The 121,896-nt window shown below is 40.2% G+C and overlaps 1 long non-coding RNA gene across 2 annotated transcripts; it reads left to right on the forward strand.

Moving 5' to 3' along the window:
• Nucleotides 1-60,431: 60,431 nt before the first annotated feature.
• LOC125111995 (uncharacterized) lies at nucleotides 60,432-121,417 on the forward strand. Of its 2 annotated transcripts, none has more exons than XR_007131007.1 (3): nucleotides 60,432-60,641; nucleotides 67,898-67,936; nucleotides 121,293-121,417. It is a non-coding gene; the product is annotated as an uncharacterized LOC125111995 (long non-coding RNA). The 2 variants fall into 2 exon arrangements; XR_007131006.1 differs by lacking the exon at nucleotides 121,293-121,417 and adding an exon at nucleotides 87,626-87,730.
• The last annotated feature ends 479 nt before the right edge of the window (nucleotides 121,418-121,896 follow it).

Here is a 121,896-nt window from a genome sequence, read left to right on the forward strand (position 1 = left end):
AACACAGGATCCAAGCTGCATCTGTGACCTACATAGCAGCTTGTGGCAACACTGGATCCTTAACCCACTGAGTGAGGCCAGGGATCAGACTTGCATCCTCAGAAAGACAGTGTCAGGTCCTTAACCTGCTGAGCCACAATAGTAATTCCTGAAGCTATTCTTATGTATTAGGATTATTAGTGCATTCTGACTGAAGATCCCTGTTCATTCTGGGGAGAGGTGCATGTTCTTATCTAAAGATCTGCCTTCAAAGACAAAGGGAAAAATGGACCTTCTCAATGTACACCTTATCGGAAGAAAGACTCTAAAAGGAGATACTAAACTGGGCAGCTGGCTATGACTAGACCATTAACCTCACAAATACAGTATTATTAAGCCTGGGTAAAATAGAATTTGCTATTCAATACTGTAGCTATTAACCTCACATAGCTATTGAAATTTGTTAATTAAAAGTAAATAAAATTTAAAACTCAGCTCCTCCGATTATTTCACGAGCTCCGTAGCCGTCACATGTGGCTGGTGGCTATCACATTAGACAGAGTAAATCTAGAACTTTCATTAAAAGTTCTATTAGCACAGAACTAGAGTTGCACAAACGTACTTCTGTGGGAATATTGTGTTCTGACTGGATTTCCCTAGTGGGGACCACAGAGCCAAGCCGTCTCCTATGTTCATGGGACAGCTTCCCTTGAATAGTACCATTGTTGCTCATCCTGAAAGGGGCAAATCTTGAAAAAGGAAAGGAGGATGTGAGATATTAGTTTAAGAATTTAGGGAGTTATGTGGTGGCTCAGCAGGTTAGCAATCTGGCCTTGTCACTGCAATGAGATACTCATTGAGGACACCTAATACCTGATGGATACCTCACCTGAGAAACCTAGGATCCTATATACATAGGAAAAGCAAAAGCCAGAGGAACCCCACTGATCTTTTTTTTTTTTTTTTTTGCTTTTTGCTTTTTAGGGTGGCACCTGCAGCACATGGAGGTTCCCAGGCCAGGGGGCAATTCGGAGCTGCAGCTGCCAGCCATAGCCACAGCCACAGCAACACCAGATCCTTAACCCATTGAGCAAGGCCAGGGATCGAACCCATATCCTCACAAATCCTAGTCAGGTTCATTATCGCTGACCCACAACAGGAACTCTCCATTGACTTTTAATATATTTTCACTTACAAGCACAGGCTGGAGAAATCTGGACAAAAACAAGGAACATGCTTATACTTAAGAATGGTCTGATGAAAGAGGTCAACCAGGGACTCTAAAAGATAGGAACTAAAGCATGACTTACCACCACTACCATTCTGGATGGCTGAAGATTGCAAACTAGATGAGCTATTTTGTTCTTTTGAGATAGGGAAACAAGCGGTGCTTTTCAAGCCAACTCTTGAAGCCAATCTTGAGTTGTCCACAAAGAATCACAAGCATGATGCTCTTTGAAATGCCAGCCACAAAAGCTCATGGAAATGCAAACCTCACAGGTAGAACAGAGGAAAGGACTTCGTGTTTGTAGTTGGCTTTTCAGCCACACATACACTACCCTCACCATTAAAAATAAAACAAACCACACAGAATGTATTTGCAAGCACCTGACCAGTCTGAACAATTCTGAGAGAATTTGAGCCAAAAGGAAGACAAGGAACCACTCTCCACAAAGGATAAATATCCGCCCCATAATTTATGGAGAATGCAAGTCATCCAAGCAGCAGTCTATGGCATTGACTGTCATTTCACCTAATTAAATAGCGATACAAGCCTCAGAATGGCACGTCTCCTGCCAGCTGACCCCATTCCCATGACCTTCCCTTCTATTCCACAGAGTCAGAGGAACATGATACTTGAGAAAGACACTGCATTTTAACCTAGAGAAAAATATGAATTTATACCTGAAGGGGGTTAGATGGGGAGGGCTTTCTCCTTGATTAGTTTGTGCTCTTGAAGCCTCTGTGATTGCTGTGCTTGAGAGACTTAGGTAGGCTTAGTTTAAAAAAAAAAATCAGGCATTCCATTTGTGGCTCAGTGGGTTAAGAACTTGAGTATACATGAGGATGAGGGTTCATTCCCTGCCTTGCTCAGGGGGTTAAGGATCCCTCGTTGCCATGAGCTCAGGTGTAGGTTGCAGAAGCAGCTTAGATTCTGCACTGCTGTGGCTGTGGTGGAGGCCGGCAGCTGCAACTCTGATTCGACTCCTAGCCTGGGAACTTCCATATGCTATAAGTGTTGCCCTAAAAAGAAAAAATAAAAATAAAAATAAATTTTAAAAAATCAGAGGGCAGTCAACCTCTTGGCTTTTTTTTTTTTAATTGTCATGCAGCTAAATTTTGCATGCAATGTGTGTCACTGTTTACGCTGTTTTTTAAGAAATTCCAAAGTCCAGCATTCCCTGCACTTTTTTTTTGCTACAAAATCTTGACTCTTGAACAATGTTGACTATCCTGAGATTTCTCTGGAAGCTAGAGTTGTGACCTTAAGATTAGGCTGAGTAGGTCTTAGGAGATATGAAAGTGAAGACTTTTTTCTCTTTTTTCATGTTTTTTAAACATTTTCTTAATTTTAAAAATATCTTTTCTTTTTAAAACTTTTAAAATTATTGTTAATAGTATAGTTGATTTGTAATGTGTTAGTTTCAGGTGTAGAGCACAGTGATTCAGTCATACATACACATATTTTTTTTTCAGATTCTTTTCCCTTATAGGTTATTAGAAAATATTGAGTAGAGTTCCCTGTGCTGTATAGCAGGCCTTTGTTGGTTATCTATTTTATATATAGTCATGTGTGTATGTTGATCCCAAACAGTGGGAAGTTTCATGCTGGCTTATCTCACCTATCCATGGAGCCCGTGGATGATGAGTACATGTTGGATCTACTTTCAGTGAACCTGCATCATCTCTGATCTTGCCCTCTTTTCTTTCCCACCATAACCTCCTCCTCGGTCTAATTTTATAGCTATATCATGGGCTTTTAAAATATTTTATTAAGTTGTATTAAACATAAAAGGGGATTTGTTTTTATTACATGTATAACATAGAATATTTTCATGCATCCTCCTGGTCCATACCTTCCCCTCAAAGGTAACCACTGTCCTGACTTGAATTGCTGTGTATGAGTTTTGCCTGTTCATGAACATCATATGAGTGGAGTCACACAGTATATACCATGTACACTGTTATTTCCTTCATTCACCATTATAACTGCAAGATGATCATTGCACTCTTCCTTATACTCCACTGGATTAATGTACAACAGTTTATTTGGAGGCATTCTACTGCCAAAGATCCATTATACTGCTGATGGAGCCCTCAGCCTTCTTTTTTCCTCTACTTGTTATCCTCCCCAGATGTCAGTACTATCCCTAAAGCAGACAGCCAGATCCTTATAGAATCCATGAGCCATCCCAGGCTCCATAAGGTGAGTACAAGGAAATAAATGCAAGCCTTTGAAGCCCTGTCCTAGAGGAGATTTCAGGTCCTTTAGAGTCTTCTAAGTGAAACAACCAAAAAAATCAATAACAGTAAGTATGTCCTTGCTAATGTTGACCCATTCAAAGTTTATATATTTAATTAATGGATTTTTTTATTATTTATTTTTTTGTCTTTTTGCCATTTCTTGGGCCGCTCCTGTGGCATATGGAAGTTCCCAGGCTAGGGGTCTAATCGGAGCTGAAGCCGCTGGCCTACACCAGGGCCACAGCAACGCTAGATCCGAGCCGCGTCTGCAACCTACACCACAGCTCACGGCAATGCCAGATCGTTAACCCACTGAGCAAGGGCAGGGACTGAACCCGCAACCTCATGTTTCCTAGTCGGATTCGTTAACCACTGTGCCACTACAGGAACTCCCAATTAATGGATTTTTTTTCAGCACCTATTGTATGCCAGGTAATTATTTAGGTCTTAAGGAAGGAAGCATTGAGTAAGACAATTAAGGATTTCATTCTTCTGCAGCTACTCTTCAAAATATCAGATGGTGATAAAAGCTACAGAGAAAATTACATTAGGGCAAAAAATTGTCCAGAAAAATATTCTCTTGGGAGATCATGGAATGACAAGAGGGTTGGGGAAAGCCATAAGGAGGAAGCATATACTAGGCTGTCAGGGGAACTAGATCAAGGCTTCAAGCCTCCTAAGAATGAATTTGGCATTCTTAAAGAGTAGAAGGTAGGCTCATGAAGCAAGCATGTAGTGGGCAACAAAAAAGCAACAGAAGATCAAGGCAGTAAGCAGAGACTGGGTTGTATGTGACTTCGTGGTAAACAGTATAGATTTTATTCTAAGTGTGATGGAAGGCCATTAGGGGACTTTAAGCCAAAGAGCACTGCATTGGAAATCGAGTGAAAAATGGTTTAAAAAGGATCAGGAGCAGAAGCAAAATACCAAAGAAGAGGCCACTTCCCTCAGTGATAGATGATGGTATCATAAAATACGGTGGCAGCAAAGAAGGCAAAGAAGTGGACAGAATTCAATGTGTTTTGGAGAGAATCAATAAAATGTGTTGCAGGAAAGATGCTAAACAAGTTTCTGTCTTCTTACTATGTCTTACTCAAGACCCCTTCTATATGTTAGGATGGTGGATGGGAAAGAAAATTCTGCTTCACAGGATTCATTTCCATTGGCCCGTGGTGTGCAGGAAGTACTCCACGTACACATTTTCACTTGGCTCTTACAACAAACCTATAAGGGAAGGAAGCAGACTTAGCAAGTTCAAGTTCACAAGTTAAAAGCTCAGGATTTAAAGATCATAATGGACTAATCTGAGGATACAAATTAGTACCTTCCAATTCTAAGACTTGTGGCCATCCTTTTGGCATCTGGCCTCCCACATTGTCTTCCTAAGATATTCACTCCAGTGATCATAATAAATCTTTACTTTATGAATACTTTCTCTTTACCAGACAATGTAGTGATTCATGACATAAATCATCTCTTTCAAGCATACAATGTAAGTGCCATGATTGCCATCTTTATAGTCTGAGTTAAATTTTCAAAGCTGTCACGGCTCTTGGGTGCTGAAACTGGAATTTCAGCCAAGGCAAACTCACTCCAAAGCTCATTTTCCCAGTCATAACACTAAATTACCATAGAAAGATTAAGTAGAATCTGTTGAAAAGCCCATTTGCATAGCACAGGGAACTATATTCAATATCCTGTGATAAAACATAATGGAAAAAGAGTTTGAAAAAAGTATATATATGTATTACTGAGTCACTTTTCTGTACAGCAGAAATTAACACAACACTGTAAATTAACTATACTTCAATACAATTTTAAAAGTAAAAGTTTTTTAAATTTTTAAAAAGCCAGTTTTCCACCTCCAATGCTAAATATCTTAAAATAATTTCAAATACAAATATCCTCAGAAATCTTTAACATCATACTGAAAAAATAAATACACACACATTCTTGACATTTTCTCCTCACCCACGATATTCATTAAAGAATCTATTTCTCAGCTTCTTCCCTAAGCCTCTGAAAAGTGTTCACAATGTGAGATCTGGTGATGTGTCCTTTTACCATTTGATCCCTAGCAACATCTATCTAAAGCCACCAGTGTAATTAAAGACACGTCAAAACATGAGGGCTGTCAGCAGGGTTGACTTTATCATTTGCTCAGAAAATATAAAGTATCCATTATAGAGCCAGCACTTTATTATTATAAACATTTCTTGAAGACAAATAAGTGAACAACAGACACAGTAACTCCTCCAAATGAAAGCATCTATTTGTGAGATCTTTTTCAAGATGCCTCCTATTATTTAACCAACTACACACTTAACTTAAAAAAAAAAAGCCCAATTTAGAAAGCTTTCTGATTAAATTTTTCTTTTGGTTTCGTAAATCCTGCATCTGCTATTTAAATGCATTCTATTAAATTATGTACCATTTTCCAAAACCAGACAAAAATACCATGAAAAGAGAAAATGACAGGCCAATGTCACTGATGACTATAGATGCAAAACTCTTCAACAAAAACTAGCAAACTGAACCCAACAGTACATTAAAAGGATTGTACATCATGATCAAGTGAGATTTACCCTAGGGATGCAAAGATTCTTCAATAACCACAAATCAATCAGTGTGATACAATACAATGTGAAGAATAAAAATCATATGATCATCTCAATAGATGCAGAAAAAGCTTCTGACAAAATTCAACACCAATACATGATAAAAACTCTCCAGAATGTAGGCATAGAGGGAAACTACTTCAACATTATAAAGGCCATATATGAAAAACCACAGCTAATATCACTCCACTAAGCTGAAAGCATTTCCAGTAAGATCAGGATCAAGACAAGGATGTCCACTCTCACCACTTTTATTCAACATAGTTTTGGAAGTCCTAGCCACAGCAATCAAAGAAGAAAAAGAAAGAAAAGGAATCCAAATTGGAAAAGAGGAAGTAAAACTGTCACTGTTTGAAGATGGCATGATACTATACATAGAAAATCCTTAAAATGCTACCAGAAAACTACTAGAGCTCATCAATGAATTTGGTAAATTTGCAGGATACAAAATTAAAATACAGAAATCTCTTGCATTTCTATAAACTAACAATGAAAGATTGGAAAGAGAGATGGAGGAAAGAATCCCATTTACCACTGCATCAAAAAGAATAAAATACCTAGGAATAATACCTAATAATACCTAGGAGGCAAAATACCTGTATCCTGAAAACTATAAGAAATTGATGAAGGAAATCAAAGATGACATAAACAGATGGAAAGATATACCATGTTCTTGGGTTGGAAGAATCAATATTGTCAAAATGAGTATGCTACCCAAGGCAATCTTCAGATTCAGTGTAATCCCTAACAAATTACCAGTGGCCTTTTCCACAGAATTATAACAAAACAAAACAAAATTTAAATTTCTATGGAAACACCAAAGACCCTGAATATCCAAAGAAATCTTGAAAAAGAAAAATGGAACTGGAGAAATCAGGCTTTCTGACTTCAGACTATACTACCAAGCTACAGTCATCAAAACAGTACTATACTAGCACAAAAACAGAACTATAGATCAATGGAACAGGATAGAAAGCCCGCAAATAAAACCATGCACCTATGGTCAACTTATCTATGACAAAGGACACAAGAATATACAATAAAGACAATCTCTTCAATAAGTAGTGCTGAGAAAACTGAACAACTGCATGTAAAAGAATGAAATGAGAACATTCTCTAACACCATACACACACACACAAAAAAAAAAAACTCAAAAAAGATTAAGGGCCTAAATATAAGACCTGATACTATAAAACTCCTAGAGGAAAACAAAGGCAGAACACTCTTTGACATGAATCACAGCACTATCTTGTTGGATGCACCTCCTAGGGTAATGAAAATAACAAATGAAAATAAACAAATGGGACCTAATTAAACTTAAAAGCTTTTGCATAGCAAAGGAAACCATAAACAAAATGAAAAGACAACCCACGGAATGGGAGAAAAGTCTTTGCAAACAAAGCAACTGACAAGGGATTAATCTCCAAAATAGAAAAACATCACATGCAGCTTTATATCAAAAACCAAATAACCCAATCAAAAAATGGTCAGAAGATGGAAATAGACATTTCTCCAAAGAAGACAAAAAGATGATCAAAAAGCACATGAAAAGATGCACAACATCACTAATTATTAGAGAAATACACATCAAAACTACAACAAGAATCACCTCACACCAGTCAGAATGGCCATCTTCAAAAACTCTACAAACAGTATATGCTGGAGAGGGTGTGAAGGAAAGGGAACTGTCATACACCATTGGTGGGAATGTAAATTACTACAACCACCATGGAAAACAGCATGAAGTTTCCTCAAAAAACTGAAAACAGAACTGCTTTATAGTCTAGCAATCCTACTCCTGGTCATATATCTGGAGAAAACTATAATATACCCCTATGTTCATTGCAGCACTATTTACAATAGCCAAGACATGGAAGAAACCTAAATGTCCATCAACAGAGGAATGGATAAAAATGTGGTATATATATAGTGGAATATTACTCAGCCATAAAAAGCAAATGAAATAATGCCATTTGCAACAATGTGGATGGACCTAGATATTACCATACTAAGTGAAGGAAGTCAGACAGAGAAAGGAAAATATCATATGATATCACTTATATGTGGAATCTTAAAAAATGATACAAATGAACTTATTTACAAAATAGAAACAGACTGGAAACACAGTGAGGAAGGAAAAATTAGGAGGTTGGGATTAACATATACACGTTACCATACATAAAATAGATAAGTAACAAGGACCTACTGTATAGTACAGGGAAATCTACCTGAGGTGCTGAAATAACCTATAAGGTAAAAGAATCTGAAAAAGAATAGATATATGTATTTGTATAAAACTATATCACTTTGGGAGTTCCTGTTGTGGTGCAGGGGAAAAGAATCTGACTAGGAACCATGAGGTTGCAGGTTTGATCCCTGGCGTTGCTTGGTGGGTTAAGGATCCGGCATTGCCCTGAGCTGTGGTATAGGTCGCAGACATGACTTGGATCTAGTGTTGCTGTTGCTGTGGTGTAGACCAGCAGCTACAGCTCCAATTAGACTCCAAGCCTGGGAACCTCCATATGCCACAGGTGTGGCCCTAAAAAGACAAAAGCAAAAAAGAAAAAAAAAACTGTATCACTTTGCTGTACACATGAAACTAAACATTGAAAGTCAACTATACTCCAATAAAAATTTAAAATAAATAAATAACCAAATTATATACCATTTAGAGTTAGAAAAGATATCTAGGACCATGGCCTCAGGTGACAGATGGAGAAGCTTAGTTCTACAGAGTTACTATGTTCCTGGTTATCCCATTAAGTTAATGACAAGGCCCTGGCCTCTGACTTCCACCACACTGACAATATTTTACCATACCTCTTTACCTTTACCCCAATTAAAACAAACAAAAAAGTCTAGAAACTCAGTCTATATTTATCTGAATAGCCCTATATGTAATCATACAGGGATCTGTATAAGCAGATTTTCACATACTTTAGATTTGGGTAAACTCTTCCAGATCCAGTTCAACTCCCTCAGACAGAATGAATCACTCTGTCACTCTGTTCCCAGAAAGTCATTCCCATTTCTCAACTATAGTAGTTATCATACTGTATTCCAATTTATCTGTTTAAAGTGTGCCTCCTCGCCAAGACTGAGCTCATCTAAGCAGAGACGGTGCCTTAACCCACACTGTGAACATCAGTACCCTGCATAAAATATGCATTTAGCAAAAGTTTCTATGACTGAATGTGTTGTGGGGTCAATCAGTTATTAGAGGTCACCTTGGCCACTCCTTGAGCTCAAAAACATGGAACAGTTGACTTATTGCTGCCATTCAAAAATATCTTTATAAACGGGGGTGAGGGAAGGGTGGATAGGGAGTTTGGGCTTAGCAGATATAAACTATTACACATAGAATGGATAAACAACAAAGCCCTACTGTATAGCACAGGGAACGCTATTCAATATCCTGTGATAAACCATAATGCAAATTATATTATATATATATATATGTATATATGATCCCCTTTTCTGTACAGTAGAAACTAACAACATTATAAATTAAAAAAAAAAAAACCTTTGTTAAAATGAGTCTGAAATAAAGCAGAGCAGACAGTTGAAGAGATTATTCTGGGTGGGAAAGGGGAGGAGACTGTATCAGTCTTGCTCCAATTGGGAAATTGAGAGACAGTAATTGAACAGAAATGTAATACAAAGAATTATTAAACCCTGATAGGAGAATAACTGCAAAGATGGAAAAAGAACTCTTAAAGGAGACCTTGGACCAAAGGAGAATATCCAAGGAAGGACAAACTTAGAGGAAAAGTCCCCTCCCCAAGGCCAGGATTCAGCCTCATGGAAGAAGGCCTGCTTACAGCAGATGCATAGTGAAGTCCATGGGGTTGCTTGGGCCAGGCTGGCCAGGGTCACTGGGTAGGTGACATGGACACTTTGGGCACAGGCAAGCTATGGCTGGTGAGTGGGCATGCAGAGGGAGTCTGGTGCCACTGCAGGTGCAAGGCCTGGGGTGTGTGATGTCCATACCAGGGGAGCCACAGGGGAGCATCAAGGGCACAGGACAGGTTGATGAGAGGGCCTGTCATGTCCAGGTTGGGAGGCCAGAGGAGCAATGTGGTTCCTGGGCCCAGGCTGGGACTACAGGTTGCTGAGAGACTGCCCTCTCCATTGCACAGCTAGGCAGAACACCACCAGATGTCCCCTGCCTCCCTACCCCTGAAAGGGACTGATGGCATCAGGAGAAAGCACATGCAGACACAGACCCAGGATGAGCATCTTCCCCTGCCACCCATGCAGCGTCCCTCCAGTGCCCTCTACCGAGGAAGCTTGACATACTCCCTGGAAAGGAGACGGAGAAAAAGTTCAGCCCATTGTCACCAAGCAAATAAGAATTCTTTAAGTGGTGCTATTATCACTTTCATAACTTGGAAAGCAGAGCTGGAATCGAAGACCCAAGCTCCATCCCCAGCCCTGCTGTGGACCACGGAGCATCATTCTCCACTGGGCTTTGGTTGCTGCTGCTGTAAAGTGGCCTTTTCACACTTTTATTTGTTGTTTTCTTTTTTTAATTAAAAAACCATTTTCCATCAGCTTTATTCCCGCTTTCTGTTTAAGAATCTGCAAAAACAGCTTGAATTTACTCAGTGGTTCCCCCTACCCAATTCAGTAGCCTGGGAAGCAGGGCTGGAGGCCAGTCCTTAGCAAAGAACCTAGACAGGCATGGAGGCCACTCCCACACCCCCACCCTCTTCAGACCCATCTGTGACCCTAGGTTGAGTAGGAATAAATTCAGGAGCTGGAGCCATCCATTTAACCTGAAATTCCTCCTTGGTCCAGGCTCTCAGCAACTGCCTGCTCCTCCTTCCCCATCTTTTCAGCATCTCTGTATAAGCAGAGATCACATGCAGAATCTCCCAAACCAGCACTCACCTCCTCAGACCTGCTGAGAGGGCTCCCTTGTCCTGGCCCAGAGGGGAGGGTGGTGTCCCCAGTGCACAGAGGAGAGGCTGTATACAGAGCCATGAAGTTGGTGTGAGGTTGGTGTGGGCCTGGGGTCAGTAACTCCCAGGAGTCAGAGGTTCAGGAAGCCTGTCTGGATCTGGTTAGTGAGGTTCCAGGCTCCACCAGCTATACAGTAGCCCTGGTGGCAGCAGAGAAACCTAAACACAGCTGGCTGACCCAGCCCTCCTGGAGGAGAAGACCCTGACACCAGCCGGGTTTTCAGGGACAACCACGCACAAGCCACCAGCAGAAGATTCTCCCAGGTTCTCTTCAGATTTATGATATAGAGGTGACAACCTTTTCTTGGCAGATGTTCTGTCCCACTTGGAGATCAAGATGGGGGCCCCTCTGTGGGTCTCTGCTCCAAGGAATTTGAGGACATCCTCCTCCTTTATTCACTCTGGACATTGCGAAGGTTTCCCTTTAAATTCCCAGTGGAACTTGTAACAACTCCATGTGGACCCCTCTCTGGGCAAGACCTTTCCCACTTTTAACATCCCACTTTCCATCTCACGTGTTAGACATCCATGCCTTCTGCTCTGCACCAGGGAAACCCACTTAGGGGGTATTCGGTGAACCTACCCCTCAGAACTACAGCCGGAACACGAGAGAGAGTGCTGTGAGCTGGCTGCACTGAGATACATTGAGGAGACTTACAAGACAAAAATAACATTCCAATTTTCAAAGTCTACACATTTAGAACATCTTGGACACTGGGATGTTTTTTCAGAGCCAACTTGAAGCAATGGCAAAGACTGCAAACCCCCTTTTTTGTGCTTAGAGTAAATGACTTCGTATGAAAGATGATAAGTGGAGAGGGGGTATGAAGATGGTTGTCTTGCCTTAAAACTGTCATGCCCCCTACACATGCACACGTACTTGCACCATGCTCTGTCCTGCATTTATTCAAGGGGAGAGAATTGCCCACATTCAATTGCAAGCCCTGATGGGAAGAAATTGCATTACGTTACCAATTATCATATATAATAGTCGAATTCTCTTATCAAATGCCTGCCAAGTGGATTCAGTGCCATCCAGAGTCTAAGGATGCAGGAAGCTACAACTAGCCCTGGTCTTCTGGAAGAAAGGCAGGAAGTTTGCTAGGGAACCTGGAAGGACCTGAAGAATAATATTGCCAACTGTAGTTTTTCCTGGGGCCACTTCAGTAGGAGGATCCCTGAATGGAGATCATTCCACTATTTGCTTACAAATCCACAGCAAGTATCCAAAACTCCATCACTCTTACGCCTTGGTTTAGACCAAAGTAGAGGCCTGAGAGCTTATAAATCCTCAAGTGATTCCTACAATCAGGTAAGAAATAGTGGGTTTATGAACTATCTAATCCTAAGATTCACTGGGTAGACTATATATAAACAAATTTCTAGACCCCAGAACTACTGAGTTAGAACATGCTGGGCCTCCCAAGTGTACAAGGTGCTGATTATGGTCAGTGTCTTTGCTCAAATTCCATAACGAAATGCCATAGACCAAGTGGCTTGAACAACAGATTTTGTTTCTCATGGTTCTGGAGCCTGGCGAGTCTATTCCAAGGTGCCAGTAAGGTAGGTTTCATTCTGAGACCCCTTCTCTTAGGTTGAAGGCAGCTACCAGCTGACTGTGTGCTCAGATAACCTCTTCTTTGTTTTCATGCCAGGAGAGAGAGAAAGCTCTCTGGTGTCTCTTCTTAAAAGGGCACTAATCTCACACAAGGGCCCCACTTTCATAACCTTATCTAATCCCAGTTACCTCCAAAGGCCCCATGTCCAAATGCCATCATATTTCCAGGTGAGAGCTTCAATTTCTGAATTTGGGTGGAGAAACACAAACATTCAGTCCAAAAGAGCTATTTTGAAAACATTGGTTTAGAAAAATGTTTATATGAAGCTTCTTCCAAAATTCCTGAGAAATTATCTGAGAAATGATAGCACATTTCAGCTATTCTCAAGCATTAATTCATTAGGAAGTTTTGGTTTAACTATTGGATAGTGAGGCCTCAAACAAATAGGGCACCAAGAAAGTAGATTGATTGATTGATTGATTTTGCTTTTTAGGGCTGCATTTGCAGCATATGGATATTCCCAGGCTAGGGGTCTAATCGGAGCTACAGCTGCCAGCCTATGCCATAGCCACAGCAATGCCAGATCCGAGCCTCGTCTGACCTACACCATAGCTCATGGCAACACTGGATCCTTAACCCACTGAGCAAGGCCAGGGATCGAACCTGCAACTTCATGGTTCCTAGTCAGATTTGTTTCTGCTGCACCACAATGGGAAGTCCGAGAATGTAGATTTTAAAGAGGCATTCAAAGGGAAGGGGGATTCCATCAGGGAAGGCTGAGGTGGGATGTGACAGGACTGATTCTCAACTTTGAGGCACTTGTGGATCACCTAGAGGTCTTGTGATAAGGCAAGTCCTGATTCAGCAGGTCTAGGCAGGGCTGAGATTCTGCATTTCTAATGAGCCACTCCTCAGACCACACAATGAATAGAGTGGTGGAAGCAGGCAGTCCAGGTATCCCAGGATGTCAACGCCCAAGGGTTATGATGCAAAAACAAGCTTTTCCACTTAAAATTTTCACTTGGAATCAACGACATCATTGCATAAGCCCAGATTCCAAAATATCATCTAGAAGAACTGAGCTTAAGAAATGCCTATCTCTGAGCTCTGTTGCTCCTAACATTTAAAAATAACTTCCAAAACACACAGTAATAATTTAATTACCATAACAAGTCAGAAATTATCTTACTTGACCATATAATTATACCAGAAGTTCCCAAAATTTCTCACTTTCAAAATATCCTTAAGTGACTTTGTAATTTTTTCACAGCATCTTAATTCCCCCCTCAAAAAAAAAAAAAAAAAAAAAGCAAACAAACAAAAAAAAAGTAGTTAGGTCCATACAACCTGGTAAGGTTTTTTTTGTTTGTTTTTTTGGTTTTTTGGGGTTTTTTTTGTCTTAACAACTTAGTAGCCATTTGAAAAATAATACACATAAACTGAAAGAAAATACGCTTCTTTTCATACTGAAATAACCACAAGCACTTTTTAATAAGGGTGTGTACATCCCGGGCATTGCACAACTTAAACTTTCAAGTCAGATTGGACATGGCCACTGTCATCCCACTTTGCATCTCATGGGGTGATGGCTATTTATCACCTCAACTGTCAAGACCAAGCTTTGCAAATATATGACACCATTGAGAGGAATAGATTACAGTCACATTAAAGAAAGTGTGAACTGGAGTTCCCACCATGGTGCAGCGGAAACGAATCTGGCTAGAAACCATGAGGTTGCAGATTTGATTCCTGGCATCGCTCAGTGGGTTAAGGATCAGGCATTACCATGAGTTGTAGTACAGGTGGCAGACGCAGCTTGGAGTTGGCATTGCTGTGGCTGTGACACAGGCTGGCAACTTTAGCTCTGATTAGACCCCTAGCCTGAGAACTCCATATGCTGCGGGTGCGGCCCTAAAAAGCAAAAAATAAAAATAAAAAAATTTTAAAAAGTGTGAACTATTTGGGGCTAGTAGTTTACATAGTATCCAGTGAATATTGACTATCACTCTACTTCCCTCAAAAGCTGAAAATTTTCTGATTGCCCCTAATATAACTTGTCTCAATTTGGGAACTGCAGGATCGTACCATTTGCAAAGGACTGATTATGACCAAAGGCAAAGTAAGAATTCAAAAAGAAGAGAGAAATTTTTGAAAGAAAGACCTACAACCAATACAACAAAAATTTCCCTTCTCTATTAAAGAGAAATCAGTTGTTTTTTGGCTTGTTAGAATGAAAGAAAGCATATCCTTCTTAAATTAATATTAAGATTCTTCAAACAAAATGTTACTATCTGGAGTTCCTACTGTGGCACAAGGAGATCAGCAGTGTCTTGATCCCCAGTCTGGCACAGTGGGTTAAAGGATCCAGCACTGCCATAGGTCTCAACTGCAAGTTGAATCTGATTCCTGGCTGGGTAGCTCCATATGCCATGTTTGTGGCCAAAAAGAAAAAAGAAAGTTACGATCCTTTGAAGGAAAATGACCTTCCTAAGATTTCCCCATAACAACACAACTACTTTCGAAACAGAAAAAGAGACTTAGCCTGTAATTATTATTGTTCTTGTATTTTCTTTTGTTCACCTTCTATTTCCTTGACATTCAATTTTAAATGAAACATAAGGAACAATTTTGAACATTCAACCTTCACCCAAAAAAAGGAACCTTGATTGATTCAAAGTTTTACTTTATGTACCTACGATTTCCCAGTAGTCCTATTTCTCACTCAGAATTTGAATAATCTTTACAACTTGTATCCCCCCAAACTCAGATTTAATGACTCAGTAGGTTCAGAAAGAGAAATAACAGCTGCAGCTCATCCCACTGTGCTATTCAGTAATGACAATGTTATACCACATTAGCAATAGTGACATTAATAAAAAGAAGCCCGTAGGATTAACCAAAGACAGCTGACTTTAGTCAAATGTAGGTCAGGCTTTGTTTGCTCAGAAGCTGGTAATAAATTCCCAGGTAAGCACTCTCAGGTGTCACACATATATGTCAGGAGCATAATTTCAGACCCACTAAATGATTCACATTTTTAAGTTTCTGTAAGCCTTTTTTGAATTATTGTTAAGCATTTAATTCCACTGCCAAGTCTATAGGCTCCTTAAAATTATTAACTTAGGTGACATGACAGCATGTTTTTCCTGAAGGTGCCACTTAAGAACACCTTGGAGGATTTTGTGTTCTCCTTCCAGACACTTGACGTTCTTACTAGAAGTGGCTCAGGGGTCACCCCTAATTTACAGCATAATTATGGGGAAAATGATATTGATGGCTAAGCTAGCCATCTGTCATCCGCGAAGTCCTCCTTGTCACAGGAAATATGGTTGTAAGCTTAACGTGAATATTGCATTCTTAATCGAGTCTTGTGGTGGGCTTTATAAAAATAAGATGTCCAGAACCACACAATCCTAAAATATATCTTAAAAATTTAAACACTTTGGAAAACAGTGTAACTGTTTCATAAAGTTTAGACATATACCCACCATATGACCCAGCCATGGCTCTCAAGGTATTTGTCTAAGAAATGGAACCACATGGCCACAAAAAGACCTGAAGAAAATTGCTCATAGCCACTCTATTAATCATGGCCCAAACTGGAAACAACCCCCACCAACAGGGGAGTGGCTGAAAAAACAGTGGCATATTCATATATCAGAACACTACTCAGATATGAAAAGGAAAAAAACCTACAGATCTGAAACTATCACAGATGATTCTCTAGAACACTGTTATGTGAGAGAACATCGTGTACAAAACAGTGCATGTTGTGTGATCCCATTTATGCGAAATTCTAGGACAGTCAAAACAGGAGTTCCCTGGTGGCTCAGCAAGTTAAGCATCTGGCATTGTCACTGCTATGGCATGGATTTGATCCTTGGCCAGGAAACTCCCGCATGTTGTGGGTGTGCCCCCCCCCAAAAAAATCTATGGTAACAAGTCAGAACAGTGGTTACGGGGTAGGGAGTGGGGCAGAATTATCTTGAAAAAGCACAAGAATGATTTCTGGGTGACGAAAATTTCTGTATCTCATTAGGATGAGGTCATGTACATGCATACAGTTTCAATCTCATCAAATTATATATTCAAGATCTGTACATCATCTGTATGTAAATTCTACCTCAATAAGTAATAAAATAAAATGAAATAGATTTGGGTGGTTGTAAGCACTTAAATTTTATACTTAAACTTTATTAAATAGTTAATGTAGCATCATATGTCTTTTAGATATAAGCAAAAGAGATATCACCTGAAATAGTTGCTAATTCAAATATTACCCACGTGAGGATCATAAACAGTGTGTTTATTTAATGAATTAAATAGATGATTTCAATTTATTTACATTTTAATTCCTTCTACATGTACAGGGCATAATTGAGAGTTTTGTATTTATAAATTTTAAAAATCAGAAAAATATCATTCAGTATACAGGCAATTGAGTTCTTAAAACAAATTTATGTTAACATTGAAGAGCAGTTTCAAGATTTGAACAATAAATGACACAAAAAGTATTTGAACTTCTAATACTAAGCAGAGTTCAGTTGACTCTTTCAGTACAAACCTTGTCCCTTCCGTCACTGTAATTCAAGCCCCTGTTATCTTTTTTTTTAATACAGTATATTCCCAACTGGCTTTCCTAATTTTACATTTCAAATCACCATATTAATCTTGAAGTTCAGCCAGAGCGTTTCATGCCATACATCCCAACTACAGTCAAGTTTAGCTCCCTAGCTTTGCATTCCAAGACTGCTGTTGGTCTGACTGCAGTCCACCAACCATCTTACCTAATCTCATGGACACCCTTTCCCTAGCCTCCCATCCTTTCACGAATCTCTGCAGTGAGGTGGCTCAATGTACTCCTATTTCTGCCACAGAGCCTCTGTATATGCTATCTGTCCATCTGGATTTTATATCATTTGGTTCCCACCCCATCATGAGCAATTCATTGAAGCTTTCAAAATCCGCTTTAGCCATCAACTCCCCGTCAAGAAAATGTCTCGCCATCTTTACCCAGAGTAATCTTTATTATAAACACTCATCTCATTGCATGCCTGGTTTCCTAGCATAATCACCACTTTCTTTTTTTTTCTTTTTTTTTTTTTTAAGGCTACATGTGCAGCATGTGGTAGTTCCCAGGCTAGGGGTCAAATCAGAGCTGCAGCTGCCAGCCTACACAACAGACACAGCCATGCTGGATCCAAGCTGCATCTGTGACCTACGCTGCAACTTGAGGCAATGCTGAATACTAACCCACTGAGCAAGGACAGGGATCAAACCCGAGTCCTCATGGATACTAGTTGGGTTCTTAACACACTAAGCCACAATAGGAACACCACTACTGTCTGTCTTATATCGTGGTGATTTGGACTCCAGCTCCAGAAAGAAACACATAACTTCAAAGCTTATCTCCCAGCTGTCATAATTGGGGCAAGTTACATTATCTGTCAGTGCTTTTGTTTCTTCTGTTAAAATAAAATAAAATAAAATAAAATAAAATAAAATAAAATAAAATAAAATAAAATAAAATATTACCTCTCTTATAAGACTGCTGTTAGCAGAAAATAAGATCATGTACATTAACAGCTTAGTGTGACACATTTAGTCAGTAATGTTTACACCAAAACCTGCTAGCTAAAAGAGAATACATTTTCTAATGCATGAGCTATATTTCAAGAATTGAGAGAACTTTAAAGTTTTGAAGGAAATATCAAGATATCCCAGAAGGTTGGAGATGGGTAAATTTTGCTGCAATTTTCAAAGTTGGGCAAAAGCTGGATTTTTCTAAACTGCAGAATGGTAGTGTTACTTCTAGGCAGGAAGAGCCTGGTGAAAAAACAAAACAAAACAAACAACAACAACAACAAAAAGAAGCAGAAGAAGAAAGAAAGAAAAAAGGAGATGTAATCTAGGTACCAAAGAGAAATGAAAACACACATCTACACCAAGACACACACATGAATATTCAAGACAGCTTCATTTGTCGTAATATCTAAAAACTAGAAACAACTGTCTACACACAAGTGGAGAAAGGAAATGTGTTCTATCCTTACAACAGAATACTACTCGGCAATAAAAAGGAAAACAGTCCTGGGAGAGCAGCAACGTGGATGAGTCTCTGGATGAAAGGAGGCAAACACCAAAGTACACACTGTATAGTTTTATATATAATACACCCTAGAAAAGGCAAGTGGCATATGGTGACAGAAAGGAGATCAGAGGTTGCATGAGGACCAGGGATGAAAGGAGTGGCTGAGAAGGGGCATGAGGAAGATTTGGAAGGTGGTGGAGATGTCCTGTGTCCTGATTATGGTTTCAAGGATCTATACACTATTCTGTCACAATGCATCAAATTATACACTTCACATAGGTGAAATTTATTATACATGAATATACCTCAATCAAACTAATTGAAAAAAGAAGTGACCCAAACATAAAGTGATATTTTTAAGTCAGTAAGAGCCTAAAAAAGGAGTAGGGCTATATACAATGGAATATTCCTCAGCCATAAAAAAGAACAAAATAATGCCATTTGCAGCAACATGGGTAAACCTAGAAATTACGATGCAAAGTGAGAGAAGTTAGACAGTGAAAAACAATTATCATATGAGATCACTAATATGTGGAACCTAATAAAAATGATACAAAAGAACTTGTTCACAAAACATAAACAGACTCAAAGATTTTGAAATTTATGGTTACCAAAGAGGAAACATTGGGACGGAGGATAAATTAGGAGGTTGGGATTAACACATACACACTACTACATATAAAATAGCTAAGTAACAAGGACCTACTAAATAGCACAGGAAACTCTAACCTATAAGGGGGAAAATAAATCTGAAAAAGAATGGATACTTACATGTACAATGATTCACTTTGCTGCACACCTGAAACTAGCACAACATTGTGAGTTAAATATATTCCAATAAAATAAAAAATAAAAATACCAAACAAAAAAAGGAGTAGGGCTGTTTGGGACACAATATATTTTCATTGCGAAAAGGTCATATTTGCCTGAGAGTTTTTCCTTCTCTGACAGGGTTACTGGGCTGCAAGATCTGGGAAATATCATCAAAGCTAAGTCCTTGGATTTCAGCAGGATATTCGAAGAATTATTTTCATGATACACTTTTGGATCTAATGAAGTTTTGTGGGTTGGGTGCAGGAAGACCCAGAGAGCTGAGTGGTGATTCTGTATCACCAGTAAGTCTGTGCTAACTCTGTGACCACTTTGACTAAGAGAATTCAGGGAAAGTGATAAGGTGCCAGTTCCAGGCATAGTCTTTAAGAGGAGTAACAGATTCCATTTAGAAGCCAGCCACCCTGTTAGAAGGAATCTCAAGTAGCTCTAAGGACGGGTCCACATGCAGTAGAATGGAGGCACACACCCATTAATCCTAACTGGGCTCCCTGCCAGCAATAAGTGAACCACGTAGATACAGATCCTTATTCCATCAAGCTACCTTGGCTGACACTACCATGACACCATGGAGAAAAAATGAAGTTTCCCCCACTGAGTTTGGTCAAACGGCAAAATCTTTAACAAAAAAAGTTACTGTTATTGTGTTGAACTGGAGTGGTTTTCCAGGGGACAAAAGAAAAAAATGAAACAGTATACATGGCCCCATGGTCTGGAATGAGAACAAATACGGAGAATTAGAGCCAATATGTGTAACTTGGAAAGACTCAGGGAGAGGCAAACTGGAACCTCCAAGATAGGAGAGAGAAATCCAGAAGACAGTACCAGAGTTGTGGGACTCAGCTGGCATTGGGACTGACTCCCAGAAAATAAACCAAGAATCTAGATTAGAATGCTCAGGGGTACATGGATAGCTTACTCAGTTTCAAATGCCATCAGTGCCCAAGCTTCCACCTGCAGTAGCAGAGGTGGGCATCACAGTACCGGGGGTAGAACCATTCAGATTGCATCCATCCATTCAATGGCTGAGGACAGACTGGAGAGGACTAGAAATTTGTTAGGGCCTCAGTCAGGGTGAGACTCAGGCTGAGTATCAATCCCAGAGGGAAAAATCAGAGAGAAGCAAAGGCGTAAGACCTACGAGACAACAGCTATGGTCTTGATCCCATCCTCTGATGGGAATACAAATCCTAATGTGTCTTCAGGCCAGATTTAAGATTAGCTCAGAAACAAACCAACTGAGGAAACAAGGAATTGGCTCAGGAATTGGAGTAAACAATTAGGTGAAGAGCAGCTCTTCAGAATCCTTAGCTGTATGTGGGTCAGACAAGAGGCTTCTGAGGGCAGCTAGTGAAAAAGATACACAAGAAAGAACTTTCTCAGTCAGAGGGGTGTATTCCTGTGATTGTATAGCCTGAATTACCACCTGCTAGGAGAGCTATAGAGAAGATGCATTCATCTAATAAGAAGTACCTCAAATAACTTTTAAATTCCCATCCAACCTAAGATTTCCTGATGTTGAAAATACACAATCTGGGGGCAAACTGCTTGCACAGAGTACATAGATGCTCCACAAGGAAAGGGTGGATGGAGGGACAAATGGGCACAAGTATGGACAGACAAATGAATGGATGGAGATGGATGGATGGATAGACAGATGAACCCCATATAGACAGACAAACGGATGGATGGAAGGAGGGATAGATGGATGGATAGGCAGATGGACCACATATAGACAGACAAATAGGTGAATGGAGATAGACAGATGGATATATGAATGGACCACATATGGATGGGCAAATGAATGGATGGAGATGGATGGGTGGATAACACAGTCTGACGTTTTTAATACTCACCACCACCTGTCCATGAACACATTAGTTCTGTGTAATAAACTGGACTCCAAGGAAAAAAAATAAAATGTATTTGTGCCTCAAAGAGTTTGCCATACATTTATCTTCGAGTACCCAATTATATGATGCATTTTTGTGCTTCTTAAAACAATTTCCTAAGAAAATTAAATTTCATATGAAAATCTCTTTATTTGTTCTGATTGCTGAATCTGAGCCAGCATCACTGGGATCTTATATGGAACTCAGTAAATCCAGGGCATCTCTGCTCTGGGAGTCAGGAACCTCAAGCCCCATTGCAAAGGAAAGAAACATGAGCGACAGAGAACCAGTGACCTGCCAGTGTCCAAAAGTCTTTTCTCTCGGTTGGTTCCTCATTCACGTTTGGCTTTGCATGCCCTGTGTCTATTTTTTACCTTTTATCACACACTGTAAATGTGGGACATTTCTGCAGGCCTCTGACAGAGAGTATATACTGTTCCCTCAATATCAGGGCTTTCCCTGGCAAAGGTCTTATTGAAATAAACTTTCTAACACCTTCATGCACAAAGAGCATCCTGATCTCTAAGGTAGAAGATGAAGCTCTGAGTTCTAGGGAGGGCTTTGAAAGTTTTTGTAACCCTGACCCAGAGGCAGAAATACGTTTCAATCACAACATAGTACACAGGATACATATAAAAAATATCTACTTATGTGCCATGAATTCTAGTTTTTTTTTCTGTTTCACTTTTTAAGCCGCTGGTCAGAACTCACCCATTTGATTTTTTTTTTTTTTGGCTTTTTGCCATTTCTTGGGCGGCTCCCATGGCATGTGGAGGTTCCCAGGCTAGGGGTCGAATCAGAACTGTAGCCACCGGCCTACGCCAGAGCCACAGCAATGCGGGATCCGAGCCGCGCCTGCAACCTACACCACAGCTCACGGCAACGCTGGATCCTTAACCCACTGAGCAAGGCCAGGGATCGAACCTGCAACCTCATGGTTCCGAGTCGGATTCGTTAACCACTGAGCCAAGACTGGAACTCCTCACCCATTTGATTTTATAACCCACAAATGCAAGGAGACTGGTGCTCTGAAAAGCACTGCATAAGGAATAATTATCGATTAGTACTTAAAGGGATCATGGCAATGGACCAAGCCCCCAGAAAGGGTGTGACCAACATGAGAAGCAAAATCCAGCCCCCCCACAAAAAAAAAACCCTGTAAATAATAAATCCATTTCCGAAGAAAGAAATTAATGAGTTAATACAGAATGCATGAGATTCACTAAATGTAGAAATTAATTCACGTTTACGCAGGGCTGCCAGAATTTGAAATACTGAAATCGTGGAGTTCCCATTGTGGCTCAGCAATAATGAACCCAACTAGTGTCCATGAGATGTGGGTTTGATCTCCAGCCATGCTCAGTAGGTTAAGGATCCAGCATTGTGGTGAACTGTGGTGCAGTTTGCAGACACGGCTTGGATCCTGTGTTTCTGTGGCTATGGTGTAGGCTGGCAGCTGCAGCTCCAATTTGACCCTAGCATGGGAACTTCCATATGCCTCAGGTGTGGCCCTAAAAAAAACAGAAAGAAAGAAAAGAAAAGAGAAAAGAAAAGAAAAAGGAAAGAAAAGAAAAAAGACTGGAGTCAAATTAAGGGGTCCAGGATAAGGAGACCTGGTAGTTTTATTTTGCCTTGTCTAAAGAAATCCAGTCAATAGCAGGAACTGCCCATATTGGGGTCCTGTAAGTGGGGAGTCAAAATACAAGGATATTTTCATGAGGTCCATTTATCCAGGGCCTCTGAGCACAAATATGCAGCCTGCTGGGCAGCTCGGGACCAGAGAAGGAGAGCATCTGACTCACAGTTCAATGATACTCATCACTTTCTCTTCATCCGGATCCTCTATACAACTTGTAATTGTAACATTTCTAACCCACACATGTTTTCCCAAAGCGATAAGAGCCCACTCCCCAGCTAATAATGAATTCTGCATCCACTGGCCAGTTATATTTTTCATTGTAAATGAGTAGTTTGGGATCTTGGTTCCTATTTACCAGTCTGTGGGTTGGAGTATGTGATTCCTTCTGCACTGAGTGAAATATCAAAGTCGTGTTAGGCAAAGACCCAGAGCTGGGATAGGACAGCCCTGCTGGGATGACGGCACTGGGGAGACAGCCTGACTGGGCAGTCCACCAGCCTCCCTCCAAACCATCCCTCTCTCAACTCCATCACCCTACTGGAACAAGTTACTCAGAGGTTGATAAATGACAAACTAAATAAAAACCTATTGGTTTTGCCATGAAAAGCATTGGCTTAGCATGCCTCTAACCAGCTGGAGTGAGCAAGTGTCACTGAGACCCTGTCAAGTTGGCTTTTCCATGCTAGGGCTGGGTGTGGGTCAACCTTGCACAAACTAAAGTCAATATTTTCAAGAGATAACGATCTGTGTGATAGGGTCTGATGGCCAAGTCTTGGTGGCCCTAGTACTTCAAACAAAAGAAAAGGAAAGAAAAGAAAAGAAAGCAGCTTCTGGACCTGGTCTTCCCTTGCTCTTCAGCTTCATATATTCATTCCATGGATCTCTTGAGTACCCAGGTCCAGGGGTCACAAAGGAGGCAGGGCTCTACCCTGAAGGAGCTCAAAGACTGACCAGAAGGGTATACAATTAGAGTCAGGGTGAGGGATAGTGTTAATGCAATAGACTGCTGTGCATCAGGTAAAATCAATTCAACCTGGGGAGGAAGAAGATTTCACAGAGAAACATTTGAGGTGGGCTCCAAAGGGACCTTGAGACCAAGGGGCAGGCACTGGAGAACTGCGGGAAGGGAGAGCATGGATACTGGCCTCATCAGGATGGCTCCTGTAAGTTTAAACTATGTGTTTAAAAAATTCACTTCACTGGGAGTTGTGGCTCAGTGGTTAACGAATCTGACTAGGAATGATGTGGTTGTGGGTTCGATCCCTGGCCTTGCTCAGTGGGTTAAGCATCCGGCGTGAGCTGTGGTGTAGGTCGCAGAAGCGGCTCAGATCCCATGTTGCTGTGACTATGGTGTAGGCCAGCGGCTACAGCTCTGATTAGACCCCTAGCCTGGGAATCTCCATATGCTGTGGGAGCAGCCCTAGAAAAGGCAAAAAGACAAAAAAAAATTCATTTCACTGAAGTATAATTGGATTTACAATGTTGTATTAGTTCTGTTATACAGCAAGGTGATTGCTATACATACATACAATTTATAGACATATGCATTCTTTTTCAGGTTTTTTTCCATTATGGTTTATCACAGGATATTGACTAAAGTTCCCTGTACTATACAGTAGGACCTTGTTGTGATTCCATTCTATGTGTAATAGTTAGCATCTGCTAACTCCAAACTCCCAATCCTTCCCCCAATCCCCTCCCCCTCGGCAGCCACAAGTCTGTTTTATCTGTGAGTCTGTTTTGGTTCTATAGATAGATTTATTTGTATTGTGTTTTAGATTCCACATATAAGTGATAGCATGTGGTATTTGTCTTTCTCTGTCAGGCTTGCTTCACTTAGTATGATAATCTCTAGGTCCATTCATGTTGTTGCAAATAGCATTATTTCATTCTTTTTATGGCTAGGTAGTATTCGATTGTATCCATTCATCTGTCAATGGACATTTAAGTTGCTTCCATGACTTGGCTATTGTAAATAGTGCTGCAACAAACATTGGGATGCATGTATCTTTTCAAATTACAATTTTCATTCTCCTTGAATATATACACAGCATCAGAATTACTGTATTATATGGTAGTTTTATCTTTAGTTTTTTAAGGAATCTCCATGCTGTTTTTCACAGTAGTTGTACCAACATACACTCCCAGCTGTGTAAGAGTGTTCCCTTTTCTCTGCACCCTCTTCAGCATTTATTATTTGTAGACTTTTTGGTGACAGCCATTCTGACTGCTGTGAGGAGATATCTCATTCTAGTTTTCATTTGCATTTCTCTAATAATTAATGATGCTGAGCACCTTCTCATGTGCCTATTGGCCATATGTATGCCTCTCTTCTTTGGAAAAATGTCTAGGTCTTCTGCTCATTTTTTTCTTTTTAGGGCCACACACATGTAATTTCCCAGGCTAGGGGTCTAATTGGAGCTAGAGTCAGAGCCCCAATCTACCATGTCTAGGAGTGCCAGCAATGGCCACCCTCACCCTGTTCAGAGGCAGGGCCAGGCGTGTAAAAAGGTCACCACAGCAAAAATCTATAAAAATGAAAAGACAGAGAACTATAACTCAGATGAGGAAGAAAGGAAAAACCCCAGAAAATCAGCTAAGCAATGAGGAGATTCTCAGCCTCCAGGAAAAAGACTTTAAATTGTTGGTGCTGAAGATGATGCAAGACATTGGGAATAAACTGGAGGCAAAGATGGATGACTTACAGGAAACACTGACCAAAGAGATACAAGATATAAAACTTAAACAAGAAGAGATGCAAAATACAATAACTGAAATAAAAAATTCACTAGAAGCAGCTAACAGCAGAATACAGGAGGCAGAAGAACGAATAATAGAGGTGGAGGACAGATTAGTAGAAATTATGGATGCAGAACTGAAAAGAGAAAAAAGATTGAAAACAAATGAAGAGAGTCTCAGAGAACTCTGGGACAATGTGAAATGCACCAACATCCGTATTATAGGGGTGCCAGAAGGACAAGAGAGAGAGAAGGGGACAGGAAAAATATTCCAAGAGATAATAGCCGAAAACTTCCCTAACATGGGAAAGGAACCTCTCACTCAAATCCAGGAAGCACAAAAAGTACCATATAAAATACACCCAAGGAGGAATACACCAAGACACATATTAATCAAACTGACCAAAATTCAAGACAAAGAGAAAATCTTGAAAGCAGCTAGGGAAAAGAAACAAGTAACATACAAGGGAGCTCTGATAAGTTTATTGGCAGATTTTTAAGTAGAAACTCTGCAGGCCAGAAGGGAGTGGCACCATATACTTATCATGATGAAAGGAAAAAACCTCCAACCAAGATTACTTTACCCAGCAAGGCTTTCATTCATATTTGAAGGGGAAATAAAAACCTTCACAGATAAGCAAAAGCTGAGAGAATTCAGCAACACTAAACCAGCCTTACAACAAATACTAAATGAACTTCTCTAGGCAAAAAAAGAACAAGAGAAGAAGGAAAGAAAAATGAGCAACAAAAACAAATCCAAAGCAATTAATAAAACGGCAAGAAGAACATACATATTAATAATTACCTTAAATTTTACTTGACTAAATGCCCCAACCAAAAGACATAGACTGGCTGAATGGATACAAAAACAAGACCCATATATATGCTGTCTTCAAGAGACCCGCTTCACTTCTAGTGACACAAACAAATTGAAAGTGAGGGGACTGAAGAAAATATTCCATGCAAACGGGGATCAAAAGAAAGCTGGAGTAGCAATACGCATATCAGACAAAATAGACTTTAAAATGAAGAATATTTTAAGGGACAAAGAAGGTCACTACATAATGATCAAAGTATCAATCCAAGAAAAAGAGATAACAATTTTAAATGTCTACTCCCCAACACAGGTTCACCTCAATATATAAGGCAACTGCTAACAACCTTAAAAAGACAAATTGACAATAACACAATCATAGTGGGGGACTTTAACACCCCACTTACAGCAATGGACAGATCAACTAGACAGAAAATCAATAAGGAAACACAGGCCCTGAATGAAGCATTAAACCAGATGGACTTAATAGATATTTATAGGACGTTCCATCCGAAAGCAACAAAATACACATTCTTCTCAAGTGAACGTGGAATATTCTCTAAGATTGATCACATCCTGGGCCAGAAATCAAGCCTTGGTAACTTTAAGAAAACTGAAATCATATCAAGCATCTTTTCCAACCACAATGCTATTTGACTGGAAATCAACAACAAGGAAAAAACTGCAAAAAACACAAACACGTGGAGACTCAACAACATGCTACTAAACAACAAATGGATTACTGAAGAAATCAAAGAGGAAATTGAAAACTACCTAGCAGCAAATGACAATGAAGATATGACATTCCAAAACCAATGGAATGCACAAAAGCTGTTCTAAGAGGAAAGCTTATAGCAATACAAGCCCACCTCAGGAAACAAGAAAAAGCTCAAATAAACAAGCTAACTTGACATCGAAAGCAGCTCAAGAGAGAAGAACAGACAAGACCTAAAGTTAGCAGAAGGAAAGAAATCATAAAGATCAGAGCAGAAATCAATGAAATAGAAACAAAGAAAACCACAGAAAAGATCAATGAAATGAAAACCTGGTTCTTTGAAAAGATCAACAAAATTGATAAACCCTTAGCCAGACTTATCAAGAAAAAAAAGAGAGAGGACTCAAATCAATCAAATTAGAAATGAAAAAGGAGAAGTAACAACGGACATCACAGAAATACAAAGGATCATAAAAGACTACTATATGCAACTATACGCCAATAAAATGGAAAACCTAGAAGAAATGGATAAAGTCGTAGAAAAGTACAATCTTCCAAGACTAAACCAAGATGAAATAGAGAAGATGAATGGACCAATCACAAGAACTGAAATTGAAACTGGGATTAAAAAACTTCCAACAAACAAAAGTCCAGGACCAGATGGCTTCACAGGCGAATTCTAGCAAACATTTAGAGAAGAGCTAACACCTCTCCTTCTGAAACTATTACAAAAAATTGCAGAGGAAGGGATACTCCCAAACTCATTCTAAGAGGCCACCATCACCCTGACACCAAAACCAGACAAAGATACCACAGAAAGAAAACTATAGGCCAATTTCCCTGATGAACATAGATGCAAAAATCCTCAACAACATACTAGTAAACCGCATCCAACAATACATTAAAAGGATTGTACATCATGATCAAGTGGGATTTATCCCAGGGATGCAAGGGTTCTTCAATATCCACAAATCCATCCGTGTGATACACCACATTAACAAACAAGAATAAAAACCGTACGGTTCTCTCAATAGATGCAGAAAAAGCCTTTGACAAAATCCAACACCCAGTTCTGATAAAAACCCTTCAGCAAGTGGGCATAGAGGGAACCTACCTCAACACAATAAAGGCCTTGTATGACAAACCCACAGCTAACATCATTCTCAATGGTGAAAAGATGAAAGAATTTCCACTGAGATTAGGAACAGTACAAGGATGTCCACTCTCACTATTACTATTCAACATAGTGTTGGAAGTCCTAGCCACAGCAATCAGAGAGGGAAAAGAGATAAAATGAATCCAAATTGAATAGGAAGAAGATGACATGGTACTATACCTAGAGAATCCTGAAGACTCTACCAGAAAACTGTTAGAGCTCATCCATGAATTTGGCAAAGTCGCAGGATACAAAATTAATACACAGAAATCGATGGCATTTCTATACATTAACAATGAAAGATCAGAAAGAGAAATTAGGGAAGCAATCCCACTTACCATCGCATACAAAAGAATAAAATACCTAGGAGTAAACCTACCTAAAGAGATAAAAGACCTGTACTCTGAAAACTATAAGACACTCATGAAAGAAATCAAAGATGACACAAATAAATGGAAAGACATACCATGCTCTTGGATTGGAAGAGTTAATATTATCAAAATGACTATACTATCTAAGGCAATCTACAGACTCATGCAATCCCTATCAAACTACCAAGGACATTTTTCACAGAACTTGAACAAAATATTTCAAAGTTTGTTTGAAAGCACTCAAGACCCAGAATAGCCAGACATCCTGAAAAAGCAAAATGGAAAAAAAAAAAACAAGAAAAAAAACCAAACAAACAAGGAGTTCCTATTGTGGCTCAGTGATTAACGAATCTGACTAGGAACCATGAGGTTGCGGGTTCCATCCCTGTCCTTGCTCAGTGGGTTAAGGATCCGGCGTTGCTGTGAGCTGTGGTGTAGGTCACAGATGCGGCTCGGATCCCGCATTGCGGTGGCTGTGGTGTAGGCCGGTGGCTATAGCTCCGAATGGACTCCTAGCCTGGGAACCTCCACATGCCATGGGAATGGCCCAAGAAATGGCAAAAAGACAAAAAAAAGAAAAGAAATGAAATGAAAAATGAAGCTGGAGGAATCAGGCTCCCAGACTTCAGACTATACTACAAAGCAACTATCATCAAAACCGTGTGGTACTGGCACAAAGACAGAAATAGAGATCAGTGGAACAGGATAGAAAGCCCAGAATTCAACCCATGCACCTACAGCCAACTAATGTATGACAAAGGAGGCAAGAATAGACAATGGAAAAAAGTACAGCTTGTTCAATAAGTGGTGCTGGTAAAACTGGACAGCCACATGGAAAAGAATGAAATTAGAACACTCCCTAACACCATACACAAGAATAAACTCTAAATGGATGAAAGACCTAGATATAAGACGAGACACTATAAAACTCTTAAGAGGAAAACATAGGCCAAACACTCTCTGACATAAACGACAGCAACATCTTCTCAGATCCACCTATCAGAGTCTTCACAATAAAAACCAAAATAAACAAATGTGACCTAATCAAACTTAAAAGTTTCTGCACAGAAAAGGAAACCCTAAAAAAAATGAAAAGAAAACCCAGAGAATGGGAGAAAATCTTTGCACGTGAATTGACTGACAAGGGATTAATCTTCAAAATTTATAAACAACTTCTGCAGCTCCATACCAAAAAACAAACAAGCCTATCAAAAAATGGGCAGAAGATCTAAACAGACAGTTCTCCAAAGAAGACATACAGATGGCCGAGAAACACGAGAAAAGATGTTCAACATCACTCATGATTAGAGAAATGCAAATCAAAACCACTCTGAGGTACCTCCTTACATCAGCCAGAATGGCCATCATCCAAAAGTCTACAAACAATAAGTGCTGGAGAGGGTGTGGAGAAAAAGGAACCCTAGTACACTGTTGGTGGGATTATAAATTGGTGCAACCACTATGGAAAATAGTATGGAGATTCCTCAGAAAAATAAACATAGAACTACCATTTGATCCAGCAATCCCACTCCTGGGCATCTATCCAGAGAAAACCATGACTCGCAAAGACACATGTACTCCAATGTTCATTGCAGCACTATTTACAACAGCCAAGACGTGGAAACAACCTAAATGCCCACCAACAGAGGAGTGGCTCAAGAAGATGAGGTACATATACACAATGGGATATTACTCAGCCATTAAAAGGAATGAAATACCAGCATTTTTAGCAACAAGAATGGACCTAGGAATTATCATGGTAAGTGAAGTCAGCCATACAGTGAGACACCAACATCAAATGCTTTCACTGACATGTGGAATTTGAAAAAAGGACAGACTGAACTTTCTTGCAAAACAGATGCTGACTCACAGACATTGAAAAACTTAAGGTGTCCGGAGGAGACAGTTTGGGGGGTGGGGGGATGTGCTTGGGTTGGGGGATGTGCTTGGGTTGTGGGATGGAAATCCTGTGAAATTAGATTGTTATGATCATTATACAACTACAGATGTGATAAATTTATTTGAGTAATAAAAAAATAAAATAAATAAACAACTTTAAATAAAAGACATTGTTTCCTAGCATAAACACTCTAGCAAATGAGGTTGCCTATAAGAAACATTAATCATTGTAAGGTTTCAAATGAACATTCCTTGGATCTATTAAATAAAACCTCTCAAGATTACAATAAAACAGTCATTCTTATCTATTTTTGGAAGGCTGAATACATTTGTATAACCTTTCGGAAAGGTAATTTGAATATATCAAGAGCCTTATACTAGTTATTTATTGTTACATTGAAAATTACCCCAACAACAGACATTTTACATCCCATAGTTTCTGTGGGTTGGGATTTGGGGAGCAGCTTAACAGGGTGTTTTTTAGCTCTCTCATGAAGTTGTAGGCAATATGCTGTCCAGGATTGCAGTCATCTGAAGATTCATGTGGGGATATAGGATTTGCTTCCAAAATGACTCATTTTCCTGCCTATTGGCTGGTCACCCCCATGGACATCTCCACAGGGCCACTTGAGCATCCTCATAACACATCTATTGCTTCCCCAGAGCAAGCATCCCAAGGAAAAGCAAGGAAGATGTCTCAGGCCTTTTATGACCTAATCTCCAAAGTCACACCCGGAGTTACCATCATGGCTCAGTGGTTGATGAACCTGACTAGTAACCATGAGGTTGCAGGTTCGATCCCTGGCCTCGCTCAGTGGGTTAATGATCCGGCGTTGCTGTGAGCTGTGGTGTAGGTCGCAGACGCATCTTGAATCTAGCATTGCTGTGGCTGTGGCGAAGGCTGGCGACTACAGCTCCAATCTGACCCCTAGCCTGGGAATTCCACATGCTACGGGTGCAGCCCTAAAAAAGGCAAAAAGAAAAAAAAAAAACTCACGCCCATCACTTTTACCCTAGTCTATTCATTAGAAGTGAGTCACTAAGTTCATATCATACTCAAGAGGTGGGGAAATAAGAGCCATCTCTTGAAGGAAGGAACAAAGAAATTTTAGACATAGTGTAAAACCACAAAAAGGCCTAAGGCATTTTGGAAAGTGGCCCAAAACACACATACATGCACATACATATACCTTTATGATATTGTTCATTGCAATGGTATTTATAAAACAAAATAATAAAAACCTACGATATCCAACAGTTGGGAAAATGTTGAGTAAAGCTCACTGTGTACGTTATGCAACGACTTCAAAGAACATTTTCCAAGAATATCCTATAGCATATGCAAAGGCTTCTATTGTAATATTAGAATGGAAGAGCATTACATGAAAAAATATAAATGGAAAAATATTCAAAAGAAATAAATCAAAATATTAAAATTGGTTGGTTTGAATATTAAGAATCAAAGGTGAATATTCTCCTCTCTCTATTTTTCAACATTTCCACATGATGAAGCATCTGCCTTCCTCTCTTCCCTGCTTGTGGTGTTTTACATGTGCTCTGCATGCAGTACTCTTTTAAAACTTGCATGTATAATAGTTTATTAAATAGTTTCCTAACTTTTAAAGGGGGAATTTCTTCTTTCCATTTTAAAGTTATCCAATTAGTGATTTTTAAATTATTAAACCTCAATCTGAAAGACAAAGCAAACTAGATACTCCTGTTCATTGCTCACAGTGGGGAGAAGACTGGCACTGCCCTCCATGAGGGGTCATGTTCCTGAGAGGCCTGGGGTGGGGGAGGCTTGGAGGAAACTAGCCAAGGGCAGTGAAGGGCTTGGAGGCCTGGCCTCCCTGTGCAGCCAGTGGTCAGCTGATCCCCAAGAATGATTCCTGGACCCAGAGCCTGGATGCAAACCTTTGCCAGCACAGCTCGTGTGAACTCACATCGTAGCTCTCACAACTGTCTTCTCATAGCCACTCACCGGAGAACTTTCCAGAAAACAGAACTCCAAGAGGCCACTCTCGGGAGTGGGATGCACTCTCCCCTCTCCTCCTCCGTACACTCAGCCTCCACCCACATTCCCATTACAGTTATGACAGTGGCTGTCTGTGCTCTTTCCGGGTCCCCTGGAATCCTCCTAACCAGTTCTGAGAATCCATCCCCCAGCTTTGAGGTGCTTTGATGCTAAAGGCTCAGACCTGCAACTTTCTTCAGTGATGTTTGAGCTGCTAGACCTCTTTGCTGCAAACACAGAAAGTTGGAAGTGCTTCAGAATTCATATCTGACCCACTCACACCAAACACCCTGGTCCCTGACACACACACAGAGAGGGCAGCCCTTAGGTAATGATGATGTAAGAAGGAACATGAAAACCCTCCTACCTGTCTTAAGCCAGACAACCTTGAGGTGTAATTTACACTTGGAGCTTCTCTGAGGCTTAGTCGAGGCTAGGACTTAAGATCACTCTGTCTCAGTGCCTCACCTTCCCTGCCCTGCCTACCCCTATATTCTTTACCATACTTCCGGGAGCTCTTTCTTTCTTTTCTCTTTCTTTCCTTTTTTTTTTTTTTTTTGGCTTTTTAGGGCTGCACCTAGGGCATATAGAAGTTCCTAGGCTAGAGGTCAAATCGAATCTGGCACAGCAATGCCAGATCTGAGCCACATCTGCAACCTACACCACAGCTCATAGTGACTTGGGATCCCAGTCCCACTGAGCAAGGCCAGGGATACAACCCTCATCCTCACGGATACTAGTTGGGCTCGTTACTGTTGAGGCTCAATGGGGACTTCCTGGGAGCTCTTTCTTGATAAACCCTTTGCACAAATTCCTCTTTTCAGGGTATGCTTCTGGGAAACTGATGAAACATTCAAAGTCAGAGTTCCCACTGTGGGGCAACAGGATCGGCGGTGTCTTGGAAGCTGCTGGGACACAGGATCGATCCGCAGCCTGGTACGGTGGGTTAAGGATCCAGTGTTGCCACAGCTGCAGTTTCGTTCAGCTTAGTTCGCAGCTGCAGCTCAAATCTGATCCCTGGCCTGGGAACTCCACATGACACGAGGCAGCCAAAAAAAAAAAAAACACCCACAAAGTCTAAATGGGACTTAGGTGCCTTGAGACCAGGGATGTTTAAAGTCCTTCAATGCCAAGAGCCTCCCATACAAAAAGAATTCCCCTGCCCTAAATGGTCAAACCAAACTGACCAAGAATCCCTGGGAGAGAGAAGGAAAAAAAATACTCAGCTCAGACCAAAACCAGGCAAAGTCCAAAGTTTAGATTTGGTTGAGAAGGGGGTGTCAGCTAAGGAAGCTGAGGAGAGAATAGCCAGGGAGATAACAGGGAGAAAACCAGGAAATGAGAAAATCAAGAAACCTACGTGTTTCAAAAAGAAGGGGGTCTCAGCGGTGTGGGGGCCAGAGTTCACATAGGCAAGAACAAAGAACTGGTCACTGAGTTGGCTCTGCAGAAGGCTCTGGTGCCCTTGACAACTGCAGTTTCTAAGGGGCAGTGAGATTGGAGTCAGATAAGGTGAAGAATGAGTAGGGTAAAAGAACAGGAGAAAGCAGTTGTGCTCTGTCTTGAAGAGGTGTAGCATCATAGGGGTGACGGCAGAGGAATCTGGGATAAGGAAACCTTTTTTAAGAGCACATTTATATAATGACAGGAATGAGTCTATAAAGAAGAAGTAGGTGGAAGAGGCGAGGAGAAAACAGAAAGCACATAGCTTGAGCAGGCAAGAAGAGATGGGCTCGGGAGTTGCCTTGGTGGTACCATGGTAATGAACCCAACTGGTATCCATGAGGAGGTGAGTTCGATCCCTGGACTTGCTCAGTGGGTAAAAGATCCACAGCTGCCATGAGCTGTGGTGTAGGCCAGCAGCTACAGCTCCAATTGGACCGCTAGCCTGGGAACTTCCACATGCTGCAGGTGGGGCCCTAAAAAAGAGAGCGGCCCATTCATTCCTAGAACCACAAATCCTGTTCTCTCCAGCATCCCACCTCCGACCCCTTCCTTGAAGGAGGGAAATGCACTAATTTTTCAAAATGATTCATCCTCTTCAAACAACAGATCTAAAGACTTCTTGCTGAAGCATCCAGAAAATGCAGAGTAATAACCCCTCTCTCATATACGCAGTTCTCTCACCCCATGTGGTCTTGAATGATCAGGGCAGGTCGGGGGGTTGTTATATAGGTACACACATCCATTCTTTTTCAGATTCTTTTTCCAAGTAGATGATCACAGAACATTGGGTAGAGTTCTTTGTGCTATACAACAGGTCCCCATTGGTCAATCATTCCATATACCTAAGTGTGCACGTGCCAGTCCCAAACCCCCAGTCTACCCCTCCCCTCCTCTACCTGCCCCCTATGGTAACCATAAGTTTGTTTTCAAAGCCTGTGAGTCTGTTTCTGTTCTTCAAATAAGTTCATTTGTATCCTTGACCTTGATTTTTGAAAGGCAGGATTGTCCCCCCTCGCCTCCTCTGGCCCTCTATGACCTCTATGGAAGGGAGCTGCTCAAATACTTCAGGAGAGAATTTGCACGACAAAACATAGTTAGCAGACCACCTTCAGTTGTTGCACCTTGGAGATCTGTCCCAACATTCACATTGAGGCTACTCTGTCCAGGCTGCTCCCAGCTACTGCCTGAGCTCTGCAGGCTGCAAGGGCCAATGCAAGACTCCTGTAACCAGCCATCTTTGCTCTGGAGCTCTCCATCAGCCTGGCCTAGACTTTCTCAAAACTGCACTGCAACTCGAGGTTTTCTAATGGATCTCCTATCCTCTCTGCTCTCCTTTCACAGGTATCAGACCCACAGCCTGGTCTAAATTTCCCTCTAACTGCTTCTGTGACCACTCTTCTTTATCTGTTAAGAGTATTTCCTGCACTCAATCTCTTGCACTGCTAATTCTGTCTTTGTCTGCTTCCCACAGGACACCAACCAACACAAAACCCTTTTCCTTTGGATATTGGACACATGGCCCAAAATTTAGGCCTTGTTAGTTCACCAACTTGAAAATTTTACATATATTGCATTTTAACCACAGACCGTATCTGTCCAAATATTAACTCAAAGTTTTGTATTTCACAAAGTATATGGTTAATAAATAATTATTTATATTGATAGCTATGCTCATTTCATAAAAGATTTTTATACCCTCCAAAGGATCTGGCACCAACTTGTATTCCCAATTGAATAAGCATAGTTCAATAGACTGTTATTCCTGTTGTTTGCTGTTTTCCAGGATAAAAATCACAGTTCATAGTTGCCAAAAGAATAGACTGAAATAATGTCATGATACAAATAGAGCGAAGAATGCTACCCAGGCATTGTGTATCAAGAGGGTTCTTGGTTATAAGCTGAAGCTAACCTAAGCAGTAGGGAATTTATCTACATGATAGAGCTTGAGACAAAGGAAACTGACAGACCCAAGAGGTGGTGTGCGTACCAGGCTTGGGGATGGATAGAGAGAACAAGTGTGCTGAGGACCAGAAAGCTGGGAGCAGGACTCAGCAACCATTTCAGGATGGGAAATCCTGGACAGGATCATACCAGCATTTTGGTCATTGATGTAACTTATCTGCAACAATCTCTGACATCTGTGTGTCCAACTGGTTGGGCTCAAATTAAACAGCTTAGATCCGGCCACACCAGGGCAAGGGAAAGAGGAAATCCAGGAAGTTCACCTTAGTGGTAGCAGGATAGGCATAGTACCACCAAGGCCAAGACCAAAAGGGAGGAGAAATTCCTTCAAAGGAAATTAAGGAGGTGTTACAAAGGAACCAAAGGCTGGAAGATAAAAAGAGGAAAAAAAAATAAAAATTAAAAAAAGACGAATCCCACCGTGCTCTTCTAGATCTCAAACCAATGCTTTTTCATGGCTCAAAAGGCATAGAAAGTTTGTTCAAAGTAACTATCAGAGCAGTGGTTCTCAACTTTGGTTGATGAATGAATCATCTGGGGATCTTTTATGGATCCTATTGCTCAGGTCAAAACCCAAACCAATTAAGTAAGAATTTGGCGGGAGGCAGGGGTGAAACCCAGACATCAGACCTAATAAAGGTCCCCTGGTGATTCTAACACATAGCCGAGATTGAGAACAATCTTTCTGCTAGAAGGAAGTCCAATACATAAAACAGACAGAGCCGAACTGCTCTAGCTGGGCAGGGAGATTGGCATATCTCCCATCCCCTTTTGTCCCTGAGGCACCTCTAAGGAATCTTTTTTTTGTCTTTTTTTTTTTTTTTTTTTTTTTTAGGGCCATACCCATGGTATATGGAAGTTTCCAGGCTGGGAGTCGAATTGGAGCTGCAGCTGCTGCCTTACCCCACAGCCACAGCAAGGCGGGATCCAAGCTACATCTGTAACCTATACCACAGTTTACAGCAATGCCAGATCCTTAACCCACTGAGCAAGACCAGGGATCAAACCCATGTCCCCATGGATACTAGTCAGGTTTGTTACTGCTGAGCCACAAGGAGAACTCCAGAAATCCTTTTTTTAATTTCTTTTTAAAAAATTTTTGTTCCTTTATGGCCGCACCTGCAGCATATGGAGGTTCCCAGGCTAGGGGTCAAATCAGAGCTGCAACAGCTGGCCTACACCACAGCCACAGCTATGTGGGATCCAAGCCACATCTGTGACCTATACCACAGCTCATGGCAATGCTGGATCCTTAACCCACTGAGCGAGACCAGGGATTGAACCTTTGTCTTCATGGGTGTCAGTCATTTCCGCTGAGCCACGACGGGAACTCCTCCAGGAATCCTTTTATACCAGCACTCAAGGTGAGCTGTAATTATACATTTGTTGACTCCTCTATTTTTCCCACACCCCAAATCCAATCTGTCAGCTTGGCTCAAACTTCAAAAGATAATCAGGGTCCAACTACCTCTGTGCCCCACTGCTGTCACTCTGGTCTAAACCATCGTCATCTCCAGCCTGGGTTGTTGCAATCGCTTCCCAATGGGTCTCCCTGCTTCTGCCCTTGCTCCCTGCCCCTGCCCCCCGCTGCAATCTGCTCTCAACGCAACAGTGGGGATAATTCTTATATAAGTTAAGTCTGAGTGTGGTTCTCCTCTACTCAAAGCCCTGAGATGGCTCTTGTTTCATTCAGACTCAAAGCCAAAATTTCTGAGGCTGTAGACCAGGGACCAGCAACTTTTTTTTAGAGACAGTTTCAGCCTGTTTAGGCAATATGGTCTCTGTTACAACTTTTCAGCTCTGTCATGGTGGTCAGAAAGCAGCCATAGATGATGTGGAAATGAACAAGCAGGGCTGTGTGCCAGGAAAACCTGATGCACACAAACAGGTAGGGCAGGATATGGCCCATGGCCTGAGTTTGCCAACCCCTGCTGCACAAACCAGAACCCCCCCGCCCCCGCCAAGGGCCCAATATACTTCTACTCCCCTCCTGGCTCCCTCCTTTCCATCACAATGGCCTCCAGGAAGCGCCAGGCATGTTCCAGGCATCCTCGTGCCTCAGGAAATGTTTTTGTGTTCCCTCTGCCCTTGGAGTTTCCCTCCAGCTGATCCCTCACTTCCCTCAACTCTGTTCAAATCTTACGTTTTAGGAGTTGCTGTCATAGCGCAACGGGATTGGTGACTTCTCTGGAGCACTGGGTCACAGGTTCAGTCCCTTTAGCACAGTGGGAAAGAATCCAGCATTGCCCTAGCATATGGGGTGGCCAAAAAAAGACAAAAAGAGAGGGGGGGAAAAAACCTAAAATTCTCAATAACGAGGGCCCATCACTACTGCTTTGTTTCACACAGCACCTGCCTCCCCACATCTACCACCAGTGTACCCTATTTCTCCCCACTCTTTCTTTCTCAAATTTTCTTTCCATCACACATTTCCATCCTAAACGTACTTCATGATTTTCTTATTTATTAAGCTGTGCCCTGTCTGTCTAGAATGTCAGCAGCACAAGAGCAGAACATCTGTTACGGTTCAATCAGAGCAGCAGAACCACAGGAGAGCTGGAGGGCAGGAATTCATCACAGGGTTGGTCCTGGTGCAGTTGTAGGGGCAGGTGGTGTGGAGCTTGGAGTCGCCAGGAAGGAGGGGTGGGTGTGCATGGAGGCCAGGACACAGTAGAGCTCATAAGGACAATCTAGGACATTGGTGACCGACTGGTTCCAGCCCTGGTACTGGAGGAATCTCAGCAGAAGCTGCCCCTCTGCCCCAGAGCTGCAGCAGGCTGGGCCCAGGCCCCAGAAAAGCAGGAAGAGGAAGCCCAGCAATCCTGGAGAGTGACCTCAGGCACCAGAACAGCCCATCCAGCAGGGCAGCTCCCATGCCATGAGCTGCACAGATGCTAGCTTTTGCTCCTGCCATCCAGAAATTCTGCACATTTCTCTGGGGCCATGTCTACCCCAGAAACACAAAGAGAAGGAAAATTGGGGAAATGTAGCTCCAGCCTAGATAGTTTGGTGCAGTATAAAGCTACCACAAGCAGGAATCACATTGTCTGTCTTATTGATGAATCAGAAACCCAAAAACCTAAAACAATGCCTGGCACATTGTAGGTACTTAAAAAAATAGTAGATATGAATGGATGAATGAATCAGTGGTATTTGAATGGTTATTTGATTTGTATCGGCTCCCTCACTAGCACATAAGTTCCATGGGAGAAGAGAACATGTATTGTGCCCCATGTTGTACCTTCAGCACAGCACGAGCCTACACTTTCAGTCCCCAGACAGGTGCTCATTCCAGAAAACCCTGCCTGGCAGCCAAAACTAGAGAGAAATTACAATTCTGGAATCCCCTGGTGGCTCAGCAGCTTAAGGGTCCCATATTATCACTGCAGAGGCTCCGGTGGCTACTGCGGTGCAGGTAGGATCTCTGTCCTGGGGACTTCCACGTGCCTGTGGGTGAAGCTACCAAAAAAAGCCAAAAAAACAAAAAAACAAAAAACAAAAAAAAACCCCGTGATTTCCAATCCTAATGGTATCTCTGCAAGAATGCCAAAGTGTATCCCACAGAGACTTTTCCTAAAATTCTTTCTCCAAATTCTCAGGGCCTTCTCTATTCCTGGGAAGCCCCCCAATATTTCTCTCTTCTTGCCCCAGATCCCCTCCCTCCTGAAAATTCCTCCTGCCCACTCTGCCCGCACCTCAACTTCCTGCATTGAATCTACTCTCCCTAATGTTTCTCGCAGGAATCTGCTCATCCTCTGCTCCCCACCCCCCACCCAGCACCCTAATCAATGTCAGAAGCACAGGTGAAAGATGCAAGCTCCCTTAGAAGATTGTGTGTGTATATGCATACTTATAGGTAATATATTTGTTACAAATAGTACATACATACATAATATGTATATGATGTATTTTCTTCCTTCAACTGAATAAACAATCAAAAAACAAATGAGTGACTCTGAAAACTATTGGCCTAAACTAGAGTTTGTTTAACATTTTAGCAGCCCTGCAATTGCATGAAGTCCACTGACAATAGGGTGGGTATATAGGGTAAACCAAGTCCCTTTGAGTATTAATATAATAGAATCAAACCAGGTGATATTTCAAGGCTATATGTAGATGGAGAGATGGATATATTGATAGATTGATAAGAATATTCTGCAGGAGTTCCCATCACGACTCAGTGGTTAACGAATCCGACTAGGAACCATGAGGTTGTGGGTTCGATCCCTGGCCTTGCTCAGTGGGTTGAGAATCCGGCATTGCCGTGAGCTGTGGTGTAGGTCACAGATGCAGCTCGGATCCCTCGTTGCTGTGACTGTGGTGACTGTGGCGTAGGCCGGTGGCTATGGCTCCGATTAGACCCCTAACCTGGGAACCTCCATATGCTACGGGTGTGGCCCTAGAAAAGACAAAAAGACAAAAAAAAAAAAAGAATCTTCTGCAAACTCCTGAATCAGAGTAGCATTAAAATATAATAAATAAGGATTATTGAGAAAATTACACAAGTATGAACTTAAATTTTTTTGTTTTTCTTTTTCTTTCAGGGCTGCACCCATGGCATATGGAAGTTCCCAGGTTGGGTCTAATGGGAGATGTAGCTGCCAGCCTACACCAAAGCCACAACAATGCAGGATCCAGCCTCGTCTGTGAACTACACCACAGTTCACAGCAACACCAGATCCTTAACCCACTAAATGATACCAGGAATAGAACCTGTGTCCTCATGGATACTGGTCGGATTTGTTACCACTGAGCTACAAGGGGAACTCCTAATATTTAAAATTTTTTAAAAGGATTCTGTTTCATGCCACTGTACTTATTTTATCTATTAAGCAATAGTAATATAAAGTCAAAAATGTTTACTTAATAAAGACAAAGACAATAAAAAACAAACTATATAAAGACATTTTTATCTGGCTTTGAGATAAAACATTTTACATTTTATATATTTTTGCAGACAATTTGTAGTTTTACTGATTTTGTACTAGTATTGAAATGAGTGTGCATTTCCTAGCACAAGTTTACATTCAGAAAAAAATGGTCTGAAATTCATCCCTGGTAATTGACAAAGTGGATAATCCACAGGCAAGAATAATCCAGATTTAGAATTAAATATTCTCCGGATACAATGAATAACAGAGGACAAAGAACAGTGCAGAACATCTCTGATATATTTACAGCAGACCAAAGAGACTCCCAGGAAATCCGCAACCCCTTACCACATTTATTCTGAGCCATGGTCAAATTCAGGAGGGAAGTAAATCATGTTCACTTAATACTTCCTAAAGGTTATTTTCTAAAACAAAGATAAAGAAAGACTTTCTCCAGATTTTACCCCTAAATAAGGACACAATCTCATATTACCTAAAAGATAATCCAACAAAGATGTGGTATGTATACAATGGAATACTACTCATCCATAAAAAAAGATTGAAATAATGCCATTTACAATAGCATGGATGCAAGTAGAGATTATCATACTAAGTGAAGTAAGTCAGGCAAAGAAAGACAAATACCATATGATATAATCTACAAGTGGAGTCTAAAATATGAAAAATGACTTTATCTACAAAACAGAAAGAGTCTTACAGGTATAGAGAACAGACTTTGGTTGCCAAGAGGTGAGGAAGGGATGAATTGGGACTTTGGGGTTAGTAGATGCAAACATATTTTATATAGAATGGATACACAGCAGAAGGAACAATAGTCAATATCCTGTGATGGACCATAATGGAAAGGAATATAAAAAAGAGTTTTAATTTTTTTGTAAAAAGATGATCCAGGAGTTCCTGCTGTGGCACAATGGTATCAGCGGCATCTCTACAGATCCAGGATGTGTATTCAATCCCCAGCCAGGCACAGTGGGTTAAAGGATTTTGCGTTGCCACAGTTGCAGTGTAGGTCACAACTGTGGTTCAGATCTAATCCCTGGCCCAGGAACTCTATATGCTGCGGAGTGGCCAAAAAAAAAAAAAAAAAAAAGATCCAGTATATGTGAATAACGATAAAGCCAAGGTTAAAAATCCTACCACTTCTGGCCTTTGTAATACATTGCTTCTGGAATCTGTCATCTCCACCATCACCTTTCCTGTCTAGAATGTCCTTGTGGGTCTTGGTCTTAATCCCTAATCCAGAACAGTTCTCACTCACCTAAGAGTTTCTAGGATAAATTATGCAAATAATCCTCACTAGTTTCCCCCTCCCTCTAGAGTGGCTAGAATCAGACCACCCCATGTTGTTTATAACACAAAACTACAAAACTACAACGTATTGCTCAACTCAGTTCCCGTCCTCAGAGCAGCCAGTTTCTATGTGGGGAAACAGCTCGCTCAGCAGTGAGTGAGTGTCCAATACAGACACCTAGAAATCCAGCTTGGTGGCCCAGGGCTAAGTTGTCATCTTAAATTATCATGGTTATGGATCAATTTGCAATCAATTCTCTATTCATTAAAAACCAGACTGATGTAACTCAATGAATCACATAAATCCAGGAGAACCAAGTGAAAAGTTAAGGAAGAGTAAGTCACACCAACAGGAAGGGGAGAGGAGGGTGTGGTGTCATTGAGTCGGATTTCATGGCTGACAGTCAGCATCCAGGGAAGACACGTTATCCCTTTAGGCCCATTGACATGGGGCGCTGTCTGTTTCAGGGCAAAAGACACATATCCGCTCTCAGACCGCCCAGCACTTTCTAAATAAAGAACCTGAAAGTCTGACCAAGCTCCTTTGAGCCTGTAATAATAATCACACGGAAATAATGAACTTGACTTCCACTTTGAAATAACAAAAATAAAATGTTTCTTAGGCATAAAGGGAACAGAAACTTCCACTATTCACTCTCCTTAATTTTCTACTTGACCCAAGGGAAGGAGAAAAATGACTCAGCTTCCTCTAAGTACTGGCCATCCCCTGTTCTCTGACTTATTTTTTTTGTACATGTGAAGGGTCCTAGGCTCATTAAGCAAGTATTTATAAAGCACATCCTATGTGTTGAGTGCTTTGCGGAGACATACCCAACCTACGCTTCTAATTAGGTGCGTTTCTTTCAGATTTTGTTTTTGACATTTGCTCTTGGTGTAGAACCATATTTGCCACAATTCTTTAAATTTAATCTATGTATGTCTTAGGCTTAGTGCAAATCTTTTTGTACAATAGGTTTTCCCATCAGTTCTGTATTTTTAGTTTGGCTAGATTTCACTTTTGAGTCATTTTTTTTTTTTCAGGGACCTTACATTGGTAAATATTTTGCTTACCTTTTCAGAGAGGGAATGAGATAGGTAGATAGATATTTAGATAGATGATAGATAGATAGATAGATAGATAGATAGATAGATAGATAGATAGATAGACAGATAGATGATAGATTTTGCTAGAATAGATGCTTGCACCATTCTTATACCAAATCTTTGCCCCATCGATTTCCATAATCCATGCTGTTTTAAACTTTAATATTGTAGATAGGATATCAGAGTGAAATATGATTTTCCCCTTTTGCAGGCCACCAGATTTTCTCCCTGGATGCTTTGGAAGTATTTGATTTTTTAAAAATAACCAGGATATGTCTGGATATTTTTTTCACTACTATAGGCAGATGCTACATTAGCAATTTCTATCCACATAATCAGGTTTCCCATAGCTGAGGAAAGTTTTGTTCTATTATATGTTTGAAGGTCATTCTCATCTTTTTACTCCAGTCTCTTTTTAGAAATCTCAATTACTCTGTTTCATCACTACTCTCTACCCCTAAGCTATCCATTTTTCATTATTTTTAACCCTTTGTCCATTTTTTCTCCATCCTGAAGAGTGGGTTCTGTGTTTTCCTGCTTCAGAATCTTCCCATTAGCTCCTCTGTTTTTCCTCTCTATTCATCCTAGAGGAAGGTAAGTCTTACTCTGGCTAAGTATTTCCTCCACAGACTGAAAGGCTGGGTTCACCTGTTTCTTCTGACTGTCCTTGGCATCTCCTGCCAGGTTCTGACACAGAGGACTGGTCGATGGTGACATCTGTTTCTTTTTTGGCCTGAACTAAATGATGTACAGTGGGTGCCAAGGGCATTCCCAGCAGAGAAATTTCTTTGCACAGCTTCTTTCCAGCATTGGTGGAGCCACAAAGCCTCCAGCTTTCTGCTTCTGGTTTGTCGCCTGCAAGGCCTCCGTGCCAGGTGACAGCTGTGCCCCTGCCCACCTCGGGTCTCAGTCCTGCTGCCAGCCAGCCACCCTGCTGGACATGCGCCCTGTGGTTGCTGCATGAAACCAGCTGCTTCCCAGCACTGCTCACTCCAGCTCTGGGGACTGCAGGGTGAAAAAGAAACCCAGCCGCGTCTTCTACACCTCTCCTGGCCCACCCTGGTCCATCTCCACCCTGCGCCCGACAGGTCAAGGGCATTAAATTCTTCCAAGGTCTCCTCACCTGCCTCTGAGTGCAGCTCCCCACCCCCAGCCTCCCCACTGCTACGGGCTGCCCCTCAGCTCAGGGTAGTCAGAGTACCCACAAGCCCTGGAAATTCCCTTTGCAGCAAATGATGCTGAGCTGCAGCCACAGAACAAAATCCATTAAATCCTGGATCCAATTCGTCAACACACCATGTGTTATCACCTAGAAACCATCACATTAGGGTGTTAATTTACAATGGTGTTGATCCTTCTCTGGGTTCACTTAAATATTCTCCCTCAGAACAATGACAAAACTGGAAAATTCTTGCTCTCCTTGTCAAAACAATCTTCCAAAAAGAATGGAGATTCACTTCATTGTACACCTGAAACTAATACAACATTGTGTGTCAACTATACCCTGATAAATTTTATGTAAAAAAAAAAAACCCAAAAAACCAAACTATCTTCCTACTTTATTCCTAGTCTAAATGCACATACTTATCTTTTTTAAAAAAAAATTTTTTGGAGCATAGTTGATTTACAACGTTGTGTTAGATTCAGGTGTACAGCAAAGTGATTCAGTTATACATGTATCGATTCTTTTTCAGATTATTTTCCCATATAGGCTATCACAATATTGAGTAGAGCTCCCTGTGCTATACAGCTGGTCCCTGTTGACCATCCATTCCATAGACAATAGTCTGGCTTTCTTTACTTAGATTGATAATCTCTAAGTCCACCCATATTGCTGCAAATGGCATTATCTGGTGTGCACAGGCACAGTCAACACTTTGTAACAAGAATCCTCACTGTAGAGTGTGCAAAGTGCTGGCACAGAGGCTATTTCATGACCCTTCAGGAGATGCGTTGAGAGAGGTCATGATGGCCTCTGTTGCACAGGAGGCAGGAGTATGCTGGGTACCTAGTGCAGCTCTACCCCAGCAGCCCCCTCCACCTTAGACACCCTGTAATAAATTCCCATTGCTTCAGTCTCCCTGACCCTGGCAAGCTCTCCAGGCTGCCTCCCAATCACGATTGCTCAGTCTTACAGCATCTCTGCTGCTGACCCTCCGTCCACTTTGGGTCACCAGACTGGAATTGGGCACTTCAGACATCCCTCTGCTTCCCGCCCTGCCTCCCCCCTCACCCCATGGTGGCAGCCCTGGCTCCTGGCTCACTCTGCTCCGTGCCCTCAGCAGTGAAGCTGGGAGCCAGCCCTGCTCCCTCCCACGCCTAGTCTACAAACTCAGTCTGGGCCAAGCTCTGGCCTCCCCAGTTACCTAGGAGAGCAAGACAAATAGAGATGAGGAAATTAGGCCCCAGAGGCAGAATATACTATATGATCCCCCAGGCCAGGCAGCCCTAGTTGTAAATGCAACCTAGTCATCTACTAAGAGTGTGACCCTGGACAAGTGTCTCAGCCTTTTAAAGTCTCTATTTCTCAGCTATAAAAAGAACATAATGATAATACATTTGCCTCCCAAAGGCTTTTCACAAATATGAAATGAGATGGGTATAAGTTAAGTGCTAAGCATAAAGCTTTGGACCTAGGAAGCTGTCATAAATATTAACTGTCATTATTACTATTATTATTAATAAGGTCAAAGAATGAATAAGTGCCAGAGCTAGGAGTTGAATCTTTCTTTATCTCCTCATTTCATTTTTAATGGCATATAATTACAGAAAATTAGTATATGATGGAAGACAGAAATGGTCATGAAATAGCTTTTGACTAAATGTGGAGAGGTTTGATTACTTTAAGAGCTTACTAGAGGTCAGAAAAATATTACTTGCCCTAGATAAATATTACTTAGCTGTTTCTATTTTTTCAATTTTATTGAAGTATAGTTGATTTACAAGGTTGTGCCTTTTCTATTTTTTTATTAGGCTTCTCTGACAGGGAGCTCTAGCGGAAATATCACTACTGACAGGTAAGTCGAAACACATTTTCTTGGTCTTTGTTGCTGTAAATGAATACACGTTATTAAATCCAGTGTCTTGATAGCACTCTGCTAAAAGCATTCTGGATGGAATTGCTCTCTTGGGGGGCAAGCTCTGGACTCACGACACAGTCATCGGTGCAATTAACATCAGCAATTTTGCAGTAGCTTCCTTGGAAGCTGAAGATGACCCAAAGAGGCAGTATGTTTGATGACCTGCACGTCAGGGCAAGTTCAGACTATTTTTGGATGTAATGGAGCAGGAATATGCTTCAGAGTGCAGGGTCCAGAGGAAGCTTTCAAAGCAGCTCATAATACATGTGTCAAGGCCCATTGGTAATTAATCTTATGTGTTCCAAGGAAAGCCTATCAGGCCTTGCAGCTTCTCCCAATAACATGTCTGTAGTGGGTTTTTCATTTCCTTTGATGGACAAATTGGCCAAAGCATTTATTGCAGGCCACAATCTTTCTGGATTTTGGACAGATTATCTTTTGATAGTTTGCAGCAGACTCAGCTACAGGAAAAGTGATGTCTTCTCACTCAGATGATGCACTTTATCTTACACTGTGCAATCTTTGAAGGTCTGCTTCCATATTTCCTGGCAAGGAGATGAATTCTGGGTGATCCAGAACTCTAAACGGATCCAGATTATCTCTCTGTAAAGAACTATTAGTGGTGGTTCTTGGGGTTTGCCCATGGTGATTTGCTCTCGGTGTCCCAAGGTTCAGCTGGGTGATTTTATTCTGCTCATTCTGACAATGACCCTGAGAAGATGTAAAATTCATGGCAAATTGAACAAGTGTAAGCGAACCTAATCTAGATCAGAGAGTAACTCCTCTGGGCCAGGGGCCATCATCAGCATTTCCCACTTACCAGCTCATTTGATTCTCCTTGCAGGCCTGTCACAGGGCGGGGTGCTATTATTAAGCCCATTTTATTTATTTATTTATTTATTGTCTTTTTTTTTTTGCTATTTCTTGGGCCGCTCCCACGCGGCATATGGAGGTTCTCAGGCTAGGGGTCGAATTGGAGCTGTAGCCGCCAGCCTACACCAGAGCCACAGCAACGGGGGATCCGAGCTGCGTCTGCAACCTACACCACAACTCATGGCAACGCCGGATCGTTAACCCACTGAGCAAGGGCAGGGATCAAACCCGCAACCTCACGGTTCCTAGTCGGATTCGTTAACCACTGCGCCACGATGGGAACTCCTATTAAGCCCATTTTAAAGATGAGGAAACTAATACTCAAAAGTGTTAAAGAACTTGCTCAAGACCAAACTGCCAGCAACAAGAAAAGGACTTAGCCAGATTCCCTGATTCTAGAACCGCTGCCATCTGCTAACCAGGGCCCTGCCACGCTCAGCCTCCTTTTTCTGATTGTCAAATGTGCCAGAACAAATCCCACATTAGGAGCTTTGCCAACCTTTGCCTCAGTTGTAAACACTCTTCTCATGGGTGGCTTCCTAATGTCCTCCACTGCTCAGTGGAAATGCTCCCTGCTTGGAGAACATAGGATGCTCAGAGCGGTCTCAGTGGAGACGAGGAAGCTGAGGAGGTTGTCAGTCATCACCCTCCATCATGCTGAGGGCTGCTCCAGGGGACCTTCTGCCTGGTTCTGTGCATGAACAGAAGCTGTGACTGCAGAGAAACGAATAACAAGGCCTCGAGGGCAAACATTCAACGTGGGTTGGCTTAGGGGGTCACTCACATCCTCCAGAACCAGATGGCCTCCTTCCCCACACTCAGCTCTAAGTGTCATTTCTTCACGACCACAGACCAGTTCCTAGGAACGCCCACATCTTCTTGCTTCCTTGTTCTCCTCTAAGAAGAGAGACAGACCATCTCTTCCTATTTTTTGGCCACACTGACAGCATGCTTAAGTTCCTGGGCCAAGAATCCAATCCCCTCCACAGCAATGACAATGCTAGATCCTTAACCCACTGAGCCACCAGGAAACCTATACCTTCCTATTAAGGGTAGAAAACTTCCCAGACATTTCTGGAAAACTCCCCTGCACATCTCACTGCTTCAGACTGGATCACAAGCCTTCTGAACCAAACCCTAAGGACAGGAAAACCCCACATGCTGATCACATTATACCCAGATTTTTGGACCAATTACTGGTAAGGGGGTGGTGCTACCATGACTGAGTGATATTAATCAGGGCCAAGTGCTGGAGCCGGGTCACTCAGCCTTCACTGAGACATACAACCTCTTGGGAAGTGGTTTATTTAGGAAAGAACAAGGAGTAAGTGAATGCCAAGAGACTGTCATGCCCCCACCACACTTTCTGGGGTATTTTAATAATTTACATTCTTATGTGCCAAAGCAAACAACTACACCCTCTCAATACCCCCACCCCACCACAGTCAAAAGGATATGCCCTGATTTTATTTCCATCATAGCATTTATCATTATCTAATAGACTTATTTATTTGCTGATTTAGTCTGTTTCCTCCACTAGGAAATAAGCACCAAGAGAATAAGGATCTTGTCTGTCTCATAAACTGCTCCAGTCCACACCCATAGTAATGCCTGGAACACAGTAGATGTTAAATAATAAATCAGAAGTGTTTGCTGAATGAATGCATGAACTAAGAAAGAAACAAATCAATGAATAAGAGTAAATCAATGAACAATGCCAGGAGCTAAGAGAAAGGTATTCTGAGGCCACTGATGAGGACTCCCTTGATCCCTGGCAGGGCTAGGAGAGAGTCAGAGAACAGGAGAAGATGAAGGGGAAAGGAATCCTTTTGCCCAGGTCTCCTCAGGCCCCAGCCAGGGTGTGGATAAGCTGCAAGCAGTCTTTTTTCTTTCTGTCGGATAGCCCTGCTGTGGGTGGCTAGATCTAGGACAGGGCAGGAGTGGAACTCATTCTTTGGAAGAGGAGGTAGCTATTTAAGAGACTGAACAGTTAAGTCAAGGGATCAATCTGGGAGCCAGCGGAAACCCCTGTCCCTGAGAGGCATACAAAAGTCCCACGCTTGTACCCAGACCAACCACGGGGTTCCTCAGACCACATTGCCTTCCAAACATGCTGGATTGCATCTGGGAAATGCCAGAAAGATGCCAACAGTGCAGACCCTGTTGGCCTGGACAAATGGACTTCCATGGACACCCTGAAGCACTAACAAATTAATTACACCCAACAAACCAACCACTTCAGACACACCATCCACTCTGGACAGAATGAGCCCATTCCAAATGTGGACATGCTGGGATCTGTGAACTGCCAAATGCACTGACCACCCTCAGCAGCAGTGGTAGCCTCCAAATCTCTATACAGCGGAGCATGAGATGGGAAGACCCGGTTAGAAGCAGGATCCGGGGATTGCCATGAAATGTAGTGCACACACTCTTGTCACATCAATGACACATAATTTGAGGAGCCAAATCTTCCACTGATACACTGGTCACTCTGGAATCCCTGACTGTGCCACACACCTGTCAAGACTGACTCCCCGCCCACTGTCTTAACCTGGATACAACACACTACTTGTGTGAACTCTAGACCTTAAAAGAACAAGCCATTGCTGGCCCAGCCTTGTCGAGGATACCGCTCTCTAGATCAGATGTAGAATCACTAGTGTCACTAGAAGAGTGGGGAGCTGAGAATGTTCTGCCCTAAAGAAGAGCACCTGTGCAGCAGAGAAAAGCCATGCAGAAGCCTGTTGGCACAATGCTTACACTCAAGGAGGCAAATAAGTGGCCAATAGGAGTTTCTCCTTCTATTGACTTTTTTTCTGTTTTTAAATTTTTTATTAGCAGAAATGAAAAACATAATGGGAGCCCCAGCACCAACATTGAGAGTATTTATTTATTTATTTATTTTTTATAGCCGCACTCCAGGCACATGGAAGTTCCCCGCTGTGGCAACGCCAGATCGTTTAACCCACTGCAACAGGCTGAGACTGAACCTCCGCCTCTGCAGTGACCCAAGCTGCTACAGTTGAATTCTTAACCCACTGTGCCACAGTGGGAACTCCAAGAGTATTTAGTTTTACAAAACCTTTTTTTTTTAATTTTATTGAGGAATGGTTGATTTATAGTGTTTTGTTAATTTCTGCTGTACAACAAAGTGATTCAGTTATACATATGTATATTCTTTTTTATGCTCTTTTCCATTATGATTTATTACAGGATATTGAATATTGTTCCCTGTGCTATAAAGTAGGACCTTGTTTTCTATTTCCTCTTTATTTTTAGTTTTTGTTTCTGTCTTTTTGGCCATGTGCAAGGTATGTGGAAATTCCTGGACCAGGGATAAAACCCAAGCCACAGCAGTGACAGCACTAAATCCTTATCCACCACGAGGCCATCAGGGAACTCCTCTATTGCCTTTTTTAAACCTTATATTATTATCCTTACATTTTGCTGAAATTTCTCCAAGATTATAGCAATCAATAGGTTGAATAACAGGCTGAGCTTTTTTTTTTTTTTTTTATGGCCATACCCAAGGCATATGGAAATTCCTAGGCCAGGGATCAAATCTGAGCCACAGCTGAGATCTACCCTCAGCAGCCGTGGCAATGTCAGCTCCTTTAACTCACTGCACGAGGCCAGGGATTAAACCAGCACCGCTGCAGCGACCTGAGCCACTGCAGTTGGATATTTAACTCACTGCACCACAGCGGGAACTTCCAGTTGTTTCTGTTCAGTGAGGTATCACTTAAGTAGAGTAAAGTGCAGTCAGCTTTAGAGTGGAACTTGATGAACTTTCATATATGTATCACCATCCCCTAGATTGAAGTACGGACTATTTCTGTCCCTAGAGAAGCATCCTTTATGTCCTTCCCTTGTCAATAACCCCTCCTTCAAAGATAACCGTATCTCCCACTTCTAACAGCATAGATGAATTTTGGTCCAAACATGTTTTCTTAAATTTTTTTAGGAACAAGGTACCCTCCAGGGTGCTTCAATCTTTCCCCCTTGCTGTCTTATCCTAAAAAGTGAAAAGAATGGGTGTTATGGAGATGGGAGTGGGAGAGAGGGAGTGCTCCAGGCTCTGGCTACCCTAGGCATTTAGGTCCTGGTTCTCAACCCAGGGTGTTCTGTCCCTTAAGGAGTTTGCAATGTCTGGGGACATTTTGGCGGGGGGGGGGGGGGGGCAAAAACCAGAGGTCAGGGTAGGAAATGCTACTAGCTTCTGGTAGATAGAGACCAAGATTCTGCTAAACATCCCACAATATACAGAATAGACACCCATACTGAAAAACTATCCAGTCTAGGGACCGGATGTGACTGTCCTCTTAGTTTCCTCCTCTATTGCCAGTTTGTGTCTTCTCTGTGCATCTTTTAAGAGTACCATTCCAGAAGCTGGGAGAAGGTGTCAAACACAGCTAGCCTGTTCCCCTGTCCTTAGCCCTAACGTCAATGGTGCCAAGGTTGAAAACTCCTGACTTAGAGAATGACACCCTTTAAAAATAGGGGTTGACTGAAGATCTCTTCCTGTTATTTTTTAGCCTCTTTATACAGTTTAGATATATAAAAAAAAATGGCAGGTGGTGTATAGTCCAAGAATAAGATTCTTAATTTATCTTCATTAATGATAATTAGTACACATTTCATGCAAAATTTGACTGGCTGTCCTCCCTTAATTTCCTCTTCTGTGGCCCTTTTGGGTCTTCTCTGCATCTTTTTAGGGTAACATCCTGGAAGCTGGGAGAAGGGCCAGTCTGCTACCACAATAATCCAGAGGTCTCTTTTATATTTATATGTATAACTTTCATATTAAAATGCAATGAACATCAACATTATTATTTTAAATGAAATGCTTTTGTGACTATGAAATAACGAGCAATTTCACCTAATGGGAATTCCAGGAGAGTAGACGAAATTGAACAAATTGTTTTCTTGACTGTCAACCTTAGCTTTTTCTAAGGAAAGGCTGTTAGCAAGGTCCTCTTTTAACAGCGCATTATTGATCAGGCTCCCAGGGAAATTCGCTAGCTCTGCAATGTAGGTCAGAATCACAATTTATAAGTGACCACTGATGCTTTTTCCCTCGGAAATAACAGATGCTGCAATCAAGGGCAACACATTCTAATTTCCCCTCCTGGATCTTAAGAGCATCTCTTGAGCCTCATTTTCATTAAGATATAAACGGTACAAGTGTGTAAGAAACACAATTAGAAAGAAAAGGCTCACAGAGCCAATGACAGTTTTGTTTTGTTTCCATTTAGTTTAAGCAGATAATAAAAATGGTACAGGAACATATCCACCTTCTCTCGCCACCTCTACCTCAAATACAAAATCTTTTATAAAATACATCTTCTTTATCAGGCATTATTGAGAAATTAGGTTTTTCATGTCAGGAAACTTTCCAGGTAAGTGAAAGTTAACCTTTTAAATCAGAAAACTCATTTTTTCAAAGCACAGAATCTTAGCATATCTCTGCCAATAAAAATTCTACTCATGCTTTAAAGCACCACTTCTTCCTTCGAGAGCAATTTCTCTTATTGACCTAATCCAATGGATCTCTTTAACTTAGAATTCTTGCTGAATTTTAATTGTTCCCATACATTGCACCTATATTGAGGGTCACTCCAAGAGTGTGTAAATAGGAATTCCCGATGTGGCTCAGTGGTAACGAACCCAACTAGTATCCATGAGGATGTAGGTTTGATCCCTGGGCTTGCTCAGTGGGCTAAGGATCTGGTGTTGTCGTGAGCTGTAGTATAGGTGGCAGACACGGCTTTGATCCCACTTTACTGTGGCTGTGGTATGGGCCAGCAGCTGCAGCTCTGATTCAACCCCTAGCCTGTGAACTTCCATATGCTGAGAATGCAGTCCTAAAAAGACAAAAAAAAAAAAAAAAAGAATGTGTAAACAAAATAAATGAGGTTATTCCCTTCCATAGATAAGCTATCAAAACAACACATGATGGACAAAAATGGAGAGATAGAGAAAGGCACTTTATTTTTTATTTTTATTTTTTAACTTTACACCAAGACTTTTTATTTTTTCTTTATTTTATTTTATTTTTTTAATTGTAATCAATTGCTAGAGACAGTCACCTTAAAGAGGATTAAATGAGGTAATGTATTTAAAGCACTTGAAACTGTGCCTGGCACATTACAAGTCCTAAATAAACATCGCTGACTATTATTATTGATGTTATTATTAGAATTAAATAACATGGATTGCTCCTGGAGAATAATACTTGATCATAGTGGAATATAATGGACCCATCAGATAGAGGGCTGTCCATCCTTGAAAGTCCAAGAAAAGAGAGGATGTTAGAGGTAGATATGGGCTGGACACAGCCCAGCAGTGTCCAGGGAAGAGGACACCTTTGCCTAGAAGGAAACACTGGTTGGACCAAGGGCAGGTACATCTCGTATTGCAGACGTGGTGATTCCTGTAATTAAACTCACTCTTTCTCTTCTTTCTCATGCCATGTTTATAGATCGAATATATATATATACATATACATATATTTTTTTTTCTTTTTTAAGGCCACACCAGTGGCATATGGAAGTTCTTGAGATAGAGGTCAAATCGGAGCTGCAGCTGTGGTCTATACCACAGCCATGGCCTATACCACAGCCATGGCAGCACTGGATCCAAGCTGCCCCTGTGAACTGTGCCACTGCTTGTGGCAAAGCCGGATCCTTAACCCACTGAGCAATGCCAGGGATCAAACCCATATCCTCATGTACACTATGTTGGGTTCTTAACTTACCAAGTCACATGGGAACTCCCTTGACCAAGAATATAAATCATTTTCCCAGTTAAGAGGCTTCACAGGGTCCATGAAAAATGGACTGCCATGTGGATATATTTTCTTAAAAACTGGGCTACCTCGCATTCAAATGGTAATTTGGCTTTCTGTATGGGGTATTCATGGGCAGGAGCTGACCGTTGGAGGGTGGGTCTGGACTCTTTGGTACTTCTGTTTTTGCTGTGCATTAATCAACTGGCTTTGTACTTCAGGCTCTGTAAGTTCAGTTATTGTGAATCTATTTTTTTTTTTTTTTTTGTCTTTTTCCAGGGCCACACCCGTGGCATATAGAGGTTCCCAGGCTAGGGATCTAATTGGAGCTGTAGCTGCCAGCCTACACCACAGCCACAGCAACACCAGATCCTTAATCCACTGAGCAAGGCCAAGGATCGAACCCAAACCTCGTGGTTCTTCGTTGGGTTTGTTAACCACTGAGCCACAACGACAACTCCATTGTGAATCTATTCTTGAAAACCGAATGCACTCAGTAAGCCAACAAATTGGGTTTCTGAGTCAGCCCTTCTGGCTGGAAAAAAATCACAAAGTCTCTCTGGAGATAAAGTAACCTCTCTTCCCATTACCAAGAACCCCAAGCTATTACTTCTACAAATTCAGCTGTCTTTAAGGCATTATTTTTATTGCTTTATATTACAACTATTTACATACTTGATCACATTCAATTATAGATTCAATGAGCACAGTAATCATTCATTTTTATCATCTCCCATGGTATTTAATACACAAAATGTTGATAAGAGGGAAAGATGAGTATTTTTTACATATTCTTATAAGGCATGCAAATTGGAAAATATTTTTAGGGAAGCATTAGGTGATATTAATCAAAATTTCCTATATGCATACTCTGACCAATTTTAACTCTCAAAGTCTACTTTAGAGAAAAACTTGCAAATGTGGATAGGCTATGGTTTATTACTGTTTATAATCATAAAAATTTGAAACAATATAAATATTCATTAACAGAATGGATAAATAATCCATAGCACATCCATTCTGTTGAATACCAATCAGCAAATTAAAAGAACGAGGGAATTCTAACATTCTATCATGAAAAGAGCTCTAAGGCATATTGTTGGGAGAGAGAAATAAAACGCAACACACGTACAAGTAAGGATTATATGGTACAGTTCATGTAGACAAAAAAAATCACTCTGCGATACCAGATGTCTTCTCTGGGTACATTTACATATATGTATTTGCATAGAAAATTTTGGAGGGTAGATTAATAACTATGGACAACCCTATGGAAAGGGAAAGGCACCTCCGGGTTTGAGATTATAGACTCACTTGTAATATTCTAATCTTTTTTTCTTTTTTCTTTTGCTTTTTAGGCCTGCAGGTGCAGCATATAGAAGTTCCCAGGCTAGGGATCTAATTGGAGCTCCAGCTGCCAGCCTATACCATCCGAGCAGAGTCTGCAACCTACACTGCAGATCATGGCAACACCGGATCCTTAACCCATTGATCGAGGCCAGGGATGGAACCCAAATCCTCATGGTTACTAGTCAGTTTAGTTACCGCTGAGCCACAACAGGAACTCACATGTAATATTTTAATCTTTTAGCAATAAGAATGTATTTATATTTTAACTATTTGATTATAATTGAATTTTAAAAGAAAAATTGCTAATACTCAATGGCACAAGAGCAGACAAATAGGTGGAGAGATATTATAGATAAACCTAGGTGAAAAAAAAATCTATAAAGTTGTCAATACCTCCCAAATTAACTTGAAAAATTAAAGTACTCAAAAAAAAATCCTCGGAGTTCCCACTGTGGCACCTTGGATTAAGGATCCAACTGCAGTGGCTCAGGTCACTACAGAGGCATGCGCTGGATCCCCAGCCCAGTACCGTGGGTTAAACCATGGGTTAAAGGATCTGGCATTGCCACAGCTGTGGCCTTAGGTTGCAGCTGCAGCTTGGATTCGATCTCTGGCCTGAGAACTTCCATATGCCATGGATGCAACAGAAAAAGAAAGTAAATAAATAGATAAATAAGTAAATATCCTAGCTATTTTAGCGAATTTATAAAAAGAATTATATGAGGAAACAAACATTTTGAAGTAAATGAATGACAAATTCATAGCAAATATCCAGGATTTTTTTTCGTATGAGTTTTTAAATAAATTTCATTTTTAATTCAAATCAATGTTACCATTAAAATTAAAAGAAGATAAAATTAATTTTTTTAGTTCACCACCTACTTGTCTTTTACTTTTTTACTTTTCTCTCTTTTTTTTTTTTTTTTTTGGCTGCACGGGCAGCATGCAGAAATTCCCAGGACAGTGATTAAACTCTTGCAACAGCAGTGACAATGCCAGATCCTTAACCACTAAGCCACCAGGGAAACCCATGTCTTTTATTTTTATTGAAGTTTAACATGCACACATGAAAGTCTGTAGACAATAAGTGTGCAGTTCAAAGAAATATCACAAACGAAGAAATCCAGGTCCGGAAGCAGGTCACCAGCACCCCAAAACTCCCCTCCTGACCTTTCCCATCATTAGCCCTTCTACTCCCCCAAATCAACCATCATCCTGACTTCTGACATTATAGCTGGATTTTGTCTATAGGGATCATACATTATGCTTTACTTTATGTCTTGCTTTATTTATTTGACATTATGCTTTAAGGAGTCCCTGCTGTGGTGCAGTGGGTTAAGAATCCTACTGCAGCATCTTGGGTTGCTGCAGAAGTGCAAGTTCAATATCTGGCCTGGTGTAGTGGGTTAAAGGATCTGATGTTGCCACAGCTGTGGCATAGGTCAGCAACTGCAACGCAGCCATAAATTTTTTTAAAAAATCATGTTTTGAGATTCATATATTGTGACCCGAACCCCCAGTTTTCATTTCCAAAGCTGTAAGACATCCCATTGTGCAATAATGGACCACCTCTTAGTCATCCCTTTCACTGTTGATGGATCTGCTTTGCTTTCAGTTCTACGTATTCAAACCAGGCAGAGCAACAGACAGTCTCAAATACTGGGTGACAGTATTAACAGGTTTAACCACTTCAAACACAGTTTGACTTTATGCATCAATGTTGAACATAACATTCCTCTTTAGCCAGCAATTTTGCTCCAGGTGTCTACCCAAAAGAAATGCATGCCCCTGCTTGCAAAATAAAGCTACAAGGAGTGTTCCTAGCAGGATTTTTCCTATTTTTATTTTCATTATCATAAACCCAGCAATTATTACACTTGTCATATGAGTTTGAGGTAAATGGGATATACATAATGGATATATTTATATTTAGAAACACTGCTTGAGATGCTATGAAATGGTATTTTATACCCTATGTGACATAAAACCCATCTAGAAATGAACCTAAATATTAAACATCAGCCTGCTGGAAATAATACCTGGTGCAGGTCACCTGTCAATGCCACCATTGTGCAACTCACAGTCTGCACAGCTCTGGGAACTAAGATTTTATGTCATCGTGAACTTGGGTATTACAGTGAGTTTTCCATTGAATAATTATCTTCACTAATGATTTAATTGTCATCTTAAATTACTGTTAACTGAACCTGAAATCTACTTCATTAACTTTAAAAATATAAGACCACTGCTAAATTGAATTTAAAATGTCAGTAGCTAAAGTAACAAAGAAGAAAGATATTCACTCTGTGATTTTCAAACCTCCTGCTCCATAGAAGATTATTATAAAAACAGAAATAACTCCATATGTTATGTGGTCAAAAACAATAATTTAGAAGAACATCTTTTGAAAGACATTTTTAATCAAATCACAAATTGAGCACCAAGAAAAAAATCTATGAGCTTAAAGAAATTACTTCTTACTACTTGAAACATTACAAAATGCAGTGACTGTCCTTATTAAATCAGTTAAAATGTCAAGTATATAACAAAAGCTAGTTTTACTAATGTACGTTTAATAGCAAGATAATCAAAATTTTTTGGAGAGGGCAATTTATTGAAATAAATTCATGGTGTAGATTATTCTGGTTTTATGTAAGACTTTGAAAAGTAATTTAAACATAGACTTTCCAAAAGACCCAACAATTCCACTCCTCCCCCCCAAAATTTCCACCCATGAGAAACAAAAACACATGTCCATAAAGAAACGGGGATGGTAAGGCCTTAAGCAGCTTTACTTATAATAAGCAAAAGTGGAAATTACCCATGTATCTTTCAACTGATAAATAATAAACAAAATGTAGTACCCATATACTGGAATGCTATTCAGCAACCAAAAGCAATGAGGTATTGACATATATTAAAGCTTGGATGGGTCTCAAAAACATTACGCTAAGTGAAAGAAACCAGCCATGACATCATACATACTATGTGATTCCATTCTTATGAAATGTCCAAAAAAAGGAAAATGTATAGAGACAAAGCAGCTTCAATGGTTTCCTAGGGAGGACAGTGAGAAAAAGAAATCACTGCTCATGGACACAAAGTTTGTATGATGGAAAAGTTCTAAAATGAGAATGTAGTGATGGTTGCACAACTCAGCAAATGTACTAAAAGTCATCAGATGATTCACTGAAACTGGGTAAAGCTTACAGTCTGTAAATTACGCTCACTAAAGCTGCTTTAAAAAATAAGATTGCATTTTGGAAATGAGCCGGGATGGTGCGGGTTAGTTGCTGCTTGACAACTGGGATGCCTTTCTGCCTGTCTTCTCAAATGCGATAATGCTACACTGCCTGCATTTTCATAAAGCTCACCAAGCAAAGAATCATAAATAAAATAAAAATGTAAAGATATTCCATTAGCTGATAGAACAAGGACACAAACAGATTTGAGGAGGTTATTTATAAACTAATACGACTTTAAAAAAATACATCCAGGGAAACCAGAATTAACAGAATTGTTCATGAGGATTATTATTTCATTGCCTCCTCTTCAGGAGTTTCTTCTCCATTCAGGATCCAGAGCAAATTAAAAAATAAATAAATAAACAAAAACTGAAAACAAGGAGCTCCCTTTGTGACTCAGCAAGTTAAGGACCTGGCATAGTCTTTGTGAGGATTAGGGTTCTATTCCTGGCCTTGGCTCAGCGGATTGGGGATCCAGCATTGCCACAAGCTGCATCATAGATCACAGATTCGGCTCAGATCCGACATTGCTATGGCTGTGGTGTAAGCCCCAGCTGCAGCTCCGATTTGACCCTGAGCCCAGGAACTTCCTTCCATATGCTGCCTTTACAGCTGTAAAAGGGAAAAAAAAAATTCTAAATCAAATTACATTATTGCCCTATTAAAAGCCTCCAACAATAAGAACGTTTTCTTCACTCACTCCTCACCCCAGTCTGTACGGCTGCCTGTGTTTGTACCATTGTATACTTTCTAAACTCGGCTCACATCAAGTGGCTCATGCCTAAATAAACACCAGCTATACTGAGCTTTTGCTCTCCTAAAAACTCCACGTTTGTTCCAGCCTCAAGGCCTTTGCCCTAGCTATGCCCTGAAAGGCAAAAGCACCAAAGCATAGAGGTTAAGTATACAGATTCTGGCCCCATATTACCAGGCTTTCTATGTAGATACTGACAGTGGGATTCGGGGTCACTTATTTAATTTCCTTGTACCTTATTTTCTCATCTGCAGAATGGGAATAATACCTGCATATACATCGCAGGATTGTTAGAGAATTAAATGAAATACTGACTGAAAAGTGCTCAGAAGAGCTTTTCATATAAATCTCTTCTTTTTGAAAGTTCCCTGGTGGCCAAGTGATTAAGGATCTGGTGTTGTTCCTGCTGTGGCATGAGTTTAATCCCTGGCCCAGGATCATCTGCCTGCCAGGGGTGTGGTCAAAAAAAAAAAAAAAAGAAAAGGTTTTAGTAGAAGCTGTCTTTTCAAAATGTAGTATTTTCTCGCCTACCCCCCAAGAATGCATCTTGTATTTCCAAAGGCCCCGTGTCAAGCTGTTGTATCAGTCATCCTAACACATGGTCTCAGACAGTGATTGCAAGGGAGAGTCAAGGGCTTGATTTGTCCCTACTACATAGCACAGCTTGAAATCTTAAGATCCTTCGTATCCTGGGTTCGCATTCTCTGCTTTGCCACGTTGCCACAGACTGAGCATTTCACATTGAGGTCATCCAGCCCTTGATTCCAACTGACTTCCAGCCGTTGTTTGCAGCTGGCTTTCAAAGCCTTCTCAGGGCAGTCTACTGTGGTCATGTCCATCACTCAAATAAACAGCAGCAGTGCGTATGTTCTGTAAATAGCCACAAGTGAGACCTGAAATCAGCCTCTTTCATCTGAATCCAGGGGCAGCAAGCTGAGGGGTCTTTGGTCTGCTGGGCTGATTATATAAGAACTCCTCTGGTTCAGAGCTACAGGAGTCCCTCCCATTTATATTGGTGTTCCTCTTTTACCATTTTGGCTTCTTGCTCATACCTATTTTCTCTTAGTTCCAATCTCAGCGAATGGAATAGATTCTACAAAGTCAAGCAGGTAGGTCTAAATTTTTTAATGGGCATATATTTAGGTAGCAATCTCTAGCATTTCTTTGTAGTGGGCATTTATTTCCTGTGTTCTGAGCTGGGTTGGCCCATCTTACCTCCCATCCTGGGAGCTACCAATATTTTCAGTAAACCCCTCTTCTGGGAAATTTAGCCAGAGTCCACTTCTGTTGTTTGCAACCAAGAACCCTAAGTGATGTAACCTTTAAGACAGCATGAATGTATATCTATGACTGGGTCACTATGATATACAGCAGAAATTGACACAGTACTATAAAACAACTATATTCTAATAAATGAAAAAAAAGAAAAAATAATTCTTTGTCTTTTAGGTTGAGAAAAATTTATCTTACTAGTTTTTCTTTAGAATTTGATTATAACCTTTATTTATCATGTCAAAATTGGCATATTCAGACTTAACCACTTCCTTCTTTATGACATATGTGGACATATGCACACACACATATGTATGTGAATGTATTTTATAACATATATGCATACAATCATGTGTCTGTTTGTATATATTCACAGTTCAAAAAGCAGTCCTTATTTCAAAATAAAAAACACACATAGAAAAAAAAGCGTGATATATTTTTATAATCTAAGGTAATAGCAATAAAAATATCTGGAGAACTTTAGATAATGTGTATACTAAAAAATGTATACTTGAAAGAAAAATGTTAATGAAATACTATTGAGAGAAAAGCAATTTACAAGAGTATGTACAGTATGGTCCCATTTTTGAAACGTAAATGTATGTATTTACATGTCAAAACAGACTAGATAGATACCGACCAAATTATTCATAGGGTGATATATATGAGAACCAATGTGCCTATGATACTTACTAATTCTGTTAACATCGCCATACTTTATTTTCTGCAATGAATACAGATTCCTTTTGCAATATTTTTTAAAAATGATAAATGTTATTTTAAGAAATGCATGCTCAAGGATGAACTTAAAGAATAATTAAGGGTTAGTTGCTGATTGAAAACTACGTGGGCAATTAATGAAATGTTATTCCAAAGACCTGCCTTTGTAACGGTTCTTGAATCTTAATGATACCATTGGAGTTTCTCACCAATTGTTACCCAATACTCCCAAACCAAACATATACAAATAGGTCATGTTGTTAATCGTGACTCACAAAGATGAATCATGGAGTACAGCACACGCTACTAAAAGGCTATAGTTAAACATACTATCAAACTGCATACAAAATTACCCATGCTATTTTTAGAATCCAAGTATTTTTTTTAAGTGATTACTACATTGGCTTGGTATTCAAGCAGCTATTTCTTCTTCATATCTTTTAAAGCAATGCATTGTAACTGCCAGCATATAGGAGAAAGAAAAATATTAATAAAGAAAATTAACAAAATAGTAGTTAATTAGCTAGATTGCAATTTCACAGTAAAAATAGACACTTTCAGAAACTTTTAAAACTTGCTAGTTAGATTCAAACTTGATCCACATTTTAAAAGACTATGCCATTACAAGGAATGATCATTTATTCCCCTCTCATTTCCTCTTATGCTAGTATTCTTTAGAAGCATCAGTCGGTTTTTTTCCCTTTCATTAATTATTCTACATTGTGTTGGCTTTGCTTTAAAAGGTTTAAGGCAAAATGTTTAAGTGCTCTTGGAATTTATTCATCCTCCTTTAAGAGTGTTTGGAATCAAGTATCCATAATCATATCCACCTGTTAAATGTTGACCGATCATTAGAAATCCTACATCAGTCAGCTGTACCACTTCCTAGGGTTCGCTCCAGAATCTCTTTCTCTACATCATTGGTTCTTAGCACATGGAGGTTTCCAGACTAGGAGTCGAACTGGAGCTGTAGCTGCTGGCCTACACCACAGCCACAGCAACATCAGATTTGAGCCGCATCTGAGGCCTACACCACTGCTCATGGCAATGCTGGATCCTTAACCCACTGAGTGAGGCCAGGGATCGAACGTGCAACCTCATGGTTCCTAGTCGGATTTCCACTGCACCACAGTGGGAACTCCTTTCTTTTGTTTTTTGGTTTTTGGTTTTTTTCGGCTTAGAATTTCTTGATCTCAGGATCTTTTTACGCTCTAACAATTATTTACGGCCCCCAAAAGCTTTTTGTTCATGTGGGTAAATATTTTTCAAAATTTACCATATTTGAAATGAAAATAGAAAATTTCAAAATGTTGATTTATTGATTTATAAATAACAATAACAAACTCATCATGCTACCATAAAAGGCATGTTTTATTTAAAAAAAAAAAAAACCTGTTTTCTAAAATAAGTAGTGAGAAAATAGTGTTGTTTTACCTTTTTGCAGATCTATTTAGTATTTGGCTTAATAAATGAAAACTGGAATGTCCCATCTACTTCTGCATGCACTCTGTTGCAATATCACACTTCATTTAGTCTCTAGAAAAACTCTACTGCATACTTATGAGTAAATGAGGGCGAAAAAGGCAAATAACATTGTAGTGAAATTATGAAAATAGTTTTGACTTCATGGACCCTCTGAAAAGATCTTAGGGGGCCCAATCTCCTGGGCTCCCCAAACCACTAAAGACATAAATGAATTGATGTCAACTCATGGCTGTGTAGGAGCCAAATCAGATATCTAATTCATGGCACTGAATGTTTTCTGGGTCAAGGATTTCTTTTCTGGTGGTGGTTATTTACATTTTAAACCACAGCAATGGATAAAGTTATCCTTGGAACTTTCATTAAGATGCAAAGGGTTTTAGCCCACCTCCCCAGTTTTTAGCTAAAATAAGAATCAGGGCGGGGAGTTACCTTCGTGGCTCAGCAGTTAATGAACCCGACTAGGATTCCTGGGAATGCAGGTTCAATCCCTGGCCTTGCTCAGTGGGTTAAGAATCCAGCGTTGCCATGAGCTGTGGTGCAGGTTGCAGACATGGCTCGGATCCCGTGTTGCTGTGACTGTGGCATAGGCCAGCAGCTGAAGCTCTTATTTGACCCCTAGCCTGGGAGCGTCCTAAAAAGCAAAAATAGTAATAAAATAAAATAATATAAAATTAAAGTATGTCCCGAAAATACCTGAGTGATCCCAGATATGCCTAAGGAAAGAAACCCCTATCCTCTTCATAACAATCACAAAACCATTTCTGAGGCTACCTTCACTTTCTCGTTAGTCTTCAAAGGAGAATGTGGGTTAAGACTGAACTACTAACAGTTGGTCAGGCATCTTCTGTGTGCCATACAATGTGCTAACTACTTCACAGGCATTGTCTTATTTAACGCAAGGCGGATTCCTACATTCCTCTGTGAAGCATTACTATTTCATCAAAACACTTTCATGGCCATTCTTGAATGCAATAATTGTTCCAATGATCTATCATGATTAGATATCTAAACTAAAAGATTGAAATAAAAAAAAATTGAGTACTGAAAGTATGGAAGAAGGCTTTTTGTCTATTTTCCAATCATAGATTACCTGATGCCCTCCCAACCCCCCCTCTGGAAAATATACCAACTAATGCCAATGGTATGTTGACCACAACCAGTACACATGCACACTCTACTTAATGACAGGGATTACACCAACTGAGTTATATTTTAACAAGTATAAATTAAGTTTGTCTCCAAAGTGTTAATTCCAGTTGGACTTCTTGTAATGACGTAATTTAATTGAATATTTCTATAAACTGATAAACATGTGGATTAAAAGAGTGGTTCATATGAAATCTCAGCTTAATGCGTCTGGAAAGTTTTGATAAAGGCAAGTCCTTTAGAAATACTAGGTCAAATCAAATTTGGGGTATAACAACTTTTAAAGGAACAAGAGGAAAATGCAGAATGTTAGAAGGATTCTATTCTCAAATTTCTCTAAGAATGTCTTTAACATCTCATTCAAGAAATTGAAAATTGTAGATGATTCATAATGGGTGAATTTTATTCAAGGAGGATAAACTCGTACCTCAAACAAGAAATGCATATTCCAAGAAAAGATTTTTGCCTTACTTTAAAAGATTGGAAAAGTGAGTATCCATTTACTTTATAAATAAAGATACAATGTTTGTTATGTATGTAACTTTTAAAAAATGATTCTCTTTAGCCAACTTTTTGAGTCCTTCTCACACAATTATGATTTTTACATCCATGGAAATAAATTAAACATGTAACTTTAATTCAGTAGAGGGCTTATTCATGATACAATTGGAAAATAAAGAAGTTGTCCCCAATTAAGTGCTAGAATTGCTTGTAGCAGTGTAAATTACAGTGTTAGGTAGAAATAATGTAAAAATTCAGAAAGCAAACACCATACTATGCTGGTCATCAGGAAGGCTTCATGGAGTGACATACAAGCTACATCTTCAGGAGTGATGAGGAGTAGCTCCCCTCTCTGTAATGTGTTACCAAATAAGAAGAATCTGGTCGCATATTCATCTAGGGCCATTCCTTTCTGGTTACAGCTCAGCTTCCCATATCCCAACCCCTGCCCTCTCCAAAATCTAGCAACAAACTGCATACTTTATGGTCACTGTTCATTTACTTAACCTTTAGCTTTCTCAAATTTCGACTTTGATGTTTCCTCTGTGAAAATTCCTCTTCCCTGTATCTTTAATAACTTTGACTTTGCCAATACCAGAAGACCCCATCTTCTTATAAATTTTTTAACATTTTTTTTGTCTTTTTGTCTTTTTAGGGCTGCACCCGCGGCATATGGAGGTTCCCAGGCTAGGGGTCTAATCAGAGCCATAGCCGCCAGCCTACGCCAGAGCCACAGCAACTCGAGATCCGAGGCGAGTCTGTGACCTACACCACAGCTCACAGCAATGCCGGATCCTTAACCCCCTGAGCGAGGCCAGGGATCGAACCCGCAACCTCGTGGTTTCTAGTCGGATTTGTTAACCACTGAGCCACGACAGGAACTCCCAACATTTTTTATTTGTATTAAAGTATAGCTTGTTTATAATGTTGTGCCAATTTCTGCTGTACAGCAAAGTGACTCAGTCATACATATACATATGTACATTCTTTTTTTAATATTATTTTTCATCATGGTCTCTCCCAGGAGACTGGATATATTTCCCTGTGCTATACAGTAGGACTGTGTTGTTTATTCATTCTAAATGTAACAGTTTGCTCCTTTTAACCCCAAACTCTCAGTCCATCCCTCTCCCTTCCTCCTACCCCTTGGCAACTACAAGTCTGTTCTCCATGTTTGTGAGTCTATTTCTGTTCTGTAGGTAAGTTAATTTGTGCCATAATATAGATTCCACATATAAGTGATATCATATGGTAATTGTGTTTCTCTTTATGACTTACTTCACTTAGTATGAAAATCTCTAGTTGCATCCATATTGCCATAAATGGCATTATTTCATTCTTTTGATGCCTGAGTAGTATTCCATTGTGTATATGCACCATAACTTCTTAATCCATTCATCAGTTGATGGACATTTAGGTTGCTGCCATGTCTTAACTGTTGTGAATATTGCTGCAATGATCATAGGGGTAGATATATCTTTTTGAATTATAGTTTTATCTGGATATATGCCCAGGAGTGGGATTGCTGGATCATATAGTAGTTTTATGTCTAGTTCTCTAAGGAACCTCCATTGTGTTTTTTATAGTGGTGCTACCAATTTACATTCTTACTAACAGGATAGGTGGGCTCCCTTTCAGAAGGCTCCATCTTTATTCATTCTGCAACTTGGACATCTTTTTACTAACTTTTATGGCTTTTTTACCCCCTGATTATCAAAAGATCTAAGTAACAAAATGACTGCTCTAAACATTCTGTGATGTAAGCATAAAGAAAATAGAAATCAAAACTTACTCTAGTATATTCTGTTTTTACAAACATATTCCCTGAATCTGTACCTCCTGAGCTTCTTGAATTAAAAAAAAAAAAGGCTGGTGTTAACCTATTCATGTTCTTCTCATGTCCCCAACCTCTCATGTTCTTCCCCTAGCTGTTCATAGAGCTGACTCTTTCCCTTCCTTCAAATGCCAGAGTAGTTATCTTCCAAGAGATGCTGTGTGCAACCCACCAGCCTGTTACCTGCTCCTCTACCCTAAATCACAGCATTCTGATATCATGCATATTACCTTCTGAGCACTTATCAATAATGTCTAATTAATCATATTCATCTATTTACTTATTAAGTGTCTGATTTTTCTCTAGCATTTTTTAAATGCTATGAAAGCAGGAAGCATAACAGTTGGTTCACAAATATTTATCTAGAGCCTTGAGTAGTGCCTTTAATACAGCAGGTGTTCAGTAAACATTTTTGAAGGAATTAATAATCATGATTTTGCTACTAAAAGCGACTTACTTGTAATTCTTTAGTGAATTTTTCCTATGTCTGAGTATGTACAAAAAGATAGGATTATACTCTGTGTTGTCTATTTTGTTCACCTAAAATGTCTCATAAATGTCTTCCTATGGCAGACTCTGCAGGTCTTCATATTCATTTCAAGGCAGTGGAGACTTCTGATACATGAATGCTAACCAATTCCTTATTTTTTGAGCATTTAGGATGATTTTTAACTAATTCAAATATCTTAAAGCTCTGCTTTTTGAATGTGAATGAAGTATGGTCTTTCTTCTTTTAAGATTACTCATTCATTACTTGTAGTAATTTTCTCTTTTTACTTTATGTCATGTGTTCTGTTACTTTATACTTCTAAAAAATTGTCATACATTCTACTTTTTAATTTTCTCATTTAATTTTACTGGATTACAACTGATTTACGATGTTGTATTAGTTTCTGGTGTACAGTGAAGTGAATCAGTTATACATATAAATATATCCAAGAAGACACCCAGATGGCCAAAAACACATGAAAAGATGCTCAACATCACTAGTTATTAGAGAAATGCCAGTCAAAACTACAATGAGTTATCACTTCGCTCCAGTCAGAATGGCCATCATCAAAAGTATGCAAACAATAAATGCTGGGGAGGGTAGAGAGAAAAGGGAACCCTCCTACACTATTGGTGGAAATGTAAATTGGCACAACCACAATATGGAGCGTCCTTTAAAAACTAAACATATGTTCTATTTTAGCATAACTCTTCTTTGTGTTATATCATATCGCATATTATTTCAATTTCAATATGGGAGGAAAATGGTCATTTTATTCTCTCAAACTACAAGACTTTTTGAACCGCAACATTTTCTACTCAAATAGCAACATTTTTGTTGGCCTTTATTCCTTAGGTCTCTCTTCACTCTGTATTCACCTTATTGTATTTTAACATTAAGATTTTTTATTTTCATAGAATATTCCCTCTTGTCTGGCTTCTCACAAGTATGCTAAGGTGAGTACCAAATTTACGGTAATTGTTTCCCTCATTATTTCGGTCACATTACTATCTTTCAAAATACAGCTAACATTTTTAAATTTTGTGCTATGTTAATTGATCCATTACCATTTAAGTCAGTATCTCCAAGTCCCAAATGCATTTTGCATGAATTGTCTTAAATGTCTGATTGAACTCTTATATCTCTTTGCTCTAGACTCTTGTTTGTGCCTCCGTTCTCTACCTCATACCTACTTTTAGGTTTTCTTATGTTACTTCTATAATTAGAAGGAGTACTGGGGCTGCAAAATGTGGTCTCTAAACATCCAAAGGGCAAAAGCAACATTCCATGAGAGCCAAAGAAATCAAAGTACCAAAAAAAGAATCATGACTTATTCACGAGATCCCAGAGGAAATTATTTACACTGCTATAAATGTGTTTTATAGGAAAATATAACAGTAGAAAGCAAGAAAAAAAATCAAGATATAGATATTCTGCTATGAAGTTTCTCCAGTGGTTTAACAGGTAGGAAGATATAGACAAGTCAGTGATATTTATCAATATCAAGAAATGTCACCATCCTCAAGAGGAGGGAGAATTCTGGCCAACACTGGGATGTAAAGTGCTATGGGTAAGATAGAGCCATGTGCATACTGCCCTGTTGAAAAGGGACTTGTTTAAACTAGAAAATTTTGAGTTCCATCATCTACCCAAGATTGATGGGAAATTCTCCTGGTGTGAATCATAAAGATGGTAAATTCTGCACCATACAAAAGGTGAAGCCAGAACCACTCATTTCACAGAAACTCTGTATACCAGAAAATGCTCTAAGGAGAAATAATGCCATTTGCAGCAATGGGGATGGACCTAGAGATTGTCACACTAAGTGAAGTAAGTCAGATAGAGAAAGACAAATGTCTTATGATATCACTTATATCTGGAATCTAATAAAAAATGATACAAAAGGATTTGTTTATAGGACAGAAACAGACACAGATTTCAAAATCGGTCTTGTGGTTGCCAAAGGGGAAGCAGTGGGGAGGAGGGATGGATGTGGAGGAAGGGATTGGCATATGCACATTAATGTATGTAAAATGGATAACAAACAGGGACCTACTGAATAGTACAGGGAAATCTATTCAATATTCTGTAATAATATTTATGGGAAAAAAGAATGGGTATGCGTATAACTGACTCACTTTGCTGTACACCTAAAACTGAGGCACAGGTGGAAATAACTTTGCCAAGATCCTTCAGTTAGTAAGAGAAAAGGGAGACCCGGAATTCAGGGTTGACTCCCCAAACACACACACTTTCCATATTCTTCGGCCTCATCCTGAAGAATGAGATTTTTACAACACACAGCTAGGTATTCATTCACCCATTGACAAGCGAATGTAGGATTAATTCATTTTGTACTCATTGAACTAATTCAAAACAGTTATACACAATCTAACTAAACTTGCAAGGGAAATATGAAATTTCTAAAAAGAGTGCTTTCTACCTTTGAAAGCATAGGATATTGACAACAATCTATTATTAGCTGCCATTTAAGCTTTGCCATTTTTCTGTCTGAAACATTTAGGGGTAACACAAAAGTTCAAACCAAATTTTATTGGAAAAAGGCAAAACCTTCGTGTATGTTTTCCCTTCCAACTGACCCTTCGCAGATTTTTTATTCTTTTTTTAATTTTTTGTCTTTTTAGGGCCATGCTCACAGCACATGGAGGTTCCCAGTATAAGGGTTGAATCAGAGCTACAGCTGCTGGCCTGTGCCACAGCCACAGCAACATCAGATCCAAGCCACGTTTGTGACCTACACCACAGCCCATGGCAACGCCAGATCCTTAACCCACTGATCAAGGCCAGGGATCAAACCTGTGACCTCATGGATACAAGTCAGATTTGTTTGCACTGAGCCACAATGGGAACACCCGTTACAGATTTTTTTAATGAGTTTTCTCTTCTATCATATCAAAATTAATTGCTCTCTTCAGCATGTTTGCGCTTGTGTGTACCCAAGTGAAAGCAGGTAGAATTCGTGCTCATAGTACTTATAGACATAGGCCCTCATTGGGAGCTAGTTTCATGTTAAAAGTGCTAAGCCATATCCTGCCCTGTAGAACTGCCTCTTTTTCGCAATAGGAAAAACTTAATGAACTAGTCAAATTATTTTACCATCCACTGGAAATGCTCTAATCAAGTCTCTCCCCCAGCGATGACAAGAGCCGAAGCCAGTTCTAGTCCTCTGAAATGGTAGCCACAATAACTTGCTGTAAAAATGGTTACACAAAGTCTGCTCTTATGAGATAATGCAAAAGAAAAAAATCATTCAAATTAAGCCAACAAAAATTTCCCATCACTGGAATTCCCAACGTGGCTCAGTGGAAACGAACCCAACTAAGAACCAAGAGGTGGTGGGTTTGATCCCTGGCCTCGCTCAGCAGGTTAATAAGTATCCGGAAGGAATTGCTGTAGCTGTGGTGCAGGCCGGCGTCTGTAGCTCTGATTGGATCCCTGGCCTGGGAACCTCCATATGCCGCCAGTGCGGCTCTAAAAAAAAGAAAAAAAAAATTCCCATCACAACCATTCACAGAAACATCTATGACAAATGTCTTCACTCTATTTAAATTTGCAAAATTCCCTTCTCTAGATAGAACAGCTATACTATATCTAGATAAACATTGAACTGACATTACAAGAGTAAACTATTTAAAGATTAAATAACAGCCATACTCAGACATAGTAAAGGTGACACTTTTTTAAAAAATATCAATTCCTTAGTGTTTTTTATTCTACCCAGATAAAAACCAGGATTATATTTTTATATTTTATATTTATTCAAAGAATAGTTAATGTGTTTAAGTAAAGGATCACAGGAAGGGAGAAATACAATAGAATATAAGAAATAGTTGTCAAAATAATCATTTCATCTTTCTCCTGAGCAAAGTTAATAGTGAAAACATACAATTTTATTTGTAGATATTCAATTATATAGTAGTCAAACTTTGGCTGATGTCAACATTGTACAGTGACTCTTGGCATTAGAGACCATAATTCAGTAGTTCTTGCTGTGACACAGTGGAAATGAACCCAACTAGTATCCATGAGGATGCAGGTTTGATCCCTGGCATCTCTCAGGGGGTCAAGGATCAGCGTTGCTATGAGCTGTGCTATAGGTTGCAGAGGCAACTCAGATCCTGCATTGCTGTGGCTGTGGCATAGGCCAGCAGCTGGAGCTCAGATTCAACCCCGAGCCTGGGAACTTCCATATGCCACAGGTGAGGCCCTAAAAAGAAAAAGAAAGAAAGAAAAGAAACCATCATTCAATTCTACAAACTGCTATGCGTTTGTAGGCACAGCAAAGCAGAGCAAGAACAGGTACCAAAACATTCTACCCACTATCAAGGTGTATACTGAAACGATTCTTAACACATGTGCACCAAAAATTATTAAACATATAAGAAAGGCACAAAGAAAATGCCATGAAAAAATGAAGTGTTTGTTTCAGATGAGGAAAATCAATAAAATCATAATGAAAGACTGTTTGAGCCTCTGCTGAGAGTGTAGGTAGTTTTAAAGGGTGGAGAGAAGGACAGAGCAATGTGAGAAGTGCAAACAGGAAAGGAGAAGATAGGTTACTAAGCCTTGGGTTCTAAAAGGGGCAGACTTGGGGAGACTGGCTGCAAACACAGTAAGCTTACTCTGGAGGCGTAAGAACCTTGGAAGGTTCTCATTTCTCTGTGAAACCCTTGAGCAAGAGGGACATCCTTTGACTTGTTCTCAAAGAGGTCACTGCATAAAGGTCAAGTTAAATGATTTGGAGAGAGGACAGACTGTCCAGAAAGACTCTTGCAGGGGAGAGGTCCAAAGTCTAAAAGACTTAAAGGTGGTGAGCAAACGTAAGCCACTTAATCTTCCCATATTTCAGTTTTTCAATTTATTGAATAAACCAAATACATATATTTCTTGCAGCTATATCCTCAATTGAAACATTAATAATAAAAAGTCTATTAAACACCTCACCAAAGAAGATAAACATATGAAAATATGCTCCATATCATACATCATCCATAAAATGCAAATTAAAACAATGAGACACCACTACACACCTATCAGAATGCCCCAAATCTGAAACACTGACAACGCCAAATCCTGATGACTATGTGGACCAAATGGAATCCTCATTCATTCCTGCTGAGAATGCAAGATGGTACCACCACTTTAGAATACAGTTTGGGGGTTTCTTGCAAAATACAACATACACTTACCATAGTATTTGGTAATCTAGCTCCTTGATATTCACCCAAAAGTGTTGAAACCTTATACCCATGCAAAAAATATGTACACAGATATTTATAGCTGCTTTATACATAATTGCCCAAACTTGGAAGCAACCAAAGAGTCCTTTAGTAGGTGAATAGATAAGTAAACTGTGGTACACTCAGAAAAGGGAATATTATTCACTGCTAAAAAAAAAAAAAGAAGCATTCCCATTGTGGTTCACTGGTAACAAACCTGCCTAGTATCCATGAGGATGTGGGTTAAATCTCTGGCTCCCCTCAGTGGGTTAAGGATCTTGCATTGCCATGAGCTGTGGTATAGGTCACAGATACGGCTTGGATCATGTGTTGCTGTGGCTGTGATGTAGGCTGGCAGCTGCAGCTCCGATTTGACCCCTAGCCTGGAAACTTCCGTATGTGGCAAGTGGGGCTGTGAAAAGTCAAAAAAAAAAAAAAAAAAAAGGCCATAAAAAGTCAGAAAGGAAATCTAAATGCATGTTCTTGAGTGAAAGAAGTCTGTATGACATTTTAGAAAAGGCAAAACTTGGAGTTCCTGCTGTGGCACAATGGGTTAAGAATCTGACTGCAGTGGTTTACCTAAGGAGGCAAGGATTCATTCCCCAGGCTGGCGTAGTGGGTTAAAGATCTGGTTTTGCTGCAGTTGTGGCATAGGTCACAGCTGCAGCTTAGGTTCAGTCCCTGGCCTTGGAATTTCCACATGCCATGGGTGTAGCTAAAAAAAAAAAAAAATTGAAGAAAAGGCAAAACTATGGAGACAGTATAAATCAGTGGTTGCCTGGGGCTATTAGGGAAGGAAAGATGAGTAGGCAGAACATATAGGTTTTTTAAGGTGGTAAAATACTCAGTGTGATCCTGTAATAGTGGAAACATGTCATTATAAATTTCAATGTCATTATGAACATGTCATTATAAATTTTGCCAAATCCACAGAATGTTCAACACCAAGAGTGAACCGTAATGTAAACTATAAACTATGGGTGATCATGATGTGACAATGTAGGTTAATGAATCATATCCAGGATCCCACTTTGGTGGAGGATGTTGATAATGGGGGAGGCTGGGCATGTGTGAGGGCAGGATGTATACTGAAAATCTGTAACCTCTGCTCAATTTTGCTGTGAGTCCGACACTGCTCTAAAAAATAAATTATTTTTTAAGACTGTTAGCTAAATTCAGGGATTTAAAACAATGCATACCAAATCCAGATGCATGTAGAAAAGTTAACAAACTGCTTAGAAATTTTGTTTGGGCAATCTACATAGATTTTGTAACATTAATGCGATCACTGTCAAATTACCCATGACAATTTTCACAGAACTAGAACAAACAGTCTGAAAATTTATATGGAACCATAAAAGACCCAGAATTGCCAAAGCAATCCTGAGGAACAAAAAAACAAGCAGGAGGCATTACTCTCTCAGACTTCAGAAAATATTACAAAGCTACAGTAATCAAGACAGTATGGTAATGGTACAAAAACAGACATATGGAAAAATGGAACAGAATAGAGAATCCAGAAATAAACCCAGACAACTATGGTCAATTAATCTTCTACAAAGGAGGCAAGACTATAAAATGGGAAAAAGACAGTCTCTTCAGCAAGTGGTGCTGGAATAACTGGACAGCAGCATGTAAATCAATGAAACTAGAACACACCCTAACACCATTCAAAAAAAAATAAACTCAAAATTGCTTAAAGACTTAAAAGTAGAACCAGACACCATAAAAATAGAAGAGAAAAAAACATTCTCTGACGTCAACTGTACAGATGTTTTCTTAGATCAGACTCCCAAGGCAACAGAAATAAAAGCAAAAATAAACCAATGGGACCTAATCAAACTTAAAAGCTTTTGCAAAGCAAAGGAAACCTTGGGGGAAAAAAAAAAAAAGATAACCTACAGAATGGGAGAAAATAGTTTCAAATGATGCAACTGACAAGGGCTTAATCTCTAAAATATACTAACAACTTATACAACTCAACAGCAAATAACCAACAACCCAATCGAAAAATGGGCAGAAGACCTAAATAGACATTTCTCTAAAGAAGATATACAGATGGCCAACAGGCTCATGAAAAAAATGCTCAACATCACTAATTATTAGAGAAATGCAAATCAGAACTACAATGAGGTACCACCTCACACCAGTCAGAATGGCCATCATTAACAAGTCAACAAATAACAAAGGCTGGAGAGGGTATGAGGAAAAGGGAACCCTCCTACACTGTTGGTAGGTATGTAAATTGGTACAATCACTACGGAAACCAGTATGGAAATACCTCAGAAATCTAAATATAAAACTACAATATGACCCAGCAATCCCACTCCTGGGCATACATCCAGACAAAATTTTCATTGAAAAAGATACATGCACACCTATGATCACTGAAACAATTTTCACAATAGCCAAGACTTGGAAATAACCTAAATGCCCATCGATGGATGGATGGATTAGGAGGAAGTGGTACATATATACAATGGAATACCACTCAGCCATAAAAAAGGACAAAATAATGCCATTGCAGCAACATGGATGGAAGTAGAGACTCTCATACTAAGTGAAGTAAATCAGAAAGAGAAAGACAAATACCATATGATATCACTTATATCTGGAATCTAATATATGGCACAAATGAACCTATTTACAGAAAAGAAACAAACACATGTGGTTGCCAAGGGGAAGAGGAAGGGAGTGGGATGGACTGGGGGTTTGGTGTTAGGAGATGTAAACTTCTGCATTTTAAGAGGATAAGCAATGAAATCCAGCTGTATAGCACAGGGAACTATATCTAGTCGCTTATGATAGAACATGATGGAGGATAATGTGAGAAAAAGAATGTATATATATGTGTATGGTTGGGTCATACAGTAGACATTGACAGACATTGTAAATCAAGTATAACAGAAAAAATAAAAATCTTTAAAAAAATTTTTTTTACAGTGTTCCTGTTGTGGCTTAGCAGTAACAAACCCAACTATTATCCATGAGGTTGCAGGTTTGACCCCTGGCCTTGCTCAGTGAGTTAAGGATCCAATATTGCCATGAGCTGTGGTGTAGGTTGCAAACGCAGCTTGGATCTGCATTGCTGTGGCTGTGGCATAGGCCAGTGGTTGCAGCTCTGATTTGACCCCTAGCCTGGGAATTTCCATATGCTGCAGGCACCAGTTGTAAAAAGACAAAAAAAAAAAAATTCTACAACAATGCTAAACTCATTTTGAATGTAAATTGCAGGTCATTTTTTAAGCTAAGTATTCAACATACTTAACTTCTCTAGAGTCAATGTTTAGTATTCATCTTATTACAGTAAAAATTATTTCTATTTAGTAAGAGCTTTGGAAAATCTAGGGCTATTCAATCCGCACACGATTTCTCATAACATTGGTGTTGCTACATTGAACACGTACGTAGGTGGAGTTTTTATTTTTAGAGATAATTAACCTGTGTATATGGATTTCTTTCTTCATAAGGTTATTGTGGGATGTCACTAATGTTTGGTATGATTTAAAGTATAAATATTAAGGTAGGAGTTCCCGTCGTGGCACAGTGGTTAATGAATCCGAGTAGGAACCATGAGGTTTCAGGTTCGATCCCTGCCCTTGCTCAGTGGGTTAACGATCCGGCGTTGCCGTGAGCTGTGGTATAGGTCGCAGACGCGGCTCGGATCCACCGTTGCTGTGGCTCTGGCGTAGGCCGGAAGCTACAGCTCCAATTAGACCCCTAGCCTGGGAACCTCCATATGCCACAGGAGTGGCCCAAGAAATGGCAAAAAAAAAAAAAAGCTACTAATGAAAAAAAAAATTAAGGTAAAGTGTGGCTTTTGAAGTGAAAGCCCACTATTCATTTATGAATTAACAGTTGTAAAATATGTAACTATAAATTAATGCAAAATTGCTGGTCATGAGTACAAATATTATGGGGGAAGTGGAAATGCTTTGCAAAGTAGCTTATAATGAATTTGAGTTTACATTTGCTAGTGATTTTTCAGAACTCAACTAGGAATAATTCTCTCTCTTCTTCACTCTACCTTTTCATAGCCAGAATAAAAATTCTACAATGGCAGTGACTATTTTTAATATAAAAATTTCACAATATGTGTGAAGAAACTTTACTGAGACAGTAAAGGACTTGGGTGAATATATATTACTATATATCAGGATTGAGAGGCTTGAAATTGAAAATATATCAATTCTCTACAAAATGATATATGATTATATAATACAATGCCAAATAAAATCCTAAGAAACTTTTGGAGCAGAAGCACCTTGAAAAAAATTCCTGATTTGTTTAGAAGAATAAACATGAAAATTGAATATCCAGAAATATTCTGAATAGGAAGAGAAATGAGGTGGAACTTAGTGTACCATACATTATAATATATTTTACAGTGACAGAAGTGAAAAAGTCTTGACAAAGGAGCAGGAATAGACATATAAATCAATGAAGCAGAACATATAAGTGATGAATGATGATAAAGGGAGATCTTTGAATCAGTGGGGAAATGATAAATATTCAGTAAGTGTTGTTGTGAAAACTGGAGAAAAATCTACACTTAAAGAAGAAAGGAAAACTACACCTTGAATTCATAACTTCATCCAGAATAAAATCCAGATAAATTAAAGGTATGAATACTAAAAATGTAACTGTGGAAGTTCCCATTATGGATCAGTGGGTTATGAAACCAGGTAGTCATGAGGATTTGGGTTAGATCCCTGGCCTCACTCAAGAGGTTAAACATCCGGCGTTGCCATGAGCTGTGGTGTAGGTCGCAGTTGTGGCTCGGATCCTGCAGTGTTGCTGTGGCTGTGACATAGGCTGGCAGCACAGTTCCGATTCAACCTCTAGCCTCTCAACTTCCATGTGGTGTAGGTGTGGCCCTAAAAAGGAAAAAAAATTAATTTTTAAAATTTAATCGTAAACAGGAAAGAAAGAAATTCAGGGGGATATTTGCACAATTAGGTAGGGGAAGAATTTCTAAACATGATATAACCAGGAAAAGATAAAAAAAAAAACAAAAAAAACCTGACTGCATAAAGCTGTTTAACACCACACAGCAAAAATGCCAAAAACAAGGTTAAATGACTAATTTGGAAGGAAATCATAAGATGTAAGGCAAAGATATTATGGTAAAAGTGAGATATTATTTTCACATCTACTAGTGAGGATCCGGGAGAAAACAGGACACACTGAAGTAGGGTGAGTGAGGAGAGTTTAGTGTCACCAGTTTTTCACACAAGGGTAGGAAGTGCTGGGGGAGACCAACAACGGTCAGTGAAGACCCATTCCAGTGGCAGCCCAGGAGGGAGCCACCTCCAACCCTAGGTCAAGGGCAAGGGAAGAGCAGCTCCTGGAGGCCACCAGACAGGTGCCAGGGCCTTGGTAGAAGGATGCAGCCCATCCACCTTTGGCCTGGCAGAAAGTCCAGGCCTTGACCTCACGCTACTCCGTCTCTCCAGAGGATGAGGGAGCCAGAGGGCAAGGAGCCTGCTGATGCAGAGGGAAGGGTGGAGAAGGGTGGAGGGCAAGCCAGGAGGTGGAAATGGAAAACTTGTCTCTGGCAAATGGGAAAAGAATGATTAATACTGGTCCTGGAGAGGGTGTGAAGAACTGGGGTGTCAAGTACATGTTTGCGGTTGTGTAAGTATTTCCACCCTTCTGGAGGTCAAGTGGGCAATATGAAATGTGCAGAGCCTATCACCCAGAAATTCTATTTCAAAGGATCTACCCTTCAGAAACAGACAAAGCAACAATGCGGGTATGTTGGTGTGCATGTGTCTGTGTGTACATACATACATACACAAATGCATATGAATATGTATCACAGCACTCTTTATCATAACCAAGATTTTATAGCAATCTAAGTAACCATCAATAGGGAATGGGTTAACCATATTATTGTATTCATAAAATGGCATAGTATAGTGACATTTAAATTCATCATATAGGCTTTTTTTTTATTCTGCTTTATTTTATTTTTTTATTATGATTGATTTTCAATGTTCTGTCAATTTCTGTTTGTGACCCAGTCATAAATGTACATACATTATCTTTCTCACATTATCCTCCATCATGTTCCATTACAAGTGATTAGATAGGAGGTCCCATCGTGGCTCAGTGGTTAACAAATCCAACTAGGAACCATGAGTTTGCAGGTTCGGTCCCTGGCTGCGCTCAGTGGGTTAAGGACCTGGTATTGCTGTGAGCTGTGGTGTAGGTCACAGACATGGCTCAGATCTGGTGTTGCTGTGGCTCTGGTGTAGGCTGGCAGCTGTAGCTCCAATTAGACCCCTAGTCTAGGAACCTCCATATGCATGGGCATGGCCCTAGGAAAAAAAAAAAAAAGTGATCTCATTTCCCATTCATTCCAAATGAAAGAGTTTTCATCTACTAACCCCAGATTCACAATCCATCCCACTCCCTCCCACCCCCAGGCAAACACAAGTCTGTGCTACATGTCCATGATCTTTTGTTTTGTAGATAGATCATTTGTGCCGTATTTTAGACTCCACATATAAATGATACCATATGTTATCTGTCTTTCTCTTTCTGAATTACTTGACTCAGTATGAGAGTCTCTAGTTCCAGCCATGTTGCTACAAGAGGCATTATTTTATCCTCGTATGTCTTCTTTGGTGAAATGTCCATTTAGGTCTTCTGCCAAATTTTTTTTTTGTCTTTTGTCTTTTTTTTTTTTTGAGGGCTGCACCTGCAACACATGGAGGTTCCCAGGCTAGGGGTCTAATCAGAGCTGTAGCTGCCAGCCTACGCCAGAGCCACAGCAACACGGCATCCAAGCTGCATCTGCGTCCTGCACCACAGCTCAAGGCAACACCAGATCCTTAACCCACTGAGTGAGGCCAGGGATTGAATCTGAAACCTCATGATTCCTAGTCAGATTTGTTTCCCCTGTGCCAGGATGGGAACTCCTTCTGCCCATTTTTCAGTTGGGTTGTTTGTTTTTTTGTTGTTGAGTTGTATGAGTTATTTGTATATTTTGGAGATTAAACCTTTGTTAGTTGAGTCATTTACAAAAATTTTCTCCCATTCTGTGGGTTGTCTTTTCATTTTTTTAATGGTTTCCTTTGCTGTGCAGAAGCTTTCGAGTTTAATTAGGTCCCTTTGGTTCATTTGTGTCTTTATTGTCTTTATTCTAGGAGGTGGATCAAACAAGATGTTACTGTGATTTATGTCAAAGAGCTTTCTGCCTATGTTTTCCTCTAGGAGTTTTATAGTGTCTTTACATTTAGGTCTTTAGTCCATTTTGAGTTTAATTTGTGAATGGTGTTAGACAATGTTCTAATTTCATTCTCTTACATGCAGTTGTCCAGTTTTCCCGGCACTATTTATTGAAGAGACTATCTTTCCTCCACTGGATGTTCTTGCCTCCTTTGTCATAGATTAATTAACCATCAGTGTTTGGGTTTATTTCAGGGCCTTCTGCCTTGTTCCATTGATCTATGTTTCTGGTTTTGTGACAGTACCATACTGTTTTGATGACTGTAGCTTTGTAGTAAAGTCTGAAGTCAGGGAGACTGATTCCTCCAATTTCGTTTTTTCTTTGCTTTGGGTATTCAACATTGTTTCTGTTTCCAACAAATTTTAGAATATTTTTTTCTAGTTCTGTAAGAATGCTATTGGTAATTTGATAGGGATTGCACTGAATCTGCAGATTGCCTAGGTTGTATTGTCATTTTGACTATATTGATTCTTCCAGTCCAAGAACATGGTATATTTTTCTATTTGTGTCTTCTTTGATTTATTTATCAGTGTCTTAATAGTTTTCATAGTACAGAGCTTTTGTCTCTTTAAGAAGGTTTATTCCTAGGTATTTTATTCTTTTTGATGTGATGGTAAATGGGATTGTTTCCCTAATTTCTTTTTCTGATCTTTCATTTTAGTATATAGAAATGCAATTGATTTCTGTGTATTAATTTTTTATCCAGTGACTTTACCAAATTCATTGATGAGCTCTAATAGTTTTCTGGTAGTATCTTTAGGTTTTCTAGGTATAGAGTCATGTCATCTGCAAACAGTGGTCGTTTTACTTCTTTTCCAATTCAGATTCCTTTTATTTCTTTTTCTTCTCTAATTTCCATGGTTAGGACTTCCAAGACTATGTTGAATTACATTGGTGAAAGATGTTCACTTGTTCCTGATCTTAGTAGAAATGCTTTCAGTTTTTCACCATTGAGAATGATGTTAGCTGTGGATTGTCATAAATGGCTTTTATGATATTAAGGTAGTTACCCTCTCTGCCCACTCTCTGGAAAGTATTTGTCAGAAATGCGTGTTGAATTTTGTCAAAAGCTTTTTCTATATCTATTGAGATGATCATATGGTTTTTATTTTCCAGTTTGTCGGTGTGGTGTGTCACATTGATAGATTTGTGGGTATTGAAGAATCTTTGCATCCCTGGGATAAATCCTACTTGATCATGGTGTATGATCTTTTTAATGAATATTTGTATGATATTTATAATATTTTGTTGAGGATTTTTGCATATATGTTCATCATTGTTATTGGCTTGCAATTTTTTTTTGTAGTATATTTTTGGGGTCTGGTTTTGGTATCGGGTTAATTGTGGCTTCACAGAATGAGTTGGGAATGTTTCTTCCTCTGCAATTTTCTGGAAAAGTTTCAGAAGAGGTGTTAACTATTCTCTGGATGTTTCTTTTTTAATTTCAGCTTTATTGAAATATAATGGGCTTATATTTCCTAATAAGGAAAGGTGGTTATAGTTAATTATTAAATGACAAAATTAACACAGAATAATAAACATGTATTTACAGAAAACAAACCAAAGGAATATATATCAGGAGGAAAGTGGTAAAATTATGTCTGATTTTTGTTTAGTATTTTTATTTCTGGTTATGTGTGTTTTATAATTTTTCAAGCAATAAATGCAAATTGTTTACTATTTAGGTTTTTTAAACCAAAAAAAAAAAAGAGAGAGAGAGAGAGAGAGAAATTTGAGTGTTAGACTAACTCTAACACCAGATAGTTTTGGCTCTTTTCAAGTTAATTCCTCACTGTTTGTTTGTTTTTTATTTTATTGGAGTACAGTTGACTTACAATCTAAGTTTCAGGAGTTTCTTTCAAAAGAAAAATATGTATTATTTATCAACAAGAACAAAACTAGATCAAGGTCTGCATCAGGGTAAATGAAGGCCTTGTGACAAAAAGCCAGGGGAATGGAAAACTATAAATATTTATGAGGGAACTGTACCTGGTGAGGGTAGGAGATTTTTTTAATGATATAAAAAAGTACTTTGTAGAGGTGCTCCAGCCACAAAAGTGACAGGATCACCATTCATCAAAATCATCTTTTTCTCCAACTTCTAAAATACAGTGCCAGCTTCACAGCATGAAACCCATTATTAACTGCAGTCCTAATTTTACATCAATATCAAAATAAGACTAAGAAAATTTGCGTCAAGCAGCACACCACACACAGCACTACTTAATCTTATAAATAAACTGAGGCTTCTTAAAATCCTTCAATAACAATTAGATTAACTAGTTGTTCTTAGCTGTTAGGGGAAGGCAATTTATTCATAGAGATAATCAGGGAATTATTCCACGAAGTAAAATTATGTCCCATTATTCTGGGAGCTGCATTAAAAAACACAATTTCTGGCTTCACACTAAAAATGAAAAATCGACCAAATACATTTCTCTCGCCTTCCTCCTAATAACTCACTAATGATAGTGAAAAAAAATAAACACCTACCATAAGAAAGTAAACATGAGGGAATACACTGGTAGGCAGATTTCAAGATTCTAAGAGATGGCAGAGGCACAGCACGATGTATACATGAAAACAAGGGTGTAAAGTTGCCTGACTTCTTGACAGAGCCCCAGAGGGGCCTCAGATTAGAAATCAATCACATCAAGGAGTTCCCGTCATGGCACAACAGAAACGAATCTGACTAGGAGCCATGAGGTTGCAGGTTCGATCCCTGGCCTTGCTCAGTGGGTTAAGGACCCGGCATTGCCGTGAGCTGTGGTGTAGGTCACAGTCATGGCTCGGACACCACATTGCTGTGGCTGTGGCTGTGGCCAGCAGCAACAGCTCTGATTAGACCCCTAGCCTGGGAACCTCCATATGCCGTGAGTGCAGCCCTAAAAATGCAAAAAAAGAAAAAAGGAAAAGAAAGAAAAGAAAAGAAAAAGAAAGAAATTAATCACACCAAAAATGAGAGTAAGACATAAAACTGAAAACTGGAAGACAAATTGGAAGTCTGCATGGCAGCCATCTTCTGAGATGACTTCCAGTGATCCTTATCGCCTGTGTTCATTTGTTTAGTCCTCTCCCATATTAAATAAAGAATGGGAGTTCCCGTTGTGCCTCAGCATGTTAAAAACCCCACATAGTGTCCGAGAGGTTTCAGGTTTTGTCCCTGGTCCCACTCAGTGTGTTAAGGATCTGGCAATGCCATGAGCTATGGTGTAAGTCGCAGATGTGGCTCAGATCCAGCCTTGCTGTGGCTGTGGTATAGGCTGGCAGCTGCCACTCTGAATCCATTAAGTGATTTCTGAGGCTCAGTCTTAAGAGGCTCCCATTCAACCCCTAGCCTGGGAACTTCCATATGCCACCGGAGCAGCCATTTAAAAAAAAAAAAAAAAAAAAAAAAAAAGATGGCTTTATGTGGCCAGTAGAATATAGAAGTGACAAGGAGTGATTTCTGAGGCTTGGTCTTAAGAGGCTTTGCAGCTTCCATTTTGTCCACTTGGACTGCTCACTCAGAAGAAGCCAGCAGGCACGCCGTGAGGATGCTCAAGCAGCCCTGTGCAGAAGCCATCTAGAGAGACCAACATCAGCACCGACTTGCCAGACATGTGAGTGAGTCCCCTTGGAAATGGATCCTCTAGTCCCAGTCAAGCCTTCAGACAACTGTGTCCCCAGCTTACGAGCAATCCCAAACCCAAACCACCAGTCAGAGCCACTACCAAGTTTCTAACCCACAGTAAACTTCAGAGGTAACAAATGACTATTTTAAGCCATTAAGCTTTGGGGAAATTTGTTATGCAGCCATGATGGTTAAAACAGTCACTATATGGATGACAAGTACCATTAACTTCACACAGGATGTTTTGCACAGGGATTTGCTTTCCCAGGCAGAAAATTGGAAACTTCTGCTTTGAACAAGGTAAAGCACCTCCACATTCTCACATTTGGGGATATTCTAGAGCGCCAGGTTTTGATGCAGTAGGTCTGAAAACAAGCAGTTGAAACCTAGCTATGTAGCATTCTAAATAGCCTTTTCCAATAGAAGGATTTCAAGTGTTGGTTTTGGCCTTTGAGATCTCTTTCAAAAATAACACATTTTTCCTAATTTAATCATGATGACAAGCCATGTGGGGGAAGGGATATGGTTTGTGGTTTTGACTTTTATGCTCTCTTTTGGGGGTTTTTGGTCCATTTTTATTCACTCAGCTTAGAGAGGCTCACCCTTAGGTAAGCTCTCAAAATAACAAACATACAAGCTATGAAGCTCTGTGGTAAAATAATATTATATGTGTGAAAAGCCCAAGGAGAAATGTTAGATACAGAGAGGGAGAAGTTTTTAAAAAGAATTGTTGAGATATTTTCCATATCCATCTTCAAGAAAGGATCTCACATGACTTTATATGGGGTCTACTGTGACAAACCACAAAATGTACGAATGAGAACACTATTCGAGACAACAGGTAATCAACCAAAGATACATGGACGGTATTTTTATCCAGGTAAATGTTACACCCGTCATGCATTTTCTCGACACAAGTATCATCTCTTTGCAATGTCTATCATGGGCACTGGAAGAGTCAAAATTAGGATGAGACAAGTGAGGCACCTAAGGTAAAAATTGAGGAGGCATTTGCACAAGCCTGAAAATGGGTGCCTCCTGAAATTTTGTGCTTTGAGCACCTGCCAACCACACCCTCCGTACAAAAGTATGGCATATGTGTTGTAATCTATCTTCTTGATTCTAGAACCATATAACAATTTTTCCCTTAACAGATTTTTAGAGAAAATTCTCAAACATCAGTAAGCAATTATAGAGATTGGACGCTATCTTCAGGAAATCTGACTTTCAAGTTTCCATTAGCAATGCATCAAATTACATCTAATTAAATCCTTTGATGACATAAGTAGAATCTCTGTACCATTTGTTCTGTATTTTTAAACCTAAAATAACCTTTAAACAAAATGTTACCCAATGCTTTCTCATTCTAGAGAAGAACCAGAAACCCTTGCAAATAAGCTAGCTCCCTGTACTCCTCTGGTATGCATCACTCGGAGTGGTAAAAAGGAATGAGAAGAAAAGAATTCTCACTGAGAAAGAAAGATGGGATGACCATAGTCCATGATGGCTTCCCTCAGCTCTTCTCAGTACTGGGCACTGAGGTTTTCCATCTACAGCCCAAGTTCCACCAAGTCAGTGCTCCCTCGCTTGTTGTTTAGGGCTGGTGGAGCAAACAGTGCCCCAGCAGCATCCATGGGCATCACCTAAGAGTTTGTTAGATATGCAAAAATCTCAGGTCCCACTCCAGCCCTGCTACATCAGTACCTATATTTTCACAAGATCCCTGAGTGATGTGTAGACATGTCCAGGGTGAGAGGCATCTTGGCATTTGCAAGAGTGGGAGCTCTTCCAGGGCTGAGCTGAAGGAGCGGGAAGGAGGGGACAACTGGGGCTGGAGGTGAGAAGGAGGGGCCACTGGCTGGGAGCTTCAGCCACAGAGGAACACAGGCTAAGATGGAGGGTCAGGGCTATAAATATCCCCACTTCCAGAGTTCCTGGTACCTCTTCTAAGAGGTGGCTCAGCAGTAAAGAACCTGACTAGTATCCATGAGGAAACTGGTTTGATCCCTTGCCTCGCTCAGTGGCTTAGGGATCCAGAGTCGCTGCAATCAGTACTGTGGGTTACAGATGTGGCTTGGATCCCAAGTTGCTGTGGCTATAGCGTAGGCTGGCAGCACTGCAGCTCCAATTTGAACACTAGCCTGGGAACTTCCATATGCCACAGGTGGGGCCCTAAAAAAAGACCAAAAAAAATATCCCCACTTCCTTCTCTGCCACTTTCCAGTCTTCTACCACTGCCTCCCATTAACCGAAACCAACTGGAAACAAAAAGACCAGGGAGCCAAGGTGATTTGGTCCATGGCAATCAGCTTTCCAGGGCACAGCACTGCAGGGAAAGATGGAGAAGAGATCTTGGGCAGCAGGACAGAGAACAGCCAGCACAGGGAGCAAGTTCCAGTGCCTAAGGATATTGAAAAAGATGTCAACTTGGATTTTTCTTTTCTTTCCTTTTTTTTTTTTTTTTTTGCCTTTTTAGGGCCGCACCCAAGGCATAAGGAAGTTCCCAGGCTAGGTCAAATCAGAGCTGCAACTTCCAGCCTAGGCCACAGCCACAGCAACACCAGATCCAAGCCAGATCTGTGACCTACACCACAGCTCAAGGCAATACTGGATCCTTAACCCACTGAGTGAGGCCAGGGATCCCAGGAATCGAACCTGCTGGATTCATTACTACTGAGCCACAATGTGGGGAGAGAAGAGGTTGCTTCCCCTCCCCAAACAAGGTAGACATCTCTAATGAAGCGCCAAAAGAATTATTTATAAAGAACAGGTATTACGGCAAGAAGTAGAGATGGGCATTTTATTCCCTCTCTGGATGTCTGACCGGCCAGCAGCTCTAAGTCCATGCTCTCTACAAAAGAGAAGAGACTTGGAGAGAGATGGCAAGTGGGGGATGGGAGGAGTACCAGGTAGAAAGAAAGTCAGGACTGTCCCCAGCCCCCTCAGGTGCTTGATTTCAGACAGCATGGAAGATGAGATAAACCCACTGTCTGCCAGCCTCAGAGATAATTTTTGCCAAGTTGAGGCAGAAAAACTTTTCTTAGAACAGTCATAGCCAGGTATTTTAAGAGGCAAAGGTGTGTCTTATCAAAGAATGAGAATGGACACCATCCTTGGTTGGAAGAGGTACTCCAACATGACCAAGGGCTACAAATGCCCCCACTGCTGAGTGGAAGCCAGCCACTCTTGCAAGAGGTGAATTGAGACTTTCACCACCACTGAGCTCAGAAAGGCTAGAAACAGCAGATCCCGCCTAGGAAGGAAGGTTATGAGCCAGTTCCCCATGCCCATGCCCATGCAAACCCAGCAGCTAGAGTCACACATAGATCTGGGCTTCACTAGAGTTGGGGAGGAGACCTTCTCTCAACTGCATTTGAGATTGACGTATTCAAATAAACATAATCATCAATATTGAAATGAAACCTTCTAACTGAAGATCACAAGAAAGTTATGGAAAGGCGCTGGGGTATTAAGGAACCGACTCAGCACCTAATCAAAAATGGAAGTTTAAAATATCACAGTCACAGGAAAATCTACTCAATGGTTTGTAATAATCTATATAGGAAAAAAAGAATGGATATATTCAGTGTATGACTGATTCACTTTGCTGTACACCTGAAACTAATATAGCATTGTAAGTCAGCTATAGTCCAATAAAATTAAATATAAAAAATATAGTCATTTTTTAAAATGAAATCATTTCATATTTATGTTCCAATTAATTATCTCCTCAATAATTATCTTTATATTTAGAAAGTTAAATATAGGTGTTCTCTAGTGGCTCAGCATGTTAAGGATCCAGTGTTGTCACTGCTGTGGCATGAGTTCAGTCCCTGGCCTGGGAACTTCTGCATGCCATGGGCATGGCCAAAAATAAATAAATAAATAAATAATAAAAATAAAAGGTTAAATAAATAGACTTATGCATATAAAAAGAACTGGAAAGCTATTTATCAGCTTGGTAATGGAAGAGATTATGGCAAGTGACAAGCATGAAAGATAAATTCTTTGGAGTTTGAAATATAATAAGCATGTATTTACATTTTATTTATGGAATTATCATAAGGAAAAAATGAAAATCTTTCTTGCACATTCTCTCTGCGGCACTGTGAACCCCTCTAAAGGTGAATAACATGCTATGAGGGTGGGAGGGGATCATACCTGCAAAGCTTTTCTTCTAAGTCCTGGCAGAAAAGATGCTCAATTAGTCTTCTCATCTTGGATCTCTCATTACACTTTCATCACTAGCATCTTACATGAAATGCTATGGTCCAAATGTCATTTTATGTTTAACAATGAGAAACATTAGCATAAATACTGCAAATCCAGCTATTATCTTCATTTTCATTCCCATTCGAAGGCTCGGTATTAAATATTTTCTTCATAAATGAAGAGCATCGTGTCGGTGTTTTCAGTAGAGGTGTATTTATTCAATTCTTCCTAGGTTCCTTTTGCAGTCTAAAAATAAATGTGTTTTTCTGCTTACCATGAACACAGCTGTGACTCAAATTTTTCCTTCATCCTCGTGGTTCTGACATGCCTTTTCCTGGATCAGTCTCTCCCGTGGAGCACTTTCAGCGAGACTCCCAGAAAAGCACCACATGCGTGATTCCAAAGGTGCAGAATGTCCCAGAAAACCTCAGCGACTTCTCCCCGTGTTCCTGCCTCCATTGCCTCGTGAGTTTTATCGTGTGCCCTTTCCTGGCTCACACCCATCTAGCTCTTTCCCTGCTGAGCTGGCGAAGCCGCTTAGGCAACTAACCCCTAGCGGTCCACTCTTCATCCATTCTAGAAGCATTTACAAGGGCTTCCTCTGTGTCAGGGCTATATGGGGGCTGGAGGATAACAATGGATAAAATATGCTCATCCCTGGTGCTCACACACCAAGGCCATGATCTTCCCATGGCTTATCAGTCAAAAACCGTATTCCAGGATTAACATGAATACCATCCCTGTGACGCTTTGTACTTTTCAATTGTGATTATCATGATGAGCTTTACGGTTAACACTATACTAGTTGGTTGGGTGACACGCGCGCGCACGCGCGCACACACGCGCGCACGCACACACACACACAAAGCTCCACTTCATTTTCTTTCACATTTTCTGCCTGTGATAACCTCCTCTCTGGGTCATAAAATGTTAACAGAGTAATCAATTTTATGAGCAGTGAAAGCTGTTAACAGTAACTTTAAGGGTGTTTACTTAACATAACAACCAGATTGAACATGACTTGATCCAGTGGAGATACATCACAACCCTTAAAATGCTGTCACAATCACGACTATATTGTTGAATGGGCTTAAATCAGCTATGCAAGTGAACTTCTCTGGCATAATTCACATGAGCCACAAATGAAACTAGAGGTTTACTCTTCTATCACTATTCTGCCTGTAACTCTGAACTCCCTGGAAGGACTTTCGTTGGAAACACCTGATTTACTGTGATTGTCCCAGCTCTCTGCTTACTTGTGCTTTCGAATAAAGTTCATACTAACGTATCCTTTCAGATACAAGCACGTCTTTAATTAACTTGTCATTAATTCCACTCATCAAAATAAAGCTTTTGAGAGAATTGTTTCTCAACATTGAGTTTACATTGTTTATTTGAGAAGAAAAGAAACACAGAGTTTCCTGGTGGCTCAGCAGGTTAAGGTTAACCACTGCTGTGGCACAGGTTGGGTCCCTAGCTCAGGAACTTCTGCATGCCTCAGAAAAACAGCCAAAAGAAATAGACAGAAGAAAGAAACAAAAATTCAAAGAAAATGGAATGTACAGGCTTTGAAAGAAGGGAAATTAATAAACCCATGGCCTGTGAAACTCACCTCTGAATCTGGCTCTTGGGACCAATTAAATATTGTGTCGGGAGTTCCCATTGTGGTGCAGCAGAAACGAATCCGACTAGTAACCATGAGGTTGAGGGTTCGATCCCTGGCCTCAATCAGTGGGTTAAGGACCCAGCATTAACTGAAAGCTGTGGTGCAGGTTGCAGACATGGCTCAAATCCAGAGTTGTTGTGGCTGTGGTGTAGGCCGGCAGCTGTAGCTCCAATTCGAACCCTCGCCTGGGAACTTCCATATGCAGTGAGTGCAGCCCTAAAAAGAAAAAAATATTGTGTTGGTTGAAAGAATATTGTGGGTCATCCTTAGAGTTCTGCATGGGTATGAATAGTCCTTCAGTATGTCAAAATCATGGATGGTATGTTTTCTGGATTTTCTTTAACAATAAATTGATTACCAAAAATGTTAAGTAACATATTCTAGTATTCTACAACCATGTTGACTTACAACTAAAACCAAAAATCTTCTATTTAGATAGGGTGGAATTAGGACAAACAATTCCAATTTGTTGGTTTAAAACCATTGCTCCTGTTAAATCTTTAAAATCTGTTCCCTCCTTTCCCTGCTCAGCTTGGAGCTGAGCCTTTGTTCCCCCCACCCCTGTTTCCTCCCTCCCTCTCAAGTCACATTCCTTTTAAGTATGAACTCACTCAACTCATATCCCTCAAGCAACTTCTCACCAAACTATTCCTTAGCAGTATTTCAATCCAGCCAGAACCAAATTCCAACAGAAGGAATGTGACTCCAAGCCAGAACCTTATCTTTTTATAGAACAGAGTAGAATCCACAGCTATTTGGTACAGTAAATAGTGCATACCCAATGTCATGTGCATGAGAGCTTAATAAGACAATTTGATGGTGAAACACCTTGGGCAAGAAAGCCACAAGAAAATTCCAGAAAAAGGAGAAGGGCCAAATTCTACAACAAATTTAATTTAACATGCCACATGGCAACATGTAATTGATAATAGCAGTGAACCAAAAAAAAAGCACAAAAGTCAATACTTAGGCATTATGCTCATGACACTCAATTATAGCACAGAAAATACACGTCATAAAATACACCAGAAAATTAACACGTATAAAACTGTTAGCTTTTCAGCGTCTATTGCACTTATCCTAATAAGACATTGAAAGAAGCCCTTGATCAGTGATTGTCCAAATTATAAACCTAACATCCTACAAATTACACATTAACAAATATAGGTGATCATTTCAATATTCACGTAGACAAACTACACAAGCTACTGCTCCTTTTTTTTTTCAAGGTTATTTTGGTTTTATTTATTTTTTTAAATTACTCAATGAATTTTATTACATTTATAATTGTACAACAATCATCACAACCCAATTTTATAGCATTTCCATCCCCAGGCGCATCCCCCCAACCCCCAACATGTCTCATTGGGAAACCATACATTTTTCAGAGTTAGTGAGTCAGTATCTGTTCTGCAAAGAAGTTCATTGTGTCCTTTTTTTAGATCCCACATGTAAGGGACAGTGTATGATGTTGGTGTCTCACTCAACATGACAATTTCTAGGTCCATCCATGTTGCCACAAATGCCGTTTTTCTTTCCTTTTATTGGGGCTATTTCTTCTTTTCAGCCCTATAAAAACACCCCTTTGGTTTAGAAGTATCACTTATTAATAACATTGTAGATTAATCATCTTTAAGAAGTTATAGAAAACAAGAGTACCAAAAGAACTTTTTTAATGGGATAAGAAGTGGGTTTTGCAAATTCTATACAAGTACTATCCAATGGAAATATTATGGCCACAATAAGAAAAAATTCTTTTATATAATGATTTTTATTTTTTTCCCATTATAGCTGGTTTACAGTGTTCTGTCAATTTTCCACTGTACAGCATGGTGACCCAGTTACACATACATGTACCATTCTTTTTTCTCACATTATCATGCTCCATCATAAGTGACCAGACATAGTTCCCAGTACTACAAAGCAGGATCTCATTGCTAATCCATTCCAAAGGCAATAATCTGCATCTATTAACCACAAGCTCCCAATCCATCCCAATCCCTCCCTCTCCCCCTTGGTAACCACAAGTCTATTCTCCAAGTCCATGACTTTCACAATCAAAATTTTAAAAGAACTAGGTGATATAAACTTTATATATGTGTGTGTGTGTGTGTGTGTGTGTATACACACGTCTTTTTAGGGCTTCAGGTGCAGCATATGGAGGTTCCCAGGCTAGGGGTGGAATCATAGCTGTAGCCACTGGCCTAAGCCACAGCCACAGCAACACCAGATCTGAGCTATGTCTGCAACCTGCACCATAGCTCAAGGCAACACCAGATCCTTAACCCACTGAGCAAGGCCAGGGATCAAACCTACATCCTCATGGATGCTAGTCAGATTCATTTCCACTGAGCCATGATGGAAATCCCCATGTATTTAATTTAACTCAACATATCTAAAAAATCCAAAAGAATTAATATTTCTTTATGTAATAAATATAAAAATTACTAATATGTCATTGTTAATCCTTTTTTCTAAGTCTCCAGAATTTGGCATGTCTTTTTATTGAAATATGGTTTACATACAATACTATGATAGCTCAGGTGTACTGCACAATAAGTTGATATTTGCCAAAATTAAGAAATGATTGCCATGCTGAGTCTAGTAACTAACTATTCACTCACAAAGTTATTGCAATGTTATTGACCATATTCCTTATGCTGTACATTACACACCATAAGCTATTTTTTTTTTTTTTTTTTTTTTTGCCACATGAGAAAGTTCCTGGCCAGGGATCAAACCTATACCACAGCAGCAACTAGAGCCACAGTAGTGACAACGCCAGATCCCCAACCCACTGAGCCAACAGGGAACTCCATAAATTACTTATTATATAACTGAAAGTCATGCCTCTTCATCTCCATCTCCTATTTCTCCCACCGTCCAACCCCTACCCTTCTAGCAATGACCAGTTTGTTCTCTATGATTTTGTTTTTGTTTTGTTTGGGTTTTAAGATTCCACATATAATGGAGTTCCCATTGTGGCTCAGTGGTTAATGAATCCCACTAGGAACCATGAGGTTGCAGATTCGATCCCTGGCCTTGCTCAGTGGGTTAAGGATCTGGTGTTGCCATGAGCTGTGGTGTAGTTGCAGACACAGCTTGGATCTGGCATTGCCGTGGCTGTGGTGTAGGCCGGTGGCTACAGCTCAGATTTGACCCCTAGCCTGGGAACTTCCATATGCTGCAGGATTGGCCCAAGAAATCACAAAAAGACAAAAAAAAAAAAAAAGATTCCACATATAAGTGAGATCATGCAGTATTTGTCCTCCCTCTGACATATTTCACTTAGCATAATACCCTCTAGATCCATCCCTGTTGGTGCAAATGAGAAGATTTCATTTTTAATAGCTGGGTAATATTTGATCATGAATATATACCATATCTTCTTTATCCATTCATCTGTTGATGGACACATGGGTTGTTTCCCAAGTGTTACAATTTGGCTATTGTAAATAGAGCTGCAATGAACACTGGGGTGCATATATCTTTCAAATTAGTGTTTTTCTTTTCTTCTGGTAAATACCCAGAAGTGGAATTGCTAGATCATCTGGTAGTTCTTTTTTTTACTTTATTGTGAAAACCCCATATTTCTTTCCATAGAGCCTACACCAATTTATGGTATTCTTCAGCTCTGGTTCTTTATATTTTCTTTCTCTTTGTTAAAGCTTGCACTGAGTTCATCCATTCTTCTTCCAAGTTCATTGAGCACCTTTATGATCATTACTTTGAACTCTCTATCAGATAAATTGCTTATCTTTGTGCAGTTCTTTTTTTTTTTTGAGATTTTTGTTTTGTTCCTTCTTTTGGAACATGTTCCCCCGTCACCTCTTTTTGCCTTGTTTTCTGTGCTAATTTCTAATAGTAGGTATCTTGGTTGTGTTTCCTGATCTTCCAGAAATAGCCCTATCTGGGAGACATTCTGTGGGGCTAAGGAGCATACTCTATATGCTCTAGGGGTGCCCCTTATGTGGGCTCTTCCTTTGTGATGGGCCAACTACTGTGGGCACACTGGTAGGAACATTTGCTCCCCTCAACATTGGCTGTGAGGTCCTCTTTCATGCAGTGGCTGCCACTCTGATGGTGAACGGGGTACATCCCCACCCAGCTGACTATGTGGCTCTGAGGGGATCCTGGACTATTGCTGACCTGCTGGTAGACAGATAAGCCCCTGCACCCATAGGCTGGAGGAAAGCCTCCAAAATGGCACTTTCCAGGGCCAGTGTCCTTGTTATAGAATGAGGTCCCAGAAATGGCTGCCACCCACATTGTGTCCCAAAGAGGGAGTCTCAGCAAGTAAGTCTAACCCAGGCACCTTTCAAATTACTATCTCTGAGCTAGAACTCAGAAAGTGTGAGATTCTACATGAGCCCTTTAAGACTGGAGGCTCTGCACAGACCTAGAGAACAGACTTGTGTTTGCCAAGGGGAAGAGAGAGGGGGAGGGAGGGGGATGGACTGGGGTTGGGGGTTATTAGACAAACTATCACATTTAGAATGGATAAGCAATGAGGTCCTACTGTACAGCACATGGAACTATATCCAATCTCCTGGGACAGAGTTTTTGGTATTCTTCTCCATCATGGAATAGACCAAAAAATTTTTTAAGAGCGGAGTCTGATTCAAACAGCTCCCATGTACACAAGCTCTGCTGGCCTTCAAAGCCAGATGTTCTGGGGGTTCATTTTCCTGGTGCAGGACCCCTATGTTGGGGAGACTGATGTGGAGCTTGGACCCCTCACTTCTTAGGGAGAATCTCTGCAATCGTGATTATCTTCCCATTTGTAGGTCTCATATCCATGGTAGCTTGACTACACTGCATCTGAGCCCCTCTTATTCATCTCTTTGTGTTATGGAAAATATTTTCTCTTATTCTTTGGGTCACTCTCATCAATCGAAACTCTAAATAGTTGTAATTTTGGTGTGTCCATCAGAGGAGGTGAGCTCAGGGTCTTCCTACTCTGCCATCTTGCCCCACCCCTACCCCCAACATATCTTAAACTTACACAACATCTTTTTTTTTTTTAAACAGCTGCACCCATGGCATATGGAAGTTCCCAGGCCAGGGGTCACACCAGAGCTGCAGCTGCAGGCCTACACCACAGACACAGTAACACCAGATCTGAGCCACATCTGTGACCTGTATAGCAGCTTTGAGCAACATCAGATCCTTAACTCTCTGAGTGAGGCCAGGTTTGAAACCCATATCTTCACAGACACTATGTTGGGTTCTTAATCCGCTGAGCCACAATAGGAACTCCAAACTTACACAATGTCTTAATTAGGACCAGCCACATTGTGAGTGCTCTATAGCCACATTTTGCTTTTGGCTAATATTGGATTGTGCAGCTACTAACCTATAAGCTAGCCCCAACACAGTTCTAAAACAGATAGTATCTTGACAAAGCCTGAAACAAAATCTTCTACACTACTCTTTCATTAAAGGTGCCATGCCAAGAAATAGAAATGAGGCAGAGGGGGAGTGCAGCAGAGAAGGAAGGCCATTCAGTCAGCCATGGTTTGGAAACAAAGACAATTGTCTCTTCCATCTGGTAAAGTCATCTTCTGAGACACGTAGACTGCTATGTCTCAGGGGAGGAAGGAAGAATTTACCAGCTAGCTTCCATGCCACCTTGACCCAAGTTTACCTCACAAAACATTAAGTCACCCACACTCTCAGGTTACATAGACCATGGTGCCAGTTCAGATTCCACAGCATCTCACACCATAGAGGCCATAAGGAAAGCCCAGAGCAGCAAGCAAGTCATGTACAGCTGGGGCAGGAAGTGGGGCATTGTTGGGCATGTGAATCTCATTGCCATAGCAACTGGGAAAATAAATGGCCGAGGGCCCCCAGGGACAGGAGTGGTAGAGAGGATGTGAGGTGGTGGATATGAACTGTCTGATGCAACCAAGAAAAGAATGCACAAATGACTAAGAGTTGCCGCTAATATACCCAGACTGAGTCACGTCAAACGAAATTTACACTATGCTTTGTTTAAAGCACCAGGTGGGTAGACCGTGTTATGACTTGCCTAACTACCATTGTCCATCTAATCATCAGATCTGAAGTAGCTTAAGTCCTTTATACAAGCCAAGCTTTGCCTGCCTCAAATTTCTCTATGGAAAGAATGTCAAGGCCACAAACCGATCACATCACAGGCAGAGAACTTTGCCCTGATGCTCTCCTGATCCCAGGACCCAGTTCTAGTGAGTAGGTTTCTGTATTGTTACTTAGTTCTACCCTTTTTTCCTCTATTTCCTTCCTCTTTCCCATGGAGCTGGAGACCAGTGTCCACCAGGGTCCAATGGCCGGAGGCTTCCTTTCCTTCATTTCTTTGTATTAATAAATGTTTTCTTCCCAGGGAACTGACCTACCTAGAAGCCAGATGACCTGTCTTATTGGGTCTTCAAGTGGAGACGCTTCCCTGATGTTATCACTGTCATGGTGGTCTCCACAAACTGCCTTCCCAGCATTACTGGACTTCCCACAACATCTACAGTTTAATCCATGCCCAACTCCACCCTCTCCACCTCCTTAGTGTTCATTCTACTTTAAAAGGACATCTGTTCTTCCAAGTGCAAAGATCTGCTATCTTTGGTTATTTCTACAGGGCCTTCTCCAGTGCCTTCTGCTCCCCATTCTGTAATTTGCACACCGCTTCCTCTGGACAGACACAGCCCTGGACTAGGTTGATGGTTTGGTGAGCAGAAGCACTTTTGTGCAAGTCACAACCTGCCCAACTTCATCTTTGCCTTGACTTTTGCTGCCTGGAAGACATTTCCTCAACATTCTTCCAAAGACTTTCTTCTCATCCTTCCAGGCTTTGCTTGAACATTCTCCCTCAGAGAAGCCTTCTCTAGCCACTCAGTCTAACGTAGACCAACTCTCACCACCCTCAAAGCACTTGTCATAATTTATATATTATACATCAATTTGTTTATTTACTTATCTGTCTTCTATTTCAGACTTTAAGGTCTATGAGAGCCAAAATTACCAGTATATATCCAGCCCTCCTCATAGTTCCAAAATAAATATTTGTTGAATGAAAGAATGATCTATCTATCTAGCAATCAAGCTATTTATATTAAAAATCAAAGAGTTTCCATTGTGGCTCAGTGGGTTAAGAACTGGACATAGTCTCTGTGATGATGCAGTTTTGATCCCTGGCCTTGCTCAGTGGGTTAAGGATCTGGCATTGCCACAAGCTGTGGTATAGTTCACAGATATGGCCAGTGTTGCCATGGCTTAGGAAGATGCAGCTCCCTAGCCTAGGAAATTCCATATGCCATGGGTGCAGCCCTAAAAAAAAAAAGAAATAAATAAATAAAAATCAAAACAAACAAAAAAAGGAGTTCCCTGGTGGCTCAGTAGGTTAAGGATCTGGCCTTGTCACTGCAGTAGCTTGGGTCACTGCTGTGTCTCAAGATTGATCCCTGGCCCAGGAACTTCCCCATGCTCTGGGTGCAGCAAAAAAAAAAAAAAAAAAAAAAAAAAAAATTAAGAGAATGACGGAGACTAGAGATCAAGACCTCATAGGAGTCAGGCAGGTATTATAGTATGTAAGTCACTGGTTTACAACACTAGAAAGTAGCAAGTTTGGGGACAAACTACAACAACAACAACAACAACAACAAAAAGCCATAATTCCTAAAGACCTTCAATCTCAAATTTCAGATGTTTTCTACTGGCCCAATAGTTTACCCTGGTCTCAGCCCATTGCCTCTACCAGCACTGCTGGACTTCCTTCAACTTATGCAGCTTAATTGTCAGCTTGTGGACCAGGAATTCGGAACACATGGATGGCGATACTAATTCTCTTATAATATCCTAATTGGCAAATTAATATGGAATTTTACTCCCAGGACTTTGCATATGCTATGCCTTCAATTCCTTTCACAACTCTCTTCCCTACCTTCACTTAATAAACTTCTGTTTGCCCTTCCTCAAGGAGCCCTTCATGGCTATGCCCTGCCTTCTCTCTAGCCTGTCTGTTCCCAACATGTCCAGCACTCCTGTTTACCTGTTTGTCTCCCTACCAGACTCCCCTCAAGGGAAGTGTTGGGATCTGTACCCTGCCCTATCTTTGGTCCCCAGCACAGTACTTGGCATAAAATAAAATTCAAAATATTTAGGGAATGAACAAGTAACTCCACCATAGGTATTCCTAGCTGGTTGAACAACACTCCTTCAGAAGCTAAGGAATGGATGCAGATGCAAAAGAAAGTCCTTAATGCTTCAACACAGGCTCCATCCTAGTCAATTTCCTTTATGAATGATTCTGCCAAAGATGAGCTTCACTCTTATGTGTGAAGCATGCAAAGCTGGGCAGAAGAGTCAGTATGCTGGGAAACGGCCAAAGGAGAGGAGATAAGAGACTGTGGCTGTGGTGAGTGTGGGTTGAGGCTGTGGTTTTGTAAACCAAGTTTGAATATTTTCATGAGTGCTGGTGTGTAGGATGGGGAAGAGGGTGGGGGAGGAGGCGTGGTTCAAGGTAGGAATGTGCATCTGTTTATTGGATTCGCTGACTGCTGGTTTTACAAGCCCAAGGCTGGAGCAATTCCAGTTGTTTCACTTTTGTTTGCCAGAGAGCCTATTTTTAAAATAGCATTGCTGACAGAATCCTATAAATTAATCTATGTACCTTTCTCACCCAAGTTCTCAGTTTGTAACACAGAGCTCAGCTTCCTCTCTTCCTCATCATATCCACATAAATACAACTGGTTCATTCTCCCTCTTAAATAAATGGACTGATTTGCTTTATTCTTGAATTTGATATCAGGATCGCTAAATGTCTGGGTTAAGGTTTAGGAGAGTGGAGTTGATATAAATGGGGCCAAGAAACCCATATATTGTAGACAATGGTCAAACTTCAAATGCAGTCTCTAAATCTACCCAAAGGAAACCTTCAAGCCACTGGTCTTCTATAACTTCTTGTCTCATGAATGCTTCCCTCCAGGAGTCATATCTGTTAGAAATAGTAGAATGCCCATTGATGCTAACCCTGGGAAATGTAAAATTTGGGATGTTCTATGTGTGTAACCTTATTTAATCCTCCCAACCACCACTAAAATGGGTGCTTGCAATAGACCATGGAGTTACCCGGTATAATCACACGCTCACACTATCCATTCTCCAAAGAGTGAAGATGGGCTGGAAGTGGAGTTAATAATAGATCATGTCTACAGGATGAACATTCATAAAAATCCCTAAAGTGTGGGGTTCAGAGAGCTTCCAGGCTGGTGAGCACACCGATGTGCTGGGAGGGTTGTGAACCCTAACTTCAGAGGGACAGAAACTCCTGCACTCAGGACCCTTCCACGCCTCATTGCAAGTACCTCTTCATCTGGTTATTCATTTGTATCCCGTATCCTATACAATAAACTGGTAAATGGGTTTCCCCGATTTCTGTCAGCTCTTCTAGCAAATTATTCAATCCAAGGAGGAGGATCTTGGGACCTTCTGATTTGGAGCCCAATCAGACAGAAGTTGTGGGTAACCAGGGGACGTACAACTTATTATTGGCTTTTGAAGTGAGGGCAGTCATGTGAGATTAGCCCTTTACCTGTGGGGTTGCACTAACTCTGGTTAGTGTCAGAACTTAATTGAATTGTAGGACATCTAGTTGAGGTCACAGAGAATTGCTTGGTGTGAGGGGGGAAAAAAAAACATGTCTGAAGTCAGAAGTATCATGTGATTATGTGTATAAGTCAGGGAAGACATACAGGAGAGTTTTTCTTGTATATTCTGCAATGATACTTGCCTTCTAATACTGACAGCCTTGTTTAATCTCCTCTTGGGAGTGGGCTAAACTTACTGATGCAGTTCTAAAATGTAGACTATGGCAGAAATGATGGAAGACAGTATGAGAAAAAGAATGCATGTATATGTATGACTGGGTCGCTGTGCCATACAGCAGAAATCAACACAACACTGTAAATCAACTATATTCTAATTTTAAAAAGTGTAAAAAAAAAAGTGATGAGATAACACTTTCAAGATTAGGTTATAAGAAGGCTACAGCTTTCATTATGAATTCTATCTTTTCCCTCTCTCTTGGATCTTGCCATGAGTTATGGACAGAATTATGTCCTTCACCAAATTCATGTGTTGGAGCCCTAACACCCCATGTGATCATATTTGGAGATAAGGCCTTAAGAGAGATCATTAAGGTCAAATCAGCTCATAAGGGCTGGTTTTCTTATAAGAAGAAAAAAAAACATAAATTTCTCTCTGTCTCTGATTCCCTCTCTCTCTCTCTCTCTCTCTCTCTCTCTCTCTCTTTCTCTGTGTGTGTGTGTGTGTGTGTGTGTGTGTGTGTGTGTGTTCCTCTACACATGTAGAGAGGAAGGACAAAGTAAGAGGGCTGCTTTCTACAAGCAAAAAAGAGAGCTCTCACCAGGAACCAAAATTGCTATCTCCTTGATTTTGAACTTCTAGCCTCCAATGCTATGAGAATATGAATATCTCTTGTTTAGGTCACCCAGTCCATGATATTTTGTTATGGCAGCATGAGAAGACTAATACCCATGTCAAGAGGTCTCCAGTTATACATAAGTCAAACCAAGGCTTTTCAACAACCCCAAGAGAGTTTAGAAGCAGATCCCCCTTGATCCAACCTTCAGATGAGACCACAACCCTGACTGACAGATTGACTCTCATCCTATGAGATGACACACAACTACACCACACCCAGATTCCTGACTCACAGAAACTGTAAGATAATAAATATTGTTGTTATAAACTACTAAGTTTTGATGGCATTTTGTCATGCCATAATAAATACCTAATACATAGGAGTTCTTGCCATGGAGCAGCTGAAACGAATCTGACTAGGAAACATGAGGTTGCGGGTTCGATCCGTGGCCTCGCTCAGTGGATTAAGAATCCAGCATTGCCGTGAGCTGTGCATAGGTCACAAACGCGGCTCGGATCTGGTGTTGCTGTGGCTGTGGCGTAGGCTGGCAGCTACAGCTCCGATTAGACCCCTGGCCTGGGAACCTCTACATGCCGTGGGTGCTGCACTTAAATAACAATAAATAAATAAATAGCTAATACATAGAAGCAACATGCATGTTAAGAAACTAGGTGGGTATAGTCAGTCCCAAATACATGGACATTAAAAAAAAGAGATCAGTGAATGGAGAATTCAAGTGTGACACCAAGCAAAATAGAGATAAGGAGGCAAAAGCCAGGGACAGACACCTGGCCTGACAAATGGGAGACCAAGTTTGTAAATACTAGAGCCAGGCATTTCAGCCTGGGCCCACCATCTAATGCCATTAAGATGTATATTAAGTTACAACATATGAATTTGGGTGGGGGACACACACATTTGGTCTATGGTAGCCAACAAAGAATGTGTTATCGTGCAAATCATAACTGGGGGTAACTGATCTTTAATGTTACTGGGGAACTCTGGGAGACAGGATAGAACATGCATTGCAGCGTTATCCCACCCAGGTGTATTTTCCCACTAACTCTTGTCCATCATTGGTTGAGGGAGGGGGAAGGCATTAATTCCCAGCACCTGCTGCCTATAAAGACATACAGACGCAAGTAATGAGAAGTTAGCTGGTGTGCCTGGCCACTGTAAATGCTAAGGAGCTGGGAATCAGGTGCTGAGAGCATTTGCTACATGTAGGTCCCCTGAAGTATCCTGTAATTATTTAGGTAGCAGCTGGATATAGTCTAAATCATTGAAAATTATTCTTGTGAAAACCTACCAAATTCAAGAAGGCTGACATACTTTTTAAAGAAATGTGAAGAACAGTGTTTAAAAGTCTCACTCTTGCTTTAAGTCTCGATTTGTTTCAGAGACCTTAGGAAAGTTACTTCTCTTCTCCGAGCCTTACTTTTCTTACCTGTGAAATGGATGCCATAACTCCTACTTTATTTGACAGTGGTAAAATCAAGTGTGTAAAACAGCAAGCATGGAGATACATAATCAGTTTCTTTAAAACTTTTCAACTTGCAATGATAACTTCGTGACGACAACTTTGCTTATACAAGTGATTGCTCAAACAATAATGGTGATAACAAATAAAAGTCAGTATTAGTGTGTTATAGACTGAGGTTTTTATCCCCTGCACCCAAATTCATATGTTAAACCCTAACCCCCAGTGTAACTATGTTTGGACACAGGAACTTTGGGAGGTGGTTAGGTCATGAGGATGGGGCCCTGATATAAAAGACCCCAAAGACTTTCCCCGGTGGCCTAGTTGTTAAAGGTCCAGCTGTGTCACTGCTGTGGCTTGGGTCACTGCTGTGGCTCAGGTTTTATCCCTGGCTCAGGAACTTCCACATGCCACAGGTGTGGCCCAGAATAATAATAGCAAAATAAAAGACACCCCAAAGAGCAGCCTCTTTCCATTGACATGTGAGGACACAGCGAAAAGACAGCTGTCTATGAACTAGGAAGAAGGCTTTCACCAGACACGATATCTACAGGCACCTTGACCTATAGGATAAAAAGCTCAACAATGCCAATCAGTATAGAAATAATCTACAAATGTTAAAATAACATTAAAAAAATGAATGCTGTTTTCAGGTGTATGAATCCAAAACTTTCTATTCCTTCAAACCTGCTTTCTCTATATAGCTTTCTTTAGTAAAGCTGTTATATAAGAAAGAAATGTGCAATCAAAATGGTGAAAATTTATCTAAATAAGTTGTCTCATTAGGCAAAAATGAACTTGGGATCTTAAAAAGCAAAATGATGGAGAAAACAGAGAAATAGCTCTCTGAAACTGTGATTTTCAATAGTAAAACCACATTAGCACACACAAAATGTAATCGTTATGTGAACGAGTGGTTGGAAGTGTCTATTTTTAGGAGTTTGCATTTGCAAAACTCAGAGCTAGAGACAAGACTAAAATTCATGAAAGATAGCCAAATAAGCTAAGCAAAAATAAACAAACAAATCCAAATATGTGCGAAATGAACAGAAACACTGTACCGTCTTATAAGTATCCCAGAGTTCATAAAAACCATTCAAAACCCCTGATAATCTCTGATAGACACATGTATTTAAGATCATTTTAAAACTGACAACACAAGGAGCTCTCATTCTGGAGCAGCAGAAATGAATCTGACTAGGAACCATAAAGTTGCAGGTTTGATCCCTGGCCTCGCTCAGTGGGTTAAGGATCTGGTGTTGCCGTGAGATGTGGTGTAGGTCGAAGACGCAGCTCAGATCCCACTTTGCTGTGGCCATGGCGTAGGCCAGCAGCAACAGCTCTGATTAGACCCCTAGCCTGGGAACCTCCATATGCTGCAGGTGCAGCCCTAAAAAGCAAAACAAAAAACAAAACAAAAAATTGACAACACAAAATTACCAATATGTGACAAACCTCTCTGATTGAAAATATTTTTGACCAATTTTTTTGTTTCAGTGAATTTCCCTGGAGCCTGTACAATCTGATACATGAGAGATGGAGAAATGTTAGTTCCTTTCTATTTATCAGTATGTCTGCAATATTATTAATGGGAAAAAATGCTGACAAAGATTTTTGAGACCCAACTCCAAGCCCCAACTATTGCAAAATAGGGACTATTAGTAAAAGCCTAGTTATGGGAAATCAAAGGGGAGGGATGCTGTAAAGGCTTTGGGGTCATTAACAGAAGAAAAGAATACCAAGGAGACGGAGTCAGAGATTGGACACTGAGAGAGAGTCAGTCCTTGCATCAAATAGGATAGTGCTTTAATAGTCTAGGTTGTACCCCAAATAATAAGGTCTAGGAGGTCCAGAAGCAGTGCTTGGAACAAGCAGGCAAAATCAAAGTATCTCTTGAGGAATTTTTTTTACTAAATCAGACTTAAAGCCAGAGATGAAAACTTATGTAATCAGAAAAGGCTGGACAAATTCCACCAAAAGCCTCCGATATCTAGCCCAGGTAGAATTCTGCAATGGAAAAGGATCACTTAGTAACAGCACATCTCAGTAAAAATATGTCCTTAAGAATCCTCAATTCCTTTCACAAGGATTTTGTATTCATCAGATTTTGATTGTTAATTTTTCCCAAAAAATCTTATTAAGAATGAGAGGCATTGACCATGAACATAAACATTCTGGTTTTGATTTTTTGTTTTTTGTGTTTTGTTTGTTTTTTAGGGCCACACCTGTGGCATATGGAAGTTCCCAGGCAAGGGGGTCAAATCAGAGCTACAGCTGCCAGTCTACACTATGGCCACAGAAACACGAGATCCAAGCCATGTCTGCAACCTATACCACAGCTCACGGCAATACTGGATCCTAAACCGATTGAGCAAGGCCAGGGATTAAACCCATATCCTCATGGATACCAGTCAGATTCGTTACTGCTGAGCCACAGTGGGAATTCCCTCGTTGTGACATCTTGATATCCAAAACTGTACATTACACCGTGCATTCCAGTTTACTGAGGGCAGGGAATTAGGTCAATGGGAATCCACATTTAAAGGCTAAAACACCCATCATTATGAGCATCTTCCTCCAAGGCTCAAACTGTGGCTCACCCTAAGACAGCTTGCCAGCCTCACATTCCTATAAATCTATTCTATGCATGAATATCAAATGGTTACCACCTGACTCTCAGAATTCATTAACCAAATTCTTTTCACATGGCTAGAGACAATTCAGTTTGGGGAGTTGGTAGGCGTCTTTGAGATCCATGATTAATTGTTGACTGTCTTGGTCTTGTTGGCCCCCTGGTTGCTGGGATGGGGAGCTGCCATTGTTCAGCAGGGGGGCCATAGCTCTACCCCAGATAGCAGCTGCACCCTTTATTTGAGAAAGCCCATTGCCAACATCTTTTGAGAGATAGCAAAAAGAAGATGCTGTGGATATGGCTCGGTGTTTCTCTTGGCCAGAGTGATCTGATTTGGAAAGCTTTCATCTAGATTTAGAGAGGGTCTCTTCTTTCTGAAAGCCTATACAATGACCTTGTCCCAGGAGCTTCATGCCATCAGGTTAGAACCTGTAGGAGAGCTTCAAGAGTGTGCCCAGCCCTCAGACTCACCACTTGGATGACTTAGACTGCATTTGCCGGATGGGTCCATAGTTCCAGGAAAGTCAGCAACGTGATAATGGCACAAACCAGGCAGCCAAGCGGCTAGTTGTATTTGCTTTGCGTGATGATAAGGAAAAGCTTTTAAACAAAATGTATGATTGTGAGCAAAATATTCATAGATCTTTGTCTTGACTATCTTGGTATAAATGAATAATCAAGAATATATAAACATATATATACCTAAGATCTTCAGGACCAGATCTTATTTTATTTTTGTCTTTTTTTGGTGGAGAGGCTGCATCCCCAACATATGGAAGTTCCCAGGCTAGGGGTCAAATCAGAGCTTAGCTGCCAGCCTACACCGCAGCCATAACAACTCAGATCCAAGCCGAGTCTGCGACCTAAACCACAGTTCAAGGCAACGCCGGATACTCAACCCACTGAGGGAGGCCAGGGATCGAACCTGCATCCTCATGTGTACTATTTGGGTTCATTGCCACTGAGCCACGATGGGAATTCCCTAACAACCTGTTTTAAAATAAGATCACAACACCATCCCGTATGCCTAAGGCACGTCTTCTCCCACCCCATGACTTGGGAATGGGGCAGACACTTTTTTTTTTTTGGTCTTTTTGCCTTTTCTAGGGCCGCTTCCATGGCATATGGAGATTCCCAGGCTAGGGGTCTAATCGGAGCCGTAGCCCCCGGCCTACGCCAGAGCCACAGCAACACCGGATCCTTAACCCACTGAGCAAGGCCAGGGATCGAGCCCTCAACCTCATGGTTCCTAGTCAGATTTGTTAACCACTGCACCACAATGGGAACTCCAAGGGGCAGACACTTTTGAGCCCAGATGCAGCTCCTTGGATTCCCTGAGACATTGAGAGAGTCACAAATCCCTCTGAGTCTCAGGATTTCTTGAGATATTAAGATCAATTTAACAAGTGGCTACTGAGTCATTCTTTTAAATGTAGGGATATGGAAATGAAAAAAAAAACGAGATGCAAACTTCAGCCTTTATGAAGATTAGATTTTTCTCCACCTCAAGATTGTTTAGAAGAGTAGATAACAAAACACATGTAGTGTTTTAGCAATTAGTAAATACTTAATGTTAGGTCTTCCAGTTAACCACCACACTCAATAAGTGCTCTGGATTTAGGAAGAGAAAATGCAGCATGTCGTTTCTGAACTGTGTGTAGAAATCACAAGAATCAACCTGACCTAGGCGATATTTTCTTTCAACTTCAGATTCTGGCATATTAGCGAGTTATAAAATCAGTTTAGTTGGTTAAGGCTAGATGTTTCTTAAATTAAAAAATGGAATAAAATGGTATAGAAATGTGGTGAGCTTAAGTACTGATTCCTGAAGCTTTTGTTTCAATTTTGTGTGTGTGTGTGTGTGTGTATGTGTATTCATTGGATCAGGATATAAAATGCATCTCTGACTGTAGGTCAGAGTCAAAACATCTTGAAACCCATTATTATGTGTATAGTTTTATAATAAAGGAAAGAAAAAATAAAACAAAATAAAATAAAGGATGGACTTTCCTTGTGACCTAGTGAGTTAAGGATCCGGCATCATCACTGCTGTGGCTCAGGTTTGAGCCCTGGCCCAAGAACTTCCATACGTCATGGACGTGACCAAAAAAATTAATTAAAAAAATGAAGGAAAAAAATTTTCTTTCTGCTTTTTCTATTGCACCCACACACCCAACTAACTTATTACCTAGTATTTACAATGATGACTACTATAAAAATGTGTATCAAGATAAATTAATTGGAGTTCCCATCATGGAGCAGTGAAAACAAATCCGAATAGGAACCATGAGGTTGCAGGTTTGATCCCTGGCCTCGCTCAGTGGGTTAAGGATCCAGCGTTGCCCTGAGCTGTGGTGTAGGTCTCAGACGTGGCTGGAATCTAGCGTTGCTATGGCTCTGGCATAGGCTGGCAGCAACAGCTCTGGTTAGACCCTTAGCCTGGGAACCTCCATATGCCACAGGTAAGGGCCTCAAAAGACAAAAGATGGGAAAAAAAAAAGAAATATTAATTTTTTTAAAAAAATGAAAACTGTTCCGTAAAATAGAAAATTGTTCTATAAAACATTTTGAAAATCATTTCCTATAGTCCTATGGACTATATTTATTTCCCAGAATGTCCAACCCCTAAGTGGAATAAACAGAGAGGGGACAGGTGAGGGGTGTACTTGCTCATTCTAAGCAAACTTTCCAAAAGTGACAACTTCTCAATAATTTCTAAATTAATTCATTTACTTGATGGTGTTGAAAACAGAGAAAGACAAATACCATGTGATATCACTTATATGTGGAACCTTAAAAATAATACAAATGAAAACTTATTTACAAACCAGAAACAAATCCACAGACAGAACAAACTTCTGGCTACCAAAGCAGAAACAGGGGAGGGATAAATTAGGAGTTTGGGATTAACATATATACAGTACTATATATAAAATAGATAACCAACAAGGTCCTACTGTATAGCACAGGGGATTATACTCAATATTCTGTAATAACTTATAAGAAACATGAATCTGAAAAAGAATAGATACAGATATATGTATAATTGAATCACACTCCTGTACACCTGAAACTAACACAACATTGTAAATCAACTATACTACCACAAAAAAACAAAAATAAAGAATAAAAAATAAAACTTTCAAGAAAAAATTAAATTGACATGTGAAAGCAAAGTTGCATGGCAGGAAAAGAAAGTAGACAAGGAGTTCCCATCATGGCTCAGCGGAAAAGAATCTTACTAGTATCCATGAGGATGCAGATTTGATACCTGGCCTCTCTCAGTGTGTTAAGGATCCAGCTTTGCCATGAGCTGTGGTGTGGATTGCAGACTTGGCTTGGATCCTGCATTGCTGTGGCTGTGGCGGAGGCCGGCAGCTGCAGCTCTGATTTGACCCCTAGCCTGGGAACCTCCACATGCCGCGAATACAGCCCTAAAAAGACAGAAAGAGAAAAAGAAAGAAAGTCGGCAAATGCCATATTCCTCCCTTCCATCCAATGGAACTGGTCTTTCTTGCCCAGATACCCAGACACACAGCCATGTCTCATTTCCAAAGGTACTGCCTCAAAGGCTAGAACCTCAACATGTCTCTAATCCAGCTTGGAGTCACCAGCCTGGGTACAGTACATCGGCTCTAATTCATGACCACATTGTTTCCATTAGTCCTACTCTCACTTCACTTGTCCACTTTGTAGATCATCCACTATTGGAAACTAACTTATGTCTGTTTAGTTGTGAACAATTAATAGGCTTTTTTTTTTTTTTGTAAAACAATTGCCTTACTTCACTTAGTCGATAATTTCTAGGTACATCCATGTTGCTGCAAATGGCATTATTTCATTCTTCGTAATAGCTGAGTAATATTCCATTGTATCTATGTATCATAAAATTCATTATCTAATTTCAGCACAGGGAACTATACTCAGTAGCCTGTAATAACTTATAATGGAAAATAATCTGAATACATACATACATATACACATACACATATATGTGTGTATGTATAACAATCATTTTGCTGTACACTTGAAACTAATAAAACATAGTAAATTAACTATACCTCAACGAAAAATTATTTTGAAAAAAAAATACCAATTGCCCTTAAAAAGAAGATGTTCCCTGGTGGCCTAGCAGAATCCAGCATTTTCACTGCCATGGCTCAGATTCAATCCCTGGCACCAAAATGTCCATATGCTGCAGATGTGGCAAAAAAAAAAAAAAAAAAAAAAAAAAAGCAGATATTCTTAATCATTTTTATGTCTTCTCAAAGTAACATTTTTAAATGCATAAAATAAAGTGTGTAAGGATTAAAGAGAAAACAAAATATACTGAAATATAGCTGTTGAAATACTTTTAAATATTTGTGGTATAAAAATACATTAAATACCCTATTTTGTTTGGGTTTTTCATTTGTTTTTTGCTTTTTAGGGCTGCTCCTATAGCATATGGAAGTTCCCAGGCTAGGGATTGAATTGGAGTTGTAGCTGCCAGCCTATGCCACAACCACAGCAACGTGGAATCTGAGCCATGTCTCCAACCTACACTATAGCTCACAGCAAAGCCATATCTTTAACACACTGAACAAGGCCAGAGATCAATCCCACATCCTCACGGGTACTGGTCAAGTTTATAACATGCTGAGCCCCAACTGGAACTCCCAGAGAATTCCCTAGCAATAAAAATTAAACATATTAGTGCTTCTACTACTGCTGTAATTTCAATGTAATGATGAGATTAAATGATGTGTTGGAATATCTGCATTGGTAATGTGTTATGAAAATAAATGATTTCTGTTAAAGGAAAGTCAGCCACACCAGGGTGTGTTTCCTATACTCATAATCAAGGGAACTTTTATATTTGTTAGTGAAGATGAAAATGGAATTCATTTTCATATCCAAAAACATCTACTCCTTGAAATCTACCTACGCAAATGGTCTATGGACTACAGGTTAAGAGCCCTCATTAGAGACAGGAAACCATTCTGTCTTCGTACCATCTCCCTACAAGGTAATGAAGAAGGCAAATCTCTCACAGAATCTTCCCATTTAATTAGCATTCAGTCCCAGAACATTCATGTATCCTATTCTTTAAACTTGATGAAATCCCAGCTCTCTGTCTTTTTAGAAATTCTGGTAGCACCTTGCAAGAAAGCCTAACCCTAGTTGATATACCAAAATTCAAACACTGGACTCCACTAATCCTCAAATAAAATTAGACAAAAAAAATCCTTTCAATTAGTGGGCAGAGATGGGACAGCTTAGAAATCTCACCCAAGGCATTGTTCAGGGCTGCTGCAGAGTTGTGCTGGTTGAGCACCATATAAGCCTACAACCAAGTGCAACTGCCCTGCTGCCATCCCTACCATACAGAATGCCAGGTGCTCTATTCTTATACCTTGTTCCAAGATGCAACGTTCAAATATTCAATATCAAAAAGAGCACATGCAGTTTCCCTCATTGCTCAGTGGTTAATGAACCCAACTAGCATCCATGAGGACACGGGTTTGATCCCTGGCCTCATTCAGTGGGTTAAGGATCTGGTGTTGCCATGAGCTGTGGTGTAGGTTGCGTACAACAGCTTGGATCCCACGTTGCTGTGGCTTTGGTGTAGGCTGGCAGCTACAGCTCCAATTGGACCCCTAGCCTGGGAACCTCCAGATGCCATGGGTGCGGCCCAAAAAAGACAAAAAAAAAAAAATAGCACAGATTACCCAATCAGAATGGATGCTGACCTCAAACAACTAGTATAGGCATAACCATGTTCTAGCTGAATCTCAGCCTTGCCCTGTTTATGCAAGGGTGGGAAGTGGCTTCTACACATTGCTTATATGTTGACCACTAATTTCACATAGGAAAGTCCATTTCTAAGCAATTTTGTATTCATTAAAAAAGTCTGTGGTATTGATCAAAAATCAACATAGGTAAAACACCAGAGTGTTAGCTTCTTCTTCTTCTTTTTTTTTGTTTTTTTTGTTTTTTTGTTTTTTTATTTTTTTGTGTTTTTAGGGCCACAACCACAGCATATGGAGGTTCCCAGACTATGGGTATAATCAGAGCTGTAGCCTACACCAGAACCACAGCAACACCAGATCCAAGCCTCGTCTGCAACCTACACCACAGCTCACAGCAACGCTAGATCCTTAACCTACTGAGCAAGGCCAGGGATTGAGCCTGCAACCTCATGGTTCCTTGTCGGATTGTTTCCACCACACCACAATGGGAACTCCTGGAGTATTAGCTTCTTGATTTAATGCTGGCTCACCACTTCTGGGGGTGTAATCCAGAAACTGTCTTTGGGGTATGGATTAAAATGAACACAGATGCAGATTTGGTCACACGGATTACACTAAAATTTTTTTTATAAAGGATTACAGTCCAAAATACCCAATTAGCATTACTTTGGTAAAAACAACCTGTTAGCTTATTAACCTGCAAAAATATTTTGAAAACAAGAAAGATCTCTTATATCTATCATTGAAAGGACTTCTTTTAACTTTATCTTTGAATTGAAGTACTGCAGCTGCCCTCCATTAAATAACATTTTGCAAGCTTTGGGAAATCCCCAAAGTTTAAAGGAAGAAAATCCAAGAGGGAGATCCTGCCATTCCTTTTATGAAGCATGAAGGTATCTATGAAACAAGCCTGTCTGAAGAAACTAAGAAGACCAGGGAGTTCCCTGGTGGTTCAATAGGTTAACGATCTGGCACTGTCACTGCTGCGGCTCAGGTCACTGCTGTGGCTCAGGTTGCTCCTGTGACGTGGGTTCAATCTCTGGCCCCAGAACATCTACATGCCACAAGCACAGCCAAAAAAATAATTTTAGCAATAAAATAAAAAATAAAAAGAATCAGAGAGTATCACATGGAAAGATCATGGAGAGGGTAAAGTTGTTGCTCTTAGAGAGTGACAAGCTGGAATTGTGGATGAGAGAAGACATTAGTCCAGCAAAATTCAATAAGTGGAGAAACAATGAGTGAAACTGAAAGGAAAGACATTGGGCTAAAGAGAAGGATAGATTCCTAGCTTCCTCCTTGGATGTCAAAGCAATTTCAAGTGCCCAGACAGCAATGCCACATTCTACTAGGCTGCACCTAGTGAAATACAGTACCAAAGTCAGGATCGTATAAAGGATATATGGAACAGGAAGTCAAAAAGAGCACAAATGAAATTCACTATAAAAGCTGTAAAGAGAAAATAGCAACTGTGAAAAAGAGAGATGTAAACCAACTAGTTCTAACCCCCCAAAAAGTTTTTTTTAAATAAAGAATAATATTTCTCATAGCAGAGTCCCTGAATCATGGCTAAGACAAAGCCAATTAGAGTACCAATGACTCAACAAATGCTTGTAATTAGAATAGAAATACCCGTATTTTTGTCTTCTGGGACCAGTCTAGACTACATTTCCCAGCACTCTTTATAGTGATCTTGGAGAGACAGCAGTGAGTGATGACTTGGAGTAAGATCTTAATTCTCCGCTCAGGAATTGAACCTGGGCAGCCTGGTTGATAACCAGGAATCCCAGCCACTAGACTAACTAGAGGCTAGAAGTAGAACTGCCCTGATTCTTGCCCCCTGTTGAAAGCAAGCATGTTTCAAGGAGGCAAAGATGGTTAAAACAGGTATAAAGTTTATTGTTAGAGACACAGTATGACATGTGAGAAGTAGTTTTAGTCAGAAGCAAAGAAGTAATATGCACCCAAAAGAGGAGTGCGGGTGCAGGCATCCCCCAATTGAGGAGCAGGCCAGAGAGGTGATATAAATCACTTACATAGGACAGATCTTCTGGGTCTTTGTTTTCCTTTAGCCATTTTTCTTGTCTTAATTCTTACACCTGACTGGACACAGGAACCTCTCCAATATGCATGCACATCTTTTGGCAAAGATGATTTCCAGAGCACAGTGCTGGGACCTGGGACCGTATCAAGACTTACTATGGCCTGGCGCCCCCTCCCTTTCCAACTCCTGGGAGTCTCACTATGCATGTGTGGAATGTCTCCTTGACCCCAGGAGTGATTGAACGGTCATCTTTCTTGGGTGGAGAATGAAACAAGGCCTAAAAAGACACAGACTGCTTCTTATCAAAAAGGCCCATGTAACGGATGAGTTCCCAAAGACAAAGATAGTCCCAAGGCCACAGACTATGTGGCTCAACAAAACAACCTCTGTCTATTAAAAAAAACCAAGGCTCACCCGCTCAGAGTGCCCAACCACTCTGTTGGTCGACAAACTCCGCTTGCAATCTCATTGCTTCAGCCTCTGCCTCCTTCTTCCCCGCCGTTCTAACAATCTTATCTCTCTATTCCAGCAGAGCTCAACTCCTTCAACTAACTTTTTCCTTGAGGTGTCAAGGAGAAGCAAGGCCCAGTCCCTGCTGTTCTCAGCCCAGGGGCCCATCTACCTCTTACTTCAATAGTGTGGGCCATGGGTCTGAGTTCTGACCAGTCAACTGTGGATGTAAGTGATAAACCTCACTTTGGATCTGGCCCACATAAACCACTCATGTACAACACCGCACTTTTTCTGGGTTCCTGAAGAACTTCATAGAGTAAGCAAAGTGAAAAAAAATGATTACCAATGAATAGCAGAATTATGAGCAACCTTTTCCCACTTCTCTTCAATTTCCTGTACTTCTCAAAATTTGTATGATAAACAAACATCATAAAACATTTATATTTTATGACAGATAAAGTATACAAAATAAAGTATAAATAATAAATTTTTACATATATAAAATCTTTTTTTAAGTATCTATAGGCATACCTTGCTTTATCGCGCTTCACAGATACTGCATTTTTTTTTTTTTTTTTTACAAATTGAAGCTCTGTGACAACCCTGCATCACCCAAGTCTATTGGCACCATTTTTCTAACAGCATTTGCTCACTTTGTGTCTCTGTATCATATTTTGATAATTCTCGCAATATTTCAAACTTTTTCATTATTATTATATTTATTTGCTGTAATGATCTGTGATCATGGTTTTTGTTTGTTTTGTCTTGTCTTATTGAAGTATAGTTGATTTACAATCTTGTACTAGTTCCAGGTGTACAGCAAAGTGATTCAGTTATACATATTTTTTCTGACCCTTTTCTTTTTTTTTTTTTTTTGTCTTTTTGTCTTTTTCTTTTTTGTTGTTGTTGTTGTTGTTGCCATTTCTTGGGCCGCTCCCGCAGCATATGGAGGTTCCCAGGCTAGGGGTTGAATCGGAGCTGTAGCCACCGGCCTACGCCAGAGCCACAGCAAGGCGGGATCCGAGCCGCGTCTGCGACCTACACCACAGCTCACGGCAACGCCGGATCGTTAACCCACTGAGCAAGGGCAGGGACCGAACCCGCAACCTCATGGTTCCTAGTTGGATTCGTTAACCACTGCGCCACGACGGGAACTCCCCTGACCCTTTTCTATTATAGTTTATTCTAAGATATTGAATATAGTCCCCTGTGCAATACAGTAGGTCCTTGTTGTTTATCTACTTTATATATAGTAATATATACCTGCTCATCTCAAACTCCTAATTTATCCCTCCTCCCTTTCCCCTTTCTAACCACAAATATGTTTTCTCTGTATGTCCATTTCTGGTTTATATATAGATTCATTTGTATTAGATTTTAGATGCCACATATAAGTGATATCACCTATAATCTTTTTTAAAGCAAGTTATCCCCCTTCCTTTGATAACTCCAGATGCCATGGATTTTGCCACTAGAGTATCCCTAGCATCCAGCACAGGGCCAGAAACACTGTCAGCATTTAATAAATGTAGTCTAAAAGAATGAATACTTCCTGGCATCATCAACATTTTGCCTATTTGTCAATGATCCTCTTAAACTGTAACTTTCAAATATTATATTTAAATACTTTATTTAAATAAAACATTTAAATATTTTATTTAAATGCTTAGGACAAAACCAAAATACTTCATTTATCCTCTTCATGGTGCAAAGTATCCTGTGACTATTATGTTTCTTGCCACATGTCTAAGACTATATTTATACAAACACTGCCCAAGATTGCGCTTGATAGTTTTTGGTTTTGTTTTTATAAGGACCAGCACACTGTTGGCTCATATTGATCTTATAATCAACTAAATCTTCAAGTCTTTTCACATAATTTGCTATCAAGCCTGATTACCCTTGTTCTGCACTTGTACAATTGATTTTTTAACCTCAAAATACTAGACTTTAAATAGATCTTTGTTAAATTTTATCTTGTTTGCTTTAGTCCATTATTGGAGTCTATTGAGATGCTCTTAAATCCCTAATTCTACAATCTTGTATATTACCCATCTCTCCACACATGGCTGCTGATAACTATATTAATTGCTAAGTCGCCAAAGTTGAGGATAAAGCTATTAAATGGGTAAGAAGCAATAGAAGAATTTTGCTAAACACTGTTTAAAGTCTCATACTGGCCTCAACACTCTTGGGACAAGTATTTTTGGATATTAGATTTGAAAGAAATCTTCAAACTCATCCAGTTCGACTTCTAAGACTTACCCTAAGCTCCACAGCCTATTGGTTATTCAACACTTTCAGATTTTAAAGACATGTTCATTATTTCCTTTATATCCTATTCATTCCACATTTTTAGAGAAAAGTTATTTCATATAGAACCAATACCATTCTATCTCTGGAGGGAGAAGTCCTATTTATGTACAAGTGATAGCACTCCCCTGACCTCAGCTGATTAGAATAAAGACAGACAAGGTAACAGGGTAGGAATACATCTAGAAACCAGGATTGACTGATTGATTTAATGAATACTACTATGTACTAGGTACTGTGCTAGGCCCTTGCAATATATTGATGATCAAAATAGACAATAGACAATTCCATAAGATTTCTGTTCTTATGGAATTTACAGCAGGAGGAGAAAATATATACTAAACATAATATACACATATATTTTATATTATAATAGAAGGTGATACATTCTATGAAAAAGAGAAAATGTAGAATGGGGTGAAGGGTATTGAAGTGAGGAGTAAAATTTTAAACAGATTGTCTAGATCCCCATTAAGAAGGTAACTTCAGCAGAGACTTGGAGGTGAGAGAATGAGCCATGCAAATTTCTACGAAAGGGGCATTTGTGCAGAGGAAACAAGTAGTGCAAAAACACAAAAACAGAGGGAAAATGGCATGTTCGAAGAACAAGAAAATCAAGGTGGCTGCAGCAGAGTGGATGATGTGGGGAAAAGATTAGGCGATGCGATCAGAGATATAATGTGAGTCAAAATAAGGATTTTAATTCATACACTGAATGAAAGGAAAATCTATTGCATGGTTTTGAACAGAAGAGTGACATGATCTATTTATATTTTAAGAGAATTACCTTGGCTACTATGTCAAAAATAGAAAAGTAAAATCTGTTAGGATGTTACTGTGTCAGACTAAGTAAGAGATGGTGACTTGGACTAGGGTAGTAGCAGTGAGAAATGGTAGTGATAAACGCATTTATTTTGAAGGTCAACAGTATTTGCTGATGGAATGCATGTGGTTATGAAAAAGAGAGAGAGAGTAGTCATGCCACGGTTTTTGGCCTGAAATACTAGACAGTCAAAGTTTCTGCCATCAACTGTGACAGGAAAGTAGGAGATGAAGGAGGAAGTTGGGTTGGGAGGTGGGAGATCAGAAGTTCAGTTTTGAACAGGTTGGAAATACAATGCTGGAGTTTGGGAAAGAGATTCACACTAAAGCTATGTTAAAAGCTGTTGGCATGTAGATAGGTTTAAAAGCCATGAAAAGCAATGAGCTCAAAAAAGGTGAAAGCAGATCAGAGGATTGAGCCCTGGGCACTGCAACAATAAAAAGTTAGAGAGAAGGAGGAAAACCCAGAGAAGGCATTTAAAATAAGGCAATTGGTAAGACAGCAAATGTAGAAGTCTGTTAGTCAAATGAACAAAGTGCTAGAAAGAGAAGGGAGCAGTTAACCAGGTCAAATAATACTCTTAGCTCAAGTAAAACAGAGATAGATTTTACCATTAGATGTTGCCATGAGGCTTATCTTTAAAAGAGTGGTTTTGATGAGGAGAGGTGGGATCAGTATAGCAGAGTAGGAAGACCCTGAGCTCACCTTCTCCCGCAAACACATCAAAACCATAAGTACATATAGAGCAGCTCAGAAAATGACCTGAACAAGCAGAACAGCTCTTCTACAACTGAGGTTATAAAGAAAGAACCACATGAGTTCTGGTAGGAGCAAAGGAAAAGCCATCTAGTTGGGACCCACAATAATTCTGGATAACTCAGAATAAGAATGAGATATCACATGTTCAAAGATTCTTCCTAAGGAGTGAAGGGTTCAAGCCATGTATTGGGCACAACAACTCTTGGGTAAAACAGTTGGAAAAGGACCCTCCTTGGCTGATCTGAAAATGAGAGGGTCTTACCAGAGGGTTATAGGAAAATGAGACTCTGCTCTTGAAATGCTCATGCACAGACCTGCTTGCTCCCAGTCCCACTACAGAGGCAGCAGATTGAAAACTACCTGGTGTTCTGGCTGGTCTGCTAGGACTGCTCCAGTGTACCCCCCAGCCAGCACTGGGCTCCAGCTCCTCAGGCCCCAGGCCCACCCCCCAACAGGGCAGCAACTGCCATCAAGCCAGAGAAAATCCCCAGCTTGCACCAAGCTCCCTTTAGCCCCTTTGACTCCAGCCCCACACCCCACCAAGGCAGCAGCCACCAACATACCATGGGAGAAGAAGCTACCCATGCTCACTTAGATCCAGCTCTTCCACCAAAACCACTAGGAACACTCCGACTGCATAGGGATGATCCTATCTGATGATACACCTCCAAGACCAGGATATGTAACTGTTTTGTCTAATTTCATAGAGACAAACAGAGAAAGTCAAACAAAAAGAGAAGACTGAGGAATATTTTCTGAATGAAGGAACAAGATAAAAATCCCAGGGCAAAAAAAAAAAAAAAAAAACAACCCTAATAAAATGGAAAGACTAACTTACCTGAAAATGAGTTCAAAGCAATGGTCATAAAAATTCTCTCTGAACTCAGGGGAAGAAAATGGAGGAACACAGTGAGAACTCCAACAAAGAACTAGAAAACATAAAAAGATTTTATGTAAGAGCTGAAGAATACAATAACTGAAATTAAAAATGCACTAGAAGAATTAAAAGCAGATTAGGTGATACAAATAATGTATAAGCAACCTGGAAGATTGATAGTGGAAATCCCAATCAGAACAACAAAAAGAAAAAATACTTTAATGAGGATAGTTTATGTCACCTCTGAGACAACATCAAGCATACTACCACTCACATTATAGGAGTTCCAAAAGAAGACAAAGGCTCAGAAAATGTATTTGATGAAATTATGGCTCAAAACTCCCCAAACCTGAAAGAAACAGATGTCCAGGTCCAGGAAGCACAGACAGTCCCAAGCAGATGAAGCCAAAGAGACCCATACCAAGACATATCATAAGTAAACGGGCAAATGTTAAAGATAAAATTTTAAAAATAGCAAGAGAAAAACAAACAGTCGCACATTGGGGAATCCCCAGAAGGCTATCAGCTGACTTTTCAACAAAAACTTTGCAAGCCAGAAAGGAGTGATACACTTAAAGTACTGAAGGGAAAAAACATACAGCCAAGAATACTCTACCCGACAAGGTTATCATTCAGAATTGAAGGAAAGATAGAGTTTTCCAAACAAGCAAAAACAAAAAGTTCATCAACATTAAACCAACCTTTCAAGATGTGTTAAAATGTCTTATTTAACAAAAAAAAAAAAAAAAAAAGGCTATAAAAAGGAATAAGAAAATATGAAGTTACCATCATGGCTCAGTGGTTAACGAATCCAACTAGGAATCATGAGGTTGTGGGTTCTATCTCTGGCCTTGCTCAGTGGGTTAAGGATCCGGTGTTGCCATGAGCTGTGGTGTAGGTTGCAGACGCAGCTTGGATCCTGCGTTGCTGTGGCTCTGGCGTAGGCCAGTGGCTGCAGCTCCGATTCGACCCCCAGCGTGGGAACCTCCATATGCTGTGGGAGCAGCCCTAGAAAAGGCAAAAAGACAAAAAAAAAAATATATATATATATATATATATATATATATATATATATATCCGAACCTCATGGTAACCTCAAAACAAAAGCCTCTGATAGATATGCAAAAAACAAAAAGAAAGAAACATAAAACCAAAGAAAGTCATCAAACAAGAGAGGAGTCTAAAAGAAGAAAACAGAGAACTATAGAAACAAACGGAAAACAAGTAACAAATATCATTAAGTATATACCTAACAACAATCACTTTAAATGTAAATGAACTAAAGCCTCCAATCAAAAGGCATACAGCAGCTAAATAGACTAAAAAAAAAAAAAGAGCCATCTATATGCAGCCCACAAAAGACTGAATTAGCACATTAAAAAAGATTATACACAATGTTATATACCATGATCAAGTGGGATTTATTCCAGGGATAGAAGGATTGTTTAATGTCCACCAATCAATCAATGAGAGGCATCATATTAACAACACAAAGGATAAAAATCCCATTATCATCACAACAAATGCAGAAAAAGCATTTGACAAAACTCAACATCCATTCATTATAAAAAACTTTTAATAAAGTGGGAATAGAGGTAACATACCTCAATATAATAAAGGCCATTTATCACAAACCCACAACTAACATCATACTCAATGGTGAAAAGCTGAAAGCCTTTTCTCTAAGATCAAGAACAAGGTAAGTATGCGCCCTCTAGCCACTTTTATTCCGTTTAGTTTTGAAAGTCCTAGCACAAACACTGAGACAAGAAAAAGAAATAAAAGGAAGGGAAGTAAAATTGTCACTGTTTGCAGATGACATGATACAACATATAGAAAACCTTAAAGGCTCCACCAAAAAAACTATTAGAACTACTAAGTGAGTTCAGTAAAATTTTAGGATACAGGAGTTGTGGCTTAGCAGGTTAAGAACTCGACATATTATCCATGAGGATTCGGGTTCTATCCCTGGCCTTGCTCAGTGGATTAAGGATCTGGTGTTGCCACGAGCTACAGCATAGTTCTCAGACATGCTTGGGAACTGGTGTTGCTGTGGCTGAGGTGTAGGCTGGCAGCTGCAGCTCCAATTTCAACCCCTAGCCATGGACCTATGCCACAGGTGTGGCCTTATAAAGAAGAAAAAAAATCTCTGACTTCAGCTTTTTAAACCTCTATCTTCCCTTTTTGGAAAATGGTATGATTTGACTGTGTCCTAGCTCTGTCAGAGTCTTCCAGCATTACCCATCAAGTTTAAACCACCCCATGTGAAAATTCTTCAGTATCCTGGAGTAATGTACTTGAACATATGACAACTTCCTTTTAAATACCTAAGTCCCCTCTTATTACTCATCATCTGTCCTAGGCATCAGTTTCTCTTAATTACATTTCCTTTGCCTCTTCTGATTGTGGACTCATTATGATTGATTCTCTAAAAAGTTGAAATTGGGAGTTCCCATTGTGGTACAGTGGAAACGAATCCCACTAGTATCCATGAGGATGCAGATTCGATCCCTGCCTTCTCTCAGTAGGTTGAGGATCCTGCATTGCCGTGGCTGTGGTGTAGGGGTCCAATCCAACCCCTAGCCTGGGAACTTCCACATGCCGCAGGTACAGCCCTAAAAAGAAAAAAGAAAAAAAAAAAGTTGAAATCCACCTTGTTGCATGGAGGGGAGATTGTAGGTCCCTGCCATCATGTTCTGTCCCTTCACTTACATACAATCTAAGATGAAACTGTCATATCCTCTATCAATTTTGGGCCACTCCCTTGCTCCCAACTACCTCTTCCTATTAACCAGGATATAGCTGTTTCTTTCGTTGTTTTCTCTACCCTTTGGAAAAATAAAATCAGCAGAGTCAAGAATTTTTGAAAGATTTCAAAATGAAACTTATGGTTACCAAGGGGAAAACATGGGAGTGAAGGATAAATTAGGAGTTTGGGATTAACATATACACACTACTATATATAAAATAGTTAAGTAACAAGGATCCACTGTATAGTACAGGGAACTCTACTCAATATTCTGTAATAACCTATATGGGAAAATAATCTAAAAAAGAATAGATATATGTATATGTATAACTGATTCATTTTGGTGTACACTTGAAACTAATACAACATTGTAAGTCAATCATACTCCAAAAAAAATTTTTTTTTTGATGGCACCTGCAGCATGCAGAAAATCCCAGGCCAGAGATAGAACCCACACCACAGCAGTGACAACATCTAATCCTTAACCTCCAGGCCATCAGAGAACTCCAACTCCAATAAAGCGTTAATTTTAAAAAGAGAATTTGTGGAGTTCCCGTCGTGGCGCAGCAGAAACAAATCCGACTAGGAACCATGAGGTTTCGGGTTCGATCCCTGGCCTCGCTCAGTGGGTTAAGGATCCAGCATGGCCATGAGCTGTGGTGTAGGTCACAGACACGGCTCAGATCTGGCGTTGCTGTGGCTGTGGTGTAGACCAGAAGCTACAGCTCTGATTAGACCCCTAGCCTGGGAACCTCCATATGCTGCGCGTGCAGCCCTAAAAAGACAAAAGACACAAAAAATAAATAAATAAATAAAAAGAGAATTTGTGAAAATTTCCAGGTTGCAGAAAAATACCCAGGAGCTCTCTAAATAAGTAGCATCTCATTTTATTCCAGTTTCTCATTTCTTTTTCACTTTTGAAATCTCTTTCTATAATACCTTACTCAAGTTCTCTGTTTGTCTGATCATCCACATCATAATCCCACTTGCCGTCATTCCAGAAACATACAGCCTCACCAGATGGGCTCGTGGCAAAGTGGGAAAAGATATGTACAAGCACGACTACAACTAGTATAATATAAAATAAAATTTATAGTATAAAATAGAGGTGGCCCAACCATCTTGGTTTGCCTGGGACTTGAAGGGACTTTTCAGATGTGAAATTTGCAGTGCTCAGATTGGGAAAGCCCCAGGCAAATTGAGGTGATTGCCTTCAAACAGTAAACAAACACTGCACCTGCCCTGAAAATCGCCAAAACTTTCCTCCGAGTTCCTATTTCCTGAATTTCAAATAAAATTGTATTCCTGGAGTTCCCGTCATGACTCAGTGGTTAACGAATCCGACTAGGAACCATGAGGTTGCAGGTTCAATCCCTGGCCTTGCTCACTGGGTTAAGGATCCGGCGTTACGGTGAGCTGTGGTGTGGGTTGCAGATGCAGTTTGGATCCCGAGTTGCTGTTGCTGTGGTGTAGGCCGGCGGCTACAGCTCCGATTCCACCCCTAGCCTGGGAACCTCCATATGCCGAGGGAGCGGCTCAAGAAATGGCAAAAAGACTAAATAAATAAATAAATTGTATTCCTTCATGATTTTTCCTTAAAACAGCTGCTGCAAATAGCATGCGGACTGAAAATGGGGGGAGAGGAGTGTCTGCGAATGTTTCTTTTAAACTTGACCTTTATTTTTATTTTATTTTATTTGCTTTTTAGTGTTGCACTAGCGGCATGTACAGGTTCCCAGGCTAGGGGTCGAATCAGAGCTACAGCTGCTGGCCTACACCACAGCCACAGCAACGTGGAATCCAAGCCATGTCTGCAACCTACACCACAGCTCACGGCAATGCCGGATCCCCAACCCACTGATCAAGGCCAGGGACTGAACCTGCTACCTCATGGTTCCTAGTCGGATTCGTTTCCACTGCACCATAACGGAACTCCTTAAACTTGACCTTTTTAATCTTCCTTTCTTCCTTTTAATCTCTGTGAGATGATGATAATTAGAATTAAGCACCCCCCCACACCTTAAAATTTTTACCCAATCCATCTACTTCTCTTTATTTCTCCAAGCACCAACCTGATTGAAGACACAATCACTAAACACAAGCCTGGATTATGGCAGTCATCTTCTTCCCGGGGTTTCTCAAGCCATCTGTGAAGAAGAGAGTTTTTCTTTTTGCTGTTGTTGTCTTGTTCAATCCATTATGAACCAATGCATTTATAACTTTCAATAAAAATGAATTACTAGGAAAACAATCATACACATAGGTCTTGAAACAATGTTGAATTTGCTCTTTGAATTTCTAAATGCTTCTCCTTTTCTGCTATGTCATGCATGGGTAACAGTCAGAGGAGCGGTCTAGAATTGTGCTTTTGAGAAACTAACAGATAGCATCACTTCCACACTTTCCTCCATTCTTTCTAGTAAAAAAAATCTAGAACAACCTTTCAAAATGTAAATTAGATTGTGTCTGCCCACAGCTCATAAATAACTGAAGGAGGGAGAAGGTTAAGAACCAGACAGCCTGGATTTAAATCTCTGCTCACCACTTACTGTAGTTCACGACGCTGGGCAAGCCACCTCATTTCTATGTGCCCCATGTTCCTTATTTAAAAATTGAGATGATAATAACATTGACTTCATTGGGTTGCTATGAGGATGAAAATGTATTAA

This window comes from Phacochoerus africanus, chromosome 1 (genome assembly GCF_016906955.1).
Source record: "Phacochoerus africanus isolate WHEZ1 chromosome 1, ROS_Pafr_v1, whole genome shotgun sequence".
Lineage (NCBI taxonomy): Eukaryota > Metazoa > Chordata > Mammalia > Artiodactyla > Suidae > Phacochoerus > Phacochoerus africanus.